Raw genomic sequence first — 144179 nt, 5'->3', positions numbered from 1 at the left:
AAGTGCTTTCTTGTGTAACCTCCGCAGCAAAAACCTCTCTCGAGAGGTTGTGCTAAGGAATGCCCGGGTATATGATATGAAAATTATGAATTTCTTTTAAAAACGCTAACAATGATTTATGACTAAAAAGCAGTTCCCTACCAACGAACATTGCAAGGTGTAAAGGTATACGTTGTCGGTAGGGTAATGGAAAATGCTGTTTTTTTAGAGTTTCTAAGCGTTTGCACTGAATTAACATGTGAAGGACTGTTAATGCTTCACCACATTTGTCACACAATTTTGGATCGCGACCGGACAAAATATATGTGTGTGTCGTGTATGTGTGTCCTATCCTGAGCCTCGTTATATAGTATTACCTCTGTATGACGCGATTTAGATACTAGCAGCCAATTACCAAGGTGTGGCTTAATAATGTGTAGTTTGTTTTGTGTGTGTGTATCCCACTTGCTCTGCCAGTAGTCCCTGAGGTTTCGTTTGAGACCCGGCTTAAGATCAAGGGCCGGGATTGATATGGGTGTAGGGGCAGTGCTTTTGTGGACGGATGCAGCGAGCTGATCCGCCCTCACGTTGCCTTGGATCTCATGGTGCCCTGGCACCCAGCACACTACAACATGTTGTTTGAGCCTGTAGAGTGTGCACAAAATGGAGTAAAGTGAGTTAAGGACCGGGTTTTTTTTTTGTTTTTTAAGACTGTGCAGAGCCGTTACCACACTGAGGGAGTCTGTGTAAACTACTGCTTTTTTGTATTTGTAATTGTTTGATGTGTTTAGCTGCCACAGGTATCGCGTAAGATTCCGCTGTGAAGATACTTGTGCCTGGATGTAGAGGGCCAGCATCCGAAAAAGATGGGCCGACAGCAGCGTAGCACACAGAGGAGTTAGACTTGGAGGCATCTGTAAAGAACTCAGGACGTGTGTATTTGTGTTGAAGTTCCAGAAAGAATGTTCGGATATGGGCAATAGGTGCATGGTTTGTAACTTCTTGGAAAGACACATCGCAGTCTATAGTCTGCCACTGCCACGGTGGCGGATATGCTACAGGAGCCATTAAACTGTGTTCAAGTGACACTCCAGTTTCCTCAGCTAAACCCTTCAGGTGAACTGAGAAGGGCTGCCTCATCGAAGGCCTGTTTTGAAACAGAATTGAGCTCGACAAATCATTAGTAGAGTATGAGGGGTGCTTCTTGTCTGCTTTCACCTTAAGATATATACAAAGGACATATAAGTTCTCTGTAAATGAAGCGACCATTCATTTGACTCAACGTAAAGGCTTTCTACAGGGCTGGTGCGAAAAGCACCCGTAGAAAGGCGGATGCCCAAATGGTGCACGGTGTCCAGCATCTTTAAAGCACTTCGAGTTGCAGACTGATAAATAAACAACGACCCCATGATCTAAGCGGGTGCGAATGAGGCTTCGATACAGATTCATGAGGCATTGCCTATCACTACCCCAAGTAGTACGTGACAACACTTTTATAACATTCATGGCTTTTAAACATTTTGTTTTTAAATACTTTGTTGTATTTTAACAGGACACAGGTGCTTTTTTGTGAGTTAAGTCAAAATCCGTTTTCATCTGCCCATTTGGAGACCTTATTTAAACCCAGCTGAACCTGCCACTCACACATTGCCAAGTTGCATGACTTGAAGCCAAGCTGAAAGTCGTCGGCATATGTACAATAAAACCTATTGCGGGGGATGGACAAATGCAAGGAATTCATTTGGATAATAAAAAGTGTGCAACTAAGCACACCACCTTGTGGCACGCCTGTTTCCTGGACAAATGTTTGGGAGAGAACACTGCCCAGACGGACACGGAATGTCCGGTTTGACAGGTAACTTTCGATTATGTGAAACATTCTTCCGCGCACACCAAGGTGGGACAGGTCTCTCAGAATTCCAAAACGCCATGTTGTATCATAAGCCTTTTCGGTATTGAGGAACACAGAGAGAAAATATTGTTTATGGACGAAGGCGTCTCTTATCTGTGCCTCGAAACGAACAAGGTGGTCTGTGGTGGATCTACTTTCTCGAAACCAGCACTGAAATGGGTCGAGCAAATTGTTTGTTTCAAAGATATGTACAAGACGGCAGTTTATAATTTTTTCGAAGACTTTGCACAAGCAGCTTGTAAGTGCAATAGGCCTATAACTTGAAGCTAAAGAAGGGTCCTTGTCCTATTTCAAAATAAAAATAATAATAGCCTTTTTCCAGGAGGTAGGGATAGTGCCTGAAAACCAGATAGCATTGTACAAACAAAGTAAGGTTTTTCGTGTTTCGGCTGGTAGGGTTTTCAACATTTCATACACCACAGTGTCAGAACTTGGGGCAGAAGTACTGCAGGAGTTTAGAGATGTTCGGAGCTCAGCTAGACTGAAAGCTTGCTTATATGCCTCGTATCTAGTGGATTTGTGTTCGAGTTTCTGCTTTTTATTCTTGTTCTGTATTTTGGGAAAGTGTCGGTATAGTGGGACGAGCTGGATACCCGTTCAAAGTGTGCACCGAGGAAGTTTGCCTGATCTTCCAAGGTATCACCTTGAGTGTTTACGAGTGGAAGTGTGTGTACTTGTTTTCCTGCTATCCTACCGACCATGTTCCAGACTTTAGCCTCCTCTGTGTATGAATTGATCCCTGACAAAAACTTCTGCCAGCTTTCTCTTCTGGCCTGCCGACGCGTTCTCCTTCCTGCCTTGAGACTTTATTTTCTTGAAGGTGTCAAGATTTTCGGCTGTCGGTGAGTTCCGAAGCAGCCTCCAAGCTCTGTTTTGCTGTTTGCGCGCATTTCGGCAGTCAAAGTTCCACCATGGCACACGCCGTTTTCCAGTGTGTCCATTTGTTTGTGGGATGCATTTTGTTGCAGCATGAATCAAAAACGCTGTGAAGTAGTTGACAGCAACATCAATGTTCAAAGTACATATGTCATTCAAACCTAGACGAGCGATGGTATAAAGCTGTTCCCAGTCGGCTATGTTTATGAGCCACTTGGGAACACGTGGTGGGCACTCAGTTACTGTAGTTGTGCTCAAAACTAGGAGGAAGTGGTTACTTCCGTACAGATTACTGATGACTTTCCACTGGAGTAGAGGCACAAGAGATGGAGATACTATGCTTAGGTCTATGGAGGAGTAGGTGTTATTGGCGAGATTAAAATATGTTGGTTCTTTTTGATTTAGAAGACACGCGCTCGACGAGAGAAGGAACTGTTCAATCAGTCGACCTCGCGCGTCATAGCGAGAGTCACCCCATAGCCTGCTATGCGCATTAAAGTCTCCAAGGAGAACATAAAGTTCCGGAAGTTCATCAATTAAACAGTGTAAATCACGTTTTTGCAGCTGATAGCTAGGAGGAATGTAAATAGTGCAGATTGTGATCAGTTTATCAAAAAGAACCGCTCGAACAGCCACTGCCTCAAGGGATGTTTGGAGTTGTAAGTGTGTGCATGCAATTCCTTGGTTCACTATGATGGCAACACCTCCAGATGATGTCATGGCATCAACACGGTCCTTTCGGAAAATAACATATTTACGAAGAAAATTTGTGTGTTTTGAATTAAGGTGTGTTTCTTGTGCACACAACGCTTTTGGTGAGTGTTCGTGTAAGAGTTCTTGGATGTCGTCAAGGTTCCTGAGAAGGCCCCTGACGTTCCGTTGTATAATTGGAGTGCTCATGGTGAATGTAAAATAGTGCTGTGTGTACGAAGAGCGAGTGGCTGTTTAGACGGGGAGTTTGAGTTCACTTAACAGGGCCGTCACCAGGCCCTGTTATTTGCTTTTTTGTTTTCTTGGCGCGCTCCAAGGAGCCACGCCGCTCTTTCGGCACCAAGGGTGCCGACGTATCCATTGCCTCCTCGGAGGCACTGGATGCCCGCACGTGCGGGCTGTTAGTACGAATTTCGGGCCTCGCCTGGTGAGGTGAGGCCTTGAGACCTGAGGACTCTGGAGTCTCCGGTCTCTGTTTGGGAGTAAGTGGTGTAGCCTGGACTACAGCCGCTTTGGGGGCAGGTGCCACAACCACCGGCTCGGTTTGCGCAGGCCGAAGGAGTGGCGAGGGCTGGTGCGGTGGTGCCCCCTGACGCGCCACATCAGCGTATGTAGGTCCATAGAATGGTGCTACTTTTCGCCGTGCTTCCTTAAATGAAATGTGCTCCTTCACCTTCAACGTAATTATTTCTTTTTCTTTTTTTCAGTATGTGCAGGAGCGTGAATATGCGGCCTGGTTTCCTTCGCAGTTTACACTGTGTGGCGGTTGTTTGCAGTTCTCAGACACGTGGCCTAGGACTCCACATTGTGCACAAGTTTGGCGACCACGACAGGTTTTAGAGCCATGGCCATACCTCTGGCATCGAAGCAATGACGAGGTTTTGGTATGTATGGCCTGGTAGATGTCTTCGTGTACCCTGTTTGAATAGATTCCGGTAGTTTACTGGATGCAAACGTGAGTATTAAGTGTTTTGTCGGTGTTTCCTTATTATCTCTTCTGATGATTATTCTCTGCACATTAGTGACATTTTGGCTCTTTCACCCCTCCAAAAGTTCAGTCTCAGTCACGTCAAGTGAGTTCATGTCAGATACCACTCCGCGAGTTGTGTTCATTGATCTATGTGGTGTTATGGTTATTGGTATGCCACCGAAATCTGAAAGACGGTCTAGCTTTTCAAATTGTTGTTTGTGACGGATTTCAAGGAGAAGGTCTCCGCTAGCCATTTTGGTTACCATGTATCTTGTGCCAAGAGTTTCGGTAAGACATCTAGCAACTACGAAAGGAGAGGCGGTCCTGGCTTGCTTTTCAGTTTTTTTCACAGTGGATAACATGAAAGTGAGGATATGTTTATTTTATCTGGTTGAAAAAATTTATATCATCGGTGCGTACCCGCTTTAAGCCGGTACGATCAGACAGTAGGGAGAATGCTCTATGCATGCCTGTCTTATTTTTGTTCAGCAGCGTTGGCGGCCACCCACCACGGAGCCCAACGAGGGGACGCTACATGTTTGCTGATGCTGAAACCTGCAGACGCCAGCCGTACAACGCCACTATAACCCAATGCGCCTAGACCAAGGTAGGCTATTTGCACAGGGTTAACCCTAGCCGCCAGGAAGTTTGGAAGTAAACGAAAGAGAGTAGAAGATAGGACAGATAAATTGTAAGAGATAAAGACGAAGATGTAGGGAGAGAGAGATAGGAAAAGGCGACTGCTGATTTCCCCTGGGTGGGTCAGTTCAGGGGTGCCGTCTACGTGAAGCCGGGGCCAAAGGGGTGTGTTGCCTCTGCCGGGGGGCCTTAAAGGTCCAATCACCCAGCGTCGGCTCAACCCCCAGGATCCCCTTTTCCCCGGACACGGCAAAGCCACGCACAGCTAGGCGTGGGTGGGAGTAGAAACTCCCCCGTTAGCTCGGGTCCGTGGTGTCGCTACACACCAAACGCCTACTTGCGCAGGCGCCCCTGCGGGGTTCGAGTAGAGAAACCGTCCGTTCAAGTCGGAATCGAACCTAGGCATTCTGCATGGCAAGCAGATGTTCTACGACGAAGCTACACCCGTGGTCAAACTCCCTTCGTATAAAAAAACGCAATTGAAATCTTCAGAATTAGTGCAATAGTATCGGTAATACGTATAATATTACGTAAAGCGGGAAACTTCGGATTGCGTCAAACCACGAGCTCGAATGAGTGGGCGGTTTGAAGGGCAACCCATGAGAAAGCGCTCGGTCATTATTAACCACTACCGTGAGCTACAGCATCAACGATGTGAGTAGATGCGCACAGACACGTATTGGGCATTTTGCAAACTTAAAGGTAAAAGGAAGGGTCATGACGCAGTGGGAAGTTCGAGATTCTTTTGAAGTATAGGCTTTCCGCGAACTTCAGGAGGTAGAAAAAAAAGGTAGGTAATTGAATTTACCCAGTCCAGTATAACCAGTTTGTTTTGGTACACGTGGAATGGGGTAGATTCAAACAAAAGGCGAGAGATGAAATAAAAAGAAAGATTGCATATCACACAGAACACGCAAACACGCATGCAGTCGGTCACAGTCCATCAATCTGGCATTGAACAGGACATCATTATCACAACCACTTGTCCAAGCCCGTTTTTCTCAACCTCCGCAGTTCCGTTGTTGCCTTCGGCGACTGTTTCCTCTGTCGACAACGTGCAAGAATAGCTACATCGGCATTTGTATATCGTCAAGTTGCCAGGGACTGTCTGTGGACATTATAGACCTACAACTCGAAAGGGCCTACGTTACGTGCATGGACGTTCTTTCTTTGCGGCACGGTTGATGCGTCCATTGTCGCGACTCTCGGTCATTGGCGCGATGTCCTTTATAAGCATACCCGGTGTGCGTTCCCACGACTTAGCACCCCTGTATCTTTCTCCGAAGCAAACACCTAGTGGAGCAAGTGCCCGGACTCGACGCCACCACGTGGAGTCCAGGTCTGACGCAACCCTGACTGACGTCTCGGCAGTCCACGCCAGCGGGGACGCGTCGGTGAACTAGGGGCCACGACACCAGAAGCGTACAGCCTACCACTGTGATCCCTGTAACAACCAAGAGTGCCATGTTCAAATCATAAGTGTCTGATAGATGGCCTTCTGCGCGTGATTATTGAGCTTCCTCTGTCATTTGTCAAGAGAAGAGAAAGCAATTTTTAGCTGACTGATAGTTTATTGTGGATTCCAGAAGCGTACAGGGCTAGCTATGGAGATGGCGCTAATAGCAGGGCGAGATTACGCTATCAAATTCTAGTTTTGAAAGCGGAGATAGAGATTTCCCCAGATCATTAATTACCTTCAATATTACGACCGTCCCCAACAGTGATCAACTGAGAATTTGAGCCTGATGTTTCTTGCAGCATAAACCCCGTGGAGATTGACTGTTTCGACCAGGCATTCAACTCGTCCGGCACCCTGTCGATAACGACGGCCAAGGCAGCGATGACCAGGGTGGGGCATGCCGCTGTCCTGCTCAGAGGATGCGAGTCTTCTGCAAACGCAGTCGTGGTTTCCAGAAGTTTTCTGGTTTTGCTGGTTGTTCCCATTGTTCTTAGTTGGTTGAGAACGTGACCAGCGTACTGGAAGAAAGGAATTGGGCCGAATTTGGCGTATGCTTCATGCATGGCTACGATTATATTTATTGACCTTCACTTTTTACACTGCTGCAGAAGGACGGGTTATGCCACCGCAACCCGGATTCCCAGCCAACCCGCTTGTACTTTAGCATGTGCATTGCACGATAAATTTAATTAACTTAAAACGATGTGTTTGCGAATGCCTTCATTAGGTCGAAATTATGGCTGTGTTAAACAAGTTTTCAATGAAGCGCGTCATGTCACTGAAACGAATGCCTGTAAGACATACGACATTATTGACGACAACACAACGGCAGATCTTGTTTTTTGTGCTATGTGCAGTTTTTTGTAGGTGTACGTACTATGTCAGAGTGGCAATAAAGGAAAATAAATATCACGTGAATTCTATTTTCTCCGGCCTTTTAGTTCAGTCGCAGAACGCCTGGCTCTGTTGGGCCAGTGACTGCGGCTGAGCCTAGCCACGAAAACGGGAACACTGCTGCAGAGGTAAAGTACTGTCAAGTCATTTTGCCATGTAATCATTTTGAACTTGAAAGTGTGTAGTACAGTCAACAATGTTTAGTGATGCTTGCTTTGAGTTTCGGAAAACCAAGACGTTGTGGAAGCAGAACACTGATGAAGTGTTCTACTTCACCTCATGATGAAGTGTTCCTTAAACGTATAAAACGTAGTTTTCTTCAACATGCTAACACGCCAACGTGAAAAAAACTGCTGTTTCGCACGGAGAAAAAAGTAGACAATGAGAAGGGCTTGCATGTCACTGTAATTTTCATTTATTTATTCGCGATGCCCACGAAATGTAGGTGGCGTGCTGTGCGATACAAGATGGTGCCCGAAGGAGGGTCAGCTCATTTGTCAGCATACGAACAGATACAATTTGCGGACGTACGAACCGGGTCACTTTCACCAGATCAACTTATGAGCAGCACTGAAATGTTTATGACATCAAAACGCTTAAGCAAACCATGGAAGCTCCCCACCCAATTACTTGCCGTAGCGTGGATCCACCCGTCAGTGGTGCTCGTATTCCTGTTCGCGATTGAGCACGGCTTGGAAGGCTGCCGGATCGTCATACGCAGTTGCTGCCGGAACTCGGCATCCCGGGTCCATTTTTGTGCCCGGACTGCACCATCGGACCAGCGAATGCGAGCGCTCTCACGTTTCCACTGTCAGCGCTCTTCCAAAGTTGTCCGTAACTTACCCATGTGCAAGGTTTCAGTAGAAATCTGTGTGCGCGTGCTTGGCACCACGCTGCGATGAGATGGGTGACGTTACTCCCACGCAGCCAATTGCGCGCGTGCTTAGGGAGGACTCTGAGAACATAACTCATGTCACAGCCAATGGAGACCACTCGTGACACCAATGGCGAACGATTTTTGGTCTTTTTTGGCGATATACAGCTTTCGCTCTAGAAACTCGGAAACATAGGGCAATCGCCGGAAGGGCATTGAGAATGGCCTCATGTACGACGTTATCGTGTGTGCCTTTCACAACAAGGAAGAAAGCTGCAGATATTCGTTCAAGGGACTTTCAGTGTTGAACATACGAAGCGAGGTCAACTACATTGTCGATGGAAGAGCGGTCACATCGAACACCAGCCGTTGAGGTCAGATAGATCTTGTACTGCTCAGGATACTACTCCAGGCGGCCAAGAATCGTGCATTTTATGATCTTTCCTACGCAGCTGGCCAGCCCTATTAGGCGGTGCGAGGAGAGCTCGAGTGGGGATTGGCCCGCCTCCAAGAGGGCGCGGGTTTTTATGTTTTTTTTTATTCATCAGGCGCATTGCCATTCCACCACTTGCTGCAGTGAAATTACTGTGAGTCTCTCCCCCCCCCTTTTGTTTTCTTTTCCCTCTCATCCCTCTTTCTCATCTTTCTTGTCCCCTTCCCTAATCCCCCAGTGTAGGGTAGCCAACCAGATGTCTTTTTGGTTAACCTCCCTGCCTTCTTCCTTTTGTTGCTTCCTCCTCCTCCTCCCTACCATCAGGAGTTGTAAAGGCTCAACAGTGAACAAACTGAAGCTCAAAGGAAAGTTATCAGATGCCCCGCCGTGGTGGTCTAGCGGCTAGGGTACTCGGCTGCTGACCCGCAGTTCGCGGGATCGAGTCCCAGCTGCAGCGGCTGCATTTCCGAAGGAGGCGGAAATGTTGTAGGCCCGTGCGCTCAGATTTGGGTGCACGTTAAAGAACCCCAGGTGGTCGAAATTTCCGGAGCCCTCTACTACGGCGCCTCTCATAATCATATTGTGGTTTTGGGACGTTAAACCCCACATATCTATCTATCTATCGAAAGTTATCAGAGCCCAACGGTCAATCTAAACACGCAGTTCCTCGATGGGTACATGCGAAGGGGAAGACAAGATAGCAACTACAGCACTACAGAGAATCCGTTGTTCGCCGCGGCCGTGTTTGAACCCGGTACGTTGAGTTCCGCCGGACAATGTCGTAACAATGAATATGTCACGGTCATTGGAACATGACACATCCACGAAGGCGCCTGGGCACAGTGGAAAGCGTTTCTTTTCCAGAGAGAGGAAACGGAAGATCGGTATGAAACGGGAGATTACGAGAGCACCCTCTGGCGGGAAACCGGATGCCCCGTCGACGATACGAGGTGCGTCCGCGGAAGTGATCTGCTCCCCTTGTTTTCTTGTTTTCTATCTGCGAATTTCGCGGTTTTGATAGCACCACATCCTTTTTCGGAGGAGCCATTTGTCTTGGAGCCCTGCGTACCGCTCGGTGAACAACAGTTGAATTTGCTAGCGTGCGTGCTTTATGTCGAACTTTACGCTCGCGCTTGCTATGGCCTTCTATCTAGTGTTATAATTATTCCCGAAAAATATTATAAGTGTGCTTTGCGGTTACCAAGAAGGAGTAATTTTCAATAGCGCAATTCACAGTTTTTTCAACTTTTGAACTGCAAACTACAAGATGTTTTCTCGTGGTCTTGGGCAGTTGCCATAAAGGGACCTTAAAGGGCAGAAAGATTTTTTGCTCGTTATTAAAGCACCATTTCACAGTCCCGCTCTTACCGCGGCACGATGCTTGGTAAGCCAGAAAGTGCGCTAAGGGATGATGCCGGTGGCGACGCCATATTGAGATTCCCGCACCCAATGGCCGGACGTCATAGATATTGAAGGCACTGACTGGTTCCCACGTAGCCTCTTATCGATAAAAATTATTGGGGTATACATTGTTACTTGTGGGTGCCATAGACACAGTGCAGAAAATTTTAGGAAATTTCGTCCAGCCAATGTCACGAAAATACCAAACATACATTTTGAAATTAGTGATAACACGCGCACAGATTGCGGCACGAAATTTTAAAAATAAGGCCTTCATTTTACCCGTCAATGATAAACATATGATAGTGACACGTACGGCATTAGAAGTTTCGAAGTGCAGCTTGTCTATACAAAGTCATTGTTTCTCTTTAGTGTCCCTTTGTTATACCTGAGGCTCGGGAAAGAAAAAGAAAAAAAAAGACATCTCTCCCCCTTCCCTGAAGCAGAACTGTTCTGCCAAACCTGTTGAAAAAAAAAGTTTATTCACTCACTCCATCTTGTCATCTCACTTTTATAATATATTAATGACCGACAAATGAGTAAATATTTTGCTGGTGCTGCTTGCTGCTGCTACTACTACAACTACTACTACTACTACTACCACTACTACTACTACTACTACTGCTGCTGCTACTACTACTACTAATGCTATACATACCTAGCAATAGAGGTAGTACTGCTACTACTACTAGCACCAGTAATAGTAATACTACCACCATCTCTACCACCACAATGACCATTTTACCCTAATTTCTCTGGCTCCATTACGTTGTATAAATGAAATGACTGAAGTATATTGTGGCGAAGTGGGGTGGTTGAAACATTCTGATGTGCTTTCTTGCCTCTTGGCCTGTTTGCACTACCCATTTTGACAAAGGGAGAAACGGGTAGTGCAAACCTACCCGTTTACAGTTGCAGGCAACTGCGCTCATTCTGCTCCATTCAGGAAGGCGTTGCAGCAATAAAAAAGATAAGGATACTTTCATGACATCCCGTGTTCTGAATTCTCGGCGCCTTATATATATACCGTTACGCACACACCGACGTCCACTGTGTTTTTCACTTATCTAACCTTCTGTCTGTTCACTTTACCAGCAGTTTCAAATGCGAAGCATTTTTTGTGTATATTGTAAGCGCTTTCGGCGTCCATCTGCTAAATCTATCTATCTATCTATCTATCTATCTATCTATCTATCTATCTATCTATCTATCTATCTATCTATCTATCTATCTATCTATCTATCTATCTATCTATCTATCTATCTATCTAGCCGCTTACGCCTGGGTGCTGTCGTGATCACCCCTTAACTTGACGTCACCCAAATTAGTATGGGACGGGTAAGATGGTATATCGAATTTGACGGGCTGATGAGCACATGAATATTGTAAAAAAACGCCGTCGTGTACGTTGTCAAACACTTCTCGCATACCAGTGGCATGGGCGGGTATGTTCCACAGGTTATTGATATTATTTTTGCCTAGGACTGACGAGAACTGACGTAGCTACTTTTAACGCGTGAGCGTTAGAAAAAGCTGACATCTGCAGCATTGACCCCATGAACACAAACAATAAATGTCAGGTTCCCAGCAGAAATCGAACCCGAAAATTCTGCGTGGCAATCAAGCACTATACCACAGAGCAACGCCAGATTTCGGAACTACTTTTCCAATAGACCCTAATGCTCCAGCAACGTCGATTGTTGTTGCAGTGCGGGCCAATTCAAATTTAAAAACGCTGCATATGTATTCCCATTATACAAATGTCAGAATAGGTTAATGTCAATTGTAGTTAGATGCCATGCGCTGAAGTTGATTTATGTAGCAGTTTCCAGGACTACCAACCTCGCGCGCTCCAGCGCTTCAAATCGCCTATCGCTTTTGATGTTGCCAATACTCGTGTTCCTGTTGGCATCGTTGCGCAAATTCAAACAACAGGTTGAATAAACATCTGGAATTCTTCAACATATGTCTGTGCGTGCAACATTTACACACATATTTAGCGTCATTTAATGACGTGTGGCTCAATAAAAAAATACAACGCGGTAATCTTCTCTTCGCATGCTTAGTGTGACATCGATTTTCAAGGTACGTGGGATCTGCAGAATTTTTTTTCTTCCACTTTTCTTCAGCACTTCATAGCGTCGTGTTTTGAGTTCACCATAATTATATGGTGTGGGAAAATTTCTGCGGAACATCCACACGTAACTTGGTGAGTGGGAACGACATTGAGACTCTGCTATGTGAACGAAAACTGAGCTTTCATTGGGTGCACTGTTCCCTATACTGGAGAGTCTACTCGATTAACAACAGCGAGACGTCGCAGGAAGTGTACATGAAGGCAACACCATGTGTACGCCTTCGCGAATGTGCCTATTGAGACGGCGTTACATCTGAATGCCATACTTTCGGGTTGGAACGACAACGGGTGCCTCACTGGATGGCATTTTTCGGTGAAAGATAACGCGAGGGGCATTTTATGGGCCCACAAATTGAATGTGAGGGACGTGCCTACACGGACATTGACAAAGCTATTACTGTTAAACATAAAAATCTGGCGCATCGCCCTACACAAATTTCAGCGCCCGTTGTTAAGAGCGTAGAGTTTTCTAATTATACACTAGAGGGAACTCTGGCGCTAATGTCTCTATGGGAGCTGCAACGCTACACTTCAGCGAGCATGGGAGTGATTGGTAGTAAACGGATTTCTCTAATCTTTGTACATCTGGCTCCATGTGCGTTCGTGTGGTTCGAATCTGTTTCCTCACGAAACAAAAATCAGCAAATTTTCGGCGGTCATGCTTTACCACCTTATTCTTTTAGGCTTACCATTTCAAATCGGGTCGCGAAGTTCAAAAGCGGTAGTTCTTTGCTTCTAAACCAAACCGAAACACAGTAATAAACGAAGCCACAAGTGCAATTCACCACCCGCAAGTACGAATACTAGGCGAATCTAACAATCATTTCCATGGTGGCTGAACGATCGCAGCGCTAGAGTCCCCTCTATAGTTGATTTTAGGAAACTCTATGGTTTTGCTGGATTTGCTGCGATTGCTTACAGAAACCGGAATGAATGAGCGATTGTGAGTCTCGTGACAGCGTTTTTCTATATTACTTGGACACTGACAGGGTATTATGACATTGCGGTTACGTCATAGCTTCTGGGAGAGTGTAACGTTGAGTGAAGTGGTGCATAGACTTGTGATGCAAGCAGAATAAGGGACGAAACAAAAGAGGACCCGTAATGGGCTCGCCTTCTCTCTCTATCATACACATCACCCTTTTCCCTTTCCTACGTGCATCGTAGCCTTTTCTTTCGAGCTGGGGAAGCGAAATGCGTGATACAATGCGTAATGTAACGTTCACACTTGCGTAAATGCCACTGCACACAGTCGACGATCAGCGACGTCACCACGGACGACGCAGGAAACGACGCCTGCATTTCGACGCCATCAGCACAGGCAGTGTCACACCCATATATTGACGCTGCGGGTGAGCCCCGGTGATAGTGTAAGAGGATGTGTCGACTGTTAGCGCAAAGGCGTCGTCTCACCAGAACCATGGAATCGTACGCTTCGACGACGCTCTTCGCCTCTGCATTCGCACTGCACGCGCTATTGGCTTTTGCTCAAGGTGAGTTGAACGGACTTGTGATGCGATATTTCGAGGTGGCACACGCTAAAGATTGTTTGCTAGTTGGACAGCATGTGATTCTGCGAGAAATTTTATCCTGACCACGGTGGCAGCAAAGGCTTTAGAGACCCGTGGTTGAAGACTTGCGTGCACGTAGGGCAACATAGTATAGCCAAAATTTTTGGAACCCTACACTAGGACGTCCCACATAATTATGTCACGATTCAGGAACATAAACCGCAGCAATTATATAGCTACGAGAAATCTTGAATAAGGCGCTTTAGGCCTATCGACGCAATTGATGGTAAAGGTTATAACAGTGATAAAAAGGGTGGCCTCAGGGACACGTTTAAGAAGCCAGCGTTGTGAAAAAGCTCTGTGCAGGTAGTGGGAAATTGTAGTCAAAATATTTTGGACAGCATACAGTGAATTCCACACCATGACCTTTTCTAATCACGAGAGCTTTATGGGTGGTCACTGCCCATTAGTCCGGCCGTTTGAGAGAAGTTTTATTGAAAGAAATAGAGATATGTTGAGGCCGTTGGTATTTTTGTGCACTGAAAATCGGCGTGGTTTACGCACAGAAAAAATTGCTTGGGACTATTAGGTTTTCTTTTTCTGATCTAAGCCGAGTAACGTTTATAAGCATGACAGGAATGGGTCCATATCAACTGTTAGTCAATATAAGCTGCTTTAAATTACAAAACTGGCCCCAACTCATGCTAGACCCACATAGCGCAAAATGTAAACATTTTCAGTATTTGAAAGTGCATCACTGCGAACGTATCTGCGGAAATAAAGAATTTTCGGCGACAAAATAGGTTAATTGCATGTGTTTCAGTAAGAATGAAGCAACATGCTTCCTTTTGTTTCTGTAATGATAAAAACATTAAAACTGCAATTCTGTCAAAAGAGGTGCATATCACAATTAAACAGGGAAGTTTATCGCCTAGTAGTAACAGGTATTCCGGTGAGTTCAACTGTCTGGAGCATCAAAATAATATTATTTCAGTGGCACGTAGAAACAAGAGAACAAAGACGCGATGTATCTTGCGACACTGCAATACTCTAACACATCACGAATCATTGAAGGAAACAAGGAGAAGAGTAAACACAAAACACACTAAGCTCAAACGGAATCATGAATCATTGGTGAATAAAAGCAACATTTCTTTTTGTCTTGCCAGTGACTTTTAAAAGGGCAGTAGAGAAAATTCAATATTCCCATTGCTCACCTCGAAAAATCGTGTATGCCACCTTCTGATGAAGGCTTTTTCAACCTGAGTATGTGTGCTTAGAAAAAAGTTTTTACGCATTATATTACTGCTACTTTACTATGAGACACCGAAAATCCATCCCGCACTTAGAAACAGCGTTTAGAAAGATTGATTGTCACAGATGTCAGTAACATTTCAACAGCCATGTGTGTGTTTAGAAACAGTGGTTAGCGATTTAGAGTACTCGGTACTCTTCTATGACTGCGTTTAGAAAAAGTGGTAAACGCTTTAGAGTACTTGGTACTCTACTATGGGAGATCAAACAGCCGTCCCGTGGGGCCCACCTACGCACGTCTGCGCGCAGTAACACAATCATTGACGAAAACATTGATTGTTATAGCAAAAAAAAAACGAGGACAATTAAGGCTGAAGAACCTAATAACCGGCCCTAACTTTTCAAGCCATGATTTTCATTCAGTAAACTTTACGGTTATATAATTAACAAGCACTGTGAAGGCATGTCAGTACAACAATCGATGCAAGCTGTCTTTTATCTCACTTATTAATGGGCCTCCCTTTGTCTGTTCATCTCACCGCGTTAAATGGAAAATTGAAAACATCGTCTAGTACACATTGTCGTGAAATAAGGCAGAAGTGGTACGAGAGATGAGGGAATACTCGAAATCTATCTGAATGCATTAATAATCTCATAAGGTGTAATGTAAAGTGCTAAAACTAACACTCGGTGTTCTCTGCTGTAAGTTGGCGTGGACTAAATAAGGAACGAAAAGTTCAGTGGGACGCCAGTCATCATTATTCGAGTCACGATGACGTACACTCGGTCACTGGTCGGCCAGTTGAGAAGAGCTGAACCGTGCCAAGCTAAGCAGTTTTGGCTGAGACATTGTTCCTCAGGCACTGCGCCGTGCTCCCGACCGGGTTGCAGAAATTAGGTGCCTTTTTCTCATCTTCTAACCACTACCACCACCACATTGTTCCTTGGTCACTTGAGTGGTCGAGTTTTCACGCCATAACTCCACCTACTAGTTATATCTAAACACGCGTTCGTGAGTGCACTTGATTCTCTTGACAAATTAAGATCCACAACGTGGCCAGAACTTTCATGAGTGCTTCAATTCATCCAAATAAGGCTCATCCAAAGTAGTCAAGAAGGGCCTACATATAATGGCTAGAGCAATAACATTTGTTGCTGGTGCCATGGGGATATAGAGAGAAGGTCCGTAAAACTCTGCATTAGCCGATAGCTAAAAAGATTCAAAGTTGCTTAACGCGCCTCGAAAGCTAGGGCAAGGTTACTAGAATTAACTTATTATTTTAGTAACGTTGGGCTAGTGCTAACGCGTGGTCATCATTACTCAAGTAATGCGACGTATGAAAACCTCCGTAGCCAGTGTCACGCATAATTTTGAGACCGTGAGCTCGACTCCCGTAGATGGCCAATCTATATATTTACTCATTTTTAAAGACGATCGCCTTTTTCGGGAAACGTTTTGCCCATCTGATATGTCTGCTTGTCACACGAAACAGCGCCCACCAATACTGACCTGATTTCGGCATTCATACATGGGCGTATTTTCGGTTGAACGGAAATATTGCGCGTATCTGAGGCACAACTTGAACATGTCAATATCTCATATGTGGGGTTTAACGTCCCAAAACTACCATATGATGTTGAGAGACGCCGTAGTGGAGGGCTCCGAAAATTTCGACCTCCTGGTGTGCTCCCAAATCTGAGCACACGGGCCTACAGCATTTTCGCCTTCATCGAAAATGCAGCCGTCGCTGCCGGGATTCGATCCCACGACCTGCGGGTCAACAGCCGAGTACCTTAGCCACTAGACCGTTGCGGTGGGCCGCAAGGTCAGGTGTTTCCTGATCTTCGCTAAGACGATACTGTGGTGGCTTCATCCCGTCGCTTTGCATTCTACAAATTGTGTCTTCCGCGATTGCGCGCACACGATGCGCGCTCACTATATCGCAGGCCATTCATTCGTTTTGCAAGATTACTGCCAGATGGCGCTCGTGTCTCGCGCAGCGCCTCCAGAGTATCATTCACCAATTTTCTCGCGCACAACATCAAATTCTTCACTCCCTCCAGACTATTTCAACGTCTTTAAACGACATCTGCAGTGAAACATGCAGATAAGGGGCTAGTTGTATTATTAGAAATACCGCAGAAGTGATCAAGATGTTAAGCCTCGTTTGTTATAAGTTCACCACTTCGAGCTTCCTTTGTGTGTGCTTGCTTCCTTTGTTGAACTTTCGCTCCATGTCCACTCGAGACCACAATTAAGGGGCACGCCCCGCCATGGTGGTCTAGTGGCTAAGGTACTCTGCTGCTGACCCGCAGGTCGCGGGTTCGAATCCCGGCTGCGGCGGCTGCATTTCTGATGGAGGCGGAAATGTTGTAGGCCCGTGTGCTCAGATTTGGGTGCACGTTAAAGAATCCCAGGAGGTCGAAATTTCCGGAGTCCTCCACTACGGCGTCTCTCATAATCATAAGGTGGTTTTGGGACGTTAAACCCCACATATCAATCAATCAATTAAGGGGCACCACCGATCTAAAGACTGTCCGAAAATTTTTATTACAGACTGATATGCCATGAGCGCTGACAGGAACACTATTTAAGTACAAATGTATTTTGTGGCTAACGTTCATGAAACAAAATAAGTACCGTGCGGTCATCTCGAAGGCTGGTGCTGTGTGCTAAATTTTGATCTCACCTCGTGATATTCGCTACCGTACTTCGCTAGTACTTTTCATGATTTCTGAGTGAGACAGGTGGTTCAGAGGCACGGGAAGGGAGGATGGGGGAGTTGTGTTTTCCCGTTCCTCTGTGACAAGAAGTTTCTCGTCCAACGTTCAGCTTCACTCACCTTTGCGCAGTTGGACAGTCCCACACTGAATGTTTGATCACTGCACAAAGAGAGGTTGCCGACTTAGACTGAGCAAATAGATCGGTGCAGTGGTTTTCTTTCGAAGAAAAAATAGGTAACGTGAGCAGTAAACGTACATCTATTTGCTATTATGAACATGTATATTTGCTTTGCGTATGACCCATAATTTAAAGTAATGGGACTTCGCGCTGCCGGAGGATGACTTTTTTCCCCATAATGAGCCACTGTTTCACGCATCTCTACAAGCTGTTGCTGTTAAGTAATAGGGTGTTTTGTTTTCTGCCAAATATATCATTTACTCTGTCACGTTTTTTTTTTCTACCGTTTCGGGTATCATCTACTTGTAATTAGTCGTAATTTAAACACCAGCGCTGCACGTCTCCGCCCAGTCGCCACATTCACGTTACGCAGAACCGTTCCGTCTCTAACATGACGCGTATATTGAGGATATCGATTCGTAAAGCTGAATGCAAGCTCGAATCAACATTTTTTTTTCATCTTGTCATATAGATATGACATAGTGTTTTAGTATAATTACTTCCGACGTATATAAGTAGTGTTAAAAAATATCGCACGCAATTAGCTTTGTAGTGTCACATTAGCACTCAAGAGCTTTTAGTCATCAATGCCACGCTTTAACTTACGAAAGCTGTTCTATGTTATAGTGTTGGGTCGTCATAGTCATCATCATCACCACCTCGACTACGTTCACAGTAGGGAAAGGCCTTTCTCATGTTCCGCCAATCAATTCAGCCCCGCTCCTTTTGCTGCCTCGTTATACCTGCAAACTTCTTATTGCATGTACTTATCTAATTTTTTTTTCGCCACCTCACGTGTGTTATTTGACGCATTTTTAATAGGACGGATTCGGGGCCGAAGAATGGGAAGAGTTAAGAATAATAGTTAAACGAAAGTATCCTAGTTACCTGCGACTTGCTGATGACATTGTATTGATGAGTAACTCAGGGGACGAATTACAGCTTATGATTACTGAACTGGGCACGGAAAACAGAAGAGTAAGTCGGAAAACGGATATGCATAAAGATAAAGTAATGCGCAACAGTCTCGGCAGAGAACAGCACTGTACGATAGGCGGCGAGACACTAGAAATTCTAAAAGACAGTTAGTAACCGTGAAGCCGAATCATAAGAGCAAAATAACTATACAGAATAAGGGCGGGGATGGGCGCATTCAGCTAGCATTTAGAAATCATGACCCGACTACTATGCTGTTGCTGATGTCGATGGCTGGAGGCGTCCATGCACCATGTTCAAACCACGTGAATGTGACTTTCACATGAGAGCGCAGTGTATTACATTGTAAAGATCCCATGCAGTGGTATTTTGGGGGTGAAGCTCCTTATAAAAAAAGCTTCGACAATGGGTTTCAAGGTTGATATATCCTTATGGTAATGTGTTAGTTTCTCGCGAAAATAATCTATTGAGAAGAGTATTGATGACTTGACGTAATATGCGCCTAGATCCTAAGGCTTCTGAAGAAAACATGTAAGACTAAGGCACGAGTCGAGGACTACATGACCCAACAAATTATCTCTAATAAATCGGTACCTTGAATCGTATCTCGCCACTGGTAAGATGGCAGTTTTTTAGATTCGCTTTCCAGGCATATCCTCCATCCTCCATTATAGCAAAAATTAAATTCGGCGAGTGCCACGTAGTCACGATTGGAGAAGTGTGCCCAACTTCGTCGAGTGGTGAGCAGTTAATTTCGCTGATGGCCGGGCGTTGCCCAGTCGCCACATATGATAAGGTCCGTAGAATATTCGAATTGTGTCTAAGTGTGTTTTTTTTATCTACTTGCAGATTCACCGAGACCCGGAGTTTGCAATGCGGGGGAAGTATTCAACTGCTACAAAGAGTACAGTTCAGTTCTGTTTCAGGACGAGCTGCTTCCGAATGCCGACGGAAGCTTCAACGATACTTCATACCTTTCTGCGTGCAGGTATACGTCAGAGGACACACTGCTGTTCTCCAACCATTTGAATACCAACAATTGATGTCATTTTTATTATATCTGTAGTCCGACATTACTTAGTAAGTGCAATATCGGAATGCATAGGTTGCTCATAGACTGCCTGCGAACCTATAACAGACTCACTGGAAGTGTGTCTGCATGCTGTTCAATGGTTAAATGTTTCGGTGTTTTGTGCAGCGCTCATAGAAAACTATTAGGGGTGTTCCTTCATTCTACTTTGGTTTCATAAAAATCATATGAAGATTAATAAATAACTAATTTAAATACGTTTACAAATGCTATGTTATATTCTCCAGCGATGTGTACACGCTGTTTATTCAAGGATTCAGTTTCAGGAATGAAAGCATGATAGTTGCCGGTAAACAGTGTGCAGCCAAATAATGAAAAAAGTAGGGCTTTTTTTTTCTCTCAACAAAAAAAGCAATGCTGGTGAGTTAGGAGTAAAAGTGAAAAGAACATAGGTTTGGAGGTTAAGTTCGCAGAGCGATGAAAGTAAAGAAAATACTGGGAATACTAAACGTAGCCATTTCAATTATATGAACGCAAATGAGAGCAAATGCTGCAAGCAAGACGCATCTCGGGGTAGCATCGGCAGTGCCGGATGAAACATTTTTGCGCATGAAACCAAGAATTCAAGGACATCATCAACGCTCCACTCTCCAACGCTTTATTTGGTGTGAGAACTCACTCGGTTTGCTGTGCAGGCAAATTTAAGTGAGAGATGCAATCATGATTTAGCATTTAATTTTAGTTGTTCCACTAATCACAAAGCGAACGCCAATTGATGGGAAAGTACACGGAAACATTTTCGATAGGTAATGCCCGCAACATTTCTTAACCTATACGAGCAAGGGTTTTAGCGAAATTATAATACGGGTGAACAAGGTGTGACCACTTAGACAAAATTGTAATCAAAAGTGAGGTGTCAAATAACTGAATCTGCAGACATCGAATACGTGCGCACACATTTCACAATGCACGCATATCGTTTTAGTCATTGAAGGAAATACGAGGTCCGACCACTCCGTGGGTCAGATGCTAGTTGCACTTAATATAAAACAATGCCACTGGAGCACGTTGCGTTATTCCTAAGTCACACAATAGTGAGATTGATTGATTGATTTGTGGGGTTTAACGTCCCAAAACCACCATTTGATTATGAGAGACGCCGTAGTGGAGGGCTCCGGAAATTTTGACCACCTGGGGTTCTTTAACGTGCACCCAAATCTGAGTACACGGGCCTACAACATTTCCGCCTCCATCGGAAATGCAGCCGCCGCAGCCGGGAATCGAACCCGCGACCTGCGGGTCAGCAGCCGAGTACCTTAGCCACTAGACCACCGCGGCGGGGCCACACAATAGTGAGACATATTTGTGTAGTCTTGGGGTAAATTTCAAATGATAGCTGGATTAAGGCAGCAGAAATAAAAGGAAGTTGTGCACACAGAAGAACTAAAACCGCTGGAAGCCCACGAAAATATATTCCTCCCAGTTAAAATATTTCATCTTGGGCGCACCTTCATATGTAAATTATTATGCACTCATTCATCATGTACTTTATTTACGTGATGCGCTGAAATATGTTTCACATACATAGATCCTACAGGTTTAAGGGCAATGCAGCCACGGAATTTGGAAGAACGCTCCAAAAATATTCATTGTGAGTTTTGCCATTGCAAAGAATTCAAAATACACAACCAGAAATCGTTCTGCCCAGATATATAAATCTATCGTCTAAACGACCTTTCCTTCATTGCCTTGCTCAAGGTATTTGAGTGAAAGATTAAGGAAAATAACCCATTCTAAAAACGAAACTTGTCTCACTCCAGTGGCTATCGCATGGCTCCGCTAAACACCGGGTTCGCATTCCAGGCCTCGACACGATTGCCAAGGTTGGCTGTGGCTGTGGCTGGGTGGGTTCGCATTCCAGGCACGGCTACCGCATATTGATAGAGATTAAGTGAAAAAAAATAAGCCCATCCAATTATGTTTTTCAGTCAAATTTAAACCGCTGTCCTCAGCCACGGCATAGCTTGACAATCGTCTGGAGGTTTTGGCATGCAATACATGCCCCCTCAGTTTATTTTTTGTTTCGATCAACCTGTTTTCGTAGAGTAATGATATCCTAAAACATAGTTTTCACGTCATAAATGTACGTCGCCAAAAGCAGTCTCCACATGACAATTGTTGGATATGTGAATCAAACCTTTTTATTTCAAATCTGCGTGTGCACATTGTCTGTAGTTTCGAAATGCCACTGGTTCAAACAAGCTGAAAAATCTTCTTCATCTTTTGTAAATATCCTTTCTGGTACGTTTGAACAGCTTCTTTGCAGTGGGCTCAACTTGCGAGCTCATCATCAAGGACTGTCCGAAATCCTTCAGGGACCAGTTCACGCGGTCTGAGGAGGGCTACAAGGACACAAGGAGCATCGTCTGCGACGCGCCATCGCTTCAAGGTTGGTCTTGTTTCACTCCCAATGTTAGTCTTGAAGAAGCTTAGCACAATGCACACTAGTGGTTTTGGTAGTTTGGGGGAGTAAAACCTCACATTATTATTAATATTGTGCGTGCAAACTGATGGTCACCTCCACAAGCTCAGTTCAAACTTTTTAAAAATATATCACTGCATGCACATTACTTCATTTTGTGGAGGAATTGAAATTATATACATGATGAGAAATAAGACACATTCAAGGTTACTATATCAGATATTGTAACTTCTTTATTCTAAAAGCTATAACCAGTTACGGCCAGCAACTATTGAAATAGCAAATCCCCCATGCGATAAATATTCATTTGTAAGTACAAGCCTTGGCAATGCGTTCTTCGTCCACATTGTCCTTAAGAACGTTGACGAGGTAATTCCTTGAGTATACTTAGCTACTTCCTTTCTTATATAGCTAGAAGCATTGAATGCACTTCGTAATTTTGCTATGTCATATATGTATGTACAAACGTGTTACACGAGATGCCCCAGTAATCTCTAGCCAGAATTTGAAAATCTGCTGACACACTTATTGACGAGGCGATGAAATGCATCTTGCTAACTTTTATCTAGAGTATATACGTTACAGTACACGTTTGGTCTTCTTTATTGCCTCACTCGGCATGTTTAATTAGTTAGCTTTAGAAACTACGAAGCAGGGCAAAAAAATGGCATTGAAAAAGTTGTAGACAGGATTGCCAAACCTCTGATTAGGTGTTTTCTAACTTTGCATCTATCAAGCATCAGGGTTTTTCCTGCTTACTGCGTCAGCCGCGTAGAAGCAGTGGCTATGGTGCCCTGCTGCATACCCGAAGGTCGGGGGTTCGATCCCTGTCGTGGCGGTCAGATTTCGATGGAGGCGAAATGGTAGAGAAGCCCGGGATGTGTGCGATGTCAGTGCGTGTTAAAGAACACCAGCTGTTCGAAAGGTCCATGCCATATGTTCGTTCTGGAGTGTATCAAACATACCGACAATGAACTTCATTCTGCTTACTACGCAAATGAAGACAACACAAAAGGGTTAGTAGCACTTCGCGCTACTGACTCATCTCTGTACTATGCGCTCTTGTGGTTACATTTGCTAATAGGTAATCACTTTTTTACCTGCACCCACTTTTTCTAAGTGCCTTAGATCCGGCATCGGGTGAACTTGTGCCCTGCAGCGCTAATTACCACATGGGCTGTGGCTTGATCTTAATCAAGTTTTTGTACACCTGACCACCTGTTGCAGCTCTGGTGAGGCTCTCGCTGTGTTTGAACAACGACCGCTTGCACAAGTGTGTGGATAACCCGATGACAAAACCGAAAAACGGAACAAATCCTCGGGAACACTGGTGCAAGTAAGTACTCTGTTCTCATGGCGCCGTTAGAATATTGTCGGGTACAACTTAAATTGTCCACGAGACTTCGTCCTCGAAGGCGGATGTGCACGAGCTTGCACCATTAGAAATACTTGCGTGTACCGGAATACCGGACGTAAACGGCGCATGCGCGTGCCCGAAAAACATGGCCGCTTCAGTGTCAAAAGAAGTTGCTGTCCACCTCAAATCATTTAAGTGGCCGTCGTGTAATCTGTAGCACAGCAGTTCCAAATTGATTATTTTATTTGATTTGCATTGATATTCAATAACTCCTCCACAGCAAGGCAGCTCTGTTGATTCTGCACAGTTTTCGAGAGATTAACTGAAATAATGGGTGCTGTAGGCTGAGCGACTAGCGCTCCCGGAACCTCGAAAGACACAGATTACGTGTTTGCTAGCTGTCTTTTGTCATCGAGAGATGGTGCCACAGGGCTTAGTGGTAGCGAAGGGAAACGCTACACACTCTAAAAAAAGAGCGAGTAAAAAGGGTGTCTTTTTGTCCCACAACAATAATCGTCATCGATATTGCGTTCCATCCTTGCGCTATCGCCCAGCGCCCGGTACATTCCGGTCACGATCGACATGCCCATTATCAGGGTTACATTGCATTCTCGATAGGAAAGTGGCCAGCGCCGAGTTTTCAAGTAAGGAAGCGCACGCAAGCCTGATGACGATTATTGTTGTGGGACAAAAAGGCACCCTTTTTATTCGATATTTTTTTAGAGTGTATATGGTATTGCACTACGCCTTTGCATTACCGGAATGCCAAACAAACTGATGCTTGAGCTGGTGTGCTTCGTTACGCAATGTAAAATTTATTTCAAATATGCTCTAGGTTATGTTGATATATGATGATTGTGTGACCCCGTAAACTTACTTTACGAATCATCTCACTTTAGAAATTTTGTTCCAATAGTCTTCTAAGTGTTTCAAGAACGACCTACACGACTGCTGTATGACGAGTCAAACCCGTTTAACCTTCTCCACAGGCTCACCAAGGACTCGCTCAGGTGCGTCGACGAGGGTGTCATGCAGTGCAGGCACTCGTACGAAAAGGAGAGGCCGATCTTTAGGAAATACTTCACGGCCGTGTCCAAAATGCTCCAGTGCGACGCCATCGCTAGCGGAAGTGCGGCTGTTGCGGCTCCCCGTGCCTCTGTGTTCGCCATTCTAGGGCTAATGCTCGCGTGGTGGGTGACGACAAAATGGTAATAAAGTATGCTGCACCTCACAACGTATGTGAAGTGCGCAGTGCAGCTTTCTTCAACGCTAATGGTGAATTCCCATTGGCAGAACAGGATCACTAAACAACAGTAAAGGCGGTGATGAGGGCAAGTTGGTTTGAGTAGTTTGTAATCATATTCGTAGCGCGGAAAACCAGATGCAGAGACAAGTTAGCAACACATACACACGACTCTAGCACGCGTCCTGTGTATCTTGTATCGGCGTCTGAATTTTCGTGTTACGAATATGATTTCAAAGCACTGAAAGTACTCTGAAAGTACTGCCTTCATAATCGGCGTGTTTAAGTGGGCGAATGGAAATAAGAACAATTTTCTCCAGTGGGAGAGCGAGATCGCTTTTACTGCGCCGAGAACAGCCACGAGCAGTTTGTAGCGCTCTCGCCAGGAAAACGGACTAGACAGCATCCAAAAATATCCCGTTTCTTTTTTTCCTTTAATTTTTCCTTCAGCTGACGAGCGTAGTGGCAATGGTAGCTGTCATGTGCAGGCTGACACCATGGATTGCACCCTACTTTGGCCGTATTGGCACCGAGTGTACGGGTAGCGCCGATGACAGAAAGGGAGAGTACGCAGTGACGTTTGCTGTGTGCGTCATCGCACATACGTACTCCGTAACGGCGAGTTGGGAATGGCGAATATGCTTCCGGCAGATTTTCAGCGTATTTTTCTGCTGCCCTTCAGCTTGCGCGGAAAGTCGAGTTTTCATATACAGGAACGCATGTACAGTGCTCAACTCGCATGTCTATTGGCCTCGAGGGCCTCCACTAAAGAGGCCAGCGGTGCGACCGTTTAGACGTCACAGATAGGATGCGTATTGTGGAATACGGCAGCTTTGCTTTCGCGACACCACTTGCATGGAACCCCATGGCTGCACCGGTTCTTATTCGCAATTTTACGATGCAAATTAGACACGAGAGTGCTACCGGGGGCACCGATTCGTAGTTTACCTGCCAGTATTATCAGGTCTTACCACTTCTTTAAGCACTGAGCTTCAAAATAAAGGTAAGAACGCACAGTGTCCACAGCAAAAGCGCAGAAAATGCTGTGGTCTAGCAGATAAAGTCAACCTGGCATCCTATGAGTGACGTCATCACGTAGGTGGCGCCACGGTATGTCCTCGAGGTCAATTACGACGGAGCGTCGCGCGTGGAACAGCACGAGCGACATCTGCAGTCGCAAATACGCCACATCTGAGCATGCGCGTCGCCAATGATGTGCCTGCCCTGCAGTCTCCACCCTTCTTTATCTTCGTGGCCGAGACGACTGCTTTGGCCGTAGAAGCACTGTCAACATTACAGAACCAAAATAAGACAAAAAAGCAAAATAAACTCGCAATCGCCCGGATAGGCGCCTTTTATACTCTAAAGTTATTCTCGTTTCGTGATATCATATCACATCGAGAACGGTTCAATTCGTTTTTTTTGCTAACTTTTTCTTTTTTTCGCTAAATCGTTCATGGCGCTTTCGACGGCCAAAGCGGTTGTTGTATCCGCGGCTATAAACATTGGCCACAAAAGCAAGGCAGGTACATCACTAGCGCCACGCGTGCTCAGATGTGGCGTATTTTCGACTGCAGATGTCGCTCGTGCTGTTCCGGGCATGACGCTTCGTCGTTATAGACATGCGAGTTGATCACTGTACGCAAGGCAGACACAGCAGCGCCGGGTGCACCGCGGAAGGTACTTCTTCTAGTAACGTTGACGGCACGCACGAACGTGTCGCTCCGCGAACATTCGACGAAGACGAAAGAGCCCAAGGCGCGCAGTTCTCCGCAGACGGCGATTGTGCTGAGCGGCCACCGTGTGCCTCGACATTTCATTTAGCAGTAAACGGCTCAGCAGATACAGCGATAACACCTGACACAAGAAACAAACGCCCACGAAAAAGAAAAATCAAACTTGTCTGGAACATTCGTAATGCCAAGATCGCTGACCACCAAGAATGGCACGTAATATGCCGCCACGGAATGGCAGAGCCTCGACGTATCCATTTTCGAGAGTATGCAGCCACTTTTCCCGTGAACATGCCTGGCTAACAGACAACATGCGGGCGGCATCGTTGATCACACCACGCCCAAAAGCAATCACACGTAAAAGTTAACGAATCACTACGTGTGAACAAAAGCCACAAAATACCGCACGACGCCACACCACCGTCGCCGACGAGTCGTGTAAATGGCGTTGCTTCCGGCTTACCGGATGCTAGCGCACCACGTGAGAAAATACATCATCTTGACGTTATTTTCTTCTCTTTTACGGAATGAGCACAGAAATGGAAACTTGTGCTCATTTATGGTCTTCCCCACCGTTTCGTTAAAAACGCAGCACATGAATGTTGTTATAGTCCACTTCCACCATTTTCCGAGAAACAGATAACAGTTTGTGGTTTTCACGGTTAGTTCCGACGTTGATACAGGGATTTTTTTTTTTTTTGCAGTGTACGCAACGTTAGCAGTGTACCGTTGCTGACGCAGCAGTACCACTTGGCAAACCTTCCCTTACAGTATTCAAGAAGGTCTTTCACTCAGCTTAATGGTTAAAAATTATATTACGTGTTTCTTGAAATTGCATATAGCATACAGACGGAGCAAAATGCTACACGCCTAGTACCTTCCGATTTCAGAACATGCTAATGAACTCCAGTTGGTCTACAGTAGCCGAAGCGCTCAACTACGGCACCTTACATAATCTGGGTCGCTTCAGGATCTTAAACTCCACAAAACAAGGCCACCCTTATAGCAATATGTATGAGACCCGGGCTTAATAAGGGCCCGGCTGAGGCCCGAACCGATCCCGAAGCTTATGGGTTCGAGCTTAGCCCGGGCGCGATCCAACAATGCCTTACCGAGCCCGGTGCGTGCCAGGGTCCATGCGGTGGTGCTCTAACATCGAACGATCCCACTGCTATGTCACACTCATTATCTTCACTTTGTGGATATGCCATGTTTTAAGAGATTTAGTTTTAAGAGATTTTACAGCCGTATACGCCTACAACTGGCGGCTAATTTCTCGTTTTGATGCGATATTCCATGAGGCGTGACACACAGGCGTAGGAGGAGGAGGAAATAACTTTATTCAGAGTCCGGCAAGTAGATGGGTTTGGCGAATGGCCCCGCCTAGGTTACGGCCAGGAGTCCTTGAATCCTGGCGGCTTCTTCGGCACGATGGACGGCACAGGCGTAGGCAGAAATATTTTTTTGATGGGGGGGGGGGGGGGGGTAGCCTTATGATCAGAAGTAGGGCCGGGCAGGCAGATGAGGTCGAGTGTAATTTTATGCACTGGGAACTATTGCCAAAAATGAAATTCCGGGGAACGGGAGCAGGAACTTGGTGTGCCACCCCCGGGCTACGCCACTGGCTTGGCACTCCATAGTCACTCGTGGCTCGTGCGCCAATAGACCCATTTCATCGCCATAATTGGTTCTTTTTATTTTATCAGCACTCTTGGGTTACAGAGAATCACAGACAGTACCGGAATGCTTCAATTACGTTGGAGAATACTTTCTCAAGGTTAGCTATGCCAATGATAGCAGTGCCAAAGGCATTCTGGCTGGCCAGATGTAAAAGTTGAGTTTGGCCCTCTAGAGACTTAGCAGCCCTCATGAACTCCAACTATAACAGTCATGATGTAACGAGGTATGCATGATGAGCGAAATTCAAGCTGTTCCTTAGATGCCGAGTTAGTGTATCATGTGTTAGTAAAGAGACATAGAAGGGCACACTTTCGACGCAAAGAAAGGTCAGAAAAGCAAGGGATGATTTCATAGCTCAGATGCTACTTGCGAGGATAATTAAAGAGAATGTAACTGGTGGCATGTTCCTGAATTGACTGAAGCATACTCGCTGCAGATAGCCTGCCGTGGATCCCATATCGAACACCAACATTCGAGTATACATTGTACTAGTCCTTTGTGTGGCGGTGATTTTATGACATGTTACTTCTATGATATGAATGCAGCGCAACGGCCACCTCGTCATGACTACCTTGTTTATCGGGCAAGGGTCGGCCATGTGCTACCTTGCTCGATAAAAATGGGAACGTTACTTTAACGCGTTTTGAACTTCGTTATCGCACATGTACTCTGACGATGCAGTCGGCAAACATACAACTGTGAGTTTTCTTGAACGTCCTCCCTTTCCTACCTGCAATGCATAAATGACTGGGCCAATAAAGCAGCCTACTTTATTGTCAACTGAGGCTGTGCTCATTTGCATTCTTAGGGCGAACGACACTAAACTTGAAAGATGATGACACATCTGAAAACCTGACTGCGTCTGTTTGTGCGAGTAACTGAACTTTCACATCTCTACGGCCGTAGAGCTATATACGGGATTCAGGCTTCTTGATAAGATGGCAAATCGCAGTGAGCCATTGAGACACTGGGGCGAGGTCCATACTCAGTGACGCTCATTTTCTCTTCGGTCGGCTGGTCACGTCCTCAACCAACTGAGAATAACGGCAGCAACCAGGAGAACAGTAAATCCGTTTGAAACCATGACAGCGTGCGCAGACGAAGGGCAGCCGGCGAGCTGGGCTATGGCATCCACAACGCTGTTCACCGCTGTCTGGGCCGTCTTCAATGGCAGTGGGCAGGACGAATTGAATGTCTTCTCGTAGCAAGCAATTTCGATGTCACGCATACTGAAAAAAAAAGAAAATGATGCAGGAGAAATATTTGGCCCCGAAATTCCCTAAGGACATTGCTCACAATTTACCGAGCATTAAACGTCATGAGATGAAAGGCAGGGCAGATGTATAGTTGTATTCACAGCGAATCGTCCATAACAGCGGGTGGCCGAAAAAAGTGAACATTATCCACAGCAAACTGTCAACTACAATGCACGAAAATGCCGCAGAATTGCTTTTTAGGGGCGAAGCTCCTTAGGGCGTGGGCTGTGCGTCCCCTGTATGTAGTCACCTCTAGTTTAGTTCTTGCAGTGTTCACTAGATGGCGGTACCGTCCCCTGTATGTAGCCACCTCTAGTTTAGTTCTTGCAGTGTTCACTAGATGGCGGTACCGTCTCCTGTATGTAGCCACCTCTCGTTTAGTTCTTGTAGTGTTTACTAGATGGTGGTACTTGTAGCTGATGATGAAAAGATGCAAGATGTTATAAACTAGAAAGCGGTACTTGTAGTTGATGAAAGACGCGAGATCTTATAAAATAGTAATGATGTCACATATGGCGCGTGTCATTGGTTGAAGGCAATCGTTCGATTTAGTGCGGCGATGTACGCTAGGGGGAGCGATGTAATAAAATCGAGTGGGCAAAATGTACAGAGGATTCATGGTTTACCAGGTTTACCTCCGGAGCTTCGCCCACTCATCATCATTCACTTCGTGGATATGGCGGCACTTTTTATCCTATAGTTTTCACCGTAAGTCCTCAGAGAAGTGTGACTCGCAAAACATGATTCTAGGGTGCTAGTATCATAATTACGTAAAGAAACACAGGCACACGCACAGAGAGACAGTTACAGCGCCATCTGCCAGCTGATTTGTTAAAGTATGCGGGTGTAATATAATTCTTGCACATGCGCTGCCCAAACCGTGTGACGTGGCAATAAGGCTTTCTTTGGCGGCACACATTTGTGCGTCAAGAAAAGTGCATCTCCCAATTAGCACTCTGGCGCACATGCTCCGACAGGGTCCTCCGTTACAGTACACGTCACACACTAGCAAACAGAAAGTGAGTGAGATAGAAAGTATTGATGCCCCCATGACATTTCTTTGGCGCTTTAGGAGTGCTAACCTGCTTGAATTGCACGAACATGCCCATGTAACCTGTGGATTGCCCCATATTATTTTCACTTTATCCTTAAAGCTGAGCCGTAGTGTAGTGATATTGTTTTATGGGCGAAGCTCCTTATGGCGTGGCTTGTGCGTCCCTTGTAGTACGTAACCACCAGTGGCACATACCCGAAATAGCGGTCCTTACGATTTTGACCTCCAAGGTGGTTCCGGTGAGAGATTTCTTCTGTGCGTTGTTGAACAATAAAAGATAGTGCTCAATGCACATGTTAATGGCTGCTAAGGGGGAATGAGAGACAGGAGCATTCGGCCTTTAGGTAACGCGCACGCTGCGATCCCCATTAGTAGCTATTGGCATGTACATTGAGCACGATCTGACAAGAAAGGGTTGCTACGTTATACTCGCTGGGTGTAACCTCCTTGGTTTTAGAAAGGTTTAGCGAGCGTTGGGCCGCATAGCCATGAATACAGTGAACTAGTATATACCATGAACTCGAGGTGGTAAAAGGTGGGAAGTAAACCCGAAGTGCAAGCCGTAAGAAAGTGTGCATGTGCCACCTCCCGTTTAGTCCTTGAAATGTCCGCTGGATGGCGGTGCTTCTATATGGAGAACATATGATGAAAAGTTGCGAGATGGTGGTACTTGGAGTGCTGAATAGATGGACGAACGGACACACAGACAGATGCATGGATGGACGCATGAACGGACGCAGGCGCGGATGCATGGATGAACGCAGGGACGGACGCACGAACAGACGCACGCACGGACGGGTGGATGGACGCATGGACGGTTACACAGACGTACGCAGGAACGGACGGAAGCAAGAACGAATGGACGGACGAATGCTTCGCCCCACTCCCCATCATTCACTCCGTGGGTATGCTGCCATTTTTTTGTTGCCTCAAACAATGGCTAGCCCCGTATAGAATATTAGCATACATTAGTGGAGTATGGCAGCCTAACCCAATGACAGCTGAGCCCTGTATATCATGACAACCTAGTCCAGTGAAATATTCCAGCATAGACAGTGCAACATGGCTGCCTAGCCCCCTGTAGCATGACAAACATGCGAAGTGTAGCATGGTAGCCTAGTACAGTGTAGCATGGCAGCATAGTACAGTGTAGCATGGCAGCATAGTACAGTGTAACATGGTGGCCTAGTACAGTGTAGCATGGCGGCCTAGTGCAGTGTGGAATGGCAGCCTAGTACAGTGTAGAATGATTTATTGATATGTGAGGTTCGCCGTCCGAAAACCATCGTACGATTACAGTGTATCATGGCAGCGTATTACAGTGTAGCATGGTAGCCTGGTACGGTGTAGCATGACAGCGTAGTACAGCGTAGCATGGCTGCATAGTGTAGCGTAGCAAGGCAGCATAGTACAGTGTAGAATGGCAGCTTAGTAGCGTGTAGCATGGTAGCCTGGTACGGTGTAGCATGACAGAATAGTACAGTGTAGTATGGCAGCATAGTGCAGCGTAGCAAGGCAGCATAGTACAGTGTAGCCTGGCAGCATAGCCCAGTAAGGAGTGGCCTCCTAGCTGATATCAGTATGAGAGCATATCCCAGTGCAGTATGACAGCTTGGGCCATTGTAGCGAGGGGGACATTTTTCTCGCTGCATCATGGGCATTGTTGCTTCAAAAAATGGCTCATACTCGCCTGAGTATAAGCATTCAGGATAATTCACCCGCCTTTTATCCCTAATTAGATCCGTCTAAGCAGCCCCGCAGTTACTTCATTATGAAAAAAATTGACCTATCAAAATGATTATAAATGCAGCAGCTCTGAGAAGCTGCGCGCACTCGGGCGAAGCTCACCGGCAGTAATCTTCATTGCCATCCAGCGAGCGAGGATTCTCTGGATCCGACGTTGGCGACATTGCTTTTGCGCACTGGTCCACCTTGTGCCAGTCTTGACAATGGTATGCTGTGTAAAAATCTGCAAATGGATGTGTATTGCGAAGAGAGAAGAAAATATGTTGAAGCGTGACAAAACTAAATGATCACCTGACCGTTCTCGAGTGGGCCTATCAATATGACATCGAGTTAACTCGTGCCTACTGTGGTCATAATTAAGTTGTTTCACTCACTCACCATGCATGAGAAACGAGAACAATAACCACGGTGACGAGAAAAGGAGGAACAGTAGTAACAACACTGTACTGCTTCAGTGCAGTGGCTTGAAATGGAAGAAGTTTTTACACTTATTAACATTTAGTTTTACAGCATTGAAACTGTTTTTGGAACTCCTTTTTAAGTCCACCGCATTCGGGTCAAAAATCAGGAACTGTGAGCCACTGAGTCAGATTACGGGGTGGAATGTTCCCCAATGGTCTTTGCGTATTCTAGTAAGGCAGTTTTAAGTACTCAATAAATAAAGGCATTAGTCTAAGAAACAACTCGTCAGTTTGTGCGAAACTTCGGTGCGTTTCTATGACCATCTGTGTCAACGACACAATTATGAAGCACACATCAAAGCGACGTCTAAAAGAACAGTGTGCCGGCCAAACACAAACTCTGAAAGAGCTCTTACTGCTTTATTTGAAATGTGTAGTGTGGCCACTAGTACACAATTCAAGTTCACCAAGAAATGTGTTGTAACTTAACTTTCAGTTAACTCTCAGTGCAACCATTTTTAAAAATTAAACTTAGTTAAAGAGGGCTTGGTGCCAAGCATGAATCTGGCTACTCCTCTTCGGTTTCCTAGTAATTTTCGTCGCGAAGTTATCTATGAAAATGAAGCATTACGAAATTCACGCATAGAAAAGAAATGTCCATTTACGAAAGCAATGTTTACATGTCAGAAACTATGTTCACGCGTCAACAACAATGTTGACAAACAAGAAACGTTTGCGCTTTGCAGAAGAGTTCATCTTACACTTCTTTATGGAAGCCGAACACACGATACAATCCTTGGGCACTTACCCGTACGTTGAACGTATGAAAACATTACGGAACACTAAAACCAACGCGAAACACATAAACAGAAGTATCTCAATGCGAACTGTACTTGTTGATGTAAATGGGTACGCTTTTGATATTTATGAGTTTTTTTTAAGCTGCACTAGTGTGCGCGCACTGGTGTTAAGAGGTTCTGTTGACCATGCACCCAAAACATTTGCTAGTGACAACGGGCGTCTACGGAAGCTAATTAGTTTTTTGTTATTTTTTTAACATGCAACAACGTACTTTTCAGTGTGTAGATCAAGATTTTCTATGTATTCATCTGTCTCTTCACATGTCCATCTAGTAGAGTAAGCTTTTATTCTCCTATGTGGAAAAACCTTGGTTTAGCCGGTGCCCTGTCGAAGTATATAAATTATTGTTTCGACAGAACGGATAATTTTAATCTAAATACTAAATTATTTTCCAGGATTGATCTCATACAATGAAAGTTTTGCGCGCTGTTAGGGAAGCAATTCTCTTTGGACAATCAACAGTATAGTCCGGTCAAAAAGCATTGTGCATCCCTCGCCACACGAGGCAGTATAGAGACAAATTATTCTTCTGAGGTGCTACATGCGCCATACAATGAGCTGCGACATTTCTGGGGACACCACAATGATTTGGAATCCACTAGAAAGCGATATCGCGATGTAAATCTTTCGCTAAGGCATATGTCTTCTAAGTTTCGGATGTTAATTTGTTATTTGTTTTCCCAGGCTAACACCTTTTAACCACACTTATGAAGCTTGCGAGTCACTTAAACTTACCCCTCGTCGGTTCTGTCTGTCTACACATGAAGCGTAAAGCAAAGAGTATAGAAAATAGTTCCACCTTTGTGGACGTTGCAAAATCACAAAGCCGAAAAGATTTTCTCTTCTCAAAATCAGGTACATACAAACTTGACGTAGAACTTTGTTTTCTATAGGATCTATCAGTGTGAACATAAATACGATAAGCATATTTTGTTCGACGATAACTAAAGTTAATAGTATTATTTCAATGGTGGGCATGCCACGAACCCTACAGTATAAGTGGCGATGTCAGGAGTGGCTAATTGCTACGAAGTATGAGTTGCTCCTACCAGCCAGTGTTGATGGGCAGGTAGTGAATTTTCACATTTGTATTATATTGGCACGGTTACGTGCAACGGCTCTTTCCTTCACTACCCTAAAAAGAGGATGGTAAGCGTGTTGTGTCACCAATTGAAGGCAGTGCTTAAAACAGTTTTTTTTTCTTCAAGCGGTTGGAAAGTCGGTTGACGAGACATCACGATCACCAAAGCGCTACAAAGGGCGCACGGTACACCCAGACATATGCGAAGGCTTCCGACCATCATTCTCTGGAAAGTTTCGTCTAAATTACGAGATATCCCGTATAGTAATGGAAAATATACGATGTTGTTCCTAATTATTGCCGAATGAATGTGCATGAAAGAACAACTTGAACTACCTCATTTCAGTCCGGCAAATTGACGAAGAATGTTTGAATTAACTTTCTCTTCTAGTGCTTTCACTCACAGGGTCCATGGTAGCCGGCTGTCTAATATAACACCCAAAAAACTTGTGCTTTCGCGCAAGTAGTGAAACCTGGAGAGTCCATCTCGAGGTCTAATCTCTTTAAGAATGTTCTTGTCAAAAGAAATACAGCAGATTTTCATGTGAGAGAATCTACCTCTGTTTTTCAAGAACTCATTATTCAGTGTTATGCCTTCTAGTTGGGCACATAGAGTTTCATAAATATAAACAAGAGGAAACTCTGGCACAAGTGTCTACGGGAGCTGCAACACACGGCGCTTAACAAGGATTTGTCGAATCTTCGTACTTCTGGCTCCGTTTGTGTTCGCGCGGCTTGGAGCAGTTTTCTCACGAAACAATCAGCCAATGTTCATCGGTTACTCTTCACCACCTTATTCTAACCATTTCAAACCGACTCACAAAATTCAAAGGAGTTTGTTCTTTCCTTCAAAACAAAACTGAAACATATCAATAAACGAAGCAACAAGTGCGATTCGCCGCCCTAAAGTACGAAGACTATAAGCAAATCCATGTACTACCCAACATTTCAATGGTTGCTGAACGATCGCAGACCCAGAGTCATTTCTAGTTAATATTAGGAAGCTATATGGTCGCGCATGCTGAAAGATTTTCAGTACTCGAATCTGTTGCCCGTATGAACTGGCCGTGAGTCTAAAGTGATTAATTCGAGGTTATACGAATAATGTGTGACAGTTCAGCCATAACTCAATTAAGTATAAATGAGTTGATCGATGTTACCATGGCGAATACCCTGATTCACTTCATGCTCTTTGCTTTTGTCATCAGCATTTTCAATAAAAACTAGCATCTCTTCAACAGTTCAATAAAGTTTTTCATCCATCCATTTTCAACAGTTTTGAGATCCCTCTCAGTGTTGGCCAACAATGCCCTATCAACCCATGCAGGACGTGTATGTAGCTAGTTTTGTGAGATGCCTTCTTTATGTCTATAGAAGCACTGCTGCGGTAATTTTCCGACAACTTCTCTCGTGGTCTACATGTGCAACAAGATACAAACTAGCTTCCATCATGCACCGACGCCTTCGGAAATATTTCATGTTTTAGGGGCATACGTTCGGGCATCGATTCTGTCCAGGGGTGATATGCCGGATCGGCCGATCCAGTTTCGCGAAACTCGGGATCTTCCCGAGCTCTGGCGGCACCTTCTTATGATTGAGCCAACAATACGAAAAAGTCACATCCAATGGTCGCGATGGTTGCGATGGAAACAGTCAACGTGTCAAGGATGGTCGACTAAGTTAGGCGCCGTTTTCAAACCAGAGGCATCCTATTTCATTTGTTTGACGTTCCACGGAATCCAGAAGTGCACCCATGCAATAGAAGTGCCAGAAACTTATCGTGAATATATTTTTTAGAGGCACGGGACGTTTAAATTTATTTTGAAGCTTTTCAATGCCTGCACTAAGTATGTTTTAAAATAATCAGCCCAGTGGCCTCTGCCCAGCGTCTTATATACACGACCACAGCTAAACCCGAGGTCACATGTTAATCATCATGGTCATCCTGCACCTTCTAGCGTGCTGCTTGGCTGGTGCGCGTCGTCTTTGTTGTCACCGCTTGCTAGCACTCGCGCACGCATGGCCGCATAATTAATTAGCTATTAGGTGCGAAGCTCCTAAAGCCATGAGTATGTCCCTCATAGCTCGTGGTACGTGACCACCTAGTTCGATGACTCACTCAGCAGGTGTGGACGGACGGACGGATGGATGGATGAATGGATGGATAGATGGATGGATGGATGGATGGATGGATGGATGGATGGATGGATGGATGGATGGATGGATGGATGGATGGATGGATGGATGGATGATGGATGGATGGATGGATGGATGGATGGATGGATGGATGGATGGATGGATGGATGGATGGATGGATGGATGGACGAACGGACGGGCGGACAGACAGACGGACGGACGGACCGACAGACAGACAATTCACAGTTTACCAATAAAATCCTCTGAAGCTTCGCCCCACTCATTATCATTCACTATGTGGATTTGCTGTGATAGACAGACAATTCACGGTTTACCGATAAAACCTTCTGAAGCTTCGCCCCACTCTTTATCATTCACTCTGTGGATATGCTGTGATTTTTCTGGCTGGATGGTATACGGGGATAGTTACCCCAGGACATGCTATGACCAAGCTAATCACGCCAAGTCATGGTAAGGCTGAAGTAATTATGCCACATCTCAAAGCTAGAACCGAGATAACTAAAGCATGATAGTTGACGAGCTAACTAATCTATGCTAATTACCCAGACGTTAATCATGAGGATGATAAGTAAAATCATGTTAATTATCCATCACTAATAAGATGACAATTAGTAGCCTTCTATTCAGTATTGCGTTTAATAGCTCCATACTGATCATAGGCTAGCTGATTGCACCCGAGATAATTGCCTTTCGATTGAAGCCATATGAGTAAAAACAAGAAAGCTTAGTCCATTGGACGTTAAGCCTCAGCCAATTAGTACAATCAAAATAAAACAGAGCTCATGTGGTTTTCCCTTTGAAGCCAACCCCGCACATGAATAGACAACACGCTTAAAACTGTAAGAAGCTAGGTTATCACTATCTCCTCCATGGCTCCAACATTTTACAAGTAGTGTATTCTCACCAAATTATACGATTAGCAAAGAAGCTGCCGCTTCGCGTTCACCGCATCAAACGCTTAGCAGTCACGCCGGCACCATCACAGTCACAAGTGGAACTCGGGCCTTCTCAGAATCAACGAGTTTGTGTCCGAGTTCACGCGTCGATCAGCTTGATTGACGGACGCCCGCGGCGAAGACCGGGTACGCCCACCACGTTTGCCCTTTCCGAAGAGCATTACTCTCGCCGAGCGGCTCGATTAATCTATTAGCTTTATCACTTAGACTAACCACACACGCACGCAGAAGTAAAAGTAATATCACCACGCGGCTACGATGTATCACGACATATTCAATCACAGCCGCGTTGATGCCATGTTGCGAGCGCCTCTGGTGACTACCAGTTCTTATACTTATCAGCAATACTTGACAGAAGCAAAACGGGCAGCACGAGAGTGCTGCGTATGCAGTCAGGCTTCCTTCGAGAGTGGAAATTCGCATGCTGCAGATGGAACGAAAGAACCTGTTCGCAAGAGGACAAACGCCCACGAACACGCCTGTGGGAGGCGCTTGTTGACTTGGCAAAAATACAGCACGGCAATCACGCTGACGTCGCCTCGTTGATTAAATATTGACTGAGTGGTGGCACTGACGTGTTCGCACGCGGTGTTTCTTTTGATAGCCGCCGCAAATGTCCCACATGCGTTTCCAATGACACGCGCACTCTTGTAGTCATTTTTATCAACGCTGCTATGACGCGCTCCACACTGTCTTCATGCCATGGCCGCCGCAGAGCAAGCTCGGAGCAACTTCGTCTGCTCGAGAAGCTGGGGCCATCCTGCATGGCACCCCGGCATTGTAGCCGAGCGTCAATAACGTTTCTCGTAAGTTGATCAAACCAACTAGTCAGACTGACAGGACGGAAGGATTTTGTAGATAAGGGGCTTTTACCAGATTTCAGAGCCATAACAAGTTCTGAAACTTTCAAAGAAGGAGGAATACATTCTATTACCGATGAATCTTTCAGTACTTTTATCGAAGTGTTTTTGGCCACCACGGCGAGGTTTCTCAGAGCAGCATATGTCCTCCCGCCCAGCTCAGCTGCTGTGTTTTCACGGAACGATATGAGCGCGTCCTTTAATTCTTCTAGTGAACAAAACTGGTCAAGATGGTGAGTGCGGAGAGTTAATGAGGTCTAATGCTTTAGCTTGATCTACATAGCTGATGTATTAAAGTGTACTCACTCCTCCACTTGGGCGTGTAATAAACTGTCGAAACTCATTCGCGATGGTCGTTTAGGTTTATTTTGGACCAATGCCAGGTCCCTGAATGGCTGTTGATATGTTACTCACCCACTTAGAGCCCAAGACACTCCATAATTTTAATTCTTGTGCAGGGGGGAAAGGGTAAGTGAAGTGCATAATATCCGATAGCCCTTTGTGCCAATTCGTCAAGTTGTAAACTCAAACAAAACATGTGATTTTTAGGAACGAAGCTCGTAAAGGCGTGGGTCTGTCCACCCTTATTTGTACGTGGCCACCTATAGTTGTACCTTTGCGAACTGCCCACTACTTCGTCCTCGCAAACATCGCACTACGCCCTATCACCGATGCACCACTTCATCGACCATAAAGCCGCTATAATGAAGGTGAAATGGAAGCTACGTAAAGCTACCACTTAAGCATAACAAAATTTATTGTATAAATATGTACATACAGTGTTTATCACGTCTTTGATGATGTAGTAGGCGATATTCGCGGATGGTTCACAGTTTAGCGATAAAACTCTTTAGCTCTTCACCCCACTTATCTTTATTCACTCCGTGGATATGCTCTGATTTTTTTATCATTCACAGAAAGTTTCAAGTAGGCTTATGCCGCCAGTATTTCCTTTCAGCTCTATACTGCGTATCGCTTTATCTCTCTTGTATTCAGAGTCTGACCCAGCGCGACGTACGTTTCCATCGAGCTCAGTAAGTGCGAACAGAGTATCTGTATCACTGGCGGTATCATCATGATTTGTTAGATGCATGGCACAGAAATGCCTACCAATTGTTTATCTTCGCAGAGCTTCAGTGAGTCAAAAAGCGTAGTCAAGAATAGTATATTGATATGTGGGGTTTAACGTCCCAAAACCACCATATGAGTATGAGAGACGCCGTAGTGGAGGGCTCCGGAAATTTCGACCACCTGGGGTTCTTTGACGTGCACCCGAATCTGAGCACACAGGCCTACAACATTTCCGGCTCCACCGGAAATGCAGCCGCCGCAGCCGGGATTTGATCCCGCGACCTGCGGGTCAGCAGCCGAGTACCTTAGCCAATAGACCACCGCGGCGGGGCCGTAGTCAAGAATAGTGTATCGGGATAGAGAAATGACCACCATCCCCTGTTTCAGTGTCCGTTATTCCACGTTATTTTGTATGTTCATCTGTACATTATTGCCTATGTTATTCTGTAGGGAATGTCATTTGAGCAACGCGCGAGGCCCCGAAAACAGGAATGATTGAGACTCTGTAAGAACGTCATAAAGCCATCATTTAGCACACATCAACGGCTATTCTGGGTTGCTTTTTGTAGCTTGTTCCCACGACATTCACAGTTGGTACTACCGCACATAACATTGTGCGCATTTAAGCCATCGCAAAATACCTCAATTGCTTTCGAAGAAATGCCGTTAATGCAGACTAACTATAACTATATTTGCAATTTGTACAGCCCTGCAGTGGAGGCCTGCCGAGAAATTTGTGAAGGATATTCATGCGCACACCCACAAAATGTGCACAGACACCATTAATGCAGAAAGAAAAATATTTGTGGAAGGTTGTAGATTGACACTGACATCGACACTAAGTACCGTTTTGTTTACTCTGCCGAACCAAGTTTTTTTTACAGCAAAAGCTGTCATGAAATCACAACTGCGGTCACGCGCAATTGTCCACCACCGTCGCCGCCGTACGTAACCACACCTATCACCAATGCCACAGTGGGGCTCGAACCTGGGTCCGCTAGGTGCCAGCCCAGTATTCTACCACTCAGCTATGCCGTTTTTTTTCTTTATTACCTTCTTAACTACAGGTCCAACTAATATATTAATCACTATCACACGTTTTTCATGCGTGATAACGCATCGAACAAAAATATTGCATCTTCAACACAGTCGGTAGATTTATACACATCTCGCACTTTTATAACAGCTTCCACGAAACACTCATTAACGGATAGAACTCTCACATCACAGTGTCTGTACGATAGCATACTACGCCAAACCGAATGAAGACCAAGTAAAAATATAACATCCAAATTTTGCACAGAACTATCACAAGGCAAAAAACGAATTCCATATGAAGTAAGAGGTAAATCTTTTTTTTAAGTCCTCTGTAAAATGTCCCAAAAGAAAATAGCGTTCTTACAATCAATAAACACATGTTCAATGGTCTCAGGTTTGTTACACAAGAGACAGCTGCTTCCCCATGGTAGACACATCCCTCTCTCTTCAAGCCACGTTTTTACTGGCAAGGTTCCCGCATGAAGTTTAAAAAAGAAGGTTTTCACATTGGGTGGTATACACATGTTTTTCACTCGCTTTAGTACGTCATGACCATATGATTTTTCATACTTTGAACGGTACAGGGGCACAGGAAAAACATTCTGTATCAAGTCTTTGATAAGGCGCTTTCTTTTCACATTAGGTAGGTAATGAGCTATGCCAGTACTTGTGACTTCTTGGCACACTTGCCTTATGCAGGCTTGATGTCGGGAAAGCAGTCACCTTAATACGACTTTTAAAGCGTTTTACAACAGCGAAAGAACACCCAGTCGTCGCACAATGTAATTAGCGTAACGAGTGGGCCGTCCAATGCTCCAACCCATAACAAAACCTTGTTTTTGTTTCCCTATTAACTGTTGCGCATACCCACTTCAGCCAATTCCTCATTATCGTCAGCCGCTGCATGAACGATTGGCACAAAATTTCTTGCAAGTGTTTAGCGGATACCACGCTTCTCAGAAGAATAACGAAAAATAGCATAACGAATGCCGGCCTACTACCCAACAAGTTTATTATTAATGCCCTAGCAGGTATAAACAAGTGTGCTTGCAGTAGCTACCCAATGTGTGTTTTGAAAAAGCTCTGAAAGGCCGCTCTTTTAGCTTTCCCTGTGACTGTGTTACGCTTTCCGCGCAGGCCTGGCGTTTTTTTGTGGAGTCATATGACTTCCCACGTATATCACTTTTTTGAAAGAGACACGTGAACTCGATCTCGGGATCACTGTAGTGTCGTCGAAGAGTGACGAGACCCAGTGAGAGCTCACATTTATGTTTAAAAACAGTCATACACACGTGACAAGTCGGCAAACGCCACAAAGAGTAACACAAGTATTTTTTTTTTCATAGAGTGTACATTTCACTAAGTGTAGTTCGTCACAATATTTTCATATGTTATTTTTGTCCTCACGACAAGCTCGCATCTAGTACCCACCTATCAGCATCTTACTATTACAGACGATGTTGGTCATTGCCTCGTAACCTCTCTCCTGGATTCGGTAGGTGCCGTTCATCGCTTCAGGGCAATCGGCCAGGTATTGGTGACACGGGATCTTTTCCTTGATGCGGCTGCAATGCGCAAATTGCAAAGTGACAGATATGCTTCCTCCAAGGCCTCCACAACAAGGCCTGTTCTTGTCTGTGAAGTGAAAAAATCTCTCCAATTTCTATGAAATTTTTCAACTGATGGTAGCAAAATGTCAAAGTAGAAATTGGTTTCATACTGAACTGTAAATTACAACACACAGCAATTTGGAGCTCACTAAAATTAAAACAAAAGTGTATTATCTAAAAACCATAGCATTATCTATCTATCTATCTATCTATCTATCTATCTATGCTCTTGTGGTTGCTTGGCTAGTTTCTCAGGTGCACCAAATCGCATGGAATGAGGTGGATATGCGTAACCTAAGTTAGTAAGTCATGATTCATTTCCGATGGAGGCGGAAATGTTGTTCAGTGTGCTCAGATTTGGGTTTACGATAAAGAACCTCAGGTGGTCGAAATTTCCGGAGCCCTCCACTACGGCGTCTCTCAATCATATGGGGGTTTTGGGACGTTAAACCCCACATATCAATGTCAATAAGTCATGATTGATTGATATGAGGGGTTTGACGCTCCAAAACCACCATATGATTATGAAAGACGCCATAGTGGAGGGCCCCGGAAATTTCGATCACCAGGGGTTCTTTATCGTGCACCCAAATCTGAGCACACGGGCATACAGCATTTTCGCCTTCATCAAAAATGCAACCGCCACGCCCGGGATTCGATCCCGCGACCTGCGGGTCAGCAGCCGAGTACTTTAGCCACTAGACCACCACGGCGGGCGGGGAAATATGTCATAACTCATGACATGCGAGTCATCTACGGCATGGGAAGCGTAGCAAAGGCGTTATCGCGATGCTGAGACGGGCACCTCTACACCTTGGCATTTGCCAGAAGATGGTTTTCATTACGTTCGTACATTACATATATGAAAAACAGGTCGTAACATGAATGTTATGCCATTCATATAATCCTATTGTAATGGTACACCAGTGGCCGATATATATATATATATATATATATATATATATATATATATATATATATATATATATATATATATATATATATATATATATATATATATATATATATATATATATATATATATATATATATATATATATATATGAGATCTAACAGAGCCCTTAGCTATGCACCTCTTTCCCTCATTCATTAACGAGGTCTCGTACTGGCAGACTTGGTGCCGTTATGTTGTATACGAGGGACTATTGGTCAGCTGCCCGCTCGTAATAAGTTCACGTGCTACGTGACGCCACACATGGCTCATAAAAGGGTATTCTACGCTCTCCGCGGCGGCTACAGATGGCGCTGACTGACACTCCCACGTTTAAATTCACATATAAACCCAATAAAGTGGCTGGAGGGATAGCCGCCGTGATAGCTCAGTGGCTAAAGCGTCGAACGCGTTATTCTAAGGTCGTAGGTTTGATTCCTGCTCACGGCAAGTTATTTCTTCACCCACTTTTCTTTCTTCTTATCTACATTACATTGGTTCTAATAACATCCCCTTACATTCCTTGGCATTATTGTCTGTTAGATCTAAGTCGGCTCTTCCTTCGCGCTGCCACCGTGCACTCGAGTCATCGAGGGGACCCATCCCGAACCTCAAACATCTTCTTTCCTGGGCTAGTGTAGAAGCTAGTCGAGGAGGAGGAAATTAACTGGCGCCGCCGACAGGATGAGCCGTAGTCCGGTGAAGAGACGCTTTATTGCAGCCTCAGGCTACTGCCCAAGTCCAAGCCCGAACTTCACACCACAAACTTCACATCACAAAATCAAAATTTCTTTGGACAAGTCGCTCATTTTACTCTGCCTCGCGTCGTTTTGAAGGTTTGCGCCTCGCAGCACAGTAAGCTTTGCATAGCTCTCTATTTCAGATTCAAATACTCTCTTTTCAACCTTCAGTTGAACAAGGAGTTTTCACACAAACCAATCACATGTTCGGATCACAACTAATCGCACAAACACTTTCATAATGGACACTGCATTGGTAAAAACCACGTTACCAAATATTACACGCAAAGGAATAGGTTCTCCCTGTGTCACCTCTCTCCATGCCAGGCCGTGCTGTCTCCGTCGGCCGACTTCCATCGGCAGCCGTTCTCACGCTCGAGCGCCGTCAGTTCTCTCATTAATTGTTGCTTCGTATAAGCCTCCTTAAGAGCGGTGGGTACACCGTTGGGCTCCGTGCGCTTAGCAGGTGTGCATGCGACAGCGAGGCGCCCCGACATCCTAACAGCACCCGATAATGCAGTACAGCGGGGGAGGTAATGCTCGTCTCTCTGCCGCCACTATGTCTCGGTCAGCCAAGCGGTCACGTCCCCGCGTCATTCTCAATGGCACGTGTGCATGCCAAAAATGGCTTAAACTCACATGGTGGCGCCTGACCTGCCTCTTGCCAGACGCTTTTCCGAGTAAGCCTTCTCCTTCTAATCCCGAACGGGGGCAACCTTGACGGTTCCGCTCATGAACCGTGCGAACGAAGAAGTATCCTTTCTTTCCCGTGCTCGGATCTTCCCCGTTCGCCTTCACGGAACCGCACAGCTTCTTTAGTTGACGGGACGGGAGCTGGCTACGCGCTCTACATCAGTCGCATTAATTGCGATACACCCAACACGCTGGTAATTGCCTCATACTAACTGGGGCTGTCAAAAACGAGACGTCAAGAAAGGAGGATGGCGATCGGCCATAGACAAGGTAGACTGGCGAGTAGCCAGTTGTGCGTTGTACGGCGGTATGATATGCGAACGTTACGAACGGCAAAACTGCACTCCAGTTGGTGTGGTATGGCTCAGTGAACATGGCTATCATTTCGGACAGAGTGCGATGAAAGCGCTCAGTGAGCCTGTTGGTTTGGGGGTGATAGCTGGAGGTTGTCTTGTGGCTGATGCCATAGGCTTTGAGCAATTCCTCCACAATTCACCAAAGGAAAGCTTTTCCACAGTCACTCAGGATGACACAAGGAGCACCGTGACCAAGATGAAGGCTTAAAGCGTAAATGTAGCCACGTCAGAAGCGGAGGCCAAATTCAAGCAGAAAGTTTCAGCATAGCGTGTCAAGGGGTCGACAGCTGTCACTATTCATCGATGGCTACTGGGAGTCGTGGGAAGGAGACCATATAGATCGATGCCTGTATACTTCGAATGGTACCGACAGACATGGAATTGGTTGTAGCTCTCCACGTTGAGGTGATGCTGGAAGCTTTCGGCGCTGACAAAGGTTGCAAGAGGCGACGTACTTTGCTTCGTTGGTGGACATCCCTGGCCAGTAGGAATGACCTTTAATGCGATGTGTTTTCGGAAAACCCAAGTGACAAGCACTGAGGTCGTCGTGATAGGCCTCAAGAATATCGGCTGGAAGAGAGTGAGGCAGAACGGACACCCAACGTTGACCATCCGGGTGATAGACGAGACAGAACGTGGTTATCGAGCTTGCTGAGCTGTCCCCTAATGCGGCCATTAGGCGGTCGCGATTTCCCCTGAAGGTCATCTATGATGCGTCTACAGTAAGCGTCAGCAAGTTGGTGCGCTATGATGAAACCTTTCACGTGATGATTCATCGCGCTGCAGTATAGAATACCTCCGATTCCGTGACCGCTATAGCGTCAGTATGCGGAAGTATGGGTGCTGTTTCATCGACATGGCGAAGTATCGGTTCAGATGCGAGGGCCTTTTTCAGATAGCTAAACGCTGATTCGCAGGCAGGAAACCACTCAAAGCGAACGTCGGGACCGAGTAATTTGTGCAAAGGTGCCGCTATCGAGGCAAAGCCTCGTATGAATCGTTGGAAGTATGAAGCCAGGTCAAGAAAACTGATGATGATATGTAGGCCTTAATGGCGCAAGGGCCAATTGATGACCAAAGAGTGCCACTTCAGTGACTAAAGATGAGGACAATGATATGGTGCGTGGCTATAAAGGGGCCTTAATATTCCTCACGTTAACGCGTGTAAAAACATCACTATTATTATCGTGACAGTGGTGTGATATGGAAATTAAAACTGGGTGACAAAAGGTTTTGATAATAAAAGCATGTGTAAAACTGTTTGGCACTAGCACAAGTGCCTCATCAGCGCCCTTGTGTCCAAGGGCCGCGAGGCAAGTGCTCTTCAACGTAGCCACTGCCGCAGCAACCTCTCTTGAGAGGTCGCGCTACGCAATGCCTGGGTATATTACATGGTAAAAGCGGACTTCTCTTAAAAAAGCTAGCAAGTATTTAGAGTGAAAAGTGGTTCCCTACCGACGAACATTGCAGGGTGTAATGGTATATGTTGTCGGTAGGGTAATGGAAAATGTTGTCTTCTTAGAGTGTCTAACTGTTCACACTTGGTTAAAATGTGAAGAACTGTTAGTGATTCACCACATCTGTCACACAATGGTGGATCGCCACCGGACAAAAGATACGAGTGTGTCGTGTATGTGTGTCCTATCCTGAGTCTTGTTAGTGTTACCTCTGTACGACGTGATTTTGATGCTGGCAGCCAATGAACAAGGTGTGGCTTAATAACGTATAGTTTGTTTTCTGTGTGTCTATCCCATTCGCTCTGCCAGTAGTCCCTGAGCTTTCGTTTGAGAGATGGTTTAAGATCAAGGGCCGGGATTGATATAAGTGTAGTGGCAGGGCTTTCGTGGACGGATGCAGCGAGCTGATCCGCCATCACGTTGCCCTGGCACCCAGCACACTACCACATGTTGTTTGAGTGTATGAAGTGTGCATAAAATAAAGTAAAGTGAGATGAGGAGAGGGTTTTTTTTGTTTTTTAAGAGTCTGCAGAGCTGTTACCAAAATGAGGGAGTCCGTATAAACGACTGCTTTTTGTAGTTGTAATTGTTTGATGCGTTTAGTTACTCGTTTGATGCGTTTAGGGGGATGCTGAATTGTTTGATGCGTTTAGGCGGATGATCTAACCACTACGCCATCGCTATATCAGTAGCAGCGATGACGTAGTGTAGCAGCGATGGCGTAGTGGTTAAAGCATCCGCCTCGCATTGAAAAGGTCCGTGGTTCATCAAATCCCTGTGCCGCGCAGTTCCCAACCGGATAAAAAAAAATCCGCGTGGTGATGGAACTGCATATGAGGCCTGGGGAGCGGCCTCGCCGGTAACAACCGCCGGGAGCGCACTCCCTCACCAGAGAAGGATTGGCCACCCTGGTGCAGTATCTGGCCACTACCTCCCACATGCATACGTCGATTATATATATATATATATATATATATATATATATATATATATATATATATATATATATATATATATATATATATATATATATATATATATATATATATATATATATATATATATATATATAGTAGTGTATACTTAAGAGCTCGTCTTTCTACGTGTTTTCACACAATATGAATGAGATCTAACAGACAATAATGCCAAGGAAAGCATAGGGGAAGCTATTAGACCGAATTGCGGTGTAAATGTAAAGAAAGAAACGTGGGTGAAAAGATAACTTGCCGGGAGCAGGGGCCGAACCTGCGACCTTCGAACAACGCGTTCGATGCTCTACCACTGAGCTACCACGGCAGCTATCCCCCCGCCACTTTATTGGGTTTATATGTGAATTTGAACGTGGGAGTGTCAGTCGGCGCCACTATAGAAATGGCGGCGAGTGTGGCACACTCTTTATGAGCCTGTTTCGCGTCACCTTGCACGTGAACTTACTACGAGCTGGCCACTGACCAGCAGTCCCTCGTATACAAACTGACGGCACCAAGTCTGCCAGTAGGGTGCACGTTAAAGAATTCCAGGTGGTCAAAATTTCCAGAGCCCTCCACTACGGCGTCTCTCATAATCATATGGTGGTTTTGGGACGTTAAGCCCCACAAATCTAATCCAAGTATGCCAGTATGAGACCCTCGTTAATGAATAAGGGAAAGAATGAAAGTTATTCAATGAATTCAGAATGAGTTAAAGTTAATAAAATGAAAGAATATATATATATATATATATATATATATATATATATATATATATATATATATATATATATGTGTGTGTGTGTGTGTGTGTGTGTGTGTGTGTGTGTGTGTGTGTGTGTGTGTGTGTGTGTGTGTGTGTGTGTGTGTGTGTGTGTGTGTGTGAAGGTTTGTTGACGCAAAGACACAGAACAGAAGCAGAGAAACACAAACGACAGGCGCAAAGGTTTCACCGTGTCAAGATGCTGGGTATAGAGCAAATGTATAATTGCACGTTAGCTTCTGGAAGAGTTTTTTAATCAAAGAAAAGGAGGAGTGGTTGCGTGAGTTAGACGTCTGGTGCACACACACACACACACACACACACACACACACACACATATATATATATATATATATATATATATATATATATATATATATATATATATATATATATATATATATATATATATATATATATATATATATATATATATATATATATATATATATATATATATATATATATGGTCTTACTCTGACAAAGGCCGTGCCATGGTCGAAACGTTAGTAAAAACAGTTTTCCTTTTCAAATGTGCTATCTGCAAACTCACTCAATATATATATATATATATATATATATATATATATATATATACTCACACCGACGTGGAATTATTATGAAAGATGAAAACAAATGCACACTTGGAGCTAGTCACACACGAGTTGCAACATGCTGTCTGTGCTCAAAATTCTGCCAACGCTCACACAACCACTCCTCCTTTTCTTTGATTAAAAAACTCTTCCAGAAGCTAACGTGCAATTATACATTTGCTCTATACCCAGCATCTTGACACGGTGAAACCTTTGCGCCTGTCGTTTGTGTTTCTCTGCTTCTGTTCTGTGTCCTTGCGTCAAACCTTTATTCTTTTCCTTACGCACGTTATCACCGTACACGTTTCAATAGTCTCAAACGTAGACAAGTAAATGCATGACTGCTCAATGATAAGTTCACTCCGTCGTAATTGCACTTAAACGTGGATGTTGACGCCACTGGAGTGTACTTGCAAGGTGTTCTCCTCATCTTCATCGTTAGTTGATATAGCCCTTGAGTCTGTATTGTGCCTCCAGCCCTACAGAAGGCGGGCAAATGACTATACGTCGCTATATATATATATATATATATATATATATATATATATATATATATATATATATATATATATTTATTTATATAAGGGAAACAAGTGTATACTTAAGCGCTCGTTTTTCGTGTTTTTACACAATAATAATGAGATCTAACAGACAATAATGCCAAGGAAGGTATAGGGGAAGTGATTAGGCCTATTGTAATGTAAATGAGAAGAAAGAAAAGTGGGTGAAAAGATAACTTGCCGTAGGCAGGACCCGAACCTGCGACCTTCGAATAACGCGTTCGATGCTATATATATATATATATATATATATATATATATATATATATATATATATATATATATATATATATATATATATATATATATATATATATATATATACTTTGAACATTATATATGAAATGGTGGTTTTGGGACGTTAAACCCCACATATTAATCAATCAATCAAAATGTGAGCACATAACAAGCGTGAGAACAGGTGCACAATAGTACCTGCAAAGTATCCTGAATTCCTCTTCGTCGTACACTCCGTCTTGGCTCGGTTTAAACTGTTCCGACCATACCGCACTTTTATACTTCAGGTAGCACTCCTTCGCTAAGTCGGGTCCACATCTGTTGACATCTGAGAAAAAAATATAAAGAGAGATGTGAAGTGCTTAGGTGCAAAACACTGAGTACCGGAAAGAAGCGTGAGATATCCGGACGACGCCGTTTTTCTGACGCCACAAGTGCAATCGTTTATTGCATGCTCCTCGGATCAGCTCGCCTTCGAGGGATACACATGAGCTTGCGAACTTCCTATGCGACGATCAGTTGATAGTGAACAAACACTGTTGATGGGCGTCAGCTCGAGGCCCACATCACAGAATTCATTTCTTCATTGAAGCGGACGTGCCCCTGCAGAGGCGTAGACACTTTGGCGAGTTGGCATGGTTCCTCAATGGCGATTCGAAAGCGCAGCGCATCGCTAACGCAGGGCGCCATGTGCATCGCTGTCCTAGGGTTGCGCTACCAAATCACCAAAATAAGCGCCTGCGGCCTTCCGTCACTGATCCTCAATGATCCTCAATCTGGCCGCTCACAGGCCGAAAATACAATTGCCAGGCCCATGTATCACACCGCGTGTCTTGTGTACCAAACGGCAATATTATGCGAGAAAAATCCGAAGCTGTAGCCATTTTCCTAATTTCCGATAACCCCAACCAGTGAGAGCTTCTTAGACGCTGTCGCTGTGGCAGCATGTGCCGGTTATCTAGCTATTCTAATAATTTTTGGCGAATATATGACGTCACTTCCGCCGCAACTTCAGAAGTGGCGGGGTTGGCTTGTTCGGCCATGGCCTAGAGCGGTGAATAATTGGCCGGTAACATGAAATCAAATCAAATTAAATCAAATCAAGTTTTATTATTTCTTAATAAAGTGTAGAGGTAGGATATACAGGAGGAGGTCCCGTAGTATACACTGAAATAGGATCTCCTAGTAGTGTTATCAGCATATAATATGCATTTGGAGAAGGTAATACAATTAGGCAGATCATTATTATGAATTAAATATAGCAAAATGCCCGAAATGGACCCCTGTGGTACACGTATATTAGTAATTTTACGCTTGGAATAAGCATTGCATATACTAACAAGTTGATACCTGTCTCGTAAGTAGTCAATTAGTAGCAGTAAAGGAGGACCAGTTATGCCAATTGAGTCTTATTTATTATTAAGAATGTCTCGATCGATGGTATCAAATGCCCGGGTAATGTCTACGAATATATAACCTGCCAGTTTACCGTAATCGATGGTTTTCTTTAGTTGGCCAGTAAAAGATATAAGTGCTAGGTCAGTAGAGTAACCTGATCTAAATTCAAATCGGTCAGTTGAAAGTATATTAAATTTGTTTATATTTGAACAATAGGTTTTAAGATATTTTTTTAGAGAGCTTGCTAAAAAAAAGGTGAAACACAGATCCGTCTATAATTGAATAGGGGGTACATTTTGTTGTGTGAAGTGGTATTACCTGTTTCTACATGTCGTTAACGTGCGCTCAGCTGCTCTCACGACTTAAATGTCGAGCGCGTCCGCGTAAGTTCACTGTGGCACGCTATTCCTTAAAACACGCTTGTATTTTTTTATTCATTGTCAAAATTGTGACCAATACGCCAATGAACAAATGGTTGGGGGGGGGGGGGGGGGGGCTGATAGGAGGTTTACTAGTGCAGTACACCTTATACAGATTTGCAGATGCGTTAAGTTGATCAAACTCAACTCAACGGAAAACAATACATAAAAATCAACGCTTGCACAGGTGTTGCTATTTAGAGCACCACATATCTCAAATCAGTTCTGCAGTATTTTGCACTCGCCGTAACGCTTGGAGGCACAAGAGTGCCTCACACGGTAGTTTATTAAATTTTCTAGCGGGGGAACCGTAGAAATGCATGACATAACAAGTCGCAGTACGGAATGTAAGCATTGAATTACCGTGGCGTTCCCACGCGATTGCTAGAGTCTTCAAAATAACAAAATTATATTGAAGATAGAACAAATTGAACATTGTTTATTTTGTCGAAAAAAAAATACAAGATTTTCCTGCGGGTGCCAAATACCGGCATGACGTTTAGTCAAGCCGTGACGGCCTGGCGAGGTCTTGGCCTTCGAGTAAGTAATTACTCTATGCACCAGTGACATAGTACACACATTTACAAATCAGTAACATACACAAATCCACATTGGTGACATATTTTACACGTATTATACACAGTTCATTACTACGAGGTGCTTGCTTGGGAAAGTGGGGGTGGTTCTTAAAATTTGAAATGAAAAAAAAAAGTGAACCCCGCAACTGTCTGCAGCTAAGTGTGACACCTCAGCACTGGTTCAAAGGGGAAGGAGAATTGGGGGAGGGGTAATAGTTTACACGCTATCACATATTTTTCTTACATGTATATTCAAAATGTTCAGTGCATTGAGTGCATGCTTCTTTTGGGCACACATAAAACGTTACAGATTTCAATACACGCTTCTTTTTACGCATTACACATTTATCGTTCTCTATTCAAGATATCCGAAGCTTCGTGCGCTTACCTTGCCCTGTAACCGATGACAAGGAAGTGAATAGTATGCACGCCAGAGTGACGACTACCATCATGTCTTTCAGTGCAAAAGGGCGTCTTGACTCCATGCTCGCTGGTCGCCAAGTGCGTAGTTTCCCGCAGCAGCTTCGAAAGAACGGAGCCACTTTATACGCCACCTGTTCATATAGATGTGGTGGGTTTATCAGTCGTGGCAAGGAAGAGGCGTTTCCATGAGGTCGCGAGCTTATAGCACCTTTATCGCGTCACTTATGTGCTCCGACTGACGCTTTTGCCAGGATGTGTGACGAAATAGCTTTTGTCAACATTGGGTGGAACGTGACAAGCAGATCCTCCACACCCTTTCTCGCTCACCGCATCGATGTAATCCGCCTCAAGCCATGACGTCATAGCATGACGTAATGTCTGCAAAGGCAGTCACGTAAGGCAATAAAGAAGCGCTGTTGCCAAATCCTATTTCAGGGATAATTTAGCACAGCTTCCCAATACATGTACACTTGTGTAAACTAACAACTCGAAATACACTGAGTCATCGTTGGGAACACATTATAGCTACTGCATAATGACTCAGTTCCTGTAGAAGGGGTGAAGAAGAGTTGGTAGGTGGGCTAGTTGATGTATATTTGTAATGAAAGTATTGCAAGCGCGAACTAACGGGACACAAGAGATAATATAAACAAGCGCAGTTTCCGTCTTTCTGTCCTTTCAGTTCCTGTCTTTGCGTATTGAGTGTCGGGCTTAAGTTGTCAGAATTGTTCCAGCTATACCTTTCGTGTGCATCTGGCACGAGAATTTTCGATAGCATCCTTAAAGTTCGATGGTAATTATTGACTGATGATGTGGCCTACATATTACGGTGTTGACTGCTGAAACTCAAGCCGCGGGATAGAATCTAGCCGCGGCGACCGTATTTTTGAGGGAGGCGAAAATGCTCGAAACCCGTTTACCTAGATTGTGGTGCACGTTAAACCCTGGGTGGTCTAAATTTCCGGAACCCTCCACATTGCTCACATTTCTTACGTTTCTCATATTTATATGGGGGTGAAAGTTAAACCACACAAATTATTAAATCGGCCATTAGTGTCTGCAAAGACGTACAGCTATTGGGATTTATAAGACAAACATAGGAATGCCATATCTCGTGCACTGCAACTTTTTCATGAAAACAACTGCCTTCGAGTAAATTGTGAAAAAAAGTTAATGAACCGTTTTTTTAATAATTAGCAGTAGTGACATTTAAGCTGCGGCAAGGTGATTCAGCCTCGTCATAAATTTCATGTTCAAAAACGACTCCGCCTGTCGTAGGATTATTTAAAGGTATACATGTATTGTGAAAACGAACACCCTTGAATCTCAATCCGGCAAAACGTCACATTCGCGATTATTGAAGAGCACACTTGCGACCCACGAAGGGTGCATATTTGTAACGAAGTCTACCGGCAAAATGGCCTCACCTCTGTTCTAAAATTCGTGTCCAGAATTTCAGCTACGGCATTGGCCCTAGCTTCTAGGGAGTGCACGAAACACGAGCATCCGTATATCAAAATCTGTTCTGCAGTACCCAATGACTCAACCGTAAATAGTTACGTTTGTCACAACAAATTCGTCTTACATGAGCGCTCTCGCTGTATGGAACATGTCCTTAACCGGCATTTACCTCAAAACAGGCGATCGAGCAGCCTTGATTTTTTTGTGCTTGTTTTTATCAAAAGCAAGGCGGTTCAAGACGATCTTGAACAAACTTGCTCATATTGCAATCACAGTAAATAACCTCTTTTTTAATTTTTTTTTCTCTTATCATCATCGCTCGTTCTGACAGTGTGAATTTTTGAGAAGCCGTACAGCGAAACGCAGTGTTTGAGTATAGGAAACGCAAGCTAGCATTCCCAATTGCCGCTTCGGATGAAACCCGACGTGGTAACATTTGCCCAACCCCGAATAATCCTATAGCGTTCTTCGTCATGACCGTCACCCTCTGACATTTTACTCCCGCTGTATTCGCTCAATCAGAGCCTCTCCTATTTTTTTTTCTTTTCGATGCCAGCTAGATAAGATCGATTCAACCGTTCACCGCCCTTTCTTATCGTTCCCTATTCTCCGCCGTCAGCTATAGCGTTCGCGTGTGCTATGAGGACGTCACGCCTTCTTTGGAAACCTCTTTACAAACCAGTAGATAATGAAGCCAAGAAAGGTGTGCGAAACATAAATTGTGCACATTCTAGTGTACTGTATCTGATTGATATGTGGGGTTTAACGTCCCAAAACCACCATTTGATTATGAGAGACGCCGTAGTGGAGGGCTCCGGAGATTTCGACCACCTGGTGGTGCGCCAAAATCTGAGCACACGGGCCTACAACTTTTCCGCCTCCATCGGAAATGCAGCCGCCGCAGCCGGGATTTGATCCCGCGACCTGCGGGTCAGCAGCCGAGTACCTTAGCCACTAAACCACCACAGTGGGGGCTTGTGTGTTGTAGTTATTACGATACAAGAGTGAAGAAAGGCAAGTTGACGAAATCACAGCTTGCCATCTAAACCTGTGGCTTTCGGATAAGCACCGGCTGAGTGCCGAAGGTTGCAGTCTAGGTTTTTTTGCCGTCCTAAAGTTGTGTTTTGGTCCAAACAGTTATTTTTACATCATAATCGCAACTATTCCAATGCACCTAAACAGTACAATTAACGTTCCCTCAAAACCCCAAGGACGTTTGTGCAGACTCGTCCTTCATTCGTTTATTCTGTCTAATACAACTATGTAAATTAACACCTGTCCTCTCGAACGAATGTTTCTCATCTACGCAGAACTTCGACGACGGGTTCAACGGCCGGGGTCGGCTACCATTGACGAGGCTCGCCGGAACTGAGTCCCAACAACTGGTGGCCGGCCGCGGTGGGTGGTTTTAACCATGGACTTATAGCAACAATTAACAGCTGTACTTGCAGTATACAGCCTATAGCTTGAAACGGGGAATGTTAGGTGTGCGTCATTCGTTTCATCATGTCACACTTGAGGCATAACCTGTCTGGACTACTGGCTAAGACTACTGGCTACTGGACTACTGGTTAAGACACTCAGCTGCTGGCTAAGACACTCAGCTGCTGGCTAAGACACTCAGCTGCTGGCTGAGTGTCTTAGCCAGCAGCTGCTACTGGCTAAGACTACTGACTAAGACACTCAGCTGCTGACCCGCAGGTCACGGAATAGAATCTCGGCTCTGGCGGCCACATTTTCCTTGGAGGGGAAAACGTGGCCGCCAGGGCCGCATTTTCCCCTACATGTACTCCATGTACTTTAGGCTGAAGTCCACGTTAAGAAACCCCAGGTGGTCGAAATTTCCGTAACTCTCCACTAAAGCGTCTCTCATAACTGTATGGTAGTTTTGGAGCGGTAAACACCTGTATTCGTTATTATTGTGGCTGAGGTATGTACCGCTGACATAAGATAGCGTATAACAATTGAGAAGGTAATTCTGACGAGGTCCGAATACGACATCGCGTTACACTCTTGAAGGCGAAGCTCGAGCATACTTCAAGTCTTTCTCAGAAGTCATCGCAGCACTCAAGGACCGCTCTAAACATTTCACGTAATCTACAGTTATTTTATTCAACACATGTGATCTGGCCCAACTCATGTCAATTAGAGAGTGCACTCGCATAGGGGGAACCTTGGCGTATTTGCTGGTTCATCACTGTAAAGCAGCTTGGTAAATATTTTCTCTCTCATAGCAATGTCGCATGGTGGCGCGATTCTTTTGCATTAAAATCGCGTGAATCTCGTGAAAGAAAAGCGGTATTATGTGCTTTTTCACAGGTTCTCTTACTTACGCCGTGAAAGATAGTTGCTGTGTCCTTTTTGAGAGCCCAATAAAAAGCAGCGCCCAAACGATCAGGTCCACAGGTCAAGGTGTCTTGCATGAACCTACCTTGTCGAACGCTTAATTTCCTAACGGCATGTGAGTTTCTGCAGTTTCAAACTTACAACGCGGCTCAGCTTCAGTAAAACACGCCAAAACAGATAGTCGAATTCTTCAGCTGCCTCCTCTCGCCTCCGAAAAAACCCGACTCACCAAGCATTACTCACCCGACGTCACTCAGACTCATGGCTCGATCCGAGTCCTATAGTGAACATCAGTGAGTCGGCTGAAAAGTGAGTTCGCCGACCTATGGCTCCGACAAAGTGACTCCGCGACTGTTTTCATATTAGACACTTTTTTTTTGATGACGCTGCTGTGGAAAAAGACAGAGCGATAGAGAACTCTTTAATTAAAAGCAGAAAATTTAGCCAGCATATAAAATTCGCTGACTTGGTACTCAGCGTGGGAAAAAAATGCAGGGTACCCCAAGCTTCATACCTGTAAATAAAGCATCTTTTACTATCTCGACGGATTCGAGAACTTCTAAGGCTGCTCCACGCCATATCCTCACTTTGGTGCCAACCGACCTAAGATTGACCGACCAACGGCTACGAGTGGCCTGCAAGACATGGAGAAGACCAAGGCGAAGCAGACATCGCGACGGGCCCTGAACAGCGGGATCATCAAGGAGGCAAGTGTCCTACTTCGCAATGACTCCGCGACGCATGAGAAGCTCAATTCCATTTACGAGGGTCCCACCGCGGTGGTCTAGTGGCTAAGGCACTCGGCTGCTGACCCGCAGGTCGCGGGATTGAATCCCGGCTGCGGCGGCTGCATTTACGATGAAGGCGGAAGGGCTGTAGGCCCGTGTGCTCAGATTTGGGTGCACGTTAAAGAACCCCAGGTGGTCGAAACTTCCGGAGCCCTCCACTACGGCGTCTCTCATAATCATATGGTGGTTTTGGGACGTTAAACCCTACATATTGTTACGGGGAGAAGGCGTCTGAAAAATGCCTTTACTTTTGGTAAACAGCTAGGCATAGTATATGGAGCCTGGTCTGCACGAGCTCGCGCTAAACATCGTCCTCTTTTCTAAAATGTTCATTTGTGCCGCCCCGTAGCATCACCCCCGGCGGCGAAGGCACCGTCTCGGTGCTTGGTTGGTCCGAGTAATATCGCTTCAGCCTCGTGACGTGAACAACGTCAGAACACGATCGCGCGCTGGTGGCGTTAAGAGGTTCAATTTCATATGTCACGTCGGTGACTTGGCGCACCACACGGTACGGACCCGAGTACGGTGAAGTCAGCTTTTCGCACAGGCCAACTCGCCGCGACGGCGTCCAGAGAAGGACTGTGTCACCTTGACTGAAGTGGACATCGCGATGGCACGCGTTGTAGACCTGTCGTTGTCGTTCCTGCGAATCGCTCAGACGCCGGCGAGCAATCTCACGTGCCTCTAGAGCTCTAGAAATCACATCGCGGGCATATTCTGACGTGTGGCCAACGGCAGGAAGGAGCGTGTCGAAAGGCAACGTCGGTTCTCGTCCGTACAGGAGGAAAAATGGCGAGAAACCTGCAGTGTCATGCCGAGACGTATTATAGGCAAATGTTACAAATGGAAGGGCGAAGTCCCAGTCACGATGGTCGGAAGAAACGTACATGGCGAGCATGTCCGTGATGGTTCTATTTAGCCGCTCCGTGAGCCCGTTGGTTTGAGGATGATACGCCGTTGTGAACTTGTGCTTTGTAGCGCAAGAGTGCAATATGTCTTGGATAACTTTTGATAAAAAGTAGCGACCCCGATCGGTAAGCAGTTGCCGAGGAGCGCCGTGGTGTAATATGACGTCTTCTAGAAGAAAGTCAGCGACGTCGGTCGCACAACTGGTAGGAAGGGCCCGTGTGATAGCATACCGAGTGGTGTAATCCGTGGCGACTGCTATCCACTTGTTTCCGCTCGCCGACAAAGGAAACGGTCCTAGTAAGTCAACACCTACCCTATAAAATGGTTTGGATGGGATCTGAATGGGTTGAACGCGTCCCGCTTTAAGGGTTGCTGGTTTTTTGCGGTGTTGACAGGATTTGCATGAGGCGACGTAATGGCAGACGGATCGGTAAATACCGGGCCAAAAGAAGCGACGTCGAACGCGGTCATAAGTTCTTGAAACTCCCAGGTGACCAGCTGTCGGAATATCATGCAACTGTGCAAGGACAGTCTGACGCATATGTTGCGGTATGACCAACAGCAGCTCAGGTCCGTCAGGATGCATGCTGTAGCGATATAAGACGCCATCTTGGAGCAGGAACATACGGAGAGACGGAGGAGTTGTGGGACCACTAAGCCGAAGGATTATATCTCTGAGGTGAGGATCACGGCGTTGCTGATCTCCGATGTTGCTAAACGCGGAAAGTGCCAAAACGCAAGTACACTCATCGCTCTCAGAAAGGTCTGCTGGGTCTACTGGATGACGCGACAAGCAATCAGCATCGTCATGGTGGTGACCTGATTTGTAGACAACCGTGTAGGAATATTCCTGTAGCCGTAGAGCCCACCGGCCGAGACGTCCACTAGGATCTTTTAAGGACGACAACCAGCATAAGGCGTGGTGATCAGTGACAACCGTGAACGGGCGTCCATACAAATACGGCCGAAATTTAGCCACTGCCCAGACGAGTGCGAGGCATTCGCGTTCTGTGATGGAGTAATTTCGTTCTGCTGGCGATAAAAGACGGCTAGCGTATGCGATAACGCGCTCGCAGCCATGCTGTCGTTGTGCCAAAACGGCTCCGATGCCGTGGTCGCTGGCGTCGGTACGCACTTCCGTTGGAGCGCATATATCAAAGTGGCCGAGAATCGGTGGCGTCGTAAGTCTACTCGTCAGTTCAACGAATGCTCTGGTTTGTTCAGGTCCCCACACAAAAGTCACGTTTTTTTAGTAGTTCCGTGAGCGGTCGTGCGACGTCAGCAAAATTCCGCACAAATCTACGAAACTAAGAACAAAGGCCCACAAAGCTTCGAACATCGTTCGCAGAGGTCGGCACAGGGAAATCTTTGACGGCACGGATTTTCTCAGAATCGGGAGGAACACCAGAAGAATCGATAAGGTGTCCAAGGACAGTGAGCTGCCGGCGGCCGAAGTGACATTTCGACGAGTTTAGTTGGAGCCCTGCTTTGCGGAAAACCGGAAGAATTGTTGAGAGACGCTCGAGGTGAGTTTCGAAAGTTGGCGAAAAAACAATGACGTCATCAAGGTAGCATAAGCAGATTGACCACTTGAAACCGCGAAGAGGAGCGTCCATCATTCGTTCGAATGTAGCCGGGGCATTGCATAAACCGAACGACATTACTTTCAACTGATAGAGCCCGTCGGGAGTTATAAATGCCGTCTTTTCACGGTCCAGATCATCAACTGATATCTGCCAGTACCCGGAACGAAGGTCGATGGAAGAGAAATAATTTGCGCCGCTAAGGCAGTCAAGAGCGTCGTCTATCTGCGGCAGAGGATACACGTCTTTTTTTGTAACCTTGTTAAGATTTCTGTAGTCGACACAGAAGCGCCAGATGTTATCCTTCTTTCTCACAAGCACAACGGGTGAAGCCCAAGGACTTGAAGAAGGTTCAATGATGTCTCGAGCAAGCATCTTGTCGACATCTTGCTGGATCACGTGGCGCTCGGTGAAGGAAACTCGATAGGGTCGCCGGTGTACTGGATTTGCATCACCGGTGTTCATCCGATGTTTTACGACGGTCGTTTGACCTAGGGGTTGGTCGCCGAGATCAAAGACGTCTTGATACGACGCAAGAAGGCCACGAAGCGCAGACACATGCTCGGCCGGGAGATCAGAGGCAATCATTCCAGTTATGCAGTCTAGTGTACTGCGCGACTGAATACTTGCAGATGACGGTGTATCCTCTGTTAAGGCCGATATGTGGTAGTCGCCGGCCGGGGCAAGGGTTGCAAGGGATATTCCTCGTGGCAGCACTTCAGAGCAAAGTCCAAAATTCTCAATAGGGAGACATGCCACGTTGTTCTTCATTGTGATGATGGTGTGGGGGAACGCAACATTGAGTGAACAGAGTACTGTAGGATTAGGTGAAATGACATAATCGCCGTCAGCCACAGGTGGAACAGAAAAGACGTCGATATACGTCACAGCTCGACAAGATAGGCGGACAAAGTCGGTGGAGCATAGCTTTGGCGGCGCAAAATCAGGAGGGTCAACGGCGTGTGGTAGGACGAGCTGAACAACACCAGCAGAACAGTCAATTAGGGCGGAATGCTCCGACAGAAAATCGAGTCCCAATATGATGTCATGTGGGCAGTGGTCCAGTACGTAAAACAGAACAGTGGTATGACGTCCAGCAACAGTGACACGGGCGGCACACATCCCGGTGACCGCTGGTGTTGCACCACCAGCTACTCGGACAAGAGTGATCGGAGCAGGAGTGAGCACTTTCTTGAGTCGAGCACAAAGGCTGGAGTTCATGACTGATATGTGAGCGCCGGTGTCAATGAGTGCTGCCACAGAAGTACCGTCAACATTTACTTTAATCAAGTTGTTGTGTCCGGGTATCGTGTGTAGAGGAATTTTGGGTCGGGTCGTCGAAGCAGGCTCACCTCTAGGAGCTGCGCCCGTCAGTTTTCTGAGGACTGGTGGTAGGAGGGCGAGGGGGAGCGACGTCGGTTAGTTGAGCGGGACATGCGTCCAGAGGGCGACGGAGAGCGGCTTGGTTGGGCGGGCCTGGATGGCGAAGCGTCATCTTGTGCCGTGTATATCGGCATCCGAGAGCCAGCAGGTGGGCGTCGGGTGTTGGCATAATGCGACCATGGCTGCCAACCCCAGGAAGTGCGGCAATGACGTGAAATATGGCCCACTCGTCCACAGTTGAAGCAAATCGGCCTGTCATCGGAAGTTCGCCATTCTGCCGGGTTCCGGTAACGTGGGCGGTTGTTCGGTCCGCGGGACATATTAGGTGTACTGGGCAGTCGGTAGTCAGGTCGGTTAACGGGGCATAACGTCTGAAGTCCGGCGTTGGCCAGTTCCTGGCGTACGACACTCTTGATTAAAGAAATCGTGGCGCGAGAGTCGTCAGGGGCCTGGACTTGGTCAGACAGAAGAGATGCTGCCTCGATTTCGTGGCGCACGATGCGCACGATATTGTCGGAAGCAGCAGGGGCTGGTGCCAAACGGGCGTCCTCGCAGGTTGATGTTGCAGCCGTGTTGGGAAGACGCGAAAAGTGTGGAGTGATACGGCGACTTTTCGCGTCTTCGAAGCGTCGGCATTCATTAATAACGTCGTCTATGGTCGATGAGTTTCGATATACGAGGAGATTGAAAGCGTCATCGGCGATTCCTTTGAGGATGTGCGCGACCTTTTCAGATTCCGGCATCTTGTCATCAACCTTCCGGCAGAGGGCGAGCACATGTTGTATGTATGTGACGTATGACTCGGTGCCGGACTGGAGTCAGGATGCTAGTTCTTTCTGTGCAGCACGACGACGCCCGATGGGCTTGCCGAGGAGATCGGTGAGTTTCTGCTTACAGATGTCCCAACTCGTGATATCTTCCTCGTGGTTGGAAAACCAAACTTTAGCTGTACCATCAAGGTAGAAAATAATATTGGCCAACATGAGCGTCGGATCCCAGTTGTAAAGAGCGCTCACCCTTTCGTACAGCTGAAGCCATTCCTCCACGTCAGTACTGTCACTGCCCGAAAATGTGCCTGGGTCACGCGGTTGAGTCAGGACGACGGTGCGGTTAGTAGCAGCTGGATGCGGTGCTGTTGGTTGCTGCGTAGTTGGACGAAGCACGCTTGGGGTAGTCTCCGAAGAATCCTCGTGTTCGTCTTGACCAGGCATCGCACAGGCAGCCAAGGAACGTCCGCTTCGTAGAATCGTCGTGGTGTTGACTGTGGGAAGACCCGCACTCTCCACCAAAATGTTACGGGGAGAAGGCGTCTGAAAAATACCTTTACTTTTGGTAAACAGGCAGGCATACAATATGGAGCCCGGTCTGCACGAGCTCGCGCTAAACATCGTCCTCTTTTCTAGAATGTTCATTTGTGCCGCCCCGTAGCAATATCAATCAATCATCCACTTACGAAAGCTGAAAACGAACAACGACGAGCTGAACACGATCAACTCCGAATTGGAAAGTCTCATCTCAGACGAGAACTTCGAAGCCGAGTACGATACAATTTTAGAATACGAGGACAACGCGACGCGTATCTTGTTCGAGCTCCTAAGCAGGTAGGAACACATTGAGAATACACAAGCAGAAGACGGAGCAGTGACGGCTGCCAAAACGATCGCTAAACCATCTGACAAGACGGGAGCAAAATTACCTAAACTCACGATTGAGGCCTTCTCTGGGGATGTGTGTAAATGAACGGAGTTCTGGGAGCAGTTTGCCCAGGCAGTGATATCCTCTTTTCGGAGGGAAATGTTGATTCACGACAAACCTTAGTTCTCGACTTCCGTAAAGATCAGGAATGAAGGAAAGTAAAAAAAACGATTGTGAACATGCGTTTGAAGACCGACAAAGAGTCATTGAATAAGTGAAATTATCTCGTAGAAAGACGTGCCGTATGACTTGCGAAATGTCACGTGTATTATATATAGTGACGTCGGTGAACTGATTTTCGTTGTTGATCTGTAATCTAGTGTCAAAAAGTGAAAAATGATGCATTCTGGTGCCGCTCATATGGTGCCGCTCATATGAGGCATTCTGGTGCTGATCAAAACCCCAAAGCGGCAATCAGTTAGTGCATACGATGCTTCTTAAAGCGTCACTTCCGATAGACGCTGACTGATGAGCCGTGAAAATCATATAGTATATTATTTCGGAGCACAATAATGTTGTTTCCATCTATTACCTCGGAGCACAAATATGACAGAGTCATAATACGACACAAAATTCTAGCCGGGGGCACCGAAAATTGATGCACCAATCTTCCGGCGTCACAAGATTTGCATATGTCTCAGTGAAATCTCCATCCGCTTGGATACAAAATCTTTGAGCATTTCTTATATCGTCATGTACTGATATGTACTACCAGGCACTCTATGTTACATGGTACGGGGATGATTACGAAAAACCTGGCACAGTATGCAATCAAGCCGTACCCTAACAGCATTGGTAGGCCGAGCTCTCAGACCCGAACCTGAAGAATCAGCGCAGCCTGATAGAACGAGCTGGAGAGGTGCACATGGCTCGTGGATACCTGAAAAAAGGAAGGACGCTCAAAAGTGCCCGGTGGGCTTGCTCTAAATGAAGGTTTATTCTTTTCCTCACTTTATTGATCCACCCTTTACGATAGACGAACGAGCAGCCATTTCAAGGGCCTTGCGTTGTAAGCTCGAGGTACGACTCGGTTGCGGGAAGGGCCGTCGGTATCCGAGACTCGTAGTCACTGTGGCTCAGATCGAATGCAGCGCAGAGGACGTTGACAATCGTCACTGACACGACGAACGCCGTCGTAACGTTGTTGAGTACGACAGCAGGGCCCCGATGACGCGGTTTGCTGAGGTCCAGGCATCCGAGCAGGATCAGCAGGACTGCAACGACAACCTTGGGAAAATGATATGAAAGGACGTGCTACGTAAAGACATTGATATGTAAAACATCAAACTCTCGAATACGAGCTGCCAAGACTTTGGTACAGAGTATCGGGTTAAAAGACAATAACAATCATTTGCAACGCTACAATGTTGGACCATACCGAAAATATTCCGGCTTATCCAACACATTATTGGAGTCGTTGTCACGGGAAGCATTAGTACCACCATTTTTTAATGTTGCTTTGAATTAAGCGTTTCAAGCTGGCCTGACGTCTTTGTGCTCTTCAGTCAAGACTGTGGATAGAAGCCTTGCCTGCTTCGCAGAATGCCTGGGTTCGATTACAGTTCGAAGCATCATATTTTTAATCTTTTTCTTATTTGTATTCATCTGTTCGCTTACCGGCAATGCTGACCATGGCGACATCGGATTTACCGTGAGATCATCATCATTATTATCATCATCATCAGCCTGACTACGCCAACTTCAGGACAAAGGTCTCTCCCATGTTTCGCCAGTAAGCTTGGTCCTGTGCTTGTTGCTGCCATTTTATACCCGCAAACTTCCTAACGTAATCTGCCTACGTAGCCTTCTGTCTCCTCCTCGCTCGCTTGCGTTCTCAGGGAATCCAGCCAGTTACACTTAATGACCAGCGGTTATGCAGCCTACAAGCTACGTACCCGGCCCCTATCCATTTCTTCTTCTTGATTTCAACTATGATATCCTTAACCCCTGTCGGTTCCCTGACCCACTCTGCTCGCTTCTTGTCTCGTAAGGTCACACCTATCATTCTATTTTCCATCGCTCACTTCGTCCTCCTCCATTTGAGCTGAACCATCTTTGTAAGCCTCGAGGTTTCTCTATCGTACGCAAGTACCGGCAAGATGCAGCTGTTATATTTCTTCGTCTTGAGGAACAGTGGAAATCTACCAATCATGAATTGAGAATGCTTGCCGAATGGGCTTCACCCGATTCTTATTCTCCTATAGTTTCTTGAATCTCGTGGTTAGGCTTCACGGTTACGATTTGTCTTAAGTAGATGTACTCTTTTACGACTTCAAGGGGACTGCTGCCTGTCTCAAAGCGCTGTTCTCCTCTTAGGTTGATGTGCATTACTTTCTTTTTCTGCAGATTAGTTTTAGGACCTGCCATTCTGTTCTCCTTGTCTGATTCAGTAATCATGAATTGCACTTCGTCCCCTGAGTTACTCAGCAATGCAATGTCATCGGCGCAGCGCTGGCTATTAAGGTACTCTACATGACCTCTTACCCTTAACTCTTCCCATTCTAGGCGTCTGAAAACCACCGGTTAGCACGCGGTAAATAACATTGGTGAGATCCCGTCTACTTGTCTTACACCCTTCTTTATTGGTATTCTGTCGATTTATTTATGAAGCACTATGGTCGCAGTTTATTTTCTGTAGATTTCTTCCAGGATGTTTATATATGATTCGTCGCCGCCCTGATTCCACAATGTCTGTATGACTGCTGATATCTATACTGAATCAAATGCCTTCTCGCAACGTTTGAAGGCTATGCATAGTGGTTGGGTGTATTCTGACTATTGCTCTATCTCCTGATTGAGAGTATGAATCAGGTCGATTGTTGAGTAGGCTGTCCGAAATGCTGCTGGTTCCTTTGGTTGGTTGAATTCTAGCGTTGTCTTAATTCTATTAGCAATTACTTTTGTAAATAGCTTGCATATGACGAAGAGCAAGGTGATCGGCCTGTATTTCTTCAAATCCTTTTCGTCCCCTTTCTTATGGTATAAAATGATGCTAGCATTCTTCCAAGATTCTGGTACCCTCCTAGACAGAGGACACTTGGTAAACAGCGTGGCTAGAATTTTTTAACACAATATGTCCTCCGTCTTTCAGCACATCTGATGTTACCTGATCCTCACGAGCAGCTTTTACCTCGTCGAATTCGCTCCAGGGCTTTCCTGACTTCTTTTGTCATTACTGGCGAGATGCCATCTGGGTTACAGCTATTTCTTACATTATGGTCATCGTTGTTCCGGCTACTGTATAGATCTTTGTAAAATTCATCCGCTACTTTAACTTTCCTATCCATATTGACAGTCACTTTGTCTTCCTCGTCTATAAGTGCATACATCTGGTTTCTTGGCCTATCCCAGGTTTCCTCTTCACCGCTTTGACGCTTCCTCCGTTTTTTAGAGCACGGTGAATTCTCTCCATTTTATACAATCCTACATCGGATAGCTTAAGCTTATTAAACAACGTAAGAAAGCTCTGCCAGTTCTATTTTGTCTATTGTGTTTGAGGCTTTCATGCTTTGACGTTTCTCAATGAGGTACCTCATCTCCTGGGACAGCTTGCTGGAGTCCTGTCTAACTACCTTACCTCTAACTTCCACTGCACACTCCGTAATGATATTCGTCAGATTATCATTCACTGCGTCAACGATAGGGCCGGTTTCTTTGATAAAAGCAGAGTATCTGTTCTGAAGCGAGAATAATAATTCGTGTACTTTCCCTCTCAGTGCTAGCTAATTTATTTGCTTCATGCGTATCAGTTTATCTCGTTCCTTCTTCAAGCCTAGGCGAATTCTAGACCTTACCAGTCTATGGTCACTGCATAGTACCTTGCCAAGCACTTTCGAATCCTGCACGATGTCTGGGTTTGTACTCAGTGTAAAGTCTACTTCGTTCGTACTTTCGCCGTTAGGGCTTCTCCGTGTCCACTCATGATGCCCCGTTTTCGATGGAATGTGTTCAAGATCCATAATGTATTACGTTCTGAGAATTCTACTAATGCCTCCTCCCCTCTGGCATTTCTAGTACCGACGGCATAATCTCCTACTGCCTTGTCTCCAGCCTGCTTCTTCCCTACCTTGGCATTGAAGTCGCCCGTCAGCAGAGTGTACTGTGTTTTTTTTTACCTTACTAATTGCGGATTTTACGTCATCATAGAGGCTTTCAGCTAATGTGTCATCATGGCTGGATTTAGGCGCGCAGGCCTGTACCACCCACGAGATATAGGCTCCTTAACGCTATCACGTCCACAATTGCGCAGTCTGTGATGATGGTTCTGAAGTTGATATACACGTTAACCACACCCTCATTCGATGGGCCGTGGTATGGCGTGTATGCGCCCCTCGTGACTAAGAGAAAGGGTTTCGCGAGGAATGAAGGAGGACTGTCAAGAGAGAAGGCAGGTAGGTCAATCACACACATGCTCAGTTGGCTATCCTACACTGGGTGAATGGGAAATGGGAGTATAAAGACGGTAGTATAAAGGATTTTGTGACGTATGCGACAAGTGTAACACATAACTCATGTCTTGTCGAATCGAGTTCGTCGTGCACGCCACATTACGAGAACTAAAGAGAAGATAACTTTCTACTCAAATGAAGCGAACGTTCAGTATGAAGCGTTACGCGCTCGCTGTTCGACATTCATAAGTGACATTTGCCACACTGTCCAATTAACGTGACCGCACTATCACCTGTAATGCAATGGACACGCTGGCAAGTGATATGACGAGGGTGTAAAAGGGGTGCTGTGTTGTGCCCCGCTCTAGAGTGTGCTTCAGCTGCGCCGCATTCACTGCGAACAGGGCGACGACTAGGCAACCCTGGGCCAACGTCTTCCTGGTGGCGTACGTGTTGACGTCCACGGGTGGCATCTCATCGTTGCCGTCTGTAACTTCGGCCGCGTAGGGCGAGTCCACCTGCATCGAAAGTATGTACGCCATGCGCGTAGAAGATGTAACGTAAACTGGGTTAGAAAAACAGATATACTCGGGCTAGCATGTAAGGCTCTATGGTAGTACTTGGAAGCCCGAAAAAGGAGAAGATTCTCACGCAAAAGAAAAACAAAGGTGAACCAGACAGGACTAGTGCTTTTTCTGTCTAGTTCACTTGTAGCTTCCTCGTGTTTCGTGTCTTTTTCGCGCTTCTAAGGGCCATAATAGTACACAAGCTGTTCGAAAGGTGGTCATCAAGACGTGACAATGTGCAGTGCCTCGTTCCGAACTCCGAGGCCAAGGCCAAGCAGCAAAAAAGATGTGGCCGCTGAACGATTTCAAGTTCCATGCAGATGCCTAAAAGCAAAACGGGGCGCGTGAGCTGTGGCCAAATTGTGCAAAGTCCACACGCCAGCCAAGTGTGGCGGGGCCGCATTTTCCATGGGGGCAAAAATGCTTGAGGCCCGTCTGTTTAGATTTAGGAGAAGGTTAAAAGAACACCAGGTGGGCGAAATTGCTGGAGCCCTGCAGTGCACTGCGGCGTCTCTCATAATCACAAGGTTGTTTTGGAACGCTAAACCCCAATAATAATCATTATTATATGCCAGCGTGCCGTGTCAGAGAAGTTTTTCGTTATTTATGAGCAGGCGATCAATTGGTCCTTTCCCTTTTGTAAATTAAGAGTCAAATTTCTGATGGAGAGCTCTGGCAATCAACTTTGAAGTGTGGCAGCTTGGGCTAGTTGGTATGGCATGACGATAGTTATAGCGCGAGAACAAAACGATGACACAGAGACAAGAAGGACACGAGTACTTCTTGTCTCTGTGTCGTCGTTTTGTTCTCGCGCTATAACTATCGTCTAGCATGCAGTTTTGCGTGTTTGGCCACAGCTCGCGTGCTCCGTTTTACTATCAAGGAATTCGTACGTGTCATTGAGTAAGCACGACATTTTAGAATAAGCAGGCTTCCTTTACATATTTAGAGGTTACTTTTGGAAACTCGGCAACTGTAACTGTAAGACCATTACTTTTTACTGATAACATGCCTATCACTGAAGACCATGCAGAGGTTCCCGTAATGATGCACCTCACAACAATATCGTGTTCTTGTCGCGTAAAAAACCCAACAATTAGGTCTAACAATCGACGAGCACTATTACACGCTGACATGACGTCCTATACCAGCATTGGGCAATCATTTACCAGCATGCGCTTGCCCAAGCCAAAGTTCAAAGTAAAGATTTCTTGTTGACCATGGCACTCAGAACCTGCTATACGGTCCTCCTGCTATACGGTCCCGCTGCGGTGGTCTAGTGGCTAAGATACTCTTGCTGCTGACCTGCTGGTCGCGGGATCAAATCCAGGCTGCAGCAGCTGCATTTCCGAATGAGGCGGAAATGTTGTTGGCCCGTGTGCTCAGATTTGGGTGCCTGTTAAAAAAAGGTGGCAGTGACGACGCAGTGGTTGGAGCATCCGCCTCACATGCAAAAGGTCCGTGGTTCAAATCCAGGTGCCGCGCAACTCACAACCGGATAAAAAAAAACCGCGTGGTGATGGAACTGCATTACGAGGCCTGGGGTGCGGCCTCACCGGTAACCACCGCCAGCAACGCACTCCCTTACCAGAGAAAGATTGGCCACCCTGGTGCAGTATCTGGCCACTACCTCCCACATGCATACGTCAAATAACTCACGGCCCTCAGTCCCCAGCAGCTGCGAAGCAACTGACCACGGCGACGGTCAGATCTGCAACGCAGCAGGGGGTGCTAAGAATATCTGGATCCGGAAAGGCCGCCATTGGAACCTGAACTTGGCAACGTTTAATGCTAGAATATTATCTTGTGAGGGCAGTCTAGCTGTACTATTCAAGGAGCTAGAGAGTGTTATATGGGATATAATAGGGCTCAGTGAGGTTAGGAGGACAGATGAGGCCAAAGCGGTGCTACGAAATGAGCATGTCCTTTGCTATCGGGGCTTGGCTGACAGAAGAGAACTGGATGTGCGGTTCCTAATTCACAGAAACATAGCTGGCAACACAGAGGAATACTATAGAATTAAAGAAAGGGTGGTAGGTATTGTAATTAAACCCGATAAGAGACGCGATAAAGATGATACAGGCTTACGCACCTATAGGCGCGTAAGCCTGTATCATCTTCATCGCATCTCTTAATGAGTGTACATCCAGCTATGATGACGCTTCAGTTGAAAGCTTCTTTGAAGTCGTGGAATGGCAATGAGTAAGGTAAAAACACAGTATACTATACTGATGGGAGACTTTAATGCAAAAGTGGGGAAGAAGCAGGCTGGAGACCAGGCAGTAGGAGATTATGCCATCGATACTAGGAATGCCAGAGGAGAGCTACTGGTAGAGTTTGCAGACCGCAATAATTTGCGGATTTTGAATACCTTCTACCGAAAACAAGGAAACCGTAAGTGGACATGGAAGAGCCCTAATAGCAAAAATAAGAACGAAATAGACTTTATTATGAGTGCACACCCAGGCATCGTGCAGGATGTGAAAGTGGTTGGCAAGGTACGATGCAGTGACCATAGAATGATACGGTCTCGAATTCGACTAGACTTGAAGGAACGACACAAACTGATACGCAAGAAGCCAATCAATGAGCTAGCACTGAGAGGGAAAGTACAGGAATTCAGAGTCTCGCTTCAGAACAGGTACTCGGCTCTTAGTGAAGAAACCAACCTAAGCATAGATACAATGAATGATAATCTGATGAGTATCATTACGGAGTGTGCAGTGGAAGTTGGAGGCAGGGTATTTAGACAGGACACTGGCAAGCTTTCCCAGGAAACAAAGAATCTCATTAAGAAGCGTCAAATCATGAAAGCCTGTAGTACAACAGACAAAATAGACCTGGCAGAGCTTTCGAAGTTGATTAATAGGTGTGAAATATGCGATTTAAGAAGCTATAAAATGGAGAGAATTGAACATGCTCTGGAAAACGGAGGAAGCGTCAAATCAGTGAAGAGGAAACTTGGGATAGGCAAAAATCGCATGCGTGCACTAAGGGACAAAAAAGGCAAAATAACTAACAATATGGATAGGATAGTTAAAATAGCGGAAGAGTTTTGCAGAGATCTGTACAGAGCCGGGACAACCACGACCTTAATACTAAAAGAACAAGCAGCAACCGAAATGACACCCCACCAGTAATGTTAGAAGAAGTCAGAAAAGCTTTGGTGAGCATGCAAAGAGGCAAAGCTGCTGGTGAGGATCAGGTGACATCAGATCTGTTGAAGGATGAAGGACAGATTGTGTTAGAAAAACCAGCCACCCTGTTTACGAGGTGTCTCCAGACGGGAAGAGTACCAGAGTCTTGGAAGAATGCTAACATCACCTTAATACATAAGATAGGAAATGACAAGTACTTGAATAATTACAGGCCGATCAGCTTGCTCTCTGTAGTATACAAGCTATTTACAAAGGTAATTGCTAACAGAGTAAAGAAAACATTAGAATTCAATCAACCAAAGGAACAAGCAGGATTTCGAACAGGCTACTCAACATTCGACCACATTAATACTATCAATCAGGTAATAGAGAAATGCTCAGAATATAGCCAAGCACTATACATAGCCTTCGTAGATTACGAGAAGGCGTTTAATTCAGTAGAAATGTCAGCAGTCATCCAGACACTGCTGAATCTGGGCGTCGATGAAGTATATAAAAACATCCTGGAAGAAATCGACAGGGGATGAACTGCTACTATATTGGTCCATAAAGAAAGCAACAGAATACCAATCAAGGAGGGTGTAAGGCAGGGGGGTACAATCTCACCAATGCTATTTACCGCGTGCTTACAGGAGGTTTTCAGAGGCCTAGAATGAGAACAGTTAGGTATAAGAGTTAATGAAGAGTACCTTAGTAACCTGCACTTGGCCGATGACACTGCATTGTTGAGTAACTGAGGGGACAAATTGCAACTCATGATTACGGATTTAGACAAGGAGAGCAGAAAGGTTGGTCTTAAAATTGATCTGCAGAAAACAAAAGTAATATACAACAACCCCGGAACAGAGCAGCGCTTCGAGATAGGTAATAGTGCACTTCAAGTTGTCAAAGACTATGTCTACTTAGGGCAGGTAATAACCACGGAGCCGAACCACGAGATTGAAGTAACTAGAAGAATAAGAATGGGGTGGAGCACATTCGGCAAGCACTCTCAAATTATGACAGGTAGATTGCCACTATCCCTCAAGAGAAAGGTATATAACAGCTGTATCTTGCCGGCACTTAGCTACGGAGCAGAAACCTAGAGATACAAAGAGGGTTCAGCTTAAATTGAGGACGACGCAGCGAGCAATGGAAAGAAAATTGGTAGGTGTAACCTTAAGAGACAAGAAGAGAGCAGAGTGGATTAGGGTACAAACGGGGGTTAAGGACATCCTAGTTGAAATAAAGAAAAGGAAATGGACATGGGCCGGGCATGTAGCGCGTATAGACAGGATAACCGCTGGTCATTAAGGGTAACTAACTGGATTCCCAGAGAAGGCAAGCGGGTTAGGGGGAGACAGAAGGTTAGGTGAGCAGATGAGATTAAGAAGTTTGCGGGTATAAATTGGCAGCAGCAAGCACAGGACCGGGTTAACTGGCGGAACATGGGAGAGGCCTTTGTCCTGCAGTGGACGTAGTTAGGCTGATGATGATGATGATTATGATGAAAGAACCCCAGGTGGTCAAAATTTCCGGAGCCCTCCACTACGGCGTCTCTCATAATCATATGGTGGTTTTGGGACGTTAAACCCCACATATCAATCAATCCTCTAGCTATACGCTTTAACCAGAAGCGCTACCAAGTATTGCCAAATGATGTAAAAGCTTACGAAGTTTTATGTTCTGCTTCTACATACAAGTAGCGTTTTCTTCTTTCGAAATTTCTGCATCAGTATGTGAAAAACACTTGTGGTGCACTTGCTGAAACGCCAAAAAATTAATGTCGCTTTTTTATGTTGAACCAGGATCACGCCCATGTTCGCTATGTACGCGCGACTGTAAAATCAATGTCCGACAATGAATACCCTCAGTCGGACGTTTGTATTCATTTGACTTGTATCTGAACACTAGTTGACGCACCCTCTTTTCCTATTGATTTTTTGAAATATTATAAGTGAATTTTTCACACACCAAAAGAGAAAAACGCTTTCTCTAATCAATGAAAAAAAGAGCTTCAACGTTACTTTTAATAGTGAAACTCTTCCTGTGGCCCAAAATAAACACGACGTTAATTCAGCAATGGCTTTCAATTCTAACTGAACGTCAACCGCTCAATATGGAGGCTTCGCAAATCGTTTTCCCTCGACAATGGAAGGGCACGCTGCTCTGCCTGGACCTAGAAGCACATGCTGCTTGGGCCCTGAAGCGGGCGGAGGCCGCTACAGGACAGGGACCCATTGTCCATTGTCCTTCGATACTGAATTGCGCGAAAGCTAACAAGACGAAGAAGGAATACGGTTGCACAGGAGCGGAGTCCAAGACAGTGCCTGTCCATGTGCTGTCCAAGACAGCAAAGCTAGACCAGCAACGAACTTCGCTAAGCTATTGTGGTGACCTGGGCAACATTGTACTCTCGCCCACCTACCTCTAGTTCAGTTTGAGTATCGTAATAAGGGCGAGGTGGTATCGAAGCATACTTAGATGACCATAACGAAAACGACAGATATACGCAAACAAGAAGGGAACAGGAGGCGCGCAGTCCTGTGGCCTTGATTATTCTATTGTGATAACAGTCCTGTGTCTTCGATCAGTATTACTAGAAATATATCGTTTTCTTTTTCCTCTTCTTTCTACTGTGCGTGAGAATATTGCTGGATGCAGATGGAGATATAGTTAGCTCATGTACGTGTATAGGCTCACGTTATTACCCACGATTAACCAATGTTATTGTTTTGTATGTTGCTGAACCATAATTAGCGTCACTGTAATTTATGATTGATATGTATGGTTTAACGTCCCAAAACCACCATATGATTACGAGAGACGCCGTAGTGGAGGGCTTCGGAAATTGCGACCACCTGGGGTTCTTTAACGTGCACCCAAATTTGAGCACACGGGTTTACAGCCTTTCCACCAGCTTCACTGCGAATATTAAAAACATTACAAGACGTTAATATACAGGAGATACTCAATTCGACATTGGTTGTATTTACATGCCTGTGCATTCATCAGTATGTTAATTTTATTGCGCACCGGAACGTTATCATTTTCTTAACTATACAATGATAGCTTACCCTATATTTTTGTGGCATTTTGTTGCAGTGCTCATATCTTTATATAATTGTTCGCTGCTTCACCAATCACAGCGTACATCCTCCTCAACCTCCCCTCCTTTGTTTTTTATGAAATGGGGAAACATTCTGAATAAAAATGCCGTGTGCATATAAGATAAAACTAAACAAACGACACTCACGCTCTCAGACGCCGAAGACAAGACGGGCTGGTGGTCCATGATGATGCAGCAACCGACAGCAACGTAGGAGGCGTTGTCAAGCGATGACTGCCGCCGAGAAACGGCCGGCTTGATCCCATGGGATTAGAGACTTCCCAGGGCAAGATAGCGCAGCAGCTTACCTTCAAGGACCTATAAAACTGCGAAGAGCTACGACAACCATATCTTGTTTCTTGGTTTCCTTAGTAGAGACTGACGCGACCGTAGTGCCACAGCGATGGGAAGAGCTACAGCTCTCCATGTGTGTTGCCAAAAGCGAACTGTCAAATGAGTGCATTGAGGAAAAAGATAGGAATCAGTCATAAATACTTTTGTTTTGTCATGACTAACTGTTGTAAATCGATATAACACTGGATATTGCAAGCAGACATAACGTTGAAAGCCCCATTTGTGGGCTAGCTTATGCAAGGCCATGACGCAGGAACAGCGCAAGCGGCACATCGCTCAACAGTACAACGATGCCAAGTTTGTAGTGACGAGGGCTCATCGTACGCAACAGTGACGTTAACCATTGTCGGAGGAGTATGCGAAAGTAACCATTTACAAGGCAAGAACGAACGTTCAATGAGCCACCCTGCTAATTCCGCAAAAAAAAGAAACACAATTACTTTGATAAGATAGCATATTTTTCAACAGTGTAATTCTTACTTGGAAATGCTTCATTCAAATTTAGTAAAAAGCACAGCCCATGAGGTATTTCACTTCCTTCTTTTGTCCATGTTGCAAAGAGGCTCTGTTACCCACAGTAGGATGAGCCAAAACCAACGTGTCCGCATTGCCACCATGTTCTAGTTTGGGTTGCTCTTAACATTGTACGCATGTACTCACATAGGTCGAAGAGTAGGCCAACCAAACTCCAACACGCTCGTTTGCTCACACGCGTCACGCATGAGTTGATCGCAGGCCCATAACTAAGCCGCACAACTATTTACTTCATGCTGAGTGTCATCGCTAGTAGAAATTAGACGAGATCTTTTCTACAGGCACACAATAGCACTAAAATCACATAAGGCATCTGATCGGCATGTGATATACATACGTATTCAATCTTTTCAGGGAGATTTCGCTAGATCTGCACGTTCCCGTACGTGCGCTCAAGGAGGCCAACGTGGGAGCCAAAATGGCCGCCTACACTTCAAATGTCACTACCCTACACGGGTTCAGCACGTGAAGACGCCGAATACGAGGAAGCGCTACATGTTATTGTCGCAAGACAGTTATTTGTGATGATAAGAAATTGTCAGTGCAAGCGCCCGCAAAGGAGGCGCGGCACACTTGGTGCTACTTTTGCTCTGCAAGTAGGCCAGAGGGACAAAAGTTTGGAAGGGCTGGTTCCAGTGATGTTGCCGTCAAATAAGAAGTAATTAAGTACCGCATAAAAACTCGCTTGTCAGTTTGTTTTCTGGTTGCCCAGGCTTTCCTTGGCCGAGCGGCCGTGACGTATTTTTGTACATGCGCATATATGAAGTGCTTCTGGCAATGGGATACAAGTTAAGCAACCCTCGTAATGGTGATTACTTAGTTAAGCGCTCAGCTGAGCGTGTTAAGTGAATAAACCCTTCACTGACATAGTCACTGAATAATACATTCACTTGTGGCTTTGTTTTTTTTCCTATGGCACCTAAATAATGGAACGAATTAACAAGTTCACACATCTTCATCCATTTGTCCATTATTATCAGGTTTGCTTTGGAGTCATCTATAGTACCTGATACTATTGTGTATGCATTTACTGCTTCTAATGCACACCATATGAACGCATTTTGCCTCTTCCATCAGCTGTATTGTTGTGCTTAAAGGGACGTAGAAACACTGCAGCTATGCAATTGATTCTTTAAAAGAGCTTATGGTCTCACTAATTCACCACCACAATTTTTTTTATGATCCGTTCAGTACGAGTGAAGTTACAAAGATTTCTCGCTCGCTGAAATAGAATTCTCTCTTCTCTAGCCCCGACTGAAGCGCTGGAATCTAAGCAGCGAGTGATATCACGTATCAAGAAAATACCTCACGCGTGTTTCGTGAACTTAAGCACTTTTCCTTCATTTTTTTTTTTTTTTGTCTCCAAGTGCGGGGCTTTTTAGTGCGATCACGCGTGCACACATGGACAAGTCGCGGCCTCCTGCGGCGGCTCAGGCAACGACCGAGCGCACCGTATTCAAATCAGCCAGTGGCTTATAGAATGACTGTGACGAGCAATTTTCGAGCTTGTTGCGTCAATTGTCGAGAGAAGAGGAAGCGAATATCAGCAACTTAGTAATAACGAGCGTTATAGTGGAGGACTGCGGAGTAGTTGAGGTGACCAAGTGTTATTATTTGATGGTAAACGAAGTAGGCGAATCAAACAAATTTTTTCATGCCTGCTTCATTGCAATGTGGCTCTTGCTGCGAGGTATCCAACAGTAGACATTTTGCGAGGAAAGGGGTATAAACGGTGACTGTTGAGATGTTGGTATTGGCATGAAATGAGGCGCTACAATATGATAAAACAGTCAAGTTCGCCTCGATATACTGAATCCATCAGAAACCTTGAGTACCTTGGGTACATCAGAGACCTTGGGTACCTTGAGTGCATCAGGGAGCTTAAGTACCGTGAGTACATCACAGAGCTTGAGTCACCCGAGCGCTTGAGTATCTTGAGTACACCAAAGCTCTTGAGTCATCAGAGCTTAAGTACCTTGAGTACATCATATATAGAGCTTAAGTTATCATAGAGCTTGAGTACCTGGCACTTGTGCCTACATTCAGCATAAGGCCACAAAACTGAGCTGGTTGGTAACCAGTTATGATGAGAGAAGGTAAGATGGTGCCTTGTTCTTTTTGCCTCCATGTTTGCACGGATTACGACCTCTTCTAATGAAAGTGGCGTACGAGATGGTAAACTTTTAAACGTCCAAAGTCACACACCACACAAAAGAACTTCGTGCAGCGCAAAAAAAAACGACGCGAAAGATAAATCGTAGCAAAAATTTAACAAACTTTCGTACTAAAATTTAGAAGGCTAAAGTTAGACGAAGGCTAAATCTGTGACACCTTCTTATAAAATCACGCTGATTAACAAAATCGCGCATAGATAAACAGGCGGTATGCAGCGAAATTCGGCATTTGGTGTATACCTTGAACGCTGGCTTATGGTGATGGGGAAAAGGCTACGCAATTGCTCGAAAAGGCAGGTTTAGTTTGACTTCTCTGAGGACGCAGCCTGCCAGCCATTTCCAATGGCAGGCTGCGTCAGCAGAGATCTTGCGGACACTGCACTTTTACATTCTGGGAGTTGCGTTGTGTTGTGTAAAGAATAGTTCTCTATAAATACACTATAGAGGGAACATTAATTAGCACTTGTCTATGGGAGCTGCAACACACGGCGCTTCAGCGAGCATGGGAATGATGGATAGTACATGGATCTGCCTAATATTCATACTTTATGCTCCGTTTGGCTTCACATGGCTAGAAGCTGCTTTGTCACGAAACAACAATCAAAACCGAGAGTTTATCAGTTACGCTTCACCACCGTAACCTTTTATACTCACCAATTCAAATCGGGAGATGATTTTCAAAACGGTTTGTTCTTTTATTCGAAGCAAAACTGAAGCACTGCAATAAACGAAGCCACAACTGCATTTGAAGCCCGCAAGCATAATGACTATAGGCAAATACACTTACTACCCATCATTCCCACAATTGCTGAACGCTCGATGATTGATTGATTGATTGATTTGTGGGGTTTAACGTCCCAAAACCACTATATGATTATGAGAGACGCCGTAGTGGAGGGCTCCGGAATAACGTGCACCCAAATCTGAGCACACGGGCCTACAACATTTCCGTCTCCATCGGAAAGGCAGCCGCCACAGCCGGGATTTGATCCCGCGACCTGTGGGTCAGCAGCCGAGTACATTAGCCACTAGACCACCGTGGCGGGGCAGTCGCTGAACGCTCGAAGCGCCAGAGTCCCCTCTAGTGAAATTTAGAAAACTCTATGCTGTAGGGCCTTGTATCTGTAGCACACACTCACGCTGGGAGACTGGTGATGCTGATGATGATGATGACGACGACGATGATGATGATGATGATGATGATGATGATGACTACTTCGTATGAATGGCGCTCACCCATATTATAGCATGGGCCAAGAACCGGGCGACGTTAGGCTTAAACGAAAGTTCTGTGAAAACTAAAACGAAGCCGGGAAATCACATTAAAAAGAAAACTTTGTATAACTGAAAATGCTTACTGAGCAAGTGGTCAGATCATCTAAGCTTCATGGTGGAAATAACTACAACTTACAAGCCAAGTATATAAATACATAAAGGTAGACTAATCCGGTAATCTTTGTGTTGCTTTAATAGATTTCATGATTTTGCACGCCTCAGTATACCCCTTCTGTTTTCTTTTCTCCCAGGCCCGTCTTCGGTATTTTGCAATTCCTGCAGAATTTCATTGTCGTCGTCGTCGTCGTCGTCGTCGTCGTCGTCGTCGTCGTCGTTGTTGTTGTTGTTGTTGTTGTTGTTGTTGTTGTTGTTGTTGTTGTTGTTGTTGTTGTTGTTGTTGTTGTTGTTGTTGTTGTTGTTGTTGTTGTTGTTGTTAACAGTAAAAACGTCTTTGGGGTGTCCCTTAAAATATTTTCACATGTGGTGCGATTTCGTTCGTGGATTTCAGTTCCCATTATCCCAGCCAATATTAGTAAATCAGACATATATGTAGTGGATATGCACCACGATTGTAAAGGTTGGAAGCAACTACATACCCTCGGTCGGCTAGCACGCAAGAAATAATTTGGTAGGTCTCATGAGATTTTCTTCGCTATGTTCTTTCGTGATTTATCTGAATTGAGATTCTTTATCTATGTGACCCCAGCCAAGTACAAGTACAAAGACAAAATCTTACTAACTCGGGAGAGAGAAAAACGTGTTTGTAAACGTTGCTCAGGAAGGTACTGAATCACAATGTTATAATGCGGGATGCCGCATTGGAGGGGCTCCAGAAATTTTGGACCGCCGCGACCGGAATTCGATTCCGCGACCTGCCGCTCAGCGGTGGAACACCATCACCGCTCTATCACCGTGGCATATCTAAGGAATAACAAGCCCCCTTTTATCAAAACCTTCACACCCATGATTTTTTTCTGTCCGATCCCCAAAGCTGTTCAACAATTTTTCCTCATTTCAGGCCTCCGTTATTTGCTTGACCTTCTGACTTGTATGACAATTATTACGTAAAAGTAATGAATACGAACTGCTCTCTCTGCACAACAGTCACAGCCACTATACCACCGCAAGAATAGTATGAAGCTCGAGGACGCGAGTTCGATTCCCGGTAGGTCATGGTGGCCGTATTTCGATGGGGGGGGAAGCGCAAAAGCGCCCGCGCACCTGTAGACATAGGTGTAAGTTGAAGAACCCCAAGTTTTCTAAAATAACCGGGAGTCCTTCGTTTTCCAACGTGGCTCACAATCACATATAGCGGTTTCGCCCTATAAAACACCCGCTATTATTATTATTATTATTATTATTATTATTATTATTATTATTATTATTATTATTGCTCGCGAGAATTCCTAGGAACAGGCCTGTTATGCCGTGTACTATAATGAGAATGCTCATCACTTCTCCAGAGCGTTATTGCGCAATTATCTAACAAAATATGTGAATGCGCATGCGTCAGCAAGAACCACTTGATTCGCATTTTCTAGTCGAGCGAAATTTCTACGAGCAATACCACTCAGACGACTGGTTACCATTTTGCATGGTTTGCGTTTTCTGAGATATCTTACATTTTATTCCCTATTAAGTCTACGATATATCGAAAAAAAACTTTTTTTTACTCCGTGCATCCTTTTATTGCCCTGTACATCACCTATGCCAGCCACATTTTTTTTTAAGGAGTCGTGGTCAGTCGATTCCGTGAAGAGGCATTTTGAGCAGGGCCCTTTGAAAACCGAATAATAATAATTATTGTGGTTCAACGTCCCGAAACTACGATATGATTATGAAAGACGCCGCATAGTGGAGTGTTCCGGAAATTTCGACCACTGCGGGTTCTTTGGCTTTCACTAAAATCTAAGCACACGGTGCTCACGCAGTAATACGGAAAGGCGGGCTAGTTGGTTCTGCTGAGGCGTAGTGATCAAACAAGTATTTATTGTGTTTCTTTGTTGAATAATGGTCAGTTGACAGTCTCCGCTGGTCCCTGTGAGCCTTTTGTTCGCGTCTTCGCATTGCATGCGCAAAAGTTTCATTATGCGGCTTCAAACATTTTTGCTTCCATCGAAAGTGTGACTGCCACGGCCGGAGTTTGATTCTGCGACCTGCGAGTCCACAGTCGAGCACCATAATTACGATGGCGGCGGGTAGTCCTGAATAAAAATGTTACGTCGGAATCGATCAAGTTTCGAGGTTTCGAATCTGAATTCCTACCGTAAACCCAGAGATACCCGTATAGTTCATCATTTCGCCCTGCGCTTTGAATCCGACACCCCGTGTTTGTAAGTTTCCTCGTTATTTATGCTTCCTTGTCTCAGAGATTCCCACTTTTCCGCACCGCGTAAACTATACTTCGCGCGTCTTTCTGTATAGTATACGTGGCGTCAAGGCGCCAAGACGTGAACGATAGCGAGAAGCAGAATCGTCCAGATTGCGCGATAAAAAAGGGCACGCCTATAAGTTTGCCCAACAGCAGAAGCTTAGGAAGCTGCAAAACTGTGCGTACGCTTTGCTGCGAGTCCGATCCGACCAGTTCTACGGCGAGGAAGAGCAATCTGTGGCGTGGGCCATAGCATGGCTTAGCGCTATCACGACACGGTCGCTGAAATGTGATAGTGCTGATTGCGACCAATTCTACACCACCTTCGCGCTCAAGCTTCGAGCAGGGCTGCCCTGATACGGAAATGTCATATATGGCGCTTATATAAATTATAATTGGTCACATATAGGTGTATATGTCAGCATATGTGGCTTCCGTTTACCTTATATGGATGTATACCTGCCGGGATTGGTTCACATATGGGGTCAAATACAGCCATATATACAGCAGTTGGTTCTAATAAGGAGTCAAATACAGCCTTATGAGCTAGAAGACATGACCAAATCATATATAAAATATCAAGCAGATCCTTATATGGTTATGGGATGAACAACGTATATATAGAGACGCAGTGAAAAAGAAAAAAAAAATGATATTTTCCCGAAACCAATGTCCGGGTTCCCCCGTAATGGTGATCATCATCATCAGCCTGACTACGTCCACTGCAGGACAAATGCCTCTCTCATATTCCACCAGTTAAATCGATTCTGTGCTTGCTGCTGCCAATTTATACCCGCGAACTTCTTAATCTCACCCGCCCACCTAACCTTCTGTCTCCCGCTAAGCCTCTTGCATAGCGGAGTAAAATTTTCCACGAGGAGTTTATGCCCACGTTTGCCGGCCAGGCCCTAGATACTTGCTGAATAGTGATGACACCAAATCGAATACGAATACGTATTATTAGAATGTTTTTTTTTTTTTGAATAATAAGGGAACAATTTTCAAAGCAGGCATATACAGGTAAAGCGATTATTTTCAAGCCAGCACGAGCATTACTCAAGATTTTATTTGGAAGAAATGTTCACAAACTCTCACGAAGAAAACTATTGCGGTTATTTTTACCGACAAAAAAAGGTACAATTATGTAAACTGAGCTGCAACCAGAGCATTCAAAATATTTTATAAGTGCAGGATGAAGCAATGAATCGCTTACAGTATTCGATGTAGTACTTTCTCAACAGCTTCTAAATAGAATCGATTCTCATGTATTAAGCTATTTTTTACGAGTTGATAACATAATCATGAATTGCATAGTGAAAATAGTTGTTTGCTGGCACTTTTGCTTCGGTGACACTCAAGTTTTGAGCAAAACGCCTTTATCCTGCAATTAATGTGGCATAGACAGTGCCGTAAGTAGATGGGCTGCGTGCGACTGGGTCACTCGATACTGAAAAGGAATCTTACCTAACATTTCAAAATGATTCGAAAATTTTCGCTATTTCGAATATGGACTATTCAATTCGAGTACCGAACCGAGTATACATGACCCTATTCGATTCGCCATTGCTTTTTTATATACATTTGCACATTACAACAAAATATCCGTCATGGTGTGATAAATATCGCGTAAATATCGCCGTGAGTACGGTGGCTTCATGAATTCGGGTAACTCGGTGACGACAGCACGAAACATTCACCTTCGCTGTTTCAACGCATCTTTCCTTCGGGCACTATTTTGCTCCCTGCTGATTATTCGAAAAAAAAGTTTGACAATGTTCGGTATTTCGAATCTATGCGATTCGAGTACAGAATCTAATAGAGTGCTATGCGATTCATTATTCGGATTTTTTAAATATTCGCGCGCCCCTAATTCTTACTGTATTTCTTACCGCCGCGGTGAAACAGTGATTTGGATGCTCGGCTACCGATTCGATGGTCATGGGTTCGATTCCAGCCGCGGCGGTCACATTTCGATGGAAGCGGAATATGCTGTAAAGGCCCGTATTCTGTGTGATGTCAGTGCACGTCAAAGAACCCCAGGTGGTCGAAATTTCCGGAGCCCTCCACTATGGCGTCTCTCATAATGATATCGAGGTCTCGGGACGTAAAACTCTGAGATATTGTTATTATTACTGCGATTTAGTTCTTTGAAAGGGCACCCTAAGATGTCTCATCAAACGCGAAAAGTAACTGCCGGTGCTGACGTCAACACGAGTGATGGAAAAAAAAAGCGTCATCTGATGACGTTCTCGTGTGACGTAACGATGACGACACATGGTTACGTATTCGCACAAGGATTGGCAAAATCGACTGCAATAACAAAGAAGGCGGCTTTCGGCATCCAGCCGTCTTACCCCCGTATTCACAAACGATCCTCGTCTCGACTTTCACCCTTCACTTGACAGAGTTCAGCACTGCGCCGCTGCTCGGCTGAACTTGACGCGGCGCGGCTCGAGAATCGCGCCACATTTTCGTTGATATGCAGTGACTCGCCGCGCCTAGAGAGGGCGCTTCCATCGGCTTTCTCAAGCGAAGATGAAGCGTTGAGTGAAGGGACATTCTAGAATACGGGGTTTAGGCTGCTACGAATGGGGCCCTGTGACTTGCACACATACCGCGATGGATAATTCCATAAATAGTTGTATATCACTCAATGATGATGATGTTTGAGGTTTTGTGGCGCAAGGGCCATTTCATGGCGATAGAGCGCCAGTTCATCTTAAGAGAGATATAAACCATAATTGTGATAAGCGGCTGTATAAGGGCCATAAAATTCCTCGCGCTAAGGCGGTTAAAAACGTAGAAGTAATAAAATTATGACCATGCCGTGAAAGGTGTGCGGTGTTAATGGATGACAAAAGTCTGTGAATATCACTCAATGCTCAAATATCGAATGATGAAAACTATAGTTATTTTCCTTTTTTGCTTTTCGCGCACATAAGCCTTAGTTTCTCGCAATAATTTTTTTTTTTTGTTGTGAAGGAAGTACTGCATCCTAGCGTTCCTCTTGGAATGTGTCGCTTGCACGGGTACAGCGCAGGTCGGTACCACAGCTGTTGCTTTTGTTTTTCGATTATTCCATGAAAATTTGTTTGTTCTCGCTTTTATTTTTTATTTGTTTTGCTACCAATTATACATATTCTACTTTTCTCCAAACCTCTGTTCCTGCTATTTGTTATAACAATATGTACCTACCATGGCGTGTTGACTTGTTCTTGTGTACCGGATGCTCTGTTTATTCGCTCTTTTTGTTTGACTTCTTAACAACTACATTTATTGCACTGTTTCGTAACATGTCTATGCCCCCCTCCACTTTATATAATGCCTTCGGGCCCTTAAGGTGTATAAATGAAGTTAAATGAAAAACTAAACGACTGTTAGCTGCTCCTGTATCGAAGCTCGCAGGTATTTGGAGATCACAAGTTGTCCCTACTCCAACGCTAGAGGCGTGAAAGAAGGATGGATACCTTGGCGACGGGCGGAGGGTTTTTGAGCCCAGAGGTAAGGGTTTTTTTTTTTATTAATGCACTTCTCAGAACGTTACAGGTTACCTTGATTTAGCTAAGTTATTCTAGACTATATGTTATTTTAAAAGCTAACATACAGTCCAACAGCATTATTTTTGCGAGGCAAGTGAAATTAGGAGAAAGAGTTAGAGGTGCTATCTTCAAAAGTAACAAGTCATAAGCGCTTCCCACCAGTTACCAAGTTTCAATCACCGATACACCCATTGTCATTCGTGTTGTTTGAGTGAAACTGCGATTGAAATAATCTATATGGCAACATCTTAATTGCATACCTTTCGCAATTTGTGCCGGGTGCCTGACTTGTGTATCAGCCAAAGCGTATTTGATTCATTATAACAGTACCATGAACCGTGAATTACGTACATGTGACCAATTTGGTCAGCATTAGAAAATGTTGGTTACATAGTGTGGGAGGGATTATAATGTAGACCAAGTGTCGATTGGATAGCTACAATAAGTTAAATGTGGCTAAATATTTGGTTTTGTTGCTCTGTGTTTGTATACAATTCCCTACGATCTTGGCTGCAGTGGTGAAGACATATTCATTTTATTTTATTTATTTCCAACATTTACAACCGTGTTTTTTTTTTTTTCAGCAAGTTGGGTGTCCCTCGGGCGAAAATCGGTTAAAAAACCATGTGAGAATGCCTGAGGACCCAGGTACATGGTAGAAGTTCGGGAATACAAGATTTTAACAACTAGTGCATTTATAGCCGGATAAATGAACAAAAAATTAGAAGAGTGTTATACAAAAAAAGCACGGTGGTACAAACAGACATAGAGCAAGCTAAATAACTGTATATTCACTCATGAACAATACTCATGAACGTGATACAAAGTGTGATACTATGATACAAAGTGCAAATACACCACCACGAATTTCAATCCGGTGACGTATTATACATAAAAACACACTACAAAGAACACTAAGCAAGGGTGACAAGAAATTCACGCACTTCTTTTTTTTGAAAACACAAGGAAGTTATGGTCAATACTTTAATATTTATTATGTAAGGAGTGTAATGTGTATCTAAAGGGGTGTGGGGAATAGTTTGTGCGAGAACGAGGATCGAGCCATCTGTGCGCACTTCGGGTGCGTGAATCCGTGTGTTGTATACTTATGTTTGACAAATCGTTATTAACGCTTGAAATTGTTTCTTTGCCAAGAAGTAGTTATAAATTAGTCGGAAGTTGTACATATGTTTCGTACTGATTATTATATAGCGGTGGAACAAAAACCTTGCAAACATACTGTGCGGGACATTTGCAATATAGCGCAGTGCTCTCTTTTACAATGAATTAGTTGTTTTTATGTTGCCCAAGGTTGTAATGCCCCAAATAAGTAGGCAGTAATTTGTGTGGAGGAAAACATAGCGTGGTGGATCTGCACCTTAGTTTTTTTTTTTTTCGGAAGAAAATGCCGACATCATGACAGAACACCAGTAGCACGCAATAATGGTTTGGTCAATGATTCAACATGGCATGACCATGTCATATGAGCGTAAAAAGTCAAGCCTAGAACTTCGTTCCTCCGCGATTTCCTCAGGCATTCCGTCAAACGTTAATCATTGGTGAGGATTGATTTTCGTTCCTCTAGATCTGAAAAAAGACAGCTTTAGTTTGTTTGTTTTTTTTTTTTGCATTTATACGCAGGCCATTAGCAGTAGACCACTACAGCACATCTGAAAGTACTTTTTGGGCTCTGTCGATAATTTCAGTTGATTTTTTTCCCGGAAACAAAAAGACTGGTGTCATCTGCGTACAGTACGAATGCTGCGTCGTCGTTTATGCATGTGGACAATATTATTATTGTATACATTGAAGAGCACTGGTCCTAAAATGCTTCTTTGAAGCACGCCACAAAAGATTGTTTTGTATACAGCGAGCGAAACACACTGCTTTTTGACAGACAAATATGAACGAAATAAGGAATTAGCTACACCACGTACCCCATAAGTGTCCAGCTTCCCGAATAAAATGTGATGATTTAGGCTATCGGAGGCCTTGCTGTAGTCAATGAACTACCCCAGTGCCTATGCAACAACGACATCAGCCGAAGATTTAGCGCGAGATTTAAAACTACACCGGGACCTACAGAAGAACTCCTTTAGCGAGACACTAACCACGGAATTAGTACTGGATAATAGCACAACTATGTGTCTACAGTAGGCGCTGAATTTAGTTTTTTTTTTTTTATTACCATCGTTTACTGCATCTTCGCAGATGTACGGCACGAGGGTCGTCATGTCTCCCGTCCACCCGTCGGCGGGCGGTGGCCGCAAAATCGTCTACTTCATCGAGGACGTCCCGAGACCTCCACCGGGAGCCCTTGTTCCCCGAGTGGCGCTCTACATGATCATGGTGCTCTGGTTCGGCACCATTTTCGCATCGGTGGCCGCCTTCTGGCTCTACTTGTACCCGAAGGACAAGGAGCACCACGTCATGCACGCCCTCAAGTCCACGGCCAAGGCAGCATCGACTATAGCGAGCACCGTCGCTGGCAGAAACCTCTGATCGCCTGCCTGCCCATGGCGCTGTGCGCGGCAGCGGCCGCGATGATCTCATTAAAAGAAGTTACGTCAATATCGTCGATGTCGTGTGAGAGCACACGCATAGCTTCTCGGGTTTCCGTCAGATCCCAGTATTATTTCAGCAATGGGGTTAGTAAGGGTTTCTTAACCGCGAAAGCCGAGTGCCGACAACCTAACTGCGAATTGTGTGAAGCGCGAGTAATTGAGTCATACTTGTAATCTAAACTTGAACTGCTGAGTGCGCCGATGCCAGACACCTACTGCAAAGAATCGGGAAGGTCACCCCCTCAATCTTTTTTTTTTTCATTACTCGGCCTGAATGCAGTTTATTCCTCCGCGTACTCTACAGTTATTTAATACCAAACACGCACCTCGGTTGTCGCGGGATGCTGATAAGTAGGGCCGTAGCAAACACAATAGTTCCTCGATACTTGCGTCACGCGAACCTCGTGACTTAGAGCAAATTTTTCTCTTACTGTTTTATTTGAATATGCGGCTTTTCAGTGCGATTGCACGTGCACGCCTGGACGAGTGACGGCCTTCCACGGCGGCCACAGTAACGACCGAGTGCGCCATGCTCGGATCAAGCAATGGCTGACACAGGGTCTGTCGCACGTGATTTTCGAGCTTGTATCGTCGTTTGTCGAGAGAAGAGAAAGCAATATTTTAGTTGACTTTGAGAATTTATTGTCAAGTCCTGGCCATGTTCTGCGCTATAATAATTGGCTCGCGTGTTTTCGGGAGCCTCTGCTACCAATCGGCAGCGTTTTCTGACCATGCTCGAAATGTGTTGCAAGGCCCCTTTAAGACAGGCAGGAATTGTTACGGGGACCTTGAAACAGTTTTATCCATTTTGTACAAACACATAGGGCTGGTAGGCGAAGTCCTAAGAGTCGTAAGGTTCATTTAGAGGTCGGTTTCAGCTCTCTGCGTCAACTGGGTAATTTACTGCAAGGTCTTAAAGCTATGAATCGCAGCACATCACTGCAGATCGCAGCTACTAGCCAAACGCGTTTTCAACCACCCATTCATGGAGCGACACAATCTTGCCACTTGACGTCACCGTGGCAGCTGATCTGATTGACTGTCATGAGAATGCGCGAAAGTAAGATCGGTTGGTAGGGTGGCGGCACCTGTCAGAGCAGATATGAACCACTACGCGATCATCTTTGTCGCCAGACGGTTCGCCTGCTTCCGGGCACACTATAGAGTTATTATACAGAATTCAGACGAAAAGCTAGGCCTGAAAACCTATAACAGTCAAAGCGCTGATATCTTAAAGCATTGTCATTGTTGCCATCACAATACTTCAAAGAAGCGCTAAATGTATCAGTTTGAAACACTCGAATATTCGCAATATGTATTATGAACTTGCACGTTCACACAATATAAATGAACAGAAATTGTTTTGTGTTAAAATAATTAGTTACATTTACGAAGAACACTGTGGCTATTTATACAACTTACTGTCGCGTGCGGAATTAGACCATGTGCGGAGTTGTTTACTAGATGACGCCACCATCCTTCTAATGCATCTACATTTCAGTGTGTAGCTATAGTGTAACGGCGGTGTGCCGCCGATTGCACCGACTTGCTTGCGCGCCTGTGTTATCCCACAACCTGGTGAATCGTATACAGTGCTTCTTCGTCGTCCGTGTTTTTTGCTGCCATGAGCCCACAACTAGACCTCATGTGACAGTCTCCTACTGCGACACAACAGAGGTACATGAAACAGAAAAAAAAAACACAGCATATCCATGGAGTGAATGATAATAAGTGGGGCGAAGCTTCGCAGGCTCTCAGCTCAGCTGTTTGTCCGTCCATCTGTCCATCCGTTCGTCTGTTTGTCTATAGGTCCGTCCGTTTGTCTGTCTGTCTATCATCCTATCAAACTAAAACACACGCACCTACGCCACCTAGTGATCACTTAACGTACTGCAACAGCGCCGCGTCATCTTGTGAACATTGTGAGGAGGGGGTGGCTACTATGGAGGAGGAACTGAGTGACACTGAGCCCCTAAAAAGCCAGTGTTTATTGCGGCATGCAGTGGCGAGTTCGCGTGGGCGTCACCAGAAAGCCGAGTATCCTTGTATCATGGCGGCACCCTGACATTTATAGGTTTTTTTGTATGTGCCCTATGGGGGAGCTTTTTCTCCAGAGTCTGTATATATTAACTCTACGGGGCTGACTGTGTGATGGTCCGAGACTGCGCGCATCCTGTCAGCGTGCGATCTCGTAGGTCTAGAGTATCTGGACTGGTAAAAACTCAAATCGTTGAATGCGCTCATGAAAGCTCTGCGATCGCCGGCATGTCTCGTGAGTTGAGGAGGCACGGCATGGGCGAGAAGGAGGGCATGACATAATAGTCCGTAGCGGCCCTGGTGCTCGGCTTGTCACTAAACTTGTGGCGCGAATGGCTTGATGATGATCTAGCCTAAACGCTGATGAAACCTAGACAAACCGCTTCAGGGTTCCTTTAAATAACACCTACGCCGGAATGGACTTGTCAGTTACTTTATTTACACTCAACCAGTGTCTAGTCAAAGGGCTGGAAGATTGACGTTTCTTTACGCCACTGCCTGCGAACGTTTAGTTGTCACGTCCACCCTCGGGCGCTGCCTCCGAGGTGCCAGGTTCGTAGTCGCACAGAGGCACCGGACAGCAGGCCGGGAACGCAGCTTTTCTTCCGGGCTCTGTTCTGCACTGCGGCCCCCGTGTTTCTAGCGGAACGCACCTACATTTGAGATATACCAACATTAGACAACACTTAATTACTCTAAGCCAACGATAGATATAACGTTCATATTGTGCTGATATCAATGTAATGTTTGGGGGCGGGAGACAAAATTCAACTCCCCCCCCCCCCCCCCCCCCCTGGCTACGCCATCTAGGGCTCAAGGATATTCATGTGTGTGTGAACTCGCTCGAGCTCACATTTCTGACAGCACTTTCGTCTCTCTCCATACCACGCGTTCCTTGCAAAGTGGAATCCTTACTGATATAAAAAATACTCAGAACAGTGCAACATGTCAGGAAGGAAAATGAGAGAAGAAAGGCAGGGGTGGTGACCAGTTTGGCCTAACCGGTATGCTACCCCGCACACGGAGAAGATATACGGGTGATTGAAAGAAGAGTAAACAGAGGGGGAGAACACACGCACACACATACCGTCTCCGCTCTCTGGGGCCAATCAGCATCGACAAGGTGGACATGACCAAATTCGACAGTCAATAACACTCCATCACGTAATGTTTTACTCAAATGTAACGCGAGTCCCTTCTCGTTACAACCTAATGCGGAAGTAACGTTTTTGTTTCTTCTTGGCCGCAATGAAAAGTCGCCCCTCGCGCTATACGATCGAGTAAATACGTTGTATGCGCAAGTGCTCCTCACGTGCCGAGAAAAAACGTATAGCTCACGTACCCCTCGGTGACGACCGTCTTTTTATCGGCCAGGCACACGTAGGACATGCAAGGGTCGACGCCACCGAAAATTTCACCATCCTTGATTTTCACGACTCCGTCCTGGTTCGATGTCGTGTTCAGCACGCAGTATCCTTCAAGACAGATCAGGTGCGCCACAAAGTTTTATGCCCTCAATGTAAAGTAAAAGCAAAGCAACCTATAACTATCGTAGAAATCAGTGAAAAAAAAAGTGGGACATCTAAATGATCACACGTACGAAGCGCAAACTATCAAGTAAGGTTTATTGAAAAAATACGCGCACATATACACACATGTAAAGATGGACGTTGTCAAAATCTAAACAACGAGTAACCATAAGTGAATTTTGTAATTAGCATTCAGGAAATGTAATGCAGTGGCATGCAACATGAAACTAGACTTGGTTTTATGTGTGTAAGTCCATGCCTACGCCCCCAACCCTTGAATTTATTTATTTATTGAATCTCGACCACACCTTCCTGCCCGGTCCCCTGTTCAAATCAAAATCTCCCCCCCCCCCCCCCCATCAAAAAAAAGCATCTGCCTACGCCCCTGCTATTAGATGAAGCTCCACATTTTTGTCTCACGGTGAAAGGTGGTTTTTTGGTCGACGCGGTCATCATCAAACGCATGTAAACACACTAGTTGTGAGTTCAGCCAGTGCATAGAAAAATATGTGCGCGTAGAAAAATATTGGGAGGGAGGGGGGTCCAACCCCCCGAGGCAGACCTCAGGCTACGCAACAATAAGGAACAGCAGCGAGATCTTAGACATTTTGCGTCTGGAATATCAGCGGCTCGAATGCAACACGCCACGCACAGTAGAGAGAATGAGGAACTACCATGGAACCGACACTGAAGTGCTGGTTTTTCAGTTGTGCCTCAAGTTTCAGCTTTGCCAATTCACAGCACTTGTTTCAACTAGTTCGAAATGTGTCGCGACAGACGGCTAGCTGGAAGATATATTAAATGTTTAGCTAGCGGAGTATAAGAAGGCATCACGGCTAGGGCGCTCAAACTTGTACGCTTCAGGCGGTGCCCGTCGAAATAGTAGTAGTCTGCGGGGTTTAACATCCCAAAACCACCATATCATTATGAGAGACGCCGTAGTGACGGGCTCCGGAAATTTCGACCACCTGGGGTTTTTTAACGTGCACCCCAATCTGAGCGCACGGGCCTACAGCATTTTCGCCTCCATTGAAAATGCCGCCGTGGGATTCGACCCCACAACCTGCATTCGGATCAGCAGTACTTTACCGTGGTGGGACAGTAGTAGTAGTAGTAGTAGTAGTAGTAGTAGTAGTAGTAGTAGTAGTAGTAGTAGTAGTAGTAGTAGTAAAGCCTAGAACCTGTGGCATGCACCACGCTGGAGGATTGGCCAAGAACCGCGTAGTTCTAACAAAATACTTCAATTTTGTTAGCTTTGGCCCCCTTAAAGTGATGAGTGTGATGAAAGGATAAAAAAATAAAAATTAGAAAATGCAAATGGTCACCTCTTCGCTAACAGCGGTCTCGAAGGATACCCCCCCCCCCCCCCCCCACTACATTATCTTCAGTGGGAGTTTAGGCTGAATTAAGGCAAAGCACTTACCTCCTTTCACGCTCACGGAAAAGGTGCCATTTAAGGCGTCACCGGACGTCACGAAGACGACTGCCAGCGCAAGTGCGAAGCAGTAGGCGCGGTAGGCGGTCGCCGGCAGCATCTTTTGCCGAGAGAGTGCGTGTTCGTGATAGGAGCGAGACCTCGTGCTTAAAAGGCGATCGCGGCAACGGTTCCCTTTCTGTCGATGAATAGAACATACGGGAGAATCGCTTTACGGAAGGAAAGACGGCAAGCTATACAAGCGACGGAGAAAGACGAGTTTCATAGTCGATTTAGCAATTGCCCGCAGCACGTATAGCTTCTACATACGAGCAGAATAAAAGCAAAGTGGTGCCATTATTGTTTCGCACCCACCCAAAAGAGTAAAACACTTTGTATTGCATTGATAAATTGCCCTTTTTAATGTACCAAAAGTACTACACAACACGCGCGACGACATTTGGTGAAATGAATAAAACGCGCGGAAATAAAAGATGGCGACGCCCCGCACCGACTCGCCCTGACATCATAGATATCGAAGGGCCTACCTAATTATTAGTAAAAGCTTTGCCTAAGTATTTAGTATTAGTATTTAGTAAGTATTAGTATTTTGCCTAAGGCAGCCAAAGGCGTAACATGACGAGTTTAATTTAAAAAAAAAGGGGGGGGACTCTTAAGCTTTAAAAGTTGAACGCAATAGCGATATACTGTTCCTAGTGCATACCACTTAGTGCATACGTTTTTATTGCATGGTGTTAGTGGAGGAGTTTAAATTGTGGATTACTACAATACAATCGATAAAGTTGAAAATGACCTGTGTCGGTGAAGCTTTCGCGTATGACCGCATTCTCTGTAATGGGTAGCATGCTTTAATTCCATGAATAATTATGCGCGCTAAATGTTTTTTTTTTTTTCGAACTTTATATTCGAACGTGTGTTCTTTTTGTAACGAGTGGCCGGCATCAAACAACGAAGTCGTTATGATAATCACGCATCGACACCCGATGACAATGATTACGCTCGTATACCGTAATATTACTGCGATATACTACATGTTGTATACTGTGAAGTCTTTATTCAGGTCGCACGTGTTTGTAAAACATGAAAGTTATTTTCACCTATATTTACAAGTATATGCGTAGCTGTGTGGTCGAACACCTTTTTGCGCCCCCCAAACGGTCCGTTTTCGATATCTTGACTCAGACTACATTACATTAAGGGGCATCCATGAACTGAACTTTGATCCGCGAGGAGGCGATGGCATCGCCGGGCAGTGACGCCATTTTGGCGGTCTGGCCGTTCACGAATTGGTGAGCGCTGTACCTTGCTACCAGGCGCGTAGCCAGAAATGTTTTCCGAGGGGGGGGGGGGGGGGGGCGGCGGCATTACCTTGATTTCGGGAGGGGCACCCCCTTAAAATGACAATTTTTCGCTCTCTATGCCATGTTGAAAAAAAAATTCGAAGGGGGGGGGGGGGGGCACGTGTTTGGTGTGCCACCCCCTGGCTACGTTTCCTGCTGGCTTGTGTGTGCGCTCTCCATCGTCACTGAACGGGCGCGTCGTAAGTGTCGAATGTCTTTACTGTAACAGGATGGAAAGGTGGGCTAGTTGGTAATTCATGATGGTTCACACTATCATCTCATTTCTGTTGACATGCGCACCCTTGTGTACTTATATGTCCTCCAAACGTGAGAATAAACCAGTTGTTTAGAGCTCATGCTGTGTGCCTCTTCTTTGCTTTGTGTTTACCCCCGCGCTCCCAGTTCGCTGAACCATCATGTCTCTACTGTGCAAGCCGTTCTCCTTAGCACACACAGCAGCGTCTCGTGCGCGGTGCGTATTTTTATTACGTGAAAAATCTTCGGAGGAGTTAATTTGCGTTTGCGGAGAGGCGGTACGTGCCATGGTTGCACGCCAGCCAGCAGCGACAATAATAAACTGTGCCGTATTTCGTTGCAACAACCACGCTAAGAAGCAGCCTTGAGATTGGAATGTTGCGTCCGTAGGTATAGCGGCGCTGCGAAGGTGGAGCGATTCCGTCGATTGGGCGAAGCATTCGTCCGTCCATTCGTTCTTGCTTCCGTCCGTCCATGCGTCCGTCTGTGTGACCGTCCATCCGCCCGTCCGTGCGTGCGTCTGTTTGTGCGTCCGCCCCTGCGTTCGTCCATGCATCCGCGCCTGTGTCCATTCATGCGTCCATCCATGCATCTGTCTGTGTGTCCATTCGTCCACCTATTCAACACTGCAAGTACCACCATCTCGCATCTTTTCATCATATATTCCCCATGTAGAAGCACCGCCATCCAGCGGACATTCCAAGGACTAAACGAAAGGTCGCACACGCACTCTTTCTTACGGCTTGCGCTTCAAGTCTACTTCCCACCTTTAACCACCTCGAGTTCATGGTGTATACTAGTTCACTGTATTCACGGTACTGCGGCCCAACGGTCGCTAAACCTTTCTAAAACCAAGGAGGTTACGCCCAGCGAGTATAACTAAGCAACCTTTTCCTGTCGGATAGTGCTCAATGTACATGCCAATGGCTGCTAATGGGGATCGCAGCGTGCGCGTTAACTAAAAGCCGAATGCTCCCGTCTCTCAATCCCCATTAGCAGCCATTGGCATGTACATTGAGCACTATTTTTTATTGCTCAACAACGCACAGAAGAAATCTCTCACCGGCACCACCTTGGAGGTCAAAATGGTATACTTGTTACATACTACAATGGCTACGAGGGACGAACGGGTGCCGCTGTAAAGAGCTTCGCCCCTGAAACACTTGCTCTGCTTGGAAATGCAGTGGCGGCGGTGGTGGTAGCAGCACTAGCAGTAGGGAGGTGAGAGATATAAGGCACGCTTGCGAATCCTCGTGCACATGCGTCAGTGATGCTGTGGGTACAGCGTTGCGGGCACATGTCGTCGAGGATCGAGAGGTCGCAAATTTGATTCTCAAGTTATACACGTAGTTTCTTTTTTTTTTGTCATCTGTTCACCGAGATCAATTCCACGATGGAAATGAGGCAAGAAAAGTCATGATGGACTCCGGCATAAAACACTTTCACGGTGAAAAAAGAAAGAAAAAAGAAACTTTGGGAAAGTTTAGTTAAACTTGCTCAAATAATTGATCTGGAGCTTATAAGCATCTTTATCGCGAACTTTTCGAAGATATTGTCAAAAATTTTTGAAACATCCATCGAATTATAACCGATTATATCTGAGCTTATGCTAGTTCACAGTTTAGCCGATACAGCTATTAGCATCTGGCTCCTTGACAATAAGAGGCTGCTCAAAGGCGAACATCGCCTCTGACAGACTCACTCGAGCAGGAAAGTCGTGGAACAAGCATTTTATTTCCTTCATCTAATACCCATGAACAAGCCATCCAGCTTCAACCCAACAACAAATGCAGCATTAAAGATCATGCACATCCTAGTTTTCTTTCTTCATTACATCCCATAACACAAGCTCCCCAAACTTTCATGACATGCACAAACACAGCAACATCACACATACTTATCCAGCTGCCTCTAAGCACAGTCAACCTATTTATAAAAAATGTAGAATCATAGAAACTCATGCTAATATACTTTATACTCTCACCTCTAACTTAAATAAATCAGTACTAACGAAGCTGCATGCAGAACGTAACACAGCTGCATAAATAAAATAGGAAAGTGCCAGCCGAATGGTGTCATTGGAGGTAGAGGCATAATCCGAACAAAGATATTTCATTGCATAAAGTTCTAAAACGATAATTAAAATACATTTTCCCTCAACGTTCATTCGTTGCCGGTTACATCTGCAAAGAGCAGAACAGATACCCAACAAAACAGAGAGAAATGTCAAAGATAAAAAAAATCCACACAGCAGGACTTGGCTGTGATGGCGCAGCAGCAACACGCTGGACTGCACTTGTAGATGTGCCAGTCGACCGAATACTAAAGCTCTCCGAACAGCAGACTGGCAAAACAAGCAGACAATTAGAACACAGAATTAGAATCTACCTTGGGGATTCCCTCAACAGGACCGCAACACTTTACCAATGCCACTGGCTGGCCTTACTGCACCTTCAATGGAAGGAAGACAGCTATACTGTACAGCATGAACTACTCTGGTGTTTTTCAGCGAGTGCGCTTTTTTTTTTCAACCCTACGACCTACTGCATAAAATCTTATGCTCACAGGTGCTATGCCAAGGAATAAATACTACAGACTGGTGACTATTAATGCCTCGAAAGACACAAAACTTTCACAGCTAACTGTAATGACAATTCGCAAGCAGGAGGGTGAGACATTTAGGCATTTCAAGGTAGCCAGCTTACACAAACCACTGTGGTATGACTGAAGCAGCGACTACACACCTCAATTTTTCATTTCTGCACAAGTTTCTTTGAAAACTGAGTAGCATGTTTATTATGTTTCAAGCAGTAGGGTCCTTTCCCTGAAGCTGTATCTGCCTTTTATACTGGCGCTCGACTTCAAAAATTGGACCAGTATACCAAGTTCGAACAACTATGAAGCAATTAGGCAGCGAAATGCCACAACATCAAGGCAAAGGTGGCCCTGCCGGCACAACAGAAACAGTGACATCACAGAAAGCAGCAGTAAATATCGTAGCACTGGCTGTGAACCCGTGGCATAGACATAATCCATCTAAGCAGTAAATGCCAAGCTCGCTTGGTTTTCGGTTATGTATTGACAGCTGCAAACAGTTCTTACAATGTGTGTCCAAGAGAGAAGGGTGGCGTGCACTGCAGTCGAGGAATTTCAAGAATAGGAGACTCTTTCTAGTTTGTGCATTTTCGACGATGCTCAGCGCCATCTCCCACAAAAGCATAGAATGCACCGTAGGTGCACAAAGCACTCTGAAATACATCTTGCAAAGTAAAGAAAGCATAATTCTCTGTAATGAGTTAGAATATCGCAAGGCATATCACAAAGATACCCGATACACACCAACACACAATCAATGCAGCGCAATGCTCTACAACAGGATACGCTTACAATGCCGCTTCAGTTTCTTCGAGACTGTGCAGTAAAATGCATTAGCTCAGTTGCAGTTGGTTCATTATTATAAATACTAAACATCTGAAGCAAGTCCAGCAGATGACACCATCTCTCTCAACTTTTTAAAGCACTCTCACATTATTTAGGAACATATAGGGCTGCACCCCTGTGCTTGACTGCAGCAAAAATGAATGCTCTTGCTGGCAAGAACTTTCAATGAACACCAGGCACCTTATTGCTCATATTGCTATTAATTGCTAATTGGCAATATGTCCCCATTTGAAAGCTAATTCAGCTTCCGTCAAGGCTAAAACTGTTAAGATTGTGACTGAATTTCTGCAGTGATCATCAGCAGTTTTTCTCTTGCTGGCGACAGTTATCATGAGGACTAGTCTGACGCAAAAAGAAATGAAAATCGATGCTAAACGGTCGGACACTTTTTCTTCAACTTAACAGGGCTTCATCCAGGCCAAAAACTCAAGCTTGCAAAAGTGCACACATTTGATACTCGCTATGTGAACAGTGTCATCGTACTCTAGGGCCACTCGCCCGTATCACGCTGGCACGACCGAGCTTTATCCTTGACAACCAAACAGGAGATTAAATGTGACAAGGCGGAGTCCGTGAGCGCCACGCACGGGGCGCAAGCACCGGTTCCTCCCTTGCCGCCGTGCAACAATTCGCCGTTGTCGAGCACGGTGACTGGCCACTCATTATCCGACGTGGTCGTCACCATTGACTGCAGGAGATGTGGACCCTGCGTGGCTCTTGCTTGTTCGGTGCTGGTGATGGCGGTGGGACTACTCGGCGCCCATTGCTGGTGTTGCATGGACGCCGAGTGCAAGTGTCACACGGCTGTTTCCTGGCCGTCCTCTGCCTCCGTGTGGTTTGAATTGATGCTGTGAGACAGCATATTGCAATGTCATGTGGTTGTGCAGCATTCGAAATGGTACATGTGCTTTGTATAGCAACATTGCTAGAGAAAGTTCAAGGGGCAAAGTACTATTTTTTCAGAAAGCTTGAAAGAAATTGGTCACTTTTTCATGTATGACACCTTAGAGGGGCCTTGTAACATCGGACGTATTGAGAAAATGCTACTAATCTGTTGAGGCTCCTGTGAACATGCGAGTGAATTACCAATGTGCCACAAGCAGATGGTTACTTACAATGCCGTGTCAAAGTGAGCCACAAATTGCTGCCTGCTCTTGGCCAACTAAGCTCCGTAATTGGTCCGTAAGAACCAGTTACGGAACAACTCCCTCCATACCATTTCCTTCTCAATAGATTCCAGCATGCTTGTTGGGACAAAAGAATGAAGCACTACCATATGGAGACAACAAAGTACTACCATACCTGTAACTTCGCTTACACATGATGGATTAAAATAAAATTTTCCAGCAGCAGATTCACAAGGCAATCTAATCCGATAGTGTGGTCATTCCTGTGATTACCTAGAAAGGTGTTACAGGGCTTCTTCAAGAGTAGGGAGTGCACTTTCATATCCCACAATGCCATGCTGCTGACATCATTCAGGGAAGTAGGTAGCCCTTTGGCTTTTTAGGAGAGAAGCTCCTTAAGCTTGCATGATGTCTGTTGTCACCGTCATCGTCGTAGGTCCCCGTCGGCCAATGGAACAGCTGCGGCGCAGCTCCAAAGCCCTCTTTCAGCAAGCGTATCAGTCAAGGTAATGATGCTATGCGCGGAACCGTTCACAGAGCGCATGCAGGGTGCATACTGACAGCGCGCATGTGTCACGCCGGTCAACACCCATGGCATTTAGAAGTGCTTCCTACTTCATGGAACAAATATAAAATGCTGCATTCCCATTACCAACAGAGATTTTCCGATCAATTCCTGTAACCTTTATTCTTTAGAGCACTCTGCAGGTGCTTCTGAGAAGTGTAATCACACAGCTAACATTACAATACGTATTCAATATAACATTCTAAATCCTGCTATGTCTTATTAAAGGCTACTGTATAAAGGCGCAGAGTAATGGCACTCACTCATCCATAATTGACTCCATGTACAGGCCGTGCTGTCGGATGTAGTCTATCACAGAGTCTTGAATGAGGTACTTGACGCTTTCACCACGCATCAGTGCACGCCTGAAAGTGGGTTCCATTTTTGTTGGTACTGCAGTTATTTTTGATCAAAACCGTGAAGACACTCGAAAAGCAACATCAACAAAATGCATTCCATGCGCAAAAGCAGAAAAGAAAAACATCACTTGTGTGGCGCTGCTAGAGAACTCTGACATCTTGAGTGCCAGCACAGCAATATGATTATGATCAACGTAGACTCTCAACAAACTAAAATCTCTGAAATAAAACTTCTGCCTAAATGGAACTGCCTCTAACACGATTGGTTTTACACTTGTATTTCGCAGCCTTATTCATCCCTGAGCAAGTAAAACTAGCGTTAAATGGAACACATATTCTTGGTCCCTTGAGGTACCACTTAATGAAAGCCTACTGTGCTAAAAGCCGCTTCAGTGAAACAAGAGCACTGCTTAAGCAACTGGTCAAACAGGTTACAGATGCTTGCAGAGCGGAGACACATCATGCTGCATACCAGCTGCGGCTATAATACACAATTTATGAAATGATCAAGTATGGTGAACCTGGGAACAAAATGATAGCCTTTCATCAGAATGATGCAGAAAATGCAGTTCAACCAATTTGACGGATTGGGCATGATAAGAGAGACCACCGAGTCCAGAATTAAGCAGGGGGGATAGCACCTTGCATGCAGAGCGACGTTTATCTGTCCCAGAGTGTCTTTGTCATACGGGAGCATTTTTGAGCATCTACTTGAAATGTTGTGCCATAATAACAAAGCATACTTATGCTGCCGCTTCCTAGGACTTACAAGAAGTGTTGGAAATGATTGCGTTATTTTCTTGCTGAGAAAAACAGAAGAGATTTCTGACGTCAGAGCATCACGCGGTCAGCGCCGACGTCGACAGGCAACGCCTTTTTGTGGTTTGTTTTCCTGTGTGATAATAATGGAGGCAGGCAAAACTTTATTTTTGTCTTCATCAGCACTTCCTTGCCAAGGTGGTGGAAGTGTATTTGCTCTTCTCTTTGCTTGTTCATCACCTACATTCACGAGGTATTATTGTTCTCCTCAATGACAGAGTTTACTCTGCCCGAGGCAGCCGCATGCAGAGAAAATGCTATGTGTGAGCGAGTGATGAATAACACCACTAATCAATGCAAGAAAATAACAGACATGCGTTTCATGTGTGCAGACTGTGATAAGGCACTGTGCATAGACCCGTATTTCAAGAAATAATACGCTCTGAAATACTACTATAGCGCATTATGCAGTTATACGAGACAGTAAGACCAAAACATTGTACCTGATTTTTTCTATAATTTCTATTCCGGCATTACAAGTTTCATACATTCAAAACCACAATAATGTCATTTGACCGTTTGCAAAAGTTTTTTTTTTTTGGGGGGGAGGGGGGGAATTCGACTCTTAGAGGGTTAATGTACCATTTCAGGAAGGCATTCAGGTTGGACCACCTTTTGAAAATTATGATTTTCAAAATGTGGCTGCTTACCAGTGAGTAGATGATTAGTGGACTTTTGTGGCGCAAGGGCCATGGGTCGCCAATGAGTGCCATGTCTTCAATGCAATGTAAGCAATGACCGATGATTGCGATGGCAGGGTGTAATACGGCTGTATAAAGGCTTAAAATTACGTGCTGTATAAAGCGTAAAATACATATGTGTATAAAGTATAAAACTATGAAAGTGATACGCGATTTGATGCATGGGTGTGGAATGAATTGCAAGTGACCATGGTATCTAGAAGTGGGCGATTGTAAAATAGCACGAATGCCTCCTCAACCCCTTTGAAACTAAAGGGTAAGAGGCAGGTGCTTCTCAGAGTAGCTACCGTAGCACCAACCTCTGCGGAGAAGTTATGCTACAGATTTCCCTTGTATATGATGCTGAAGCTTTGAATTTCCTCTAAAAACACGAATAATGACTGATATTTAAAAAGTGGTTCTTTGCCAATGAACATCCCAGAATGAAGTGAAATGTGTTCATGGTAAGCTAACGGAAAATGCTTTTTTCTAATAGAGTCTAATTCACTGCAGTGGATGAGGATGTGGTTGACGGTGAGTGATTCACCAAATCTATCACACAAAGGTGAATTGCCACCACCCAAAAGGTATGAATGTGTGCTGTGTGTATGTCCTGTGCATAGCCTTGTAAGTGTAACCTATGTGTGGCGTGGTTTTTATACCGGCGGCCAATGACCAAGAGGCGGCTGGATGATGTGCAATTTATTTTGTGTGTGGCTATCCCATGTGCTCTGCTAATAAGCTCTGAGCTTTCATTTAAGATATGGTTTTAGGTCAGTAGCAGGGATAGCTACGGATGTATTAACAGCACTGTCGTGGGCAGGTGTGGCTAGCTGGTCCGCCATCACGTTACCTTGCATTTCGCGATGTCCCGGTACCCAGCCCACTACAACATGCTGTTTATACTTGCACACTGTGCATAGTAGTGAATAAAGCGAGACAAGGACAGGGTTTTTGTGTTTTTTAAGAGTTTTCAAGGCCTTTACGATGATTAGGAAACCTGTGTAAATTACTGCCTTTTATAGTTTTGATTGTTTGATGTGTGTGATGGCTGCAAGTGTCGCGCAGGCTTCTGCAGTGAAGATGGTTGTATCAGGATGCCGTAGGTGGCCTCCATAAAAGCTGGGCAGACTGCTGCGTGCGACACAGAAGTGTGAGACTTGGAGGCATCTGTGAAAAAATCGGGACAATTGTATTTGTGTTGAAGCTCTAGGAAGTACGTGCAAGTATGTGCCACAGGAGAGTGTTTAGTAACTTCCTCGAAGGATATATCACATTCTCTGAGCTGCCGTTGCCACGGTGGCAGATGCGTGGCAGGAGCCATCAGACACTTATCAAGCAATGGCACTCAGGTTTTCTCAGCGAAGCCTCTCACTCGAAGCGAGTAGGGCTGTCGAAGCAAAGGACGGTTATCATACAGTGTGAAACTGCACAAGTCATTGATTATACAGTGTGAGGGGTGCTTATTGTCTGTGTTTGTTTTGAGGTAATGCACAAAAGACATGTAAGTCCTCTGCAGCTGCAACGTCCACTCGTTCGACTCGACGTACAGGCTTGGGACTAGTGCGAAAAGCACCCGTAGAGAGTCGAATGCCCAAATGGTGACTAGGATCAAGCATTTGCAAAGTTCGTCGGGTTGCAGAGTGATAGACAATAGCACCATAACCTAGACGTGTTTGTATGAGGCTTCTATAAAGATACATCAGACATTTTCTGTCACTTCCCCACGTTGTGTGTGACAACACTTTCAGAATGTTCATGGTTTTTAAACACTTGTATTTGAGATTTTTGATAAGGGGTGCAAATGTTAATTTCATATCTAAAATTATACCTAAGAATTTCTGTTCAGATTTCACTGGTAGCCGCTGACTATGCAAGTCAATCTGGATGGAGACCTTTCTTTCTTGAGAATAGAATGCATGTGCTCTTTTGTGGGTAAAGGGTGAACCCGTTCTCATCAGTCCACTTTTTTACCTTATTCAAGCCAAGTTGGACTTGCCGCTCGCATATTGCAAGGTTGCATGATTTAAAACATATCTGCACGTCGTCGACATACGTGCAATAAAACATATTGCGTTCAATGTACGAGTGAAGGGTATTCATTTTTATAATAAAAAGTGTGCAACTCATTACACCACCTTGCGGCACTCCAGTCTCTTGGACAAATGTTTTAGACAAGACATTCCTCACTCGGACACGAAAAGTGCAGTTTGACAAATAACTTTCGATTATGGTCAGTATACTACCTCGCACACCTAAGTGTGAGAGGTCTCACAGTAACCCCATGTGGTGTCATATGCCTTTGCTATATCAAGGAATTCTGAAAGAAAGAACTGTTAATGGATGTAAGTGTCCCGGATTTGCGCCTCAATGCGTGTTCAGTGGTCGATCTACCTTTGCAAAATCCACACTGGAATGAGTGCAGTAGGTTGTTTGTTTCCAGGAAATATATTAGTCTATGGTTAATCATCTTTTGGAAAAGTTTACAGAGACAATTCGTTAATGCGATTAGCCTGTAACTAACTACAGAGGACGGATCCTTAGCATGTTTCAATATTGATACGACAATAGCCTTTTTCCATGCAGCAGAGAACTCATTGGAGAACCAAATGGTATTGCACAGAGAAAGTAAGGTTTTTAGTGTTTCGAGAGGTACGTTTTTTAACATTTCATAGACCACACGATCTGACCTTGGGTAGAGTTACTACAGCTATTTAGCGATGTCTGTAACTCAGCCAACCTAAAAGGATGGTTGTATGGCTCATTCTTTGTACATTTGCTTTCTAGTTTCTACTTTTCTATTATCGTTTTGTAGTGCTGGAAAGCTGGTGTGTTCAATACAACAGTGTGCTCAATATAACAGGATATTGGTCACTTCCAAACAAATTTTTTATGGTTTTTCATTGGAGTAGGGATAAAAATGATGGAGATAAAATGCTAAAATCTATCGACGAGTAAGTACTGTTAGCAAGGCTGTAATACGTTGGTTCTTTGACAGTCAACAGACAGGCACCTGATGAAAAGAGAAACTGTTTGTGGAGACGACATCGTGCATCACAGCGACAGTCACCCCATAAACTACTGTGCGCGTTCAGGTCCTTAAGGACCAGATAAGGTTCTGGTAGCTCATCTCTTAAATCTGGAATTCATGTTTTTCAAGGCGATGTTGGGGGGTATGTATAGAGAGCAGATGGTGACGAGTTTGTTCATGAGAACCGCTCGAATAGCCACTGCCTCAAGGGTTGTTTGTAGTGGTAGACATGTACATGCTGTTCTTCGATTAACAATAATGGCTACGCCACCAGATGATGCCACAGCATCATCTACGTATTTTCCAAGTATAAAATATTAACGCGGAAAGTTGGTGTTCTTAGGCTTTAAGTGTGTTTCTAGTACACACAGCACTTTTGGTGAATGTTTGTGTAAAAGTTCTTGGACATCGTTGAGGTTTCTAAGAAGTCTTCTGACATTCCATCGTATAACTTGTGTCTCAATATTAGAAGTAAAGAAGTGCTGTGTGTACAAAGCGAGTGTGGCTGGTGTCTCAAAAAGGAAAATGACTTATTTTACAGAGCCTTTAGGAGGCCCCGTAATTACTATTTTGCCTTTTTTTAAGACCGGTTGAGGGGACCTCGCCGCTCCTTTGGCGCAGTATGCGCCGGTGCACTGAACGTGTCCATCGCTTCAGGAGAAGTGCCAGACAATGCTGTTTTCGTTGTAGGCTTCCTCGCGACAGACGGAGCCTTCGAACCCACCAGGCTGGATATTGAGGGGACCTTTTTAGTTTGTCTGGTGCCCTGGCTACTGCCATGGTTCACAGGTGCCTTCGGTGGGGCTGTATTCAGGTAGGGCGGGGCAGCCGAGGCTGCTTCCCCCGTGGGGGCTTGTAGCGTTTGCCTTGGCACACTAGGCGTGGCCCACGGCATTGCCGAAAACCGAACTGGCTCTGACCCCCCTCGCACCACTTCGGCATATGTGTTCCCTGCAAAATGCGAGAAAACGCGCTGCCATGCTTCGTGGAAGATTTTGTTCAATTGAAACTTTGTGATTATTATTTCTCTTTTCCTTTTCCAAGTCACGCATGATTTGGAATATGTGGGATGGTCACCCTCACAGTTTGTGCAGTGGACTTGTAACTTACAGTCATCGTCAGCGGTATGACCAATGGTGCCGCATTTCGCACAGGTAAGCTGTCCTCGGCAGCTCTGGGAGCCATGCCCGAACCTCAGACACTTAAAGCAGCGCCGCGGGTTGGGTATGTATGGTCTGACTGGCAGTTTAAGAAATCCTGTTGCTATTTCAGTGGGAAGAGTGATAGATGCGAAAGGGAGTATGATGTGTTTCGTAGGGGCTTCTTTCTTTTCTCTTCATATATTGATATGCTACAGCTGGATGACATTTTCGTCTTTCCAGCCTGTTAGAAGCTCTTCGTCAGAGAGTTCCATCAGGTCTTTATCTGATACAACACCCTTCACGATGTTCATGGTTCGATGCGGTGTGATGGTTATAGGCTGATCACCAAATGGTGTAAGGTTATGCAGTCTCTGGTACTGTGCGTGGTCTTTCAATTCAAGTAGCAGGGCACCATTGACAGTATTTGTGGCTTTGTTGCCCGCGCCTAGCATTCTATAAGGCATTTGGACACAAGTAAAGGTTAAATGTTTCTAGCTTTCTTTTCTGTACTTTCGCAGTGAATGATGTGGTATTTCGGGAAGTTATCTTTCTTGTTTGGGAGAAATTCAAAAATTGCATCAGTGCGCCACCTCTTAGAGAGACAATCGGTTGTGAGGGGACTAGGAGTTTCCATGAATTAGGTAGCTTTTTCGGTGACCATGCCACCCACCCACCTTCGAGCACAACAAGGGGACGCTGCGAGACGCGAAGCAGATGCAAGCACCGGCCGAACATGGCCGCTATAACCTAATATATCTACCCAAGGTTGGATATCTACACCAGGTTAACCCTTGCCGCCGAGAATGGTGGAAGTAAAAATAGGTGAGGAGAGGACAGGAAAGATCAAAAGTAGTAGAAAAGACGAAGATGGGGAGACAGAAGGAGACAGGAAGAGGCAACTGCCGATTTCCTCTGGGTGGCTTAGCCCAGGGGTGCAGCCTACGTGAAGCCGGGGTCAAAGGGGTGTGTTGCCTCTGCCGGGGACCTTAAAGGTCCAATCACCCAGCGTCAGCTCAACCCCCAGGATCCCCTTTTCCCCGGACACGGCTCAGCCACGCACGACTAGGCGTGGGAGAGGTCAAAACCACCCATTAGTTCGGGTTTGTAGTGTCACTACACACAAAACGCCTGCTTGCACAGACGCCCCTGCGAGGTGCTTACCAGTGAGTACCGCACCACATGTTACGTAACACAAAAGCGAAGGCACCTTTGAAAATGGTCAAATGTGAATACCGGCTTTCATTAGGTGAGCCAGTAGTGGGCTCACCTGACTGCTGTGGAGCTGATCTCGTTGGTGATCCACTCAGTGACCACGTGAATGTGGTGCTGCAAAGAAACAAGATCATTACAGTGTTGGCGATATGAATGATTCTCACTACAATAAAAAAAATTGTAAAAGAAGAATGCTCGATATGAAGGCTTTTGTTTGAACTTTCTGTGACAGTGAAATAAAGGCCCCGTGTAGGATGCGTAATGTTCACATAAAGTGTCGCTCATGTCTGGAAAACCTCGATAAATCTTACGAGACATTTTGACTACCAAATAGATGCTACTGCTGAACACTAATGTTACGCAGCCGATTATAACCTCATTACAACTAAGTTGCATTTTACATGAAAATAAGTTTGTAAGAACCAAAAATTCTGTGATGACGATATATAGAGATTATTGGCGCAAGGGCCATGTGATGGCCAAAGAGCGCCATGAACAATTATGAGCTAAGAGCAATGGTTCGTGATTGAAGTGATATGAGCAGGATATGAACAATGATACTGTTACTGTGCTGTAAAGGGGCCTAAAATTCTACGCCCTGAGGCAAGTTAAAACTCAAAAGTATTAAAATCATGGAGGTGATGTGAAACATGTGGAGCTGGAATAAATGACAGAGTTGGTGGTGAGGGCCACCACAGCCGCGACCTCTGTACAGAGGTTGAGCTATGGATCACCTCAGAATATGAGTTTAAAACTTAAGTACATCTTTTAAAAACATGAACAGTGATAGGAGATTAAAAAGTGCATCCCTACGGATGAGCATGACAAGATGTAATGGAAGCTGCTGTCTGTAGGGCAATAAAAAGTGCTTTTTTTTCTTAGAGCATCTAAATCACTACACTGAACGAGGATGTGGAGAACTGTAAGTGGATCTCCACATCTCTCACAGATGGGCTGGTCACTGCCAGACAAAAGGTATGAGTGTGTAGAGTGTGTGTGTCCTACCTGTAGCCTGGTAGGTGTCACTTGTGTGTAGTGTGTTCTGTACACTGCCGGCCAATTTTCAAGTCTCGGTTTGATAGCATGCAATTTGTTTTCTGTTTGCCCACTATGACCTGAGCTCCAGTTGAAGGAAAGGCTTCATGTCAAAAGAAGGGACAGTTAACGGTGTATTGGCGGTAGCGTTGTCGAGTGCAGATGCAGCTAGCTGGTCCTCTGCCACGTTTCCATCAATCTCGCTGTGCCCTGGCATCCAGCACACTACAACATGTCGTTTAAGAGCATAAATATTACTTAATAGTAAAGCGACACAAGAACAGAATTTTTACGTTTCGTTTGTGCTTTCAAAGCTGTTATAATGCTAAGCGAATCTGAGTATACAAATACGCATTGTAGTTGTGATTCCTTAATATGCTTGAATTCCACACATATTGCATGAGTTTCTGTAGTCAAAATGCTTGTGTGGGGGCGCAGCATACCGGAATTTCAAAAGGATGGGCCAACAGCTGCATAAGACACACTAGTGTGACACTTCGACGCATCTATAAAGAATTCTGGGCTAGTGTACGTGTGTTGAAGTTCCATGCCAATACGTGTAGTAGGTGCCTGTTTAGTTACTTCCACGAAAAATGTGTCGCAGTCTATAACCTGCCACGGCCACAGTGGCGGATATGTGCGGGAGCCATCAGACAGTGTTCTAAAAGTAGCATGTCTGTTTCCTCAGCGAGACTCCTCACACGGAGTAGGCTGTCTCAGCGAAGGACGGTTGTTGAGCAAGGTAGAATTAGACAAATCATTAATTGATGAGTGAGTGGGATGTTCTTGTCACTTTCCCACACTTCTTGTCCCTTTCCCACATAGCGCATGACAGCACTTCCAGAACGTTCATGGCTTATATGCACTTGTTTTTCAAATACTTAATGTGTGGTATGAAGGTTAGCTTGGTGTCCAGGATAAGACCTAAGAATTTGTGTTCGGTGTTAACAGAAAGGCATTCCCATGCAGTTGAATATCAAGTTCGTAATTAAGGCCTCTCTTCCTGGAAAACAAGACAGACGTGCTTTTCTGTGCATTCAACCGGAACCCGTTTTCTTCAGCCCAATTGGAAACTTTGTTTAAACCAAGCTGAACCTGGCGCTCACACAAGGCCAGATTGCAGGATCTAAAACCAAGCTGGACGTCATCGACGTCTGTACAATGAAACATATTGCGAGCGATGGACAAGCCCAAAGAATTCATTTTGATGAGAAAAAGTGTGCAACTAAGTACACCACTTTGTGGCACGCCTGTTTCTTGGACAAATGTTTGGGAAAGAATGCTGCCTACTCAAACTCGGAATGTTCGATTTGACAAGTAACTTTCGATTATGTTAAACATTCTTCTGCACACGCAGAGATGGGACAGGTCTCTTATTATTCCAAAGTGCCATGTTGTATCGTAAGCCTTTTCGATATCGAGGGACACAGAAAGATAGTATTGCTTATGAACGAAAGCGTTTCTGATCTGTGCCTCGATACGAACAAGGTGGTCGGCGGTGTATCTACTCTCGCGAAACCCGCACTGAATGGGGTCGAGCAAATTGTTTGTTTCAAGAAAATGTACAAGTCGGCTGTTGATAATTTTTTCGAAAAGTTTGCCACGGCAGCCTGTAAGCGCAATTGCCCTATAACTCGAAACTGAAGAAGGGTCCTTGCCCTGTTTTAAAATGGGAATAACAATAGCTTCTTTCCAGGAAGTAGGGATAGCACCAGCGAACCAGGTAGCTTTGTACATGCAAAGTAAGGTTTTTTTTGTGTTTCAATTGCTAGGCTTTTAACATTCCGTACCCCACACGGTCAGAATTCAGAGATGTTTGGAGCCCAGGTAAGCTGAAAGCTTTGTTGTACGCCTTGTAGCTTGTAAATTTGTTTTTGAGTTTTTGCTTTTCTATCTTTGTTCTATATTTTTCGAAAGCGTCAGTATAGTGCGATGAGCTGGACACCCGCTCAAAGTGTGCACCGAGGAGGTTCGCCTGATCTTCCAAGGTGTCACTCTGTGTGTTTACGAGTGGGAGTGTGTGTACTTGTCTTCCTGCTACCCTTCCAACCATGTTCCCAACTTTAGCCTCCTGTGTATATGAATTGATCCTGATAAAAACTTTTGCCAACTTTCTCTTCAGGCCTGCCGACAGTTCCCTTGGCCTGAGACTTCATTTTTTCAAAGATGCTTTTCAAACTTCCATGCTTTGTTTTGCTGCTTGCGTGCATTTCGACATTCATAGTTCCACCACGGCACACGCCGTTTTCCAGGGTGTCCACTTGTTTGTGGGATGTACTTCGTTGCAGCATCAATCAAAAACGCTGTGAAGTAGTTGACAGCAACATCAATGCTCAACGTACATGTCACTTCAGCCTAAACGAGCGATGGTGTAAAACTGTTCCCCGTCGGCTCTGTTTATGAGCCATTTGGGAACACGTGGTGGACACTCAGTTGCTGTAGTTGTGCTCAAAACTACAGGGAAGTGGTCACTTCTGTACGGATTACTGATTACTTTCCACTGGAGTAGAGGCACTATACTCGGCGACAGCTTTTCTTGACAGCACTGTGGAAGCTATAGAGCCGAACCGCCTGCATGCGCGCGTGCCAGGAAATAGTACCTATTTTATTTTCTGATTCTAATAGCTACTTGGCCCGAATAAATAAAACTTTCTTCATTATAAGGATAGAAAAAGTATGGGACGCTGTTCATGGAAAAGAAGTTATTGTGCGGCCTAGTTTTTTTTTTTCTTTTTTATTTCTTGGACGGCACCACGTTTTCCGCACGCCGGCTGCGTCTGCTGCTTGCTCTTGCAACGGCGAGCACAGCATCGGCCGTGGAAAAGCTGCTCATCATTGGGACGCGCCGTTTTTTATACATCACGCATCGAAATTTCCAGCCTTATCACTGGTGGCCGCGCAAGCTCTGAAATAAGGTTCACTGTTCGCGTCTTGCGCGCAATCTTAACAACGATCTACAACAATTGTGAAGCTTCTCGAACACTGAGGCGCAGTCTGCGCCGATCATTGCTGACAGCCTTTGAGGGCGTAAACCGAATACAGCAAAGCAGAAACAAGACAGGCTCGTGGCCGGATCGTGCCGCAACCGGCCTTCCATTTCGCCTGTACCAGGGCTCAATACCGTAAACGTTAACATTCGATCACGTGTGGCGCGAACCCGTATATACTGGGCTGAACACGGAACCTAAACTTCTATGTTATAAAGGCTGAATAATGCTGGGAAAACGTTCTGAACAACGGAAAATTTTATATGTACCAGTATATAAACAGCACAGTAACTAGCTGCATGTATGCACTCTCATCAAAGTTTAACTCTGACGTTTCCATTTTGCATGCATACATTTTGCTAAACACACTAGCGCAGCGAGCAAGCGAAAACCGAAACTGGAACCGAAATCGGCTGCAAGCTGCCGGACTACTTGTGTAGTAACACAAATGTGCGGAGGCCCCGCCTCCGTAGCCTTCGCTCCAATGTCACGAAAAGCTGTCGCCGAGTATAGAGACGGGGATACTATGCTTAGGTTTATGGAGGAGTAGGTATTATTAGCGAAATTATAATAGGTTGGTTCTTTTCAATTTAGGAGACACGCGCTCGACGAGAGAAGGAACTGTTCAATCAGTCGACCTCGCGCGTCGCAACGAGAGTCACCCCATAGCCTGCTACGTGCATTAAAGTCTCCAAGCAGGACATAAGGCTCTGGAAGTTCATCAATTAAAGAGTGTAGATCCCGTTTTTGCAGCTGATAGTTAGAAGGAATGTAAACAGTGCAAATTGTGATCAGTTTATCAAAAAGAACAGCTCGAAGAACCACTGCCTCAAGGGATGTTTGGAGTTGTAAGTGTGTGCGTGCAATCCCTTGATTCACTATACTAATGGCAACACCTCCGGATGATGTCATGGCATCATCACGGTCCTTTCGGAAAATAATGTATTTACAAAGAAAGTTATGTTTTGAATTAAGGTGTGTTTCTTGTACACACAGCACTTTTGGTGAGCGCTCGTGTAAAAGTTCTTGGATGTCGTCAAGCTTTCTGAGAAGGCCCATGACAATCCATTGTATGATTTGAGTGTTCATAGTGAATGTAAAGTAGTGCTGTGTGTACGAAAAGTGAGTGGCTGTTCAGGCGGGGAGTTTGAGTTCATGTACCAGGGTCGTCACCAGGCCCTGTTATCTTTTTTTTTTTCTTGGCGCGCTCCAAAAAGCCACACCGCTCTTTCGGCACCAAAGGTACCGACGTATCCATTGCCTCCTCAGAGGCACTGGATGCTCGCATGTGCGACCTGGTAGGTCAGATTCTGGGCTTCGCCTGGTGAGGTGAGGCCTTGACACCTGAGGACCCTGGAGTCTCAGGTCTCTGTTCGGGAGTAGGCGGTGTAGTCTGGGCTACAGCCGCCTTAGGGGCAGGTGCCACAGCCGTCGGCTCGGTGTATGCGGGCTGAGGGAGTGGCGAGGGCTGGTGCGGCGGTGCCCCTGACGCGCCGCATCAGCACATGTTGGGAAATAGAATGGGGAGACCCTTTTTCTTGCTTCCTTAAAAGAAATGTTTTCTTTGACCTTCAGTGTTACTATCTCCTTTTTTTTTTTTGGTATGCGCAGGAGCGTGAATCTGCGGCATGGTTTCCTTTTTACACAGTGGGGCGGTTGTTCGCAGTTTTCAGACATGTGGCGTAGGACTCCACATTGTGCACAAGTCTGGCAGCCACGACAGATTTTAGATCCATGGCCGTAACTCTGGCATTGGAAGCAGCGACGAGGGTTTGGTATGTACGGCCTGAGAGAGGTCTTCGTGTACCCTGTTTGAATGGATTCCAGCAGTTTACTGGAAGTAAACGTGAGTATTAGGTGTTTTGTTGGTGTTTCCTTTTTGTCTCTCCTGATGATGATCCTTTGTACATTGGTCACATTCTGACTCTTCCACCCCTCCAGAAGTTCTGCTTCGGTCAGGCCAAGCAAATCGGCATCAGATACCACTCCTCGAGTTGTGTTCATTGATCTGTGTGGTGTCACAGTGATTGGAGTGTCACCAAAAGTTGAAACGTTGTGTAGTTTCTCAAACTGTTCTTTTTCTCGAATTGCGAGAAGGAGGTCTCCGCTGGCCATCTTGGTAACTTTGTATCCGGCCCCAAGAGTTTCTGTAAGGCACCTGGCTACTACACAGATACAGTCCTGGCTTGCTTTCCACTTATCTAACTATGTATAACATGAAAATGGGGGAAGTTTTCATTTGATCGATCAAAAAAGCCCGAGTCTTCGGTGCGTACACGCTTTCAGGCAGTACGATCACTTAATAAGGGAAAAGCTCTATGCATGCCAGTTTAATTTGCTTCAGAAGCGTTGGCGGCCACCCATTACTGAGCCCAACAAGGGGACGCTACAAGTTTGCGGATACTAAAACCTGCAGACGCCAGCCGTACAACGCTACTATAACCCAATGCACCTAGACCAAGGTAGGCTATTTGCACAGGGTTAACTTTAGCCGCCAGGAAGTTTGGAAGTAAACAAAAAAGAGTAGCAGACAGGACAGAGAAAAAGTGAGAGATAAAGACGAAGATGTAGGGAGAGAGAGATAGGAAAAGGCGACTGCTGATTTTCCCTGGGTGGGTCAGCCCAGGGGTGCCGTCTACGTGAAGCCGGGCCAAAGGGGTGTGTTGCCTCTGCCAGGGGCCTTAAAGGTGCAATCACCCGGCATCCGCTCAATCCCCGGGATCCCCTTTTCCCCGGGCACGGCAAAGCCACGCACGGCTAGGCGTGGGAGGGAGTCGAAACCCCCCCGTTAGCTCGGGTCTGTGGTGTCGCTACACACCAAACGCCTTTGTGACATATTTTTTGAGTGTTTTCAGTTTCAGAGCGCGTGTCTTAGAGGCTATGCTTTCTTATTTTTTATAGTTTTGCATCAAAGCTGCTAAAAGCAGCGCCTGCCAGCTACAAAGCCAAAGTGACATTGAAATTACTAACATGTCGACAGAGAGAACTCCGACGAACTCGGCGTTGCGTCTTTTGCACTTTGAGGCCTTCTCGCCTCGTTTCTGATAAATCCTCATTCAGGTGTTGAAAACTGAACGTTGGCTTGCATGTACGGATAAAAGTTATGACTGGCACTAGGAGCGACGTGAAGTAAAACACTGTTTGCAGGCCAGGTGACGGCTTCAGGTGCCTCATGACTGCTGACAACGGCTTACAATGCCTCAGTGAATTCTGCGACTTATAAGCGTTCGCGGGCACCACCTCGGACAGTAGCGACTTCATCGGTACAGATGACGACCTCTCTGACTGCATCAATGCTAAGATTTAGGCTGCCATTGTCGGTTCCGGTGAAGTGTAGCCGTGCGGTTATGAATGTGTCAATGCCTTCGTTTCCGCTGCTAACCAAGCTCTTGCCACGTTATAAAGCTTGCATCGGCATTCTGTGTCAATCGACGTTGTGGCCAAAGGAGCTAAGTTCGCTTACTTGAAAAGCTTCAATAATATTAAGAATGACTGAAACTTGACGGCCTGCAAGAAGCAAGACAAGTTTACTGACTAAATAAAGTAGGGTAACCTGCAGTTTGCACCTTGTTTTTGAGCGAATCGGTACGTTAGCTCTTGTAACAATTTCCGAGGCCTGAAATTCTTCAATTTAGATATTTATACGCACATTTTGTATTTAGAATAGTCGATGTATCAAACTATTTGGTGATCTCCTTCGAGTTCGACATATCCGGGATCGACATAATATGAAGGTTAGTTTTGTGTCTAATATTAGGCCCAGAAACTTATGCTCAGTATTTACAGACAGACATAGACTATGCAGGTCAATGTCAGTGTTGGGATGGAGGCCCCTCTTTCGGCAAAACAACACAGAAGTTCTCTTTTGTGCATTTAGTTTAAAGCCATTCTTTCTCGCCCAATGAGAAATGTTACTGAAACCTGATTGAACCTGATGTTCGCACATCGAGAGGTGGCACGATCTGAAACCAACCTGTATCTACATACATATGTGCACATCTACATATGTGCAGTGAAATATATTGCGTGGGAGAGACAAGAGCAGGGAGTTCAGGTTTTCTGGGCGCTAGCATCTGGCGAACTCTTCGCAAGTTGACCAAGCGAGTTAAGAAAAACACAGACGGTATCGATACTCATTCATATCCAGAGCATAGGAAATCTTCAGCAGTAGTTTCGTGCATACACAGACCATCCCACAATTTGAAAAATGTTTCCAGCCGGTTTGGAGTACGTGTAGTTTTTTCGTTGCCTAATAAGTTTTAATAAAGTTTGTGGGATGGTTGAATGAAAACTTAAGAAGCCCGTTGTCAGGAGTAACCAAAGAAGGCTGTGGGGTCAAACACGTAATTTTTTTTGTACAGTGCAGGAAGAATATCGTGTAACTTTTGCCGTTTCCTGTGGTCGTGTATACATAGGCCAAACAAGTAGATGCGTTAACATTAGGTTGTTGGAACACGGCTGTTCTTTACAAGAGAATAGTATGGTACTCCCATGTGCCCCAACATGTTGCACAGTGCCATTGCACACCTATTCTTCATGAAGCAAAAGTTCTATCATCAGACAGAGATCAAACCACACGAGAAAGCATATATGATATCAAAAATCGAAGCATATAATATCAAAAAAGGGTCGAACAATGCATTAGTGCGCCTTCTATAGCCCGACATAATAGTGAGGTTAGGTTCTCAGATAGCACGATATCTTAACTTTTATGCTGTTGAAGAGTACACGTGGGATACGTCAAAGTTTTTTCACTGTTCAAAATGTCAGCTGATCTGTTTTTTCTTGCCTTGGTGTGGTGACACAGGTGTGAAGGTTGAAGTGTTCTTTTTCCATTCATGTTTTTTCCAATAAAGAATTCAGTTGGGAGTCAGTGCTGCGGTTCGTGCTGAGAACTATAAAAAAATGGTCACTTCGGTATGAATTATTAGCGATTTCCCATTCAATTAGAGGCAGGAGTGATAAAGGTGTTATGCTGAGGTCTATTGTCGAGTAAGTATTGCTAGCTATGTTGTAATATCGTCATCGTCTTTCTTGGGTAAGCACGTCTTTCTTGGGGCTCTTTTCGGAAGAAAAAAGGAACTGTTCAATCAAGCGACCTTGCGCATCGCAGCAAGAGTCACCATAGATGCTATTATGTGCATTAACGTCCCCTAGGACAAGATAGGGCTTTGACATTGCGGCAACCAGTACGGGAACTTCATAATAGAGTCATCATAAATATTTTTTTTTCTGCATGTTTCCTAGTTTGGCAAATGTCTGGCAGCAAGCATGGCATTTTCCACGTCTTCTTCAAAAACGCTAGCGCCTAAATATCCCAGGCAGCTTTTGTGGGAGTGCTGTTGCTAATGCGAGTGCACCCATTCATCACTCACTCGGTGCCGGTAGAGGATGTCATTCTCGTAGATGATCCGAGGCACATCGTAGCCGTGACGGGTCACCACCACCAGGCCGTACTGAGTCAGGATGTGCTCTATCTTCATGTTAGAGGAGGGAAAAGAAGAGAAGTGTGATAACAGGAAGCAGCAACCTGTTAGTAAATTTCCAACCTTGGTATTCACACACTCCTAAAAAATATTCCCTACGCACACAAATAAATAGAGTAACAATAGGCAGTGGGCTTTCTGGTGTTTAAGTGAAAGAACAAAAAAAAATGCATTAAAGCAGGAACCAACCAAATGAAAGGGACACACCACGAAATGTAATGTACCCAGTTAGCCCAAAGCTGCATCCCAAAAATGTAGTTATGTGTGTGTCTAATGGCTTTGTTATATATACACTACCAACCGATTGAAACAAGACAAGTTAGGGCTAAGTAGTAGACATACTTTAATTTCCACCATGTTCAGTTCGAGGCATATCAGCACAATTTCGACTCGAACACATATATCACAGCTAACAATATCTACATAACCCAGATTCGTTAACACACGACACAATTGTCTCAAACAATCACACACATCAGTCTTAAAACTAGAAATTTATTGTTGCATTTGAATCTGTGAGTACTGTATATATTCATGCATGTGAGAACACGCACATGCATAAGTACATACACACGACAGTCTGCGTGATCTTCAAAGGTTCTTCCTATGTTACACAGGACACCACTCAGATGACTCACGTCTTTGTCAGCCCAAAGCCCAGGCACTTGGAACGACTGCAACAGGTCAGCTCCACACAGCAACATCAGCTGGACATTCGACACCGACTCTGCAAATGGAAGCAGACTTGAAGAGAAAGACTGCGAAATTTTACCACCAAGCAATCATGGCGCTGCACATATCAAGTTGAGTAAGCATCACTTCATAAAAACAAAAGGTTATCCAGTGCTTATTCATGAGGGGCTTAGCTACAACTCTAAACGAAGAGTATTGAATTAAATGCAGCTTTGTGGCATTCTTAAAAGATCAGAAACCTAAGATTTCACTTGATAGCTTGGTATATACAGTTCCTTCAGTGAAGCATGAATTGCGTATGTTAAGTGGAAGTTATTTTCCTTTAGATGGCAAGCAGCATTCGAAGGCTCTACCGGCAGTACCCCGACATATCGACAATATTGTCAAGCCTTCAAAGGGTCCCAAAGCGCCGAGTGATGATTAGATCAACAATTATTGTCGTCGTGGTGCAGACTGGGTGCATCACTAATTTTGCCACGAGAGCGTGTTGGCTACTTTAACACCCTAACCAATATTGCCTCATGTCCACCATTCCACTTCACACCCATGCGGGAACACGATTAAAAAGCCACATTCTCAACAATACCAAAATTTCAGTGCACACGATCTTATATGCTTTGATGTTGTGCAGCACTGGTCCCTTGTGATATTGGGTAAGCGTTCTGAGGCATATTGAAGGAAGTCATATTTGGTAATAATTAATTACACTAGCATTATTTACCTGATACGTTAGAGCATCTATGATTGAACTTTGGAATCACCAGAAAGAAGGCTACTAGTCAGAGCTGCTAAATAAAGCAGTAAGACCCCCCTCCTCCTCCCAAAAATTTAGGTGTCTCAGCTCCTTTGAAAACACACTAAAGGCAAATGTTAGGTCGAAGTGGATTGTTGAAATACCATTCCAGAAAAAGTTCTTCGATGTCAAGGAAATGTTTAACTTCAAAGAAAATCCCGTCTTGGCGGTTCAAATACCGTTAGTGCAATTTGAACCTCTTTACACCCGAGAACAGCCTTCTGATGCAACGCATGCCATGCCCGCTCTTTGCTGCCAAAGAGACGTTACTGTGGAGCAAAGGCCTGTGGGGAAGCATAGCCTGGCAAGAACAGAACTTGCTTCATTTTTAAGAACTTCTTTTTTTGCATGAATCAAATGCACAAGTTTCATTTTGTTTCATATTTTAAGGCACTGAAATGTTCTTTCATGTCATGGGCAGTTCTAGCACTCGTGATCAATTGTGCGGCAGCCTTAATTCTATTAGAAACAATTGTCACATTTCAACCCGCTAGTTATGCACTATAGCAATGTAAAGAAGCACAAACAGCAGAAAGTATGACTTTATGACCAGCCGAACTCCAGCATGCCTCGACTGTCACAATGTGAATGTAGGGTTTCAGCTGGCTTCACTGCAGAGCTAGAATCTGCTGATCCTCTGCCAGTCATGCCTGGCACTTCAAACATAAACGTGGTACAATAGCACCAGCGAGAGCAAGATAGCAAGCGCTACAGTGGTGCCAGCTGAAACTAGATTCACCTAGAGGCACTCATGGAATGAAGTTTACTGGGGTTGAAAGCAATGCTTTCTGCTGTTTGCATTTCTTTCTGTTGTAGCAAACTTGAGAGTTGGGATACACGCTGTTCGGTTGTCGTTCTCTACTACGCATATGCATGTCCCAACATTTCCATTGAAATAGAACATGGGCTACTGAAAGAATGCAGCAAGTTCTGGCCGCATTAGGAGATACGCTGAGTTGACCTTCACAAAGATCTAGTCCTTGATGAATATGAGCAAAGACGAAAAACTCGCAGGGTCCCTCATGGATTTACTTAAGATGACTTGAAGGCAAAATCCATCTACTTTTCTCGCTCAGTCAATGTACTGATGCTGCCCTGCCACCCTTTGAAAATTTTCTGCACCTGCCATAGTTTTGCAACGCTTCCAAGATCGGAGGCACCTGTGACCAACCTATGATTTAATGTGATGACTTCATTGTGTGATCTTAAGTCACAAATTTTGGCGATCTGTCACAATTTCGGCGATCTGTCATATCACAAATTTTGGCGATCTGTGGCGTCATCTCATGATAATGATCTCTCACATCACTCATTGCTAACACCCCGATACTCGAGACGCTGCCAATGCATGAAGCCGACAGTAAAATTTCACATTTGATGATGCATTCAAGGCTTTCACTTTAATACTAAAGGGCTCTATATATAGTCCAACCCAAAGTTGACGTGTGAACATGCTCGGCGCGACAACGCTATGCTAGCAAAACGTGAGCACTCTATAGTCCTACAGAAGGTGCGACCGATGTCTGTCAGCACGAACTGGCGGTGGCCGGCACAAGAAGCACCATGTTGCATTTCACGCTGGCGACTTTACCCACACTCGACCACGTCTGCATCTCTTCGTGACAGAAGGACACAAGTTGTGCTCAAACATGCATGTGTCAAGGTGCATGTGCAGTGCAGCGAAAGCATGGGACCTAAAGTTCTTGGATACTGCATCAATGTAATGTGACGAACATGGAGTTGCCAACTTGCACAAATGCTATGGGGGACTATATAGAGCCCTTTAGCACAGTGTTCTGCTCACCAATCAGGTTGTCGTTGCTCTGCCGCCTCCGTCGTCGCTTGGGTCCCGACTGTGTGGGCAGACCTTCTACCGCTATCCTCTGTCGGTGGTGATCAAGCACGCGCCGCGTCTTCGTCCAGCTCTCCTGCTCACATTCCCAAGTGTCTAGCCTGGCAGATGCAGTCAAGTTCACATAAAATTAAGGAGAAAAAATAGGCAGACAAGTTTTGAAACCATAGAGATTCTACACAAACAGTATAAACAAATGGCAGATTTCGTTCTCTATTGGAAAATAATACTTGGGTTGACGTTATGTCTTGGCTTCTCAGTGTCAAAAGCAGTGAAGCGACGTCTGTCTACGAAGCAGTCGATGTCATTATTATCAGCATAAATTAAAGAAGCACTTGCACAATCTTCAGACATCACAAAAGGAATACATTTTTATATCTTTGACATGTGATGTTAACCCTCTAGACGCACCAGAGGCGGGAATAGATATTATAAATTCAAGTTTGAGTTTCAAGATTTGGTTGCTCAGCACCTGCAAGCCAGCCCAACTGCAATGGTAATCATCACGGCCAGTCAACAGAGTTGCCAAAAACACTGTCAGAGTCGCCGGCCAACAATTCACTCTTTTTTTACATGCGCCACATGCAACTGACAATAAGCAACACAGCTGGTGCTAGTACAATGTGGACGGCGTGTGTCTAGGGCACGTGGTCGCAGACATTGGGGCTGTTCGTAGCTGCCACCGTGCGTTAGCTACAAACATCCATTCATGCTTAAATTACAGCATGAGGACCTAGAATAGATTGTGACTATGCTATGTATAAATACAGCATCAGAGTCTGCATATTTCTGAAAAAAAAAAAAAAAAGAAATGGCACCTAAAGCACCCAGTCACTTGAGAGAAGTGCGATTCAGACTGTACATTGTATTATCCGTGATCCGACTACCTCCTCAATATTAAAACTAATGCTGGTTTTTGAGGCAGCAAAATTAGAAAATGTATTCAATGCATCTCGAGGCGCTAAAACGCTCTTCTCCGTGTTCTAGACAACATAGCCGAGAAACACGAGGCTTTCTCCTGAACTCGAGCTCTTTCAAATTTTGAAATACCTATGTTCCATTTCAGCAGAACACTTTGTATGAATTTCGACTGTTTCATTAAATTTGTTTCTTGCACCATTTCGCATAATTATCCCTACACTGTGCCATTACAAGTGGAATGACATAACAATGTTTTGTACAGACAAGGTACTGCAAGAAAGGGGCAAGGGCCTGGGGAAATATATGTCAATGCACAAAGAAAGCAAGGAAAGGGTGGGAGCAAGCGTGTCATCAATGTTGTAAGCTACGAACACTTGTTATTCAACACAAGAGCCGGTCCCTTTTCTTACAAATCTTTTCCCCCTTTTTATTCCGCTCAACGGTCAGATTGTCCGGCAACTCACCTGATCCACGAGGAGGTGGCCAGGGCAAGGGACAGCATCCTACACCGATGGTTGGCGGCTGTCAGGCCAGCCTTGCCGTAACCATCAGACACTGGGGACACGATGCCGCACACCACTTCCATGGAATCGTTATTAGTGAGGTGGTCCCGGGCCACCTCTGCGCCAAAAGCAGAAGACACATCGCCATAACGTGCCATGAAATGCTGATGAAGGCAAGAAAGGCATCAAGCATCTAGAGCTTGAGGCAGAAAGCAATTGGTATGCGAGGTCATTATGACCACAGTAATAGCAATATTAGAACACAGTTGTATTCACAGACTGTTCCATTTTATGCAAAGATTTTGTCCCGATGTGACATAGCTTAGACAGCCCTGTGCAGAGGAGGAGGCAATACGAAGAAAGAATTGAAAAAAAAAAAAACAATCTGGACAAAGCTGAGGCTTGAAAAAGCAACCTTCATAATAATTTGTCAGCTATGATGATAGTGAGTGCGTTGATTACTCAGCCACCATACTGAATACTGCTGCTCCCAATTCATGCAGCTTCAAAAACGGACGCAGGCTTAAACAGGATCGTGTTGAATCACATTTTCGCAAATGCAGCCTCTGGTAATGTTTCAGCAGTGTGTGGCCATGAGTTGAAATTTAATTCAAGGGCACTACCTGCAGGTGTAATAAGTATTGAAGAACTACAATGCTGAATTTAATGGCAACGTAGCTGCGAAAGATCACTGACCCTCTACTCTTCGGTAGTGCAGGATTTATAGAATAATACTAATAGTTATAGGTTATTAGAGATTATTAATAATACTATTATAAGTCATTACAGATGATCAGGGGTTGATATATGGCATGAGAGTAAAAAGTAAAGAATACTTCCCAATGCTCTCACACCCTTAATAGGGTGTGAAAGCATTGGGAGGTGCACTTGAGTTCTAATATACTAGTGTCCTTCCATGTTTCCCATAATGAACCCATAGCACCAGGTAAAAGTATCTGCACTGGTTTTGGTCCACTCAAATGTTTTAGTCCACTCAATATTGGCTGACGTCAACTAAGGATATTGCACGAAGCTAAGAAGTTCTTGCTCTACAAGAATTCACAATTAGATTGCCTGAAATGATAGATTTAATGACACTCTCACTCCGACAGCTTCCATTATACTGAGTTTCGACAAACAGTACCAAGGTGCTTCGTGCCACTCCTCGAAAAAGAAGAAAAACAGGGCCAGATTCGGACACTGTTGTCAAAGCAAGCATCGAGGCTGTTTTAAAATGCCATCCACATAATTAAAGGTATGAGAAGCCCTTTAAAAATAAATAATGTTTGTCGCAGTGAAGACAGTCGCGTTACCAGTTAAACTACCTACTACCATAAGAACAGAACCATTTAAGAGTGCACACGCTTGCACAGAGCACCATTCCCATGCCCTCTATTGCAGCCACTACAAGGGCACAGGGTTGTGAAGAATATAGCTGTTTTTACCAAGTACTCCACTATTGCAACTAAACTTCCAGACCCAGCAGAACCGTTAACAAAAGTGCATGCTGGCAACACTGCCTACTTAATTACTAACATCTCTGTTAGACTTGAGTCTATTAAAGGCAGGCTTTGAGAATCTTGCTGTGCTATACATTTTAACAGTTGATGTAATGCAAAGTGCTCTAAACGGTTTATTTATGCATGATATCCATCTTTTGATTTTACGCAGCATGTAGCTGTTTGCGGCATGTTTGTCTGGCTGCGTTAGGTTCAACCAACCTCCAGATGCTGCATGTTTCACAGCGTGGCAGCGAATGTTTATTTGAGTGTTATCTAGTATTCAAAAGCACAAGGCTGTGCATGTAAAAATACAGTACTTTTGGTAGAGGCACCGAGCAACGGAGTTCTTGAGATGCGACAGCATAGCAAGCTAGGTGCAGCAAAATCGGGCTAAGCAGCACATTTTCGGGGGTTCACAAGAACCCAGAATAACTTAGGACAGCACCCAGGACGAATTTATTAGAAATGTGCACAGGATCATTATCGGGCATGGAAGTGTTCCGTTAACATCTTTCAAACCTGGTGGCTGATGTTGGCAGTACTAAGGTGGTAAAGGAAACTACAAATTCGCACAAGTGGGAATCGGTATTCCATCTTGCAGAGCCACCAAAACAAAGTTGAAGAACCGCTTTATAATGATAACTTGTTTACTTCCATAGACAATGGAGGAGACTGAAAGTAATAGTCTCTTGAGACACAAGCAAGCAGGTGGAAGCCTGCAGCTGCCTAATGAGAAGACAATAGCACACATATTCATAGTTCAAATTATTAAAAATTTTTGCATTTACTCTGGGTACCTTCTTGCAAAAAAATATCAGCCCTAGCAGTCATGGCTACATACAGTGCTAAATTAACAGTCCCTGGTTTGCATGCACAAGAATACCCAATGAACTGGATGAGAAAATAATTGTTGTAGCTAAATTCGTACAATGTCAGGCGCGTTGTGCGAAGATTGAACGTTCGGTCTCCAGGGGCAACGAGTCATCTTTTCATCCACCTACCTTTCTTCACATTTATATTGTAATCACAAGAGTATCGTTGAAACAGCAAAGTTTACGTCCCCTGTACCTTCCTTGGCTTTATTTATTGCCTGTCGCTTTTCAGTGATGTTGTACAAACAAGGAACCACACCTTTATCATTCCCTTCCTCTACTCATCCACTTGAAACTGTCAATGAAGTTAAAAATAAAGAAAACGGTGAGATAATGTCAACAAACTTGCACAGCGCGTAATAAAAGAGGACAGATGACATGACACAATGCAGTACCTGTGTTGTGTCCTTTCATCCGTCTCTGTTAAATTTCATGCTGTGCAGGTGTGTCCATGCTAAATCACCAACTAGGCCAAGCTACCATTCTATTGAGGTACCATTCTTGTTTACCATGGGGGCAAGGTTTTATCAGATGTCTGCACAGTTCTAGAAAGGAGATTATTTGCAACTCAATATTTGATTGTTTTATTTTTTCCGTAATTTTGTCTGGTTCACGAAGTAATTGATAAAGTGAGGAGACCAGCACGCTGTGCTTATCGGTAACGTCTTAAAACTTAAAATACCAAAGTGCGCTATGTGACATTTCGCTCTAGCCACGCCAGACGTGACGAGAAAGAGAGAGGAGATGAGGTCGGCGTGGGATAGGAGGTCAGTGTTCCGAAACAGATTGCACAACGTTGGCCAGTGCACTTGTAACGATTTTCGCTACGCGCCGTTCACGCACCTCCACCCCCTTCCACTTCTACTTCATTTTTTTTTATTTCCTCCCCCGTATGCCCCGCATCGTCGCCCAACGCACGCCGTATCCAAGCGAGAGACGGAAACGAATGAACGACGTAAACGAGGCGTAAGCTAAAGAAAGACGAAGGGAGTTTCTAAGCGCCCTCGTCGCCTTTTGACAGCAAAGCGATTTCGCGCAATACGCGCAATGGCTCACTCCCACGACGGTAACAGCTGTCCACATCGATCAATGAGCACAAAAGAGCAGCTGCGCACGAACAATAACAGCTTCTAATAATAAATTTAGCTGTTCCAAAGTGACACGCACTGAAACCCTTTCAAAACATCTCCTTAGCTCGTGCGAGATGCATCGCAGAAATGCGCTCGCTTACGATCGAATCGTCCAACTTCCAACGCGCTTGGAAGAAACTCAGCGGAACGCTTCCTTACCCCGAACTACGTGGCTCGAAACATATTTCAGTTCGCAGACACAAACGCGATATGAACGATATTACGATGATCCATATCACCACGAACTCTAGCCCGCCTTTTGGCAACAGAGCGTTCGACTAGGCGCAGCTCTCGGTTGCTGGCAGCACGAAAGGTGACAGGTGAAGGCATCGTACCGAACATCCTGAGGTGCATGTTGGTAACCGGATTGAAGGAACCGCAGGCCAGCAGCACCACTTTCTTGGTCGACGGCATTGCGGTGTTTTGGAGAGAGCGACGGTCGAAGCTTGCAGTACTACGACGGTGCCGCTTGCGACCGCCGTGGATGCTGTGCGGTCGGGCCAGTGAATCTAACTACGGTTACGCTTACTCAACAGAATGTTTCAGGGGTGCACAGCGGCAACTATAGTTTGCCAACGCGGACGACACCGTAGCGATCCACTGCGCCGGTTGTTGTTGTTGTTGTTGCCCCTTCGCACTGGCACATACCCACTATGGGGGATTGGCCATGAAATCTAGAAGTATCCTATATGAGATATATTAAAAGGTTTATCCTTAATGAAAAAACTAATGATGTAATAGAAAATAATAATTAACTAAAAAGGAATATTAAACTAAACAAATAATTGAAGATTGAATCAAGAAGAGAAAAGGTGAGGTAATACTACAGTGGAAGACAGAAATTTTGAGTAGACCAGACAATCGAGCTTATCTCACCCGGTCACAATCAAATGAATATGCAAATTTCATTCAAAATTAGACAAGTGTCTTCAGAAATATATTTAAGCAGGCATTATTATGACATGCGCTTTGATTCTCGAATGAAATTGCATACAGCATCGAATACGCTCCTGTGGCAATGTCCCAAGCTAAAGGCACCGAAACTTAGAACATTATCTGCAGTTAAATTTAAACCTACTGCTTGAAACGGAACAATTAAAAGTCTTTTCCTAATTAATGAATAGTTTTTACATGTTATAAAGTAATGCTCTATTGTTTCCGTTTCTTCACAGAATGGACACAGGGGGGATATCGCCAGACCAGCTCTGTGCAAGTAAAAGTTTAATGGAGGGACACGACATCGAAATTTGGTTAAAATAACTTCTAACTTTTTAGATTGACTCCACTGAGGTTTCCAGGGGTATGTTAGGTGCTGATAGTCCGTATATTTAGTAATATTTTCCATAATATCCGTATAAATAGCCCATTTTCTATATCTGATCGACACTATGTGTTCCGATTCTGGTAGTACCGAGATCACAGGGCCATCAAGTGTGGCTCGAGATAGTGAATCGGCTATTTCATGCGCCGGTTGCACATCCTTCGTCTTCTGCTTCTTCTGGGTCGACCCACGTTGGCTTCGGATTCACGCGAGTACGCAAGCCGGGCGTTTTAACGCTCTGGTTCGTGTTTCTGGTTTCCTTGCTTCCCTTGGATGTGAAAACAATTCATTGCAATTACTCGACGCTATGATCCCCACTATCGGCAGTTTTAGATTTTTATAATGTGATCTTGCTAACTCGTTTTTTTTTTTCTTGTCAAGGAAGTCAGAAAACGCTGTTTCCGTTGCTGGTAGGTGTTCTGTGGGCAGGTTTCAATGGACGACGCCCTCATCTTGGTCCTTCAGCTCCGTGTTGGGCCAATGGGCTATGGTGGCCTCTATATTCGAAATATAGTTCAATGTTTCTAAGGCCCGTGGCTTTCATAGGCCTATAGTGTACTAGAATATAGTACACTATAATAGGCCAAGCAGAAACCGCAGTCGTGGCCTAGTGGTTAGGGCGTCCGCCTCGGCTGCGGGAGGTGGCTGGTTCGAAACCCACCGCCGGACACCCACCGGAATATAAACTGGGTACAAACATCCCCCTGCCAGACGCCCGGCTTTTTTCAGGGGGATCGCTTGGGGGAAGCTACGCTAACTCCGCCGTGTCTCTTTCGAACGACGCAGCCTTTGTGGAAAACAAAGGTGGTTGCCGCGGCATACGCGCATAGCGAAAAGACGCAGCGCGCTTCGTCGCTCACTCGGCCGCTCACACAGGGCACAGCTCGCGGCGCCTACTTGTGTAGACAGCGCCAGCGAACATTGCACATGCAGTGCATGCAGGTGCTTAGTGCCTCAAGCGGCCCAGCAGTAACAGCACCAACGACCCATAAAAAAAAAAGGGGGTGTGGCGGAGGTTTCGGTCAGTGTGCCCGCAGAGCTTCTTTTGCTTAAATTGAGTGGTGAGCTGTAACAACTGGTAGGCGTTCTGTGCTGTAACTATGAGAATGTAGCCACTAATCCTTTAAAATATATCTATAAAAGTAACAAGGTAATTGTAAAGAGGGAAAAACAGCTATCCAAGCCCACAGATGTGGCACGGGGCCAAGGAGGAATAAAGAAAAATTGCTGGAGTGGAAGCTCCCGCAATGCCTTGCCAGCTGAAGTGAAGCCACCTTTTGCCACTGCCAAGATGGCGGAAACATTCTCTTTTCTGATAGTGCCCACTTAAAGATCAAGTGGCTTTGGTATGTTATGTAAATGCTACGTTAGTTCTATATTAAAAGATATTTGTTTCCGACGAAATAACACACAGAAAGGAGTATGGATCACTGAATATTCAAATAACTTTGTCTCCAATTACAGGCTCACTAAAGAAAACTAGTAACTGTAAGACGCACTTGGAGCACTATGTGACCCGAAAATGTTCCCACGTTAAACTCGTTGGGCGTGCGAGGGAAGCGCTACGTTTTTAATCGCTGAATGGTGATAATTTATCATGCCCCTAGTAAGATGGCCGCCACAACCGCCATCTTTCCAGAGGAACGGCTTCACTTCTGCACAATCATTTCCACTCCAGCAATTTTTTTAATCCTCCTTGCACGGGGCCTCCCTTGTTATTCATGATGCACCTACAAGCATTAGAGGCCAAACTAGAGGGAAGTTGACTTGTGTTAGGCAATTACATCATGGATGGATGGATGGATGGATGGATGTGGCTGTACCCTTTAGATCGGGCGGCGGCTAACGCCACCTAGCCGTAATACTTAGTGAACTAACCATTACATTTATCTTTTTTTTTTCCTTTAAATAATGAAGTTGAGGATTCGCACTTCGCAGTGAGGGGTTTAATTTTCACTCGTGCCTTAACTTTAGCCACCAATCAGATAACCTCCTTCTAGTTAAGTCTACCCGCTTAAAGTCTATTTTGCCCTCGCTGTCCCTAAATCCCAGTGCTTTGAAAAACTCTGCGCCATCATCCTGAACTATAGGGTGAAGCCCTTTACAGAACATTATCAAGTGTTCGGCAGTTTCTTCTTCCTCTCCCCACGCACTGCATACTGTGTCGACTCCTTCGTATTTGGCCCGATATGTCTTGGTTCGCAGTACTCCCGTCCTGGCCTCAAACAGTAGAGAACTACCCCGAGTATTATCATAGATCCTTTCCTTGGCAATTTCCTGCTTAAAAGTTCGATAGATCTCTAGTGCGGACTTCTTAATCATGCCCATTCTCCACATGTCAGTCTCCGTTTCCTTCACTTTTTTCTTAACCGATAGTTCTTTTTGGTTTGGCCACCTGCTGTTTTCTAAGTATTTACCAGTCAACTTCCTGGTTCGCTTCCTCCATTTTGTATCGACATTCTTCATGTACAAGTAGCTGAAAACCTTCCTAGCCCAACGCTCTTCCCCCATTTCTCTCAATCGCTTCTCAAATTTTATCTTGCTGCTAGCTTCCCTGCCCTCAAATGATGTCCATCCCATATCACCTTGTACTCCCTGATTTGGTGTATTCCCGTGAGCTCCTAAAGCAAGCCTACCTAATCCACGTTGCTTAATTTCTAATCTTGCTTGAACTTCTGATCTCATGCACAAGACCGCATTGCTGAACGTCAGCCCAGGAACCATGATCCCTTTCCATATTCCTCTCACAACATCATACCTATTGTAATTCCACAGTGCCCTATTTTTCATGACTGCTGCATTCCTGTTACCTTTAGTCGTCACGTATATTTCGTGTTCCGCCAGATACTCGGCCCCATTGCTTATCCATACGCCCAGATATTTGTATTTATCTGTTATCTCTAGCGTGACCTCCTGTATTCTAAGCTCACTACCTTTGTTGTCATTGAAAATCATGACTGCTGATTTTTCCCTACTGAATCTAAAATCTAACCTATCTCCCTCATTACCGCAGATGTCCATCAATCTCTGCAAATCTTCCTTGTTGTTGGCCATTAGCACTATATCATCTGCGTACATTAATGCTGGTAGTGCCTGATCAATAAGTTTTCCTTGTTTGACTAAAGAGAGGTTGAAGCCCAGTCCACTTCCCTCTAATTTTGCCTCTAATCCTTGTAGGTACATCATGAATAATAAGGGTGACAGGGGGCACCCCTGCCTAAGCCCCCGTTTTACCTCTGCAGGCTTGGATACCTGTTTTTCCCACTTTATAACTACCTTGTTACCTTTATAGACACCCTTTAAAAGATTAGTGACTACATGTTCCACGCCTAGTGTGTCCAGTATTCCCCACAATTCCTCTTGAACCACGCTATCGTACGCTCCCTTGATATCCAAAAATGCTAGCCACAGGGGCCTGTGTTCTTTTTCTGCTATTTCGATGCACTGCGTCAGTGAGAACAGATTGTCTTCCAACCTCCTGTGTTCCGAAACCCATTCTGCAGTTCCCCCAGCACCCCCTCATCCTCTATCCACGCCTGCAGTCTTTCCTTTATAATCTGCATCGCCAGCCTGTAGACCACTGATGTCACTGTTATAAGACGGTAGTTGTTTATGTCAGCTTTGTCCCCCTTTCCTTTATAGATCATGCTCATCCTGCTAAGTTTCCATCCATCGGGAACTTCACCATCGATTATTATTGTACTCACTGCCTCTCTCAAAGCCTGCTTAGACTTCGGACCTAATGTTTTTATCAGCCTAATTGGAATGCCATCTGGGCCTGTTGATGTACTACTAGGAACCCTTTTCTCAGCGCTTTCCCACTCTTGTTGTGAAAATGGAGCCATTGCACCACTTGATTCGTCCTTGTCTATTGTGGTGCATAAAGTACTTCCTTGTTGAAATTTTTCTGTCACCCTTGTTGTTATATATTCAATACCCTATTGGAAAAATTGCCATGGTGGATACTGGAAAACATGGTGGGCGTAGTGGAAATAATAATGGGCATGGTGGAAATAATAGTGGGCATGGTGGAAATTATGATGGCTATGGTGGGACGTAGTGGAAAATATGGTGGTTGTGCCGGGACATACTGGGTGGTATGGTGTACAGATGATGGGTAAAGTGGAAATGATGGTGGAAAGCAGAGGCTAGATAGTGGGCAATAATGGGACACTCTGCCCACCATTGCGATAATGCTGGGAAGCCCCAAGCATATGGTGGGTGGTGCTTATTATGGTGGGCTACATGGTGTACCAAGCTGAGAAACTCTTCCCACCATTGCGATAATGCTGGGAAGCACTAAGCAGATGATGGGTGCTGCTTGTTATGGTGGGCCACATGGTGTACCAAGCTGAGAAGCTCTGCCCACCATCGCGATAATGCTGGGAAGCAGTAAGCAGATGATGGGTGGGCTTATAATGGTGGGCAAATTATATAGTGTACCAAGCTGGGATCTGTACACTACATGTTCTACCATCATGATTTCCACCAAAGGTTAGGCCTACTGACCGAGCCCGTACAATTGTGTTATCCGTGCTTCCGGGTTTCAGAATACACGATTACGACGACTAAGTATGACAATACAGCGCAGCCATATGGCATCAATTAACCTAAATGAAGCATTTTTCATTGTGTATGCTGTTCGCTCAAGAAGCAACAAACATCGATGCGACGCGATTAAAGCACTCCCAGAGAACGTAATTTAGTGTCTTCTCACCGACAGCCGCCGGTCGCACTCGCCGGCACTTCTCTAGCTTTTGTACGAGAACTCAGACGTGGCAATTCGTGTGCTTGGTGAACCATTATGATAGCGTAATGTTTCGGGTACACTGCATTCGTTTTGGCCAAGCCGTTATGTAGTTGTTGCTTTAGCGAAAGAGCAACAGCATTGTGCTGGCGCGACCGCCCTCTACATTGCGCGAAAAGCATCCCAATACTCACTCAAATAAATTAGGCGGGCGTATCTATAAAATGAGCCTAGAAGCGTCATAAAGCGTGAGAAGATGTCGCCCTTTAGAACGAGCTCGAAACGGATATTAAACTTGGTAGACCCCGCCGGTAAACTGTTGCTGCTCCCCAGTCCACTTGGTTTTTTTTTCCTATAAGTTGTGAATTGTAAAAAAACAGCACTAGTGCCAATAACGTAGTGGCAATCGTTACAGGGCGCAGTTGCTTGTGTTTAATAAATGTGCAATTTTTAGTAGCAGGTGTAGATCTTGTCTATGTTGTGTACACGACAAACATAACTTAAGTTGAACCTTAAGTTTGTACGCCAACTAAGTATTTAACACGCAACCACCGTCATGTTGGTGTGGCGCAGTGGTTAGCGTCTTCGAATAGAAATCCGCAGGTTGCACGTTCGATCCTCCGTGGCGCCTTGTTTTTTTTTTTTTACGGGACGGGTGTTTTTTTATACCGTTTTTATAGAATTCTTTTTTATTTTTTGTGGCAGCTCGTCACGGTGATTCTGACGTCATTTTGCGCTCAAGTGTTGCCGGCACTGCAGCACCCACCATACCCACCATGCGCCATGGTGGGTGTTTCCCACCATTCACCCACTACATTAATCCACTATAATGGTGGGTGGTGGTTTCCACCATGCCCACCATTCGTTTTTTTCCGATAGGGTAGATTCGTCCCCTTCTAGCCTAGCACCTCGGGCTGTAGTTATAAAACTCTGCTCTAGGCTCGTCTCATTTCTTAGGGAGTTTAGATGGTTCCAAAATTTCGCAGCTGCCTTTCTATCTTTTTTATGTACTTCTGCCAGCCACTGAGCTCCCTTCCTTCTAATCTTTTCATTGATCAGAAGGGATGCATCCCTTCTACAGCTTAGAAAGGTTGCCCATTTTCTTTCCACATCATCTGTCGGTTCACCCCGCTGCTTAGCATGTCTGTGTTCCCTAGAGGCTTCCTGGCGTTTTGCTATGGCTCTCTTAACTTCCTCATCCCACCAACTTTTGGGTTTGTGCCTTCTTTTCCGGGGTGACTTGTCACGCGTCTTAGCAAGCTCTATCTCAAAGAGTCTAATTAGATTCGTGTATGTCCACACTGTCTTATTATCCTCCGTGATTACTTTCTCAATTTGTTTAGTGGCTATTTCAATTTGCCTTTCTGGATAAAACTTTTCCTGTAGTTGCTCATCTTGTCTCCTTTCCACTTTCACTGCTCTTCCAAAACTTAGCTTGATACGTTTGTGATCGCTACCCAGACTTCTGGAGCCACCTTCATCTATGTGCATTTCCCTGAGCTTATCATACATCCTATGTGACATCAGTGCATAATCTATCGTCGACTGAAGCCTTCCTACCTCCCATGTAATTTGCCCTTCACACTTCTCGGTACTGTTGCAAATGATCAAATCAAGCCTTTCACACATATCCATGATCATTTTGCCTGTCGGGTCGGTATACCCATCTATATCTTCTATGTGCGCATTCATGTCTCTTAGTATAATTATCTCGCACTCTCTTCCTAACTCCTGAATGTCCTTTGATATACACTCTACCATTGCCTGGTTTTCCTCTCTGGCCTTTGCTCCCGTCCACAAGTACACGAAACCAAGGAGTGTCACTTGACCTGCAACTTTCCCTTTTAGCCATAAATGTTCCTTGCACTCCTGCTTGACCCTTTGCCAGTCTGTACTTTTATGAATGAATGCCCCAATACCACCCCCCTTTCTGCTGCCTTCTGTTCTATTACAATACTCCCACGCGTAGTCCGGATTGTTCGGAGGTTGTTCCATGTCCCTGAGATGTGTTTCTACAAAACCGTATACCATCGGCCTCTCTTCCCTTAGCTGTTCTTCTATCTCTTCCCACTTCAGCCTGTTCCTACCACCCTGCATGTTAATAAACCCTATGTCTGAATTGGCTCGGCGCTCGTGACTACGTCTATTTATGCCCCGGATTCTACGTATCTTAGATATTGGTGCCACTTTGGAATTGTATCTGTCCATACCACCTGTCGAAGAGTCTCCCTGGTTGTTTTCCTCGTTACTAGCTATCCTGCACCCCGAAGGGCTCGCTTGCCCCCCAAAAAAGCTACTGCGCGTCCTGCAAGTCGCCAACCCACCTCATGACCTAGCCGCCCATCGAAGTGAATTCTGTCTCGTTGAAAACCCCCCCACCTATGCACCTCTCTGTTTATTTCCACCACCTCAAAGCCTTTCTCTCGACTCATCCGCCATATCTCTTGGTTTGCGTTGACCACCGCTCTTTGCAGGTTGCTATCGCGCACCGGTACCTCCGGTATCGTGCATATCACTACCTGCACCTTAGGAGAAGTGGCGCGCATGTCATCGACGCCTTTCGCCAGTGTGGCTGCTAGTCCTGCTGCATCTTCATTTAGGACATCGTTTAAACCGCCTGAAATTATCACGAGGTTGCGTCTATCAGCTGTCGTTTTGAGCTTTGCGCTCGCTTGCTTCATGACTGCTTCCAGCTTGCGTCCTGGGAACACCCCTACTGCAACCCTCTTGTCACCTCTTACCCTCGCTTTGATGGCTTCTGTGCATCGATTTAAATTTGAGTCCCCGGCGATTATCACATGCTGTGGCTTTTCCGCTGGAGCGTTCTGCACCTGGGGGCTACTTGCACCTGTGACGCTGGCTGCTTTGTTCCCTTCCTGCCCCACCACTACCTCGCTGAAGCTGGGCCTTGCGACAGTTGAACCAGCTAAACCTGTTTTTTCCAAGCTTGCTTGCTTTTCCTTCTCCACCGTTCTGGTTGCCGGTTCGCTACTGTTCTCTCGGTAGGTCGCTTCTTTGTTCAGCTTCGCTAGCACTTCCTCGGCGGACTTCAGTCTTTCTCCCATTGCCCTCGTTTTTTCTTGCTCTGTCGCCAACGCAGTCTCGAGTTTGGTGATTCTCATCAGCAGTTCACTCTGGGCAACCATCATTTTCTCCATTTTTTCCTCGACCTCACATTGCCTACACTTCGCGTCAGCCTCTTCTCCATCCGCTTCTACGCTTGGGTCCACTTTCAAACCCACTCCACATCCTGAACACTTTACAGTCTTTTTAACCATGCCTTTCTGACACCAATTGTCCCTATACTCGATAATTACTAAACTCGAGACCTGCACTACGAAAAAAAAAGAAAGTCCAAGCTCTACTACAAAAATTTGCGTGTTCAATGTACGCGCACCTCCGCAACGGGGTGGCAAAAAGAAACAACAACAAAAAAATTCAAACACACACACCCGCACTAACTAATAAATACCTGGTGACTGGCCCCCGAAAAAGCCGTACCATAAAATAAGTGCTACGAAGATTTCAACCGCTGCCTTATAATTATAGAGACAAGCTCAAAACATGCAAAAACACTTATCTGCGCAGTCGATCCGGAGCGCTCAAAAAACACGTCCATCCACCTTGACAGCCTGAACTGAACAATTACGGACAACTGGCGCCACCTATCATGATGTTGTAGAACTACTAGCGGTTAAAAAGGTAGCCGCAAGGGGGACGCGGAGGATGGTTGGCGAGCGCGAAGCGGTTGACGAGGTATCAGTTATGTAATCTCTTTGAATCGTTAATAAATCAGTTGTTTGTCGTTCAATCAGTCGTGTCATCGTATCCGTCAACCCCTGACACTTGGCTTCAATTTCTCTTTCGTCAAACAAGGAAAACTCATTGAACAGGCACTACCAGCATTGATGTACCAGCATCATCACGTTTGCCAGCGCCATGGAAAGGCTCTATGATAATACTCGGGTAGAGTGCCTAGAATATTCTCCTAGTGTCATGAACAGGAGCCTTCCCCATCGGCGACTGGGAAATTGATTTGGATTCAGCGTTAGGGGGCGCTACTTGCAACTGGTGCGTCAGTTTGCGTGCCGGCCGGGCCTTTCAACGTTGTGTCGGGTGGCGACTTGTCTGTGTGGTGAAGCGTGTTCACGCTACGTTTCGAATATGTGCCGTGAATTCTCGTGCAGCGATTGTGTGTGACTATCCCTGAAAAAAAAAGGAAGAACGTGCTTTGTGCCTTTGTGCAAAGGCGGGTACAAGTCTTTCAAGGAGAAGGTGTCTCTGTTCAGGGCTCCGGCAGACCCTGTTCGTCTTCAAGAATGGGCGTGAAACATCAAAAGAGGTGACAAAGTTCTGGACGAAACTTGTGTAGTGTGTTCTCGTCATTTTGATGATCGCTACATCCAAAGAACTTTCAAGCATGTCATCAACGGCGAGGACGTTGAATTCGACCGTGAACGACCATCGCTAACGCCGGACGCCGTTACTACCATTTTCCCGGATGGCCCCACTTGCCTGACTAAACCATGCCTCGAAAAAGAAAAGAGAGGAATATTGCTGACTGCACAGCTCCGCCTGCTAAGCGTAAAGCACCGAATGAACCCACGACTTCCCAGGCCTGTGACGATGCTGCCGCTGGCGAGGAAACAGCACAGGCACCGCACCCGTTTCACAGCATAACGCCGCCGTCGGCATTTTGAAGCAAAATTTGCTTGCCCAGTAACCCAGAAGCATTGTGCTTCGCATGGCACTACAATACAGTGCCGGGTGACGTGTGCGTGTTGAAACACGTAGTGTTTTCGTCAAGCCAGGAAGTATGTGCTGCAGATGGGTACCTTTGCGGTACTTACTGCCGCGGCATAAATGTGGAAGAGCACTATGTCAGCACCGAAACTGACGCACTCGCTTCGCTGAAAAGGGCCGACGATCTGCTTCTATGTTGCGGCTGCGAAATCGAGCCTGCCGCTGGCACTAAGTGCGTCCGTTTCGGAAGCGGATGTTTTGCACAACCATGCCCTGATTGTGCATCTTGTCTCTGCATTATGCCTCTGCAAGCAGAATCGAACTGCAATGCCACGCTGACGAATCAGTTCAACCATGGGGGCCTGCTCTACCCATCAGACGCTCTTGAAAAGCTCACCACGAAGCTTGAAAATGCTTTTACTGTGTTTTTCAGCCGGAACAAGCTTCATGCCGAAAGCTTGGTTAGCTTCTTGCTTTTTCTTCACAGTCATGAACTTGAAAAAGTTGGCTGCATTGAGCACGGTCGTAAGCTCACTACAGCGATTATCAAGTTTTACGCACTCACCAGACTGCACTTCTTCACGAAAGCAACAAATGAGAGCCTGTCTTCTAAGCGAGAGAAGCAAAAGCTCTTGAAAATGCGGCGGTGTCAGTAAGGTGTTCAGTGCTGTTCATGTAAAAAATGTAAATAAGTTCCTGGTACAATGGCTTTTGTAATTAAGAAATCTGGCATTGTGAATCTGTTAGGAGTTCGGAGCTGCCAAAGTGAAAAATGTAAATAAATTCTTGACACTGACTTCTGCAATAAATGTTGATATTGTAAATTGACATTTTGTATTGGTTTGTTTTTCCTTACTGCTGGTAACTCATTCGCAGGGGGTCCTGTTCGCCAGTGGTTTCGTCTGGCGCACTGTCATTGCTTTGGCATTATTTATTTTTCTGATTACTTCGAGGCGTGAAGGGCCAATCGAAGAGATAATGACCCTTGTACGTGGGTGCGTCCAGGCCTGCCACCGAGTGCAGGGAAAGTAAGTGTCTATAATATATTGTATATATAAAAAGTTGCGAGAAGAGGGTTTGTACAGTGCCTGCGATTCTGCATTGATTGATTTGTGAGGTTTAACGTCCCAAAACCACCATTTGATTATGAGAGACGCCGTAGTGGAGGGCTCCGGAAATTTCGACCACCTGGGGTTCTTTAACGTGCACCCAAATCTGAGTACACGGGCCTACAACATTTCCGCCTCCATCGGAAATGCAGCCGCCGCAGCCGGGATTCGAACCCGCGCCCTGCGGGTCAGCAGCCGAGTACCTTAGCCACGCCTGCGATTCTGCACATGACAACAAAGTCGCGACAGCAGCCTACGGGAGGGAATGGTGGTCGCGGATGAGGAGAGAAATATGTGATTTTTTGTGTTGAACAGTCGTACCGCTGGGAGCCCCCGATTGGCCACCCCTTAATTACCGCAATTTAAAAAGTAGCATTGGTAACACACGCTTTATTTACAGTCTGCACGGAAAACGCAGGATAACAAGGCAATCGCGTGCTAAGCCATGAAACCACCACTGCAATTTCAACGCAAAGTGTCTGCTCCGGTTTGCTGCCTCCCCAGCTTGCCGAAAAAGCAGCGCGCCAGAGAGCGGTACTGTCACCTGGCGGCTGTATCGCATACCATTTCCCCTCGGCCGGCCCGTTCACGACACTAGGAGAAATATTCTAGGCACTCTAACTCGGGGTAGTTCTCTACTGTTTGAGGCCAGGACGGGAATATTGCGAACCAAGACATGTCGGGCCAAATACGAAAGGGTAGACACGGTATGCAGTGCATGTGTAGAGGAGGAGGAAACCACCGAACACTTGATAAAGTTTCGTAAAGAGCTTCACCTTATAGTTCAGGATGATGGCGCAGAGTTTTTCAAAGCACTGGGATTTAGAGACAGGGAGGGCAAAAAAGACTTTAAGCGGGTAGAATTAACTAGAACGAGGTTATCTCACTGATCTCCACTAGGGTTGCTGGATGGCGCTTCGCCGCTGTCGCGGCCTGGCGCGCGCACGGCCACCGGAAGTTCAATGGCTTGTCCCGGAAGTTGAGCGTCTGCTACGCTTCTCAACCGCTGATCAGCGTTCCCATTGACGCATTTTGCATTTTGTTCTCACTTAATTGCATTTTGGTGATACACATCGCGTTCAGATCACAACTTATGCTATACCGAAACATGCGACGTTAATATGAAGCAGTTTATAATTGCGAAGGAGAACAAAAATGTCACTTAGGTATCGGTTCGAGAGGAGACGACGCAGCTCGAACGGGATTTATGCTGGCGAGTGGACTTTATGATTCGTGTTAGGATGCACGTCTTACAATAAATTAACAGTCATGAAGGGGATTGTATTAGTCGAAAACAATAAATCAACAGCCGTGAAAGGCCTTGGATTATCGGAAAATCAACTAGCTAAGCGAGTTCGATAACAACGCGGAGGAAGCTACCTGAAACAGAATAACCGATTTGATGTTTGCTACGTGCCGGCCAAAAAAAAAAAAATCCTGAATTGGCTGTGCGCAGCTTGCTCCTGTTTTACCTTTGAAGGTTAGTACATCGGAACCCTTTACAATATGAATTCAAGCATATATGTGTAACCAGCAGGTCAAAGTAAATTCTTTTAAAACGCGCTTCCTCATCATTGCCTGACAAAAAGTATCGCCCTTTTTCTTGAAGGAAAATTTCTAGCTTATGAACACATTTATTGCTAGTTTTCAGGGACGCCCACCCATTGCGCACACGCAGTGCCTAATGCAAACTGGTCTATCCAGATTTAGATTTGCCTAGTGGTTACGGCTTCAATTGGACATTTTAGTGTAACCCTTAAAGAATGATAAAGGAGGACGCGTGGAACTGCTTCATTCGAATTGAGAGGCCTGCAATTGTACGAAAAACTCATTTACTCAGAACGTTTGTGCACGTGTCCTTGTTACTGACAATGCAGTGCCTGGAGATGGTTGGCAATAGTGCATGCAGGTTAATATTTAAGTATGCTTGCTGCCTCGCCATTGAAAACAAAACAGGCATACATGTACAAAGATGGATTTCACGTGTTTATTGTACTCGAAGCACTTAAGAACTGCCACGTCACTTCACTGGTGACTGAAAATAATCAACTCTGCAAGTCGCTTGAAGCACTTAAGAAATGCCACGTCACATCACTTCACTGGTGACTGAAAATAATCAACTTTGGAAGTCGCTTGCGAATGTTTGGTCCTGTTATCTTTGCAGTAGCTTGCTTCGCGGCATGGTGCATCCTGATCTTCACGTAGCAGCCGATGACACATTTAACAAGACGCACAAAGTGGTTGGAGTCAACTGCTGATTCGAACATATGGCCATGCAGTTCCGGATAGAGCTTGTTCGTGCTCAGCACTCCCGAAAGTTCTGCCATAACCTTGGCTGTCACAGTGTCAGCTGCATTCTTTTTGGGAAGGCCTCCGTCGTGAACCTTCTCCTGCAGTCGAACAGCTTTTTCAGTCAGCTGACAGATGTACGTTGTCGATGAAGACGGCTTGGAAAGACCTCCACGGTTTTTTTCTGTTCAGGAGTGCCGAACCACATGTCTCGGCAATGGTGGCCGAGTAGCATACTGCGCAAGGTATTTTACGTTTGACCATTCGGCAAACGAACCCTGCGATGTAACCAACGACGTTTCCAAGGTACGGAGACAGTGCAGGGAGATCCTCAACTATGACATCCAGCTCGCTCTCGTCGGGTAGGTCTATGCCTTGCATGAGGTCTTGTGTGCCGCTTCGCTTTGCTGTGGCCATGTCGAGCTCATCGTTGGAGCAAACCTGACTGCTCACGTACAGTATGCGCGTATTGTCAAGAGACTCACAGTTCCCTCGCCCACCCTTCACCTGGTTGTGTGTGACAAGTCGCTTGTATGCCGCCACAAATTGTGAGACTGTGGGATTGTTATTCCAGCCCCCTTTAGAACGCACAGCGGCAAAGAACAGTTCAATATGGTCTTGTGAAAGCTTGTAAGTAAGAAAGTAACGGAGTGGAGCATTGTCCGAGAAAAGGAGCGCGGATGCCAGACCGATGACACTTTCAATGGTCACCAGAAATCCTAGAAATGGAGTTCTTCTGGGCGTCCTGAAAATGGGAACACCTGATCCGTCAGTCAGCCCCCTAATGTACTCCTTGGCTTCTTCTAAGAAGTTCATCCAGGTTCCCTTGTTGCTAGGTCGGAGCGGCGCTTTGAAACCATTGGCCACTGGGTTGCGTGAATTGAGGAAATCAAACAGTTTATCGAACATTCGAATAAATTTCACAGTTCCTTCTGAATTTTTGAACTGTGGGAGTTGCAAGTCTTCACGACAAAAATCTATGGCGTCAGCCACACTAGTGCTTAAAGTCTGGACAGCAAGGTTGACTTTCATCTTCTGTTTCTGCCACTGAATGTGTGCAGCACGTAGTTTTGTTGCTGCATGCAGGCCTTCTTTTTCTTGAAGTTCTTGTAGCTGGACAATGTAGTCCCAGCTCACCGATGCGCCTGATGCGTCCCTGAGGCACCCAAGAGCAGAAAGAGCATTTCTAACTAACTTGACCATGTGACATGCGTCTAAAAGGCAGTACACCTTTTCTTGTGTTACAGGGTGAGGGAATGATGTTGACATCGCTGATGCATCTTCAACGGAAGCCCCCAGGTCTTTGAACATTGTAAAGTTACAACGGAGACCATCACATGTCAATGATGTCACGTGCACTCCTGTCTCATGCAACTTTGTCAGACAGAGCTTCACAATGTTCGCACGCTCTTTTCCTGAAAGACCATTGATCAAAAAATAGCCACATGGTACCTTCCAGTGGGAGTCCAGAGATACGAGCATGAAAACAAGGGCTTCAGACGCAACTGCGTTACTGTCATCGTCCACTTCATTGCCAATATCCACGTAGCCTCGAAATTTTTTGCCGTCCCATTCAAGGTGCTTTCTAATGGCCATTTCATCAACAACAAGGTTGCAGAGAAGCTGTTTGTTGTTCTTCTTAGCCTCATTGGCTTTTGCTCGGATGGCGTTGATTGCTTCGCTTGTGAATCCAGGTTCTCCGTTAATGGAGCTATACCATTTAGTTATAGTCGATGGATGTGGCAAGGAACATTGAAATGTTTCTCTGACATAGTTATATGCCTTTGTCGAGTAAAACTGTAGCGTGAGTGCAAATGCACGCAGTGCAGGAGAATATTTGTCTCGGCTTAACTTAACAGACGACTTGTCGCCTTCACTGGATGTTTGCTTGAGCAACCGTTTCGTAACTTCCAAGGGGATCCCCATGAAGCACCTTTCAAGCATTGCCGAGGCATCTTCTGAAATGAGCTGCTTGTGCTTGAGGTCATCAATTATTTCATTAAATGAGCTGACCTTCCTTCTTAACCGACGTTCTCGTTCAAGGCTGAGCTTCAGCTTTCTTTTCACTGTCGCCGCTGAATCTGTGCAAGCATCCAGTTTCCTCTTCAGTGTTTTTGGCGTGTCAAGGACTGCATAGCTGTGCTCGGCGACCTGAAAACAAAACAGTGAAAGTTAAAGCTGTTGAAAAAGACACCTTTCACAAAAACCACTCATCATAGGACAGTCTTTGTAAAGCAGGCATCTGTTCGTAGCTTACGTGGTTTAACGCAGAAAATAAGCAACCAGGTGCACAGGGGAGTTTAGAAATTAACTTTGTCCCCTTCATTTACCGGTGCACTCGAGAAATGCCACATCAGACAGGAATTTCAATATTTTCCCTGGATTAGAAAAACTGGTGCTGCAGCCATGAATAAAACCAATGTTCTGCTATGACTACAGAACATACCAGGACTACTAACTTGATTCAAATTGGATGCTATCCTAGTGTGCGTAATGTATACAAACTTATCGTGTTGGTTACCACGAGATTACAAGAAAGTGGCCTGACTAACATCGGACTAGTTACATTCAACCGAGGACGGACCAAGTAGCTGCACTCGGGCAGCGTAGTACAAAAAAAGGCAACTTGCATGGGCTGAGTTCTCTTGCACCGTGGTTGGAGTGTTGTCGTTTGGCTGTTCCACTGGGGTCACATCCACAATGGCAGTTCTCTGCTTAGGCGGCTTTCTTTCAGCAGTCCTCTGAAACAGCCGTGTTTCATTCACAGTTATGCTAATTTATTACTGCGAGTGCAAAATGCTGTAAGTAAAAAAATGTGCTGGCGTCAAGCATATTATAGCAGTCTAGCAGTTTCTGAATTATACCACTAGCATCTTAGACAGCTATCATAGCACCACTGAGATATATAACGCAGATAGGAGCATTTCAGAAATTGAAAGAAAAAATTGGGCACTTAAAATTCAAGACCTCGCGCTTTGTAACGTAATGGACATGTTTTTCCAATTCCGTTTCATTGCTTACAGTACATGGTTTTCAGAGTAAGTGTGCCAAACAATTTCTCAACCACAGCTTCTCACAGCTACATGTAGATTTTATTGTGCTCCGAGCTAATTTGTAGGGCGTCATTTTTAAAGTGACTCAGCAGATGAACTACGAAAGAAGGTAGCGCCCATTCAGGCGATTTCAGTGTCTAATAAACGTAGCATCAACTAGTTATACGAACGCTAAACGAGCGAACTGCGATGGCCGAACAGTATGCTTTTTTTTTTCCGGGCCGCTATACCAAAATGCCGAGATGTCGTACTATACCTTTTCCAGGTGCTTCGGGAAAGAAAACAAGGTGGGCACGGCGTCAGGCTGTAGCCGAGTTCGTGCGCCCGTTCTGTCAAAACAGTTGTCAGTAAAGTGGTCACTGCAGAGTCTGCTACCTGGGGATGGAGTCCATTTGTCCCTTCTTAAGTTTACCACCCAACGCCGATATAAATCCGGCTTAGAGCGTGGGAACCTGCGTAACAAGAGCCACAGCTTAACGACACTGATATCACGTTTGCGTTTCGCTGCGTATCACGCATGTCGCGCAGAATATTGTAATACTTACAAGTGGAACGTCTTCCCAGACGACTTCTCTGGCCTGCTGGTGCAGTTGACGGCGCAACAAGCAGGCATATTTAGCGGAATGCGCGCGAAACCAGCCTATACGTAGCACGCGCTATGCTGGAACGGCGGCCATTTGTCCGACTTCCGGGACAAGCGCTCGAACTTCCGGCGGCCGCGCGCCGGAGAGCTCGAAGCGCCATCCAGCAACCCTAGTCATAGAGCCCCGGTTTTACCTCTGCAGGCTTGGATACCTGTTTTTCCCACTTTATAACTACCTTTGTTACCTTTATAGATACCCTTTAAAAGATTAGTGACTACATGTTCCACGCCTAGTGTGTCCAGTATTCCCCACAATTCCTCTTGAGCCACGCTATCGTACGCTCCCTTGATATCCAAAATGCTAGCCACAGGGGCCTGTGTTCCTTTTCTGCTATTTAGATGCACTGCGTCAGTGAGAACAGGTTGTCTTCCAACATCCTGTGTTTCCGAAACCCATTCTGCAGTTACCCCAGCACCGCCTAATCCTCTATCCACACCTGCAGTCTTTCCTTTATAATCTATCGCCAGCCTGTAGACCACTGATGTCACTGTTATAGGACGGTAGTTGTTTACGTCAGCTTTGTCCCCCTTTCCTTTATAGATCATGCTCATCCTGCTAAGTTTCCATCCATCGGGAACTTCACCATCGATTATTATTGTCTTCACCTCTCTCAAAGCCTGCTTAGACTTCGGACCTAATGTCTTTATCAGCCTAATTGGAATGCCATCTGGGCCTGTTGATGTACTACTAGGAACCCTTTTCTCAGCCCTTTCCCACTCTTGTTGTGAAAATGGAGCCATTGCACCACTCGATTCGTCCTTGTCTATTGTGGTGCATAAAGTACTTCCTTGTTGAAATTTTTCTGTCACCCTTGTTGTTATATATTCAATAGATTCGTCCCCTTCTAGCCTAGCACCTCGGGCTGTAGTTATAAAACTCTGCCCTAAACTCGTCTCATTCCTTAGGGAGTTTAGATGGTTCCAAAATTTCGCAGCTGCCTTTCTATCTTTTTTATGTACTTGTGCCAGCCACTGAGCTCCCTTCCTTCTAATCTTTTCATTGATCAGAAGTGATGCATCCCTTCTACAGCTTAGAAAGTTTGCCCATTTTCTTTCAACATCATCTGTCGGTTCACCCCGCTGCTTAGCATGTCTGTGTTCCCTAGAGGCTTCCTGACGTTTTGCTATGGCTCTCTTAACTTCCTCTACCCACCAACGTTTGGGTTTGTGTCTTCTTTTCCGGGGTGACTTGTCACGCGTCTTAGCAAGCTCTAGCTCAAAGAGTCTAATTAGATTCGTGTATGTTCACACTGTCTTATTATCCTCCGTGATTACTTTCTCAATTTGTTTAGTGGCTATTTCAATTTGCCTTTCTGGATAAAAATTTTCCTGTAGTTGCTCATCTTGTCTCCTTTCCACTTTCACTGCTCTTCCAAAACTTAGCTTGATACGTTTGTGATCGCTACCCAGACTTCTGGAGCCAACTTCATCTATGTGCATTCCCCTGAGCTTATCATACATCCTATGTGACATTAGTGCATAATCTATCGTCGACTGAACCCTTCCTACCTCCCATGTTATTTGGCCTTCACACTTCTCGGTACTGTTACAAATGATCAAATCAAGCCTTTCACACATATCCATGATTATTTTGCCTGTCGTGTCGGTATAGCCATCTATATCTTCTATGTGCGCATTCATATCTCCTAGTATAATTATCTCGCACTCTCTTCCTAACTCCTGAATGTCCTTTGATATACACTCTACCATTGCCTGGTTTTCCTCTCTGGCCTTTGCTCCCGTCCACAAGTACACGAAACCAAGGAGTGTCACTTGACCTGCAACTTTCCCTTTTAGCCATAAATGTTCCTTGCACTCCTGCTTGACCCTTTGCCAGTCTGTACTTTAATGAATGAATGCCCCAATGCCACCTCCCTTTCTGCTGCCTTCTGTTCTATTACAATATTCCCACGCGTAGTCCGGATTGTTCGGAGGTTGTTCCATGTCCCTGAGATGTGTTTCTACAAAACCGTATACCATCGGCCTCTCTTCCCTTAGCTGCTCTTCTATCTCTTCCCACTTCAGCCTGTTCCTACCACCCTGCATGTTATATACCTTATGTCTGAATTGGCTCGGCACTCGTAGCTACGTCTATTTATGCCCCGGACTCTACCTATCTTAGATATTGGTGCCACTTTGGAATCGTATCTGTCCATACCACCTGTCGAAGAGTCTCCCTGGTTGGTTGCCTCGTTGCTAGCTATCCTGCACCCCAAAGGGCTCACTTGCCCACCAAAAAAGCTACTGCGCGTCCTGAAAGTCACCAACCCACCTCGTGACCTAGCCGCCCATCGAAGTGAATTCTGTCTCGTTGAACACCCCCCCCCCCCACCTATGCACCTCTTTGTTTATTTCCACCACCTCAAAGCCTTTTTCTCAACTCATCCGCCATATCTCTTGGTTTGCGTTGACCACCGCTCTTTGCAGGTTGCTATCACGCACCGGTACTTCCGGTATCGTGCATATCACTACCTGTACCTTAGGAGAAGTGGCGCGCATGTCAACGACGCCTTTCGCCAGTGTGGCTGCTAGTCCTGCTGCATCTTCATTTAGGACATCGTTTAAAACGCCTGAAATTATCACGAGGTTTCATCTATCAGCAGTCGTTTTGAGCTTTGCGCTCACTTGCCTCATGACTGCTTCCAGCTTGCGTCCTGGAAACGCCCCTACTGCAACGCTCTTGTCACCTCTTACCCTCTCTTTGATGGCTT

At 45.2% G+C, this 144179-nt stretch overlaps 6 protein-coding genes and 1 long non-coding RNA gene across 7 annotated transcripts; 3 read left to right on the top strand and 4 right to left on the bottom strand.

Annotated features, from left to right (window-relative positions):
• Nucleotides 1–4201: 4201 nt before the first annotated feature.
• LOC119165568 (uncharacterized) lies at nt 4202–7458 on the top strand. The gene is made up of 3 exons (XR_012885884.1): nt 4202–4362; nt 4938–5055; nt 6846–7458. It is a non-coding gene; the product is annotated as an uncharacterized LOC119165568 (long non-coding RNA).
• A 5969-nt stretch (nt 7459–13427) lies between these two features.
• LOC119165569 (uncharacterized) lies at nt 13428–24995 on the top strand. The gene is made up of 5 exons (XM_075873855.1): nt 13428–13778; nt 19738–19876; nt 22234–22367; nt 23628–23736; nt 24747–24995. The coding sequence occupies exons 1-5, from the start codon at nt 13664–13666 to the stop codon at nt 24967–24969; spliced, it is 720 nt and encodes a 239-aa protein (XP_075729970.1). The 5' UTR covers nt 13428–13663; the 3' UTR covers nt 24970–24995.
• Nucleotides 24996–29169: 4174 nt separating this feature from the next.
• On the bottom strand, nt 29170–52852 carry LOC119163216 (uncharacterized). The gene is made up of 5 exons (XM_037415169.2): nt 52607–52852; nt 50022–50151; nt 42326–42459; nt 32572–32692; nt 29170–29642 (listed from the first exon to the last, which is right to left on the bottom strand). Exons 1-5 carry the CDS (start codon nt 52701–52703, stop codon nt 29432–29434), a joined length of 693 nt encoding a protein of 230 aa, XP_037271066.2. The 5' UTR covers nt 52704–52852; the 3' UTR covers nt 29170–29431.
• Nucleotides 52853–63719: 10867 nt separating this feature from the next.
• LOC119165572 (ninjurin-2) lies at nt 63720–74314 on the bottom strand. The gene is made up of 3 exons (XM_037417708.2): nt 74154–74314; nt 67488–67712; nt 63720–64033 (listed from the first exon to the last, which is right to left on the bottom strand). Exons 1-3 carry the CDS (start codon nt 74190–74192, stop codon nt 63800–63802), a joined length of 498 nt encoding a protein of 165 aa, XP_037273605.2. The 5' UTR covers nt 74193–74314; the 3' UTR covers nt 63720–63799.
• A 9795-nt stretch (nt 74315–84109) lies between these two features.
• LOC142771372 (uncharacterized) lies at nt 84110–86786 on the top strand. Its single transcript, XM_075872849.1, has 2 exons — nt 84110–84215; nt 86465–86786. The coding sequence occupies exons 1-2, from the start codon at nt 84174–84176 to the stop codon at nt 86753–86755; spliced, it is 333 nt and encodes a 110-aa protein (XP_075728964.1). The 5' UTR covers nt 84110–84173; the 3' UTR covers nt 86756–86786.
• Nucleotides 86787–89271: 2485 nt separating this feature from the next.
• Nucleotides 89272–92052, bottom strand: LOC142771371 (uncharacterized). Its single transcript, XM_075872848.1, has 3 exons — nt 91807–92052; nt 90197–90329; nt 89272–89507 (listed from the first exon to the last, which is right to left on the bottom strand). The coding sequence occupies exons 1-3, from the start codon at nt 91916–91918 to the stop codon at nt 89363–89365; spliced, it is 390 nt and encodes a 129-aa protein (XP_075728963.1). The 5' UTR covers nt 91919–92052; the 3' UTR covers nt 89272–89362.
• Nucleotides 92053–96990: 4938 nt separating this feature from the next.
• Nucleotides 96991–124175, bottom strand: Nmnat (nicotinamide mononucleotide adenylyltransferase). Its single transcript, XM_037415170.2, has 8 exons — nt 123899–124175; nt 120021–120177; nt 118588–118736; nt 115936–116024; nt 115187–115288; nt 105845–105903; nt 98810–98911; nt 96991–97702 (listed from the first exon to the last, which is right to left on the bottom strand). The coding sequence occupies exons 1-8, from the start codon at nt 123975–123977 to the stop codon at nt 97651–97653; spliced, it is 789 nt and encodes a 262-aa protein (XP_037271067.2). The 5' UTR covers nt 123978–124175; the 3' UTR covers nt 96991–97650.
• Nucleotides 124176–144179: the final 20004 nt, after the last annotated feature.

Source organism: Rhipicephalus microplus, chromosome 9, assembly GCF_043290135.1.
Source record: "Rhipicephalus microplus isolate Deutch F79 chromosome 9, USDA_Rmic, whole genome shotgun sequence".
In the NCBI taxonomy this organism is placed as follows: Eukaryota; Metazoa; Arthropoda; class Arachnida; order Ixodida; family Ixodidae; genus Rhipicephalus; species Rhipicephalus microplus.
This window is presented reverse-complemented; position numbering and strand designations above follow the sequence as displayed.

Excerpts from the sequence above, each read along its gene's own strand:
- LOC119165569 (XM_075873855.1), top strand. The coding sequence starts at position 13,664 with ATGTGTCGACTGTTAGCGCAAAGGCGTCGTCTCACCAGAACCATGGAA. Across the intron at positions 13,779-19,737 it reads GCTATTGGCTTTTGCTCAAG|ATTCACCGAGACCCGGAGTT; the intron begins GTGAGTTGAACG and ends ATCTACTTGCAG. Across the intron at positions 23,737-24,746 it reads CCTCGGGAACACTGGTGCAA|GCTCACCAAGGACTCGCTCA; the intron begins GTAAGTACTCTG and ends CCTTCTCCACAG.
- LOC119163216 (XM_037415169.2), bottom strand. The coding sequence starts at position 52,703 with ATGGAGTCAAGACGCCCTTTTGCACTGAAAGACATGATGGTAGTCGTC. Across the intron at positions 50,152-52,606 it reads GTCATCGGTTACAGGGCAAG|ATGTCAACAGATGTGGACCC; the intron begins GTAAGCGCACGA and ends TTTTTTTCTCAG. Across the intron at positions 42,460-50,021 it reads GAATTCAGGATACTTTGCAG|CCGCATCAAGGAAAAGATCC; the intron begins GTACTATTGTGC and ends TGCGCATTGCAG.
- LOC119165572 (XM_037417708.2), bottom strand. The coding sequence starts at position 74,192 with ATGGACCACCAGCCCGTCTTGTCTTCGGCGTCTGAGAGC. Across the intron at positions 67,713-74,153 it reads TGTCTTCGGCGTCTGAGAGC|GTGGACTCGCCCTACGCGGC; the intron begins GTGAGTGTCGTT and ends CTTTCGATGCAG. Across the intron at positions 64,034-67,487 it reads GCGTGTCCATTGCATTACAG|GTTGTCGTTGCAGTCCTGCT; the intron begins GTGATAGTGCGG and ends CATTTTCCCAAG.
- LOC142771372 (XM_075872849.1), top strand. The coding sequence starts at position 84,174 with ATGGATACCTTGGCGACGGGCGGAGGGTTTTTGAGCCCAGAG. Across the intron at positions 84,216-86,464 it reads GAGGGTTTTTGAGCCCAGAG|ATGTACGGCACGAGGGTCGT; the intron begins GTAAGGGTTTTT and ends GCATCTTCGCAG.
- LOC142771371 (XM_075872848.1), bottom strand. The coding sequence starts at position 91,918 with ATGCTGCCGGCGACCGCCTACCGCGCCTACTGCTTCGCACTTGCGCTG. Across the intron at positions 90,330-91,806 it reads TTCCGTGAGCGTGAAAGGAG|GATACTGCGTGCTGAACACG; the intron begins GTAAGTGCTTTG and ends TCTGTCTTGAAG. Across the intron at positions 89,508-90,196 it reads AAGACGGTCGTCACCGAGGG|GTGCGTTCCGCTAGAAACAC; the intron begins GTACGTGAGCTA and ends TCTCAAATGTAG.
- Nmnat (XM_037415170.2), bottom strand. The coding sequence starts at position 123,977 with ATGCCGTCGACCAAGAAAGTGGTGCTGCTGGCCTGCGGTTCCTTCAAT. Across the intron at positions 120,178-123,898 it reads CATGCACCTCAGGATGTTCG|AGGTGGCCCGGGACCACCTC; the intron begins GTACGATGCCTT and ends CTTTTGGCGCAG. Across the intron at positions 105,904-115,186 it reads ACATCCTCTACCGGCACCGA|CACCACATTCACGTGGTCAC; the intron begins GTGAGTGATGAA and ends GTTTCTTTGCAG.